At 43.6% G+C, this 144,179-nt stretch overlaps 1 protein-coding gene across 1 annotated transcript; it reads right to left on the bottom strand.

Moving 5' to 3' along the window:
- Positions 1 to 35,746: 35,746 nt before the first annotated feature.
- Positions 35,747 to 141,943, bottom strand: LOC138789258 (mucin-5AC-like). The gene is made up of 37 exons (XM_069967859.1): positions 141,871 to 141,943; positions 140,404 to 140,448; positions 136,283 to 136,544; positions 136,084 to 136,201; positions 135,429 to 135,513; positions 134,648 to 134,754; positions 134,167 to 134,383; positions 130,696 to 130,821; positions 129,075 to 129,192; positions 126,921 to 127,059; positions 125,177 to 125,287; positions 123,704 to 123,773; positions 122,065 to 122,202; positions 121,099 to 121,263; positions 119,828 to 119,922; positions 118,707 to 118,833; positions 118,349 to 118,604; positions 115,563 to 115,615; positions 110,948 to 111,051; positions 108,421 to 108,572; positions 107,974 to 108,112; positions 107,773 to 107,883; positions 100,341 to 100,520; positions 97,013 to 97,252; positions 94,227 to 94,383; positions 85,558 to 85,686; positions 83,897 to 84,032; positions 83,677 to 83,720; positions 61,784 to 71,467; positions 47,997 to 48,037; positions 47,024 to 47,140; positions 46,354 to 46,440; positions 45,231 to 45,317; positions 44,215 to 44,337; positions 43,921 to 43,981; positions 42,084 to 42,186; positions 35,747 to 36,296 (listed from the first exon to the last, which is right to left on the bottom strand). Exons 1-37 carry the CDS (start codon positions 141,941 to 141,943, stop codon positions 36,125 to 36,127), a joined length of 14,172 nt encoding a protein of 4,723 aa, XP_069823960.1. The 3' UTR covers positions 35,747 to 36,124.
- Between the last annotated feature and the right edge of the window lie 2,236 nt (positions 141,944 to 144,179).

Genomic DNA, 144,179 nt, shown 5'->3' with positions numbered 1-144,179 from the left:
GTTATTTACTGTTATATGGCGGCCATCCACTCAATTTCAACATTGTGTGAACAGATCCTTTTTGTGTTTTTAATCCACTCCTGGTTTGGGTTCCAATATGAGGACCACAATACTGACTGAAATATACGTAGTGTGAACCCAGCCTTAGGCTGCGTTCCCACTACATATATTTCAGTCAGTATATTTCAGTCAGTATTGCAACCAAAACCAAAAGTGTGAACGCAGCCTTAGCTTTGCTACTACTACTACTACTACTACTACTACTACTACTACTTTACTACTAATGGTTTTCTGAATGTAAAAACTGATTACTGTCAGGAAATCCTGATGCTTTCCAGAAGCCTTTTAAGGCCTCCTGATCAGGAGGAGACACAAGGTACATTGCATATACATGTCCGTGCTTCTAGAATATATAAAAATGCTTTGACGAGGAGTCATAGAGGCTATCCCATGCTCCTGATTTGCTTTAAACTATAATGCCTTACAATGTCTGACCCTGTTTTATTGACAGTGAAGCCTCAGATTCCAACTGACTGACAATCAAGCAGGGATAGAGATGGTAGAGAGAGTGAGGACATGTTACAGCCCGCAGCACTTCAACCTAGGACTAGAATTAACCCCAAACAAGTCACATCCTGTTTACACCTACAACCTAAGAAATGCTTGACATTATACTATTGAATATTGTGCCCTCCTGCTGACTAGTTTCCTGTACTTCTTCTCTGAATATGCCCAGTTTGAACCCTGAATTGCAGCTGACAGTTTTTCTTTAAAGAGAACCAATCATGGACGAAAGTTAAAAAAAATTGTATTCCCTAATTAGATGTAAATCATCATTTTATTGACATTTGTAAATATAATTCATTATTTTTATTGCCACGTTTTTTAATTATTCACTTTTTACTTTCCTGTCTCGAGCCGGCTCTTTTCAAAAGAGCCGGCGCGAGACAGGAAACTCCCATCATGCAGAGCGGCAGGAAAGGTTCCCATGATCCTTTGCCCGCCGCTCCGTTTATACACAGTGATCTCGCGCTATACAGCGCAAGATCGGTGTGTATTTTCTAGTCCCTCTTCTCTAATCTATTTATGAAGATACAGACTGCCTCTGCAGTCTGTATCTTTATACTTTACCTATCCTCTTCTTCGGTGCAGCAAGGCCGGCGCCGCCATCTTGATTACGTCACTTGCGTTCCAGCGGTGGAAAGCAAGGCCCGTAATCAAGATGGCGGCGCCCGGCCGTGCGGCACTGAAGCAGAGGATAGGTAAAGTATAAAGATACAGACTGCAAATACAGTCTGTATCTTCATGAAGTCTATCTATGAAGATACAGACTGCCTTTGCAGTCTGTATCTTTATACTTTACCCGATTCTCTGTTCCCTGGCTGTTCCGGCGGCGGCGCCATCTTGATGACGTCACGCTGGAACGCACCCCTGGAACGCAAGTGACGTCATCAAGATGGCGGCGCCCACCGGAACAGCCAGGGAACAGAGGATCAGGTAAAGTATAAAGATACAGACTGCAAATGCAGTCTGTATCTTCATGAATAGACTTAGGGAGAGATATACTTTCATAATAGGGACAGTTACATTTAGGTGATTGGTTCTCTTTAACTGCCTAACACACTGCCTAAGGGTGGTATTACACGGGCGGATGGGGGCCCGATAATACCTGTAAACGAGCAGCGATCTGCTAGATCGTTGCTCATTTACTTGGCCTATTATACGTCCCGATAATCGTTAAACAAAGGCTGCAGGGACATCGTTACCGATGTCCTTGCAGCCTTTGTTTAAAGGGAACCTGTCAACCCCCGTGCCGGGGTGACAGGCTCCCGACCCCCCGTTAGAGCCCCCTATACTTACCTTATCCCGCCGGGTCCCGCTTCTGGATCCGGTCGGGTGATGAAGATCTCAGCCGCTGCAGCCCGGTGCGCGCGCTGAGAGATGAGTCCAACGCTCATAGAGAATGACGGAGCGCTGGACTCTCCTGTCATTCTCTATGGGTGTTGGACTCATCTCTCAGCGCGCGCGCCGGGCTGCAGCGGCTGAGATCTCCGCCACCCGACCACCTCCAGAAGCGGGACCCGGCGGGATTAGGTAAGTATAGGGGGCTCTAACGGGGGGTCGGGAGCCTGTCACCCCGGCACGGGGGGTGACAGGTTCCCTTTAAACTGTATACATACTTAATCCATGGTCCAGGGTTCCTCTTCTTCTTAACTTTTCCCCGGGTCCGCGCACTTCAGCTTCACAGCGGCTTGTCTCTGCTGACAGGCCGCTCGGCCAATCACTTGCTGCAGCGGTTCCGGCCTGTGATTGGCCGAGAGGGCCTGTCAGCTGACACATGCCGCTGAGAAGCCGGAGCACACGGGACCCGGTAAGAAGCTCTGAGGAAGAGGAACCCTGGACCATGGATTAGGTATGTATTCTTCTTTGCTAATCGTCAGCGTCGGCCGCGCACCGCTATTACACGTAGCGGTGCACGGTCGGCGCCCGACGATTATAGGTCTGAATTTATATCAACGATCAGCCGATGACAACGATCATCGGCTGATCGTCGTCTTTAGTACACGGAACGACAATCGGCCGAATCGGGCCGATTCGGCCGATTATCGTTCCGTGTAAAAGTACCCTAACCCTTAGGGTGTGTTCACACCTACAGGATCCGCAGCAGATCTGAAGCAGATTTGATCGTGCAGATTTGATGCTGCGTTCAGTTATTTAAATTAAATCTGCTGCGGATCCGCAGCAGAAAATCAGCAGCGGATTCGGAAAGTGTGAACGTACCCTTAAACTGCTACTGCACTGTACTGTACTAGTACTGCAATGATACTTGTGGCAGCAGATAAAATGAAGCAGAGAATGAAATTAACAGAGTGAACATAAGAACTAACAGAACTTTGCATATAAATACCAGGGCAGATTCTAGCTTTTTTGCTGCCTGAGGCGAAAATTAAAATGGTGCTCCACCCCCCATGCTAGAATCAATTGTGAAGCAACTATTCCCACGTCGATACCTCAGCTATTAGTAAACTTATTATTTTCTCATTGTGTATTATGATGTTCTGAAGAACCTCATAATACACCCCAGATGCCGCAGAACCTCATACTACACCTCAGCTGCTGCAGAACCTCATAATACACCTCAGCTGCTGCAGAACCTCATAATACACCTCAGCTGCTGCAGAACCTCATACTACACCTCATTTGCTGCAGAACCTCATAATACACCTCAGCTGCTGCAGAACCTCATAATACACCTCAGCTGCTGCAGAACCTTATACTACACCTCAGTTGCTGCAGAACCTCATAATACATCTCAGCTGCTGCAGAACCTCATCATACACCTCAACTGCTGCAGAACTTCATCACACACCTCAGCTGCTGCAGAACCTCATCATACTCCTCAGCTGCTGCAGAACCTCATAATACATCTCAACTGTTTTAGAACCTCATTATACACCTCAGCTACTGCAGAATCTCATAAACCTCCTACTTTATAAAGAACCAGGCATAATATTTTAGCTGTAATTGTTGTACTACAAGTTCCAGCGCAGAGGGGCTGAGGATCCAGACAAGCTGTGCGCTACATTTCTAAATAGTGTGCACAGCATGGCAGCCTGCAGCTATTTAGCAGTATAGTGTGGTATATGGCAGCACAGTGGGGTATATATGGCAGCACATGTGGCTATGTATGTACACTGTAGTATGTTAGTGGAGGAGGTGATGTATAGCAGCACATGTGGATATATGTACACTGGGTGCCCCAGTGTACATATATCCACATGTGCTGCTATATACCACCTCCACCACTATGTCCCAGACGGAGCTATACACTGGGGTATAGTCAGTGTTGTACTGGGGTATCTGGGGTTCACCAGAGGAAATGATCCTGGGGCCCCACCAATGAATGATCAGTAAAAATATGTCAGTCAGTTTTGTGCAGGTTCTAAAGCTGGTGGCCCACCGGAGGATCCTTTGGTCCTCTAGTGGGCCAGTCCCACACTGGGGTATAGTAGTGGAGGAGGGGGCTGGAGGCCAGCACAGGCAGGAGGAGGAGGATCACAGACTGACAGGATACAACACGGCTCTGGTGCTGGAGGAGCCGGCTCTTATGTCTGCTGCTGTTATAAGTCTGCATCCTGTCACAAAGAAGGATGATGTGCTCTGCGGTGTGCACACTCTCCTATAAGCACACTGCACTGCCTGTATGGGCTCTGACTGAGCTCACACATCCACACGGAGCACAACACAGTGACTTTAATCCCTGGGCTACAGACCTTGCTCCAGCTTCCACCTTGCTCCCTCCAGTGCTCTGAGACCTGACCCCCGCCCCTGACCTACAGTTATCACCACCAGCCTTCCCCTTGCCCAGGTTATATTACTTACTAGGAGTGGGGCGTAGGGGGGATCAATTGTAGAGCCGCTGTGGCCGGCCGATCAGGTATGTACCCAATCCTCAGGAAGACTGCCGGGTGACGTCACACATCAAAGAGACGTAGCCCGGCAGTTCCTGGGGAGGGCAGTATGGGGCCGACCAGGGACTGAGCACTGTTAGGGGCCGAGGCTGCTGTCATTTTAGTGAAGTTAAACTTCACATAAAAGACAGTGGCAGGGAAGATTTTGCCGCCCCATGCAGGACCACAGAATCTGCCGCCTGAGGCGGAATCCTCATTCCGCCTCATGGCAGAAGCAGCCCTGATAAATACACATGAACACTTAACATAGTTCCACCTGCTGTCTGTATGTTATAGGTCCTCCAGCAGAATTTAAAACATTCATGTACACTGAGTACAGGTAGGGAAGACATGCTCATGTACTCTCAGTATATGCAGGTAGGGACACACTCAGTACAGGTAGGGACAGACACACACATGTATGCTCTAGCAAGTATGGACACACTCATGTGCGCTCACGACAGGAAAGGACAGATCATAATGTGGCCCATGGCCGTCCAAGTCGCCCACATCTGATTTTGTCACTAACCCACTGAAGGATCAGAGGATCCTCTGGTGGCTCCCAAGTGATGTGGGCCCCATGATGACAATAAATGATGGGGGGGGGAGGGGGAGAAAAACTCACCTCTTACATGCTCCTCCTTTTCTGTCTTATGGTTCAGGCAGCATGTGTTACAGACACTGCCTGCCCTGGTAGTCCCATTTACCTGTCAGCACCAATTGTGGAGCACTGGCAGGGAGTGGGACATCAGATGCAGGCAGCCATGCTGAAAGACAAAAGAGGAGGAGCATGTGTGAGGTTTTCTTTTTTCCTCCAAACATTTATTGTCAGATCGGATGTGGGCGCAGTGGCGTAGCTACAATGAAGGCAGGGAAGGCGACTGCTATGGGGCCCCTGCAGGAAAGGGGCCCGAGGAAGCCTGCCCTGCCTTCATGGTAGGTACCCCGTTCCCCCAGGGGTCCAGAGAGGAAGAGGGACCCCCACTGCACTGTTCAGCCCCCTCACTGTAGTGCCGGGTGAGCGGGCTGAACAGACGAGCAGGACCTGCCAGACGGCACAGGGGAGGGATGAAGGACCTTTGGGTCACATGACCCAAAGGTCCTCAATACTTTTATGTGAAGATCAGCCCGGACTACAGGAGGAGGAGGGGGAAGCCTGGGAGCTGTAAGTGCTGTGTATGTGTGTCAGTGAGTGTGTATATGTATCTGTGGGTATATGTATATGTCAGTGTGTGTATATATGTATCTGTGTTTATATTCATATGCCAGTGTGTGTATATATGTATCTGTGTATATATTTATATGTCAGTATGTGTATGTATCTGTGGCTATATGTGTGTGTGTGTGTCAGCAATGTCTGTAGCACTGGTGTATATGTGTGTTTGTGTACTGTATGTCAGTAGTGTCTCAAGTGATTGACAGGTTTACTCCCAAAGATGTTCTGCCGCAGCTTCTATTAATGCTGGGGTCTAATAAAAGAACCCACCACTAATATCTGCTGCATTTTCTTTTATTTCTGGTTGAGTATTTCTTATTACACTAAGATGATTTTCCTGTGTACAGTCTATTCATGGTGTATACATCAGCACTAGTGTCATCACATTACAGCGTATATATGTGTGTTTGTCAGTGGTGTATCTGTATACATGTTAATGGTGCCTCTGTGTGTGTATATATGTGCGTCATTGTCTGTGTTTGATGGGGGGGGGTGTACAGGATTCATGGGGCCCCATAGAGTTTTTTGCTATGGGGCCCCATGAATCCTAGCTACGCCCCTGTGTGGGCGATTTGGGCAAAACCTTCCCTCCCCCTAGGAGCCCCAGGCAGCCACTGAACCACCCACATTATGATCATTTATTGTCATCATGAGGGCTATCTTCTTTAGGGGTGCTGCACAGGTGGCCATCTACTGTAGGGGGACTACAGAGGAGTCTATCTACTGAAGAGGGACCTGCAAAGGGGGCCATCTACTACAGGGGACCTACAGAGGGAACCATCTATTATAGCTGGACCTGCACAGGGGATTTTCTACTATAGGGGCACCTACACATCCAACTTCTCCAGCCAATGGGCATCCAGGTTTGAAAGGATCCGACCATTTGACAAGTTCGCTCATCACTATTTAGGAGCTCACTCATTCCTTCGCTAACAAGACAAGCCATGCTCCTGCTACCTTTGTAGGCTCCAGATGCCAAAGTAAGTCTAGGAGCTGGGTCACAAACGGTGGAGTGAGGGAGACAAGACCTGATGCTGAAAGCATGAATAAAGAAGGCTTTACTAGACTCCAGAGTAATGGTGTCTGGCGCCCTCTTCATTTGATTTATGTGCTGAACTGCATACAGTATGTCCCAGGTCACACAGCATCATCACAGCGGATGGGATGGCAGTCATTTATTATGTGCTATGTGGCTGCTGTAAAGCATCTATGTGTTTGTCATGCAGTAACACACAAATGCTATTACAAATGGCAACCCCAGGTCAAAACATAATTATTGAAAACCCTATCAGATATCAGAACAGGTCAATGTTATGTACAAACAGGGGGAGAGGTGGTCTGTGAGGACCGCTTTGAGCGCAGTCCGGAGGGATTGTCACATACACTCCCCCGTAGACACAAGGATTCATGGGGCCCATACAGTTTTTTGCTATGGGGCCCCATAAATACTAGTTACGCCCCTGTTTGCCATGCTGTTGCAAGTCCAGTATTCATCATATGGCAGATCAGATTACTAGAGAGCCTACCACTTCACACGAATTTATCCGGTACACAGGTGCACTTGTAATATACCCTCAATCCCATCTGCATTATCAGGTTGAGTTCTTACCACACCAAAACCATATGGCAGATCATGATGAGTATATAATAGGCAGGGCCGGACTGGGACTGAAAATCGGCCCTGGCATTTTACAGTATACAGGCCCACTCAAATCCAGAAAAAATTGTAATAAAAAGCGATCAAAAAGTCACATATGCAAATCAAGTACAGATCATGGCAAAAAAAATGACACCTCGAACAGCCCCATAGACCAAAGAATAAAAGCGCTATAAGCCTGGGAATAGAGCGTTTTTAAGGAACTTATATTTTTTTTTAAATAAAAGTTCTACATGTTACATATTAAGTTGTAAACAACTTGAGGAACATATATAACAAGTCAGTTTTACCCCAGGGCGAGCGGCGTAAACACGAAACATCCCCAAATTAAAAAAAAAAAAAATGCTTTTTTTTTTCCAATTTCATCACACATTTAATTTTTTTCTGGTTTCACAGCATATTGTATGCAAAAATTCAGCCTGTTATTGCAAAGTACAATTAGCACAAAAAATAAGGTCTCATCTGGGTCTCTAGGTGAAAACATACAACTGCTATGGCCTTTTAAGCACAAGGAGGAAAAAACGAAAGCGCAAAAATGAAAAATTGGTCCGGTCCGTAAGGGGTTATAGACCTTCATGAACTGCTGGGAGTTGTAGTTCTCACAATAAAATACATATTTCTGTATTTTGTAGGGAGAACTACAACTCCCAGCAGTTCCTGAAGGTCTATAGCTGTCAGGGCAAACTGGAAGTTGTGGTTCCACATAGTTCTGCAGAATTCATTTTACATGAATAAAAAATGTAACACCCAATCCCATAGATTGTGAACTACAACTCCTAGCATACCCTGACAGCTATATACCTTCAGTAACTGCTGGGAGTTATAGTTCTCCCTAAAAATACATTTTTTTTTTTTTTGGGAGAACTTTTAGCTGTTCCTTAAGGTCTATAGCTGTCACTGTCGGGGCATGCTGGGAGGTGTAGTTCATAACATTACAATCTTATTTTTTTAATCCTAAGGGCCCAACTTCCACACTTATATTATATTAGAAGCTTCCACACTTATATTAGAAGCTTTCACGCTTACATTACAGTACTTTTCATTTTATACTTTTACTACCTGCTGCCAGGGCCGATTCTAGGTTTTATGCTGCCTGAGGTGAAAATTGAAACAGCGCTACCTCCTCCTAAAAAAATAACTATATACCAGCAGTGGACATATTGCATACATGACTATATACCAACAGTACATGTAATGAATACAGAACTACCTTTATATAACAGAAGAGCATACACTACACATATGTTAGTGCCTGTCTTAGTGTTGGTAACATATGGGGACCCCAGTTGTAGAGACCCCCTAATAGTAAAGGCCTCAGACCGCCTAATACTGCCAGCTTCAGACACCCAATAATACTGTTAGCCTCTGAGGGTGTACCGAATCTGCAGCGGAGCAAAATCCGTTGCGGATGCGATTCCTGTCATTTTCAGAGATTACCTGCTCCATGCTGCAGCTGCACCTGAGGCTCCTGGAGTCCCTCTCTGACTGCGGGAGGGCTGTGCACTGATTGGCTGAGCGGGATCTACGGAGACCGGGAGCCTCAGGTGCAGCTGCAGTGTGGAGCAGGTACTGTATGCTCTGGCTGGTGGGGGGTTAAGGGGTCCAGATGACAATCCTGCTGCGAGTAAGTAAGGCCGGACAAACTAGGGTGCAAAGCACCCAATAAGGGGAGGCCTCCATGACTGGGGTTGGTTGCTAGGGCTCTGGGGAGATAAGTCAGGGAGTTAAGGGGTTAATAGTAGACGGGGTGGGGAGTAAAGTGGGGAGATGAGACAGGAGTTAATTGATTGGTGGGGGTGGGGGGTGTGATAAGCTGGGGGGGCTGGGGTATATAAACTAAAGGAAAGGGGGGCTGGTACCTTTTGCTTGTCAGACAGCAGAAGAATCTATGAGCCATGGATCCGTTGGCTGCGCTGTTTGAGCAACTGCGGCAAGCTGCAGACGAGAGAGGGCCACAATGGCTGCAGTCCCAACTTCAGGGTCTGCTCCCGGGGTCCGGTGTCGCCCCCGCTTCGGCTTCACCTCCAGTTCGCCGGTCGCGGAGGACAAGGCCTCCGGCGCGCCTCAGCCCTGATGAGACCCCCCGGGCCCGGCGCCGCCTAAGGAGCCCCTCCAGGGACCCTCCGGCTACAGGTTCGGTGCGGCCTTCCTCATCTCGCCGCCCGGCCAGGGCCGAGAGGAATCCGCTCATGCGGCGGGGCCTGCAACGAGGGGAGGAGTCGCCTCCCCTGCCGGCTGATGACGTCGCCTTGCCATCGGGACCTGGCGCGGCGGATCCGCAGGTAGGTCGGTCCAGCGGATCTGCCCGGCGGAGAAGTGGAGGTCGGGGGAGGAGTTTTACACGGAGGGAGCAATCCGCTTCCTCCCGGCGACAGGAAGTGACCGGGCACCTTCCGGCTGGCCCCGCCTCCCATGGGCACGGCGCCCCTGCTATGACGTCATCAGCGGTGCTTCCGTCCGGGAGTGTTTCCGGGTCGTCCTTGATGTCCGTGGCGGCTGTGCCAGGAGCTGATGTGCCAAGCGCTGCTGCCGCTCCCCGGGGGGATCCAGGACCTTCCGCTGCTGGGCCCACAGCACCCAGGCAGCTCGGTGAGTCTGCGCTGCGCTTTAATACTATGTCGGGGTTTGGGGGTGATGCCGGGGTAGGGGATGTTCAGAGGGGAGTGCTAGATGTGCTGTTAGGTTTGCGCCAGCTGTTATGGGGTACGGGGGCGGGTCCTGGGGCGGGTTCGCCGGTGGCAGCATGGTCTTCTCCAGGTAGGGGGGCCGGCGGGGGAGAGGGTGCTATGCTGGGGCGGGCTGCGGGGTCCGTGGGGCTGACGCCGGGCGCTGGGGGGGGTGCTGAGCGGAGTGGGGGCGCTGCGGTTGTGGCAGAGGTCCACTGACCCGGACTCGGGGAGAAGGGAAGATGTCACCAGGCTGGATGACGCGGCGAAGGGTGAAATATATGTGTGCTTTGAGGGGCCCTTGGGGTCCCATCTGAAGCAGGAGGTGAGGGATAAGATTCATAAAGGGGAATATGTGGAAATTTTCTCCTTACTGCCATTGGAAAAGTTTAACCTGGATCGGGTTAAGCCTGGCGATGACAAGAAGGAGAAGGAGGAAAGCCGGCGGTATCGCTTGATACCTAGGACTTTCACCAATTGGCTCCAGGCGTTCACGATACTGGCTGGGGTCATTGGAGAAAAGTCGCCGGGGGACTGTGTGGGGCTTTTCTGCTACTTGGACGCCATACATGACGCGTACCGGACCTACGGGGGGCAGGCCTGGCTGCGCTATGATGAGCAGTTCAGGCAGCGTAAGGCGGTCCGACCTAATGTCCGGTGGGACCACAAGGACATAGGTTTATGGTTGAGGGTGACGGCCCCGGTCAGGGAGGGCCCCAGCGGGCAGTCCTTTCCAGGGACCGCCGGGGGCCATGGACAGTCAGGGTACTCGGCGGCAGTACAAAAAGGACTGTGCTTTTTGTTTAACGAAGGAACGTGTAAGTTCGGGGCCAAGTGTAAATTTAAACACGAGTGCTCCGCTTGTGGCGGCTCGCACGGGGCTTCCCGGTGCTTTAAGACCCTTAGGGGCAGGGGTGGGAGCGATGCAATTGGAAAGGGGGGTGACACCGGTGCGGCTGGGAGAGATGCAGCCGTTCCTAAATAGATATCCGGTTCGGGAGGCGGCTACCCTCCTGGAATCGGGTTTCCGGGAGGGTTTTCGGATTCCTTCATCCACATCGGACTTGCCGGGTGGAGCGGGGAACCTGAAATCAGCGTTACAACACCCGAGGGTGGTATCCGAAAAACTGGACAAGGAGGTGGCCTTGGGGAGGATGGCGGGGCCGTTCCCCTTTCCCCCCGTGGACAACCTGTTGGTGTCACCTCTGGGGGTGGTTCCTAAGAAGGAGCCAGGAAAGTTCCGGCTCATCCATCACTTATCATTCCCAAAAGGGGGGTCGGTGAATGATGGGATTGACCCGGAGCTGTGCTCGGTTGTGTATACATCGTTTGACGCAGCGGTTCGTTTGGTTCGGGACGCGGGACGGGGGGCGTTGTTGGCTAAGACCGATGTGGAATCGGCCTTTCGGTTGCTCCCAGTACACGCTGATAGTTTGCATTTACTGGGATGCGAGTGGGAGGGGGAGTTTTATGTTGACCGGTGTCTACCTATGGGCTGTTCGGTGTCCTGTGCATATTTTGAAACGTTCGCGGCCTTTCTAGAATGGGTGGTTCGTGAGGTCTCCGGATTGTCGTCAGTCATCCACTATCTAGATGACTTCTTGTGTGTGGGCCCGGCCGGGTCCACGGTTTGTTCGGTTTTGTTACACACGGTGGAAGTGGTAGCGCGGCGTTTTGGGGTCCCGCTTGCGGCGGAAAAAACCGAGGGTCCGACGACATGTCTCAGTTTTTTGGGGATTGAAATAGACACGATAGCCATGGAGTGTCGGTTACCGGCGGATAAAGTGCTAGCGTTGAGAGACGAAGTGGGGCGAGTGCGGCGGTTAAAAAAGATCAGACTGAGGGACCTGCAATCCTTGTTGGGCAAATTAAACTTTGCCTGCAGGATAATGCCAATGGGTCGTATCTTTAGCCGCAGGTTGGCGCAGGCCACGGCGGGGGTGGCGCGCCCCCATCACTTTATTCGGCTGAGGGGGGAATTGCGTGATGACCTGGAGATTTGGGCGTCCTTTTTGGCAGAGTTCAATGGGCGGGCGTTGTGGCAGGCGGCAGTGGTTGCGGCGCATGACTACGAGTTGCATACTGATGCGGCTGGGGCGGACGGTTTTGGCATATACTGCCAGGGGGACTGGTGCGTGGGGCGTTGGCCGGATGACTGGAGGGACAAGGGATTGGTGCGGAACCTGGCATTGCTCGAACTGTTTCCTATAGTGGTAGCATTGTCCATTTGGGGAAACAGGTTCAAAAACTGCAGGTTGCGGTTCCACTGCGACAACCTAGGGGTAGTACAGGCGATCTCTCACTTGACGGCATCCTCGCCGCCAGTGGTGTTACTGTTGCAGCATCTGGTCTTGCGCTGCTTGTCCTTGAACATCACTGTGTCTGCTGAGCATGTGCCGGGTGTGTGCAATGAGATCGCTGACTCCCTTTCTCGTTCGCAGTGGGACCGTTTCCGGCAGTTGGCTCCTGGGGCGCAGGTGGAAGCGGAGAAGTTTCCGGAGGAACTCTGGCGGCTGCCGTTCGGGCGGTGAACTCCCTCCTGGGGGCGTCACTGGCCCAGGGGACAAGAATGGCGTATGAAAGGGCTTGGTCAATGTGGGAGGAATGGTGCACCCGGATGGGTAATGTGCCGGGAGATGAGATGGGTTTTTTACTTTTGCTGGGTCACTGCCGGGAAGAGGGGTGGTCGGTTCCTATGGTAAATAGACTGGTAGCGGGGGTGGCCTTCGGGTGTAAGGCGAGGGGCTTGGTAGATGTGACAAAGGCGTTTTTGGTCAGGAAGGCTTTGGTGGGGTTCAGGAGGGGTTGGCGTACCAGTGACACCAGACGGCCCGTTTCCTTTCACTTGCTGACAACCTTAGGTCGTCAGTTACCGGTGGTGTGTTCGTCCGCATACGAGGTATGTCTCTTCCGCGTGGCGTTTTCTTTGGCATTCTTTGGTGCACTAAGGGTGGGTGAGTTGATCAGTCCGGCGGTCTCTACGGCAGGGGGGTTGCAGTGGGGTGATGTTTTGCTGGGGGAAGATAGGGTGGAGTTCCTTCTTCGATTCTCTAAAACGGATCAAGTCGGGGCAGGAAGGAAGGTGGTGTTGTTTGCGGTCCCGGGGTCTGCTGTCTGCCCTGTTAGTTGTCTAGCTAAGTACATGGGGTGGGTTCGCTGGGGGTCTGGCCCATTGTTGAGGCATCGGGATGGATCGTTCCTTTCCCGGTACCAGTTTTTGGCGGTGTTTAGGGCTTCTTTGAAGGCATGTGGGGCGGATGTGCGGAGTTACGGCGGGCACTCCTTCCGCATAGGGGCTGCCACTGAGGCTGCCCGGGCTGGATTGGGTGATGAAGCAGTCAGGAGAATTGGGCGTTGGGAATCTGTCCGGTTCCGGTCCTATGTACGCCCACAGCTGCTGTGAGAGTATGGTCTTGGTTGGGGTGGGGGCGGGGGTTTGAGTTTACGTTTCCTGTTTGTTTATGACCCCCCCCCCCCCCCCTTTTTTGTGTTTCAGGAGGCCGTCCTTGTCTAGTATGGATCCTTGGTCACTCGTACGTGTTCTGGGGGGCCTTGAGGGCTGCAGTTCGTCCTGAGGGCAGACAGCTAGGATTCCCGCGTGAGGAGGCGGTGGTGAGATGGTTGGGACTGCGGGGCATGACGTGGGGTAGGGTTCTTCCCGAAGTGCACAAATTCGCCAGGTGGGATCGGGAGCCTGACGTGTTGGTCCTACACGTAGGCGGAAATGATTTAGGAGCCCGCCCGTTCCGTGAGCTCATACGGGACATTAAATTTGATTTCCTGAGACTGTGGTCCTTGTTTCCCCGTATGATCACAGTTTGGTCCGACATTGTCCCGCGACAGCATTGGAAGGACGCCCGGTCAGTTGCGCGGATAAATAAAGCAAGAATTAAAGTGAACCGGGCGGTGGGTCGCTTCATGGCTAGAAACGGGGCAGTGGCAGTGCGCCATCCTTGCTTGGAGGCCGGGGAGGGTGCTTACTGGAGAAAGGATGGTGTTCACCTGAACGCTGTGGGAACTGATCTCTGGTGTTTGGCGTTGGAGGAAGGGATTACTGTAGCTCTCGGGGTGTGGAGGGACGCCAACACCTAAGGTGTCAGGGGTTGGCGTTTGTGGCAGTGGAGGGTCCTCGGAGTCGGGTGGCAGTTACAGTTTAACAGAGAAAGGGGGGGAACCAAATAGAAGGTTCTGGACCCCCTTGGTAGTTAATGGTGGATTAAGGGTGGATTAATGTTTAGTGGACTGGCGTTACAGCAACATATACCCTCGTGGAAGGTAAAGGGACGGAGTATTGGTGAAATAGCGAGGGGAGGTTGCACGCACCTATTTAAGGTTTGGTGCCCGCGAGCCAGGCGATAGTCGGCTGGGGGTAAAAACAGGTGTGTGCGGGTTAACAGGGATCGCCAGTAGTAAAACATTTCAGGCTTCGAGGACCTTTCCACACAGGGATGTTAAAGTTGGGTTCTATTTACACTAGTATGTTAAAAGGTTAATAAAAGGCTGCTGTGGCCATTTCATCCGAGCTATGGTGTTGTGTCTTTATTGGGTAGTGTAAGGGGGTTGGGGTGGAGGTCTTGGCTAGCCCGGGGTCAACAATACACCCAGTCAAGTAAGGCCGGACAAACTAGGGTGCAAAGCACCCAATAAGGGGAGGCCTCCATGACTGGGGTTGGTTGCTAGGGCTCTGGGGAGATAAGTCAGGGAGTTAAGGGGTTAATAGTAGACGGGGTGGGGAGTAAAGTGGGGAGATGAGACAGGAGTTAATTGATTGGTGGGGGTGGGGGGTGTGATAAGCTGGGGGGGCTGGGGTATATAAACTAAAGGAAAGGGGGGCTGGTACCTTTTGCTTGTCAGACAGCAGAAGAATCTCCCGCCCTCCCACCCTAGTGCTGTTCTCAGTTGGGGATCTGGTGGGCTGGGGGGTTTGCGGTCTCGTCATGGCAGCTTGGCAGTGGAGGGTCCTCGGAGTCGGGTGGCAGTTACAGTTTAACAGAGAAAGGGGGGGAACCAAATAGAAGGTTCTGGACCCCCTTGGTAGTTAATGGTGGATTAAGGGTGGATTAATGTTTAGTGGACTGGCGTTACAGCAACATATACCCTCGTGGAAGGTAAAGGGACGGAGTATTGGTGAAATAGCGAGGGGAGGTTGCACGCACCTATTTAAGGTTTGGTGCCCGCGAGCCAGGCGATAGTCGGCTGGGGGTAAAAACAGGTGTGTGCGGGTTAACAGGGATCGCCAGTAGTAAAACATTTCAGGCTTCGAGGACCTTTCCACACAGGGATGTTAAAGTTGGGTTCTATTTACACTAGTATGTTAAAAGGTTAATAAAAGGCTGCTGTGGCCATTTCATCCGAGCTATGGTGTTGTGTCTTTATTGGGTAGTGTAAGGGGGTTGGGGTGGAGGTCTTGGCTAGCCCGGGGTCAACAATACACCCAGTCATGTACTCTCTGAAAATAACAGGGATCGCATCTGCAGCGGACTTTGCTGCGAACTCGCAGTGTGAGATCTGCTGCGGATACGGTACATGTGAACCGACCCTGAGACCCCTTAAAAGGAACATGTCACTGGGGACGCAGGCACAGAGCCCGCCCGACCCCCTGGTGCAGCCCCTGGATACTTACTCTTTCCGGCGAGTCCTGCTCCTGGAGCCGGTTCCGGGACAAGGATATCAGCGCCTGAAGCCGTGTGCGCGCACAGCAGAGATGAGTCTGATGCCCATAGAGAATGTCTATGGGCATCGGACTCATCTCTGCAGCGCACGCACATGGCTTAAGGCGCTGATATCTTCGTCCCGGGACCAGCTCCAGGAGCGAGACTCGCCGGAAAGGGTAAGTATCCAGGGGGTCGGGCAGGCTCTGTGCCTGCGTCCCCAGGGACAGGTTCCCTTTAATAGTACCAGCTTCAGAGACCCCTTAATAGTGCCAGCCTTAGAGACCCTTAATAGTGCACGCCTCAGAGACCCCCTAATAGTGCCAGCCTCAGAGACCCCTTAATAGTGCACGCCTCAGAGACCCCTTAATAGTGCACGCCTCAGAGACCCCTTAATAGTGCCAGCCTCAGAGACCCCTTAATAGTGCCAGCCTCAGAGACCCCTTAATAGTGCACGCCTCAGAGACCCCTTAATAGTGCACGCCTCAGAGACCCCTTAATAGTGCACGCCTCAGAGACCCCTTAATAGTGCACGCCTCAGAGACCCCTTAATAGTGCCAGCCTCAGAGACCCCTTAATAGTGCCAGCCTCAGAGACCCCTTAATAGTGCACGCCTCAGAGACCCCTTAATAGTGCCAGCCTCAGAGACCCCTTAATAGTGCACGCCTCAGAGAACCCTTAAGGGCCGGCTCACACTGAGCAAACACGGCCCAATTCCGCTGCGGAATCCCGCCATGCTCAGTGTGCTGCTGTTAAGTGAATGGAGAGGGCGCACGCCTGTCCGCTGCCGCCGCTAAATCTGCTCAAAGAATGAACATGTTCATTCTTTGAGCGGAGAGGGGAGGGAGCGGACAGGCGCGCGGTCTCCCATTCGCTCAAAGTAGGACACTGAGCACGGCGGAATTCTGACGATCTTGCTCAGTGTGAACCGGCCCTAATAGTGCCAGTCTCAGAGACCCATTAATAGTGCCAGTCTCAGAGAGCAGCTCTGTAGTTGTAGTTCACACTAATATGGCTCCCAGTCTCACATATACTGCTCCCTATATACAGGTACTACCCTCCCCCATATACATGTATCCCACCCTTTCCTTATCTTCACACTGTCTGCTGCCTGTCAGATATGCTGCTATATGAGGGGCCATAGCTGATTCCCCTGCTCAGAGGCCATAGAGGGATGGTAGTGTCTAAATCCCATACCGCAAAGGGACCTCACTGGGTGCGCGCACACAGCTCCCAGGCAAGCCCCGGATTTCATTGGCTGCTCCACTCCGGGCTTCCTATCAGTTAAAATCAGACCCTGTCGGACCCTCAACCCTAATCCGAGCGTTTAGTATTAGGGTTAGGGTTGGGGGTCGGATTAGGGTAACGTCCCACTGATTTCTCATGTCTAACCCTCCCCACAGCCCCAACCCTAACCCTCCTGATTAGCTCCAACCCCGAGGGTTAGGGTTAGGGTTGTTGTGTGGGAAGGGGATAGTAAGATGATTTTAGTAACCCTAATCCGACCCCCAACCCTAACCCTAATACTAAACGCTCGGATTAGGGTCAGGCTACTGGCAGGGTCTGATTTTAACTGATAGGAAGCCCGGAGTGGAGCAGCCAATGAAATCCGGCCAGGGCGGGGCTTGCCTGGGAGCTGTGTGCGCGCACCCAGTAAGGTCCCTTTGTGGTATGGGATTTAGTCACTACCATAGAGGGATACAGGGTCTTTATCTACCTGCAAGGACTTGAGGTGACCCGCCCCCTCCTCATGATGTCATCAGGTCCTTGCAGGTAGATAAAGACCCTGTATGATCCCTCTATGGCCTCTGAGCAAGGGAATCAGCTATTGCCCCTTATATACATTATTGCAGGCTGCTGAATTTGCGCAAAATCGAGGTAAGTTTACCGCAATTTTGCACAAATGCTTCGACAGAGGATGTAGCCGGGCACGGATGGGGCCGGACCCTCTGGCATTTGCCAGACTTGCCCTATGGCCAGTCCGGCCGTGATAATAGGTGACAATCACTGCAGGAGCTTTAACAGCTGCCAATTAATTGTACCTTCACTTTTTATACCTGCAGCTGAAATCCATCATATACCATAAAAAGTTTATTTATCTCTCTATACACTGAGCATAAATAAATAAATAAATTAATATTGTTTGCACCAACATTTTATCCCTATGTCATTGTGTAATGTCCGGGAACCCTTGTTCCACTAATAGGTTCCTTTCCCAGTCCAGTCGGCCCCTAAAAGGTATTTTTGTATGGGTTGCCTATGTCCTTCTGCATTATATTTCCAGAGATGTCTTTCTACTGTTTGGCCACAAGATGCCGCCACTGGGTATCATATTATCTTTCTCCAGTGCATTGAATAGCAGCCAAAGTAACCAAGCAGTCAAAGCAACCAAGCAACTTCTATTACATGAATGCAGGTGTAGTATACTCGTGTGGAAGCATGTGAAAATGCTGCATGTAGACAAAGGCAGACACACATGTCACGGAAAAAAGTGTAAAAAATAAAAAAACTTTATTGTGGCAACGCGTTTCAGCTCCTCTGCTTGGTCTCGGGGGCTGCAGTGGCTTCTCTGCTGTGGCAGCCTTTACCAGCAGAACACCAAAACCATAAACACCAAAAATACCAAACTGATGATCTTTGATCCCTTTTCAAAAAGAAAAAAATATATATAAAGTTATCAAAAAGTAAGACAAAACAAAAAATAATATTTGCATAATTGCCTTGTTCCCTACAAATCTAGGTGATAAGCTGCATCCCTGTTTCCCAGGTGAAAATCGGACTACTGCTTCCACCTTCCCCACGGACCGGGATAACAGCGGGATTCGATAGCCTATTGTTTATATATATACAGTATACTCCTCTTCTACTGCTGGTCTAATCACATCACACAATACTTGATGTGTGTCATCCACCTTAAGCTGGTTTCTTCATTATTGCAGGGTCCATACCATCTGCTATTATGATATGTATACCCCTGCTGATCTCTTAGAGCCCTGCCCTGGTTGCTACTTTTGGGGGCACTATTCTTGTTGTCAAAATGACAGGAACCTCACAGAACCCAGATAGGTCCCTTTAAGGCTACATTCACACAGAGTACAATAAAAGCAAAATACGTCTGTAATTTTGAGTGAATAGCATGGCCATATTTTTGGTGTAACAATATGCTCTATTAGGATACAAACACACACGGCATATACGCTGCGTATTTACTGCTGCGATACGCAGCAGATACGCAGCAGATTAGATCTAAATAACTGAACACAGTATCAAATCTGCTGCGTATCTGCTGCGTATCTGCTGTGTGTGTTTGTACCCTGAGAGTCTGAGAGGAATTGACCAGCACTGCACACATAGAGAAAAACAGTTTCCCTTTCGTCCCATTGGCATCACAACGATGGGGGTATTTTCGCCCCTGCGAGCCCCTGGGACGTCGGAATTTTTAATGAAAACAATAGCAAAGCTTTATTAACCCCTCCTACAGGAAGTATAAATAAGCCCTTCCCCATAATCACATCAGTCTTTTTTTCTTCGCCTAAGTATAGCCCCTAGGGACCTTGCTCCCTCCTATTATTATGCTTGTGGGTTAATGATACCTTTGGTATTTTAGAAGGACCGGGACCTTCTGTGCCCGTTCTTTTCTTCTATACAGGTTCGGCGGAACATCTGTGGCTTGCAGGTGGAGGATACCCGGTCGCATGCGCCTGCGGTTCACTTGCGTTCCACCGCCGCGTCGGAGCGACGCGACGTCGTGACGTCATCATTGGGGGCCGGAACTACACGCGGAGCCGGTAAGCTGATTCCTGGGTCAGTTAAAAGGTGAGCATTCACCAGGTAGGACTGGGTCTGACTTATTGTCCTACCTACGATCCGTGAGAGGTGGTTTTGGTCCTCAGACATTGCCTTCTCAAGCCTGCGTTGTCATCGGTCTTTCTGCCTATACATTTGATTGTAAGTAGTACTCTGCTGCCATCTAGTGGCCTTATTGAATATGACACTCTTACAGGTTTTTTCAGGCTAGGCCTGTTATTTTTATTAAAATATTTTCCTATTTATGGCATAATTTATATTTAGATGTCGGCTATGGAGACTAGCCCATCAGGAAAAAGGACATCCAAGCGTAAACATCTAGCTTGTGTGGACTGTGAAAATCCCTTGCCGGATGGATATGAATATCGTACGCACCATCTTCTATCAAAATAAGGTTCCAATTTGACATTCATATGTTATGTTGATATATATGTATATATATTACAGTACGTTGTACGTCATGTTGCCCAAAAAATTCCGGTGAACCCGATACTCAGGATGTGGTTATATGGGTTAAGGATTATGTGGAAAAATCACTTGCTAATAGAGATTGCCGCCATAAGAAGAAATCTAAGCGTAGCATTTCTCCGTCAGTCTCTCATCCTGTGAGTATGTGTTACTTAGGAGGATTGCAGGGATAGTTTTTTTTATCCCAGCTGAGAATATCTCTTTTTTCTACCCTAGGGGTCAAAATTTAAGGTGATAGATGAGGTTGGTTCTTCCTCCTCATCTGATTCATCTTCACCTTCTGAGGATGAGAAAGAGATTTTCAAGGGTTATTTCCCTATGGACAGCATCTACAAGTTACGCAGAGCTGTTCAGGCTGAAATTCACCCTGAGGAAATTGAGGATGGAGCCTCAGCTTCGAAAAAGCCGAGGGCTTTTTCGATCGGAGAAACGTCCATGTCTATGTTATATACTGAATGGAAGAAACTGGAAAAAGCTCCGGTTTTAAGTAAGAAGTTTAACCCTTTAAGGACATGGCCCATTTTCGTTTTTACGTTTTCGGTTTTTCCTCCTTGTGTTTAAAAGGTCATAGCACTTGCATTTTTCCACCTAGAAACCCACATGACCCCTTATTTCTTGCGTCACTAATTGTACTTTGCAATTACAGGCTGAATTTTTGCATAAAGTACACTGCGAAACCAGAAAAAAATTCAAAGTGTGGTGAAATTGAAAAAAAAAACGCATTTCTTTTATTTGGGGGAAATGTGTTTTTACGCCATTCGCCCTGGGGTAAAACTGACTTGTTATGCATGTTCCTCAAGTCGTTACGATTAAAACGATATGTAACATGTATAACTTATATTGTATCTGATGGCCTGTAAAAAATTCAAACCGTTGTTAACCAATATACATTCCTTAAAATCGCTCCATTCCCAGGCTTATAGCGCTTTTATCCTTTGGTCTATGGGGCTGTGCGAGGTGTCATTTTTTGCGCCATGATGTGATCTTTCTATCGGTACCTTGATTGCGCATATACGACTTTTTGATCGCTTTTTATTAAATTTTTTCTGGATTTGATGCGACCAAAAATGCGCAATTTTGCACTTTGGGATTTTTTTGCGCTGACGCCGTTTACCGTACGAGATCAGGAATGTGATTAATTAATAGTTCGGGCGATTACGCACGCGGCGATACCAAACATGTTTATTTATTTATTTATTTGTTTACTTTTATTTAAAACCTGGGGAAAGGGGGGTGATTCAGACTTTTATTAGGGGAGGGGGATTTTTACTATTAACAACACGTTTTTTTTTTTTTTTACACATATACTAGAAGCTCCCCTGGGGGACTTCTAGTATATACACTTTGATCTCTCATAGAGATCTCTGCAGCATAGATATGCTGCAGAGATCCATGAGATCGGCACTCGTTTGCTTTCGGCTGCTGCAGCCGGAAACAAACGAGTGCCGAGCCGAGGACGGCGCCATCTTGGACGCGTCCCCGGCCGGCATCAGTAACGGAGATCGCTCCTCCGGGACAAGGTCCCGGAGGAGCGATCTCCCCCACTAGACACCAGGGAAACGTTGCCTCCGGTAATCGGAGGCAGCTGTCAACTTTGACAGCTGCCTCCGATTAGCTAATTAGCGGGCACGGCGATCGGACCGTGCCCGCTAATAGCGGCGGTCCCGGGCTACACGCGGCACCCGGGATCGCGGCACTTCAAAGCGGGGCCGCCGCGCGGCCCCGCTTTGAAGTGCTAATGAGGACATAGGACGTACCGGTACGTCCTATGTCCTTAAGAGGTTAAGACCTTGTATGTCCTCAAGGAGGATCAATGCAAGGAATGGGCTGATCCTCCCAAGGTAGATACTGCTATAGCCAAGCTATCTAAGAATACGGTTTTGCCTGCTGATGACGGTTCTAATCTAAAAGATCCAATGGATAGGAGAATCGAAGTAGCTTTTAAAAGATCCTACACGGCGGCAGCTGCCCAAGGGGCAGTTGCTATTTCTGCTTTTGAGGTATCCAGAAGTCTTAGAAGATGGCTAGCTAAGGTACGGGAGGATCTCGAGTCCGGAGTGAACCGGGACAAGGTCCTCCGTTCATTTAAAAAGGTCAATATGGGAGTTGACTTTTTATGTGATGCAGCTTCACAGGAGACTCGCCTAGCAGCTAAGTCAATGGCCCTGTCAACTGCTGGTCGCCGTGCCCTATGGTTAAGACCGTGGGCTGGCGATTCTAACTCCAAATTCCAGCTATGTAATTTGGAGTATCAGCCGGGCCGGTTATTTGGCTCCGAATTAGATAAGATCATGGAAGAGATGTCGGACAAGAAAGGGAAATCCTTACCCCTTTCTTATGTTAGCGGATCATACAAAAGGCCGCGGGGATCCTTTCGTAGAGGCAGATCACCTCAACGTGGAAAGAGCCGTTACCAGTCCCGAGGAAGAGGAAAGTATTATAATAGAAGAGGTACCGGCAAGCAGCAAAATAAGGATTCTACCAAAAAAACTGACTTCTGACGCCAGAAGCGTACCTGTGGGAGGTCGTTTTGCTCTGTTTCTTCCTGTCTGGAAAAAACTAATAAAGAACGCGTGGGTTGTAAGCATTATTCAAAGTGGTTATGCGCTTCCTTTATTTCTCCTTCCTCCCCCAAGGTTTCTGGTGTCTCATTATTTAGGTCCAGTAAAGCATCCCATCATGGGAAAGGAAATTTGTCACCTTCTGGATATAGAAGCTCTAGAAGATGTTCCTCTGTTGGACGTCGGTCTGGGAGTCTACTCTCCAATTTTTCTCGTGCCCAAGCAGTCCGGAAAGTGGAGGCTTATTATCGATCTGCGTTACATAAACAGATTCATGATAAAGAAAAAGTTCCGTATGGAAAATATCAGATCCGTAAAGACCATCCTTCAGGAGGGCGACTTTATGGTATCTATCGACCTCCAGGACGCGTACCTGCACGTACCTGACTACCTGGAACCGGAGCCTGGAAGATTTGCAAACACTACATGTTCTATCTACAGAAACCAGACAGTCCCTAACCTGGTGGAGAGAGGTGAAGCACGGATCTTCCATAATCAAACCCCAGTGGATCACAATAACTACGGATGCATCAGGTTCGGGATGGGGTGCACATCTAGAGGAGTATGTGGTGTCGGGAACATGGAACAGTCAGGAGTCGTCCCTTCCATCAAATGTACGGGAACTGAGGGCTATTTTCCTAGCCCTTTTACACTTTACTCCAAAACTGTTGCAGAAGGCTGTGAGAATCCGGACGGACAATATGGCTTGTGTCGCTTATATCAACAAGCAAGGAGGGACCAAGTCGCCTCTACTTCTCAGGGAGGTAGAATCCATATTCAGATGGGCGGAACCCCGAATTGCCAGATTATCTGCTCTTCACATAAGAGGTATTCACAACACCCTAGCGGATCGTTTGAGCAGGGGATTGACGGTTCCAGGGGAATGGTCGCTTTCAAGGAAAGTGTTCCTGCAGTTAACCCAAAGATGGGGAATTCCTCAGATAGACCTCATGGCATCAGTAAACAATGCCAAACTGAGGAGGTTTTGTTCCCTATATACGGCCGACAATCCGACGAGGGTGGATGCAATGTCAATCCCATGGAACTTCCAGATGGCATACATATTTCCACCCATCTCTATGATACCCAGAGTTCTGGTGAAGATCAGACTGGATCAGGCCTCGGTGATCATAATCACGCCGTTTTGGCCGAAGAGATCGTGGTTCACCCTGCTCATGAACATGAGCAGGGGCGAGTTCTGGAAACTACCGTTACAACCCGATTTGATATCCCAGGGACAGCACCTGTGCCAGGACCTAGTCAGCCTCAGCCTCACAGCCTGGAGGCTGAGAGGACCTTATTAGGTCCTGAAACCTTCTCTGAAAACGTCCTCCGAACATTGTCCCACGCACGTAGTGATTCCACGAACGCTTCTTATGCTCGTATTTGGAGGATATTTCAAACCTGGTGTACATCTAAGCAGTTGAGCTCTGTTAAACCCTCTACTCCTCAACTTCTTGAGTTTCTTCAGGAGGGATTTGACAGGGGTCTAACACCAGGATCCATTAAGGTCCAAATAGCGGCCCTTTCAGCGCATCTGAATTATAGACTTTTTCAGATTATTGAAGTAAAGAACTTTGTCAAGGCTATTACAAGACTAAGGCCTAGAGTAAACAGACATGTCGACTCCTGGGATCTCTCCTTGGTACTTAGAGGGTTATGTCTACACCCATTTGAACCTTTGGAGGAGGTTGATTTGAAATTTCTAACCCTAAAGTGTACACTTCTTTTGGCAGTTACCTCTGCAAAACGTGTCGGGGAGCTTCAGGCTCTTGGATCGACAGCCCCGTACATCATTTTCTCTGAGGACAAAGTGATGCTAAGATTCTTACCAGGGTTTTTACCCAAGGTCGCTTCATTTGTGAACATTAATGAACCTATTGTTCTTCCAAAGTTTTCTCCTTCAAATTCATCCCAGCAGGATGTGGATGTTTCCCTTCTAGATGTACCTAGAACTTTAAGAATTTATTTGGATAGAACAAATTCTTTAAGGAAGGACGAGAATTTGTTGATCCTATTTTTAGGGAAGAACAAAGGGAAGAAAGCTTCTAAGCCTTCCATATCAAGATGGATATGTGAAGCCATCGAATTGTGTTATTCTTCCGCTGGGAAATCGCCTCCCTCCTTTACTAGGGCACATTCCACTAGAGCTGTTGCTTCTAGTTGGGCAGAACGATCCTTGGTGTCCCTAGAGAACATTTGTCAGGCTGCGTCTTGGTCATCCCTATCTACGTTTGTGAAACACTACAGACTAGACTCTAACTTTGCTGCTAGAACGGCCTTTGCTAGGTCAGTTCTTAATGCAGCTATGACGGTAAACCCACCCTCTGGGGATAGTACTTGCTAGTTCCCCTATCGTTGTGATGCCAATGGGACGAAAGGGAAGCTAAAATTATTATGTTAATTTGTTTTCCCTTAGTACCATTGGCATCACAAGTCTCCCTCCCTGTTATGTTTTCTTGTAAATGACTGATGTGATTATGGGGAAGGGCTTATTTATACTATCTGTAGGAGGGGTTAATAAAGCTTTGCTATTGTTTTCATTAAAAATTCCTTCGTCCCAGGGGCTCGCAGGGGCGAAAATACCCCTATCGTTGTGATGCCAATGGTACTAAGGGAAAACAAATTAACATAATAATTTAAGCGAGTATAGGCATAAAAATTAACAAACAGGCTCCTTATGGCTTCTGCCAGTGTAACTAGAACCTTAAATCCTAATGACATTTTCCTATAAATAAAGGTTGCCAAAATGTGTAGTGACAATGCTTTGTTACTATACTCTTTAGGCTGTCACTAGTAAAAGAAAAAAAAAAAAACCCACATATTAAATCATTAGCTAGTTATACAGTTACATCCCAAATAACAATGCATGTAAGTGTTGTATTACTGGCTGCTGTTTGCTGGGTCTCCCTGCACTCTGTACTGCAGTATAGTACTTTTGTGATTTATTTAAAGGGTGTTTACTTAGCTTTATTAGCCAAACTACTTGATCAACAATGCAGGTGTTTCATGTGACACTCTTTATGAAGGCTAAATTTATAAGCTCAAGCTGCCCTAGGCAATAGGCCAGAATGTTTTTTTAAAGGCCCATATACATTCAAAAATAATTATTTCTGAGCAATTCTACTTATGATCGGATAAGAAAGTTGAAATTCAGTAATTAAACTATCAGTTATCATTAGTTGTGAGTAAAGATGATAGTGAGAGTAGAGAGTGAGTAAGCTTGTTCGAGTACACTAGTCATTCAAGTATGGCGATAGTATGTAGTATGATAGTATGTCAAAAAGCAAGTCTCCTCCTTTGGTGGATTAAATTAGCCAGTAGACATGAGGGGAAGGGGCTAGCACATCCTGCTATGCCACAGCCATGTTGTCTGCTGGTCTTGCAGTGATTGGCCAGCCACATCAGGTGACCTGGGAGTAGATAGACCCAGGTCACCTGACATGTGATCCACTTGCTTTCTGTTAGCTGACAGGGAGAGCTGCTGGAGCAGGGACAGAGCTAGTATAGGGCCTAGTTTTTATAGTTAGGTAGGTGGCCGCCTAACAAACACCCAAACGTCTTTTTCAGGACTAATAATCTCACAGTGTGACATACCCTGCCCCTTCACCCCAGATATTACATACAAAATACCATATATAGCATATTATACAGTATACTAATACTGATAGTGGTACAGTTTTCTGGCACTGATATATAGCTAGTATACAGAGTTGTATACTGTGCTACTCTTTGCGTTATTGGGGTATGCAGTAGGAGTTCTAGTATTGATCCACAACTACCCAAAAGTCCTTTTCATGACTAGTGATATTTCTGTGAGACACAGAGAAAAAAAGCATCTGGCATACAGTATAGTTAACCAATATTAGTCTACTCAGTCTAATACTGGTCCAGTCTAGTGGTGCATGGATGAAAAAAACTGATGCATTTGTGTGCATCCGTTTTGATTCATTTTTTTTTATAATGGAAGTCAATGGAAAAACGAATCAAAACGGATGCACACAAATGCATGTTTTTTTTCATCTTTTTTTGCAATAAATGGATTGCAAAAACATAGTGTGAACCCACCCTGACACACACAAAAAAAAGCATCTGACATTATACCAGTATTATCTCATATACTGGGCCGAGCACCCATTGGGAGCATGCGAAATGGCTGTTGCCCGTTCAGTTGTTTGCATCCTTCTTACCTGCTAATGTTTGAATAAATTTTCTGCTGATTGAAGATCATGAGTGGTGAGTGCCTCATCAGCTGGCCAGGGCTCTTATGTGGGACTATATTTCTTTATAACGCCTATATCCTAGTCATGTCCAGTTAGAGCACCGCGAAAAAGGTACTGTGGAACACTGGGACTTAATTCTATTAACACTGGGCTAATGTTGTCTTATATCCTGAGGACCATTCCAGGTGCAAGTTAGTGGTCAAGCAAAGTGTATAAGACAAGTCTCTAATGCAAACATGTCCTAAGGGTAATTCTGATGGCTAGCTCTACCCACACAGTGGGGCCTACATCGGTGGATCTGTGTCACTGGATCTGTGAAAGCTCATGCAAGTGAGTGTAGGTACCTCTTATAACCTAGTTCATACTACTAGTTATGCTGCATGAATTATAAAGTCACTTCAGTTATACTCACACCAAAGTCTACCCTGCAAAACTTATTGTCTACAGAGACTGTACCAGTACTCCTACACAAGTGTATCCAGCTGCAAAGCTGTGTATTGAAGTATTGTAAAGTATTGAAAGACTTATCTATTATCAACTGTGTCTGTTATATCAATGGAGAATACAAAGGTCTATTGTTTGCTAAGATTCCTTGAAACTGTGAAGATCATATGTTATCTTGTTTGCCGAAGTTTATTCAGTATAAAAACTTTAACTGGTTAGATGCCTGGAGTCTCTTCTATAGTGTAGAGCTCTACACAACTAACTACAACTCCTAGTATGCCGGCAGCACTGAGTTAGTGGGATCAAGGGTGGCTAAAGCCCAGACCACTTTAGGCAACTGTGACAAGTGCCTTAGTGGTATTTCAGCAGCTATAAGGTTCCACACATCACCACCTTGCCCCCTTGGGTCGCTGAACTCTCAGTTGCTGCAATGTGGGAGGTGACAAGCTGTGCTTACACTGCTACCTTTCCCAGATAAAAAAAAACGTTGCAGACTCTGTGCCGCTATTTGTACAGGAGTGAGAAAGGTATAATCTTACTGGTGGAAACAATCTGTGATGCACACATTGCCCATAGGCATGTATAGGAATGCCAACCCCATGACTACCCAAGCGATTTTTGATTATAGATACAGTATGATTGGGATGACTGTACAGTACATGTAATGTGTACAGTTACAGTTAAAGTATACACAAGGTGTTATATCATATACAATGTGTACAAGCTTGGCAGCCTCCAAGATAAGAAAAAGTTAAAAACTTAAGATCAATAAATGTTCAACAGATTGGTAGTTGGGTATTCGGCTATAATATTTATTAAGACTGCCACCCAAGCTGATCCTGGTCACTGTATCCTCATCCCACAGCTCCCTCTTTGTGCTGGCCTAATGGCTATCTCTAACGTCATGGCACTCTGCAGTTAGATAGAGTCTGTCTTGGGTTACATGTCTTACAAGAAACAGTGGTCTCCTCAAGCTCTCTGTATCATAGCATCCTTCAACAATCACAACTTTACTTCTTTCTTCTGGTGCCAACCTCCAGAAGGCCAACTAGTCACACATGAGCGTTCCTGCCCTGGCTTACAGCCCAAGGGTCACATTAGAAGGTTTCTCTAGCCCTACATGTGCTTCTTACCTTACAGTCACTCTTCTTGCTGCCAACAGTCTTTTAGAAATCCTTGGTGCAGCAGAACCATCTAGTGGTCACAGCAAAACATATCACAGTAATGTAATAACAATATAACCTAACCAAAAATGACATTACATTATAAAGATTACATTATACAGCAAGAGCCATTGCAACTGACAATAAAAGCAGCAAACCAGCCATTCACATAGAGCTTCATCCATTCAGATCAGAGCAATGACTGCACCATCTCATCCAGTTCGGAAGCGAAAGTATAGCACAAATACGTTATTTTAAGCTACTTACATACTTACATTGGCACTACAGGAAGCTGAGAGGGCAAAATGCTCAATTTGGGGTATCCTGAGGTGCTCACTAACTCCATAGTCCATATTCCCATATTGGTAACAACAAAGCTTTAAAGAAGAAGTAGTGGCACTCACCAATGTGGATATTTGTGCAGATTCCTTTATTTTATCAACGCATAGACATGACCAGGGTGGACGCCAGGCAGGTGCAGGTTACAAGCTTGTTTTGTGTAACTGCACTTCAACAGACAGAGGGGTGGCTGGTAGTTATGGCTGGAATGATTGTAATAGTAATAGTCTCAGGCCACGGTATGGAAATAAATTCTGTTTTCTGGTGGTTGTATATGGTGGTACTTCCCACTGTGGAGGTTGCTGTGGGAATATTTTTAAAGCAAATGTACCACCTTACTGCCCATAAAAAAAATTCTACATACCAAAAGATCGGCACCGCTGCGGGGAATCAGTTGATGCAATCTTTTTCTGTATAGGTAGTCCCGTTCACATTATTTTCGCTGGTACTCCAATATGCAAATCAGGTCCCTTGTGCACAGGAGGTAAACCTGGGAGGACCAGTTCAAATATATCTCCCCCCCGCTCAGATGATGCTTGTGCCTCCTCTTCTCCTCAGTCCCGCCTCCAGTATACTGCTTGGCGGCCTGCCTGGCCGGATCTCAGAGCCAGCATAAGAGCAGAGTACCCACAAGATACACAGAACTGTCCTGAAAAATGTGTGTTGCTGGAGGATTCTGCTCCTATCACTATAGAACTGTGACCCACCCCCACTTGTTTCCATTGTCCCTCTGACATCATGATATGAAGAACAGCCGAATGTGACCAGGACAATAATATAAGTGATTGCACCCCATCATCAACCTATCCCTATCACTATACCTATCCCTCATACATTGGGGTATCTATGATAATAGACAGGGAGAGATACCAGTGAGTAAGGCTGTGGGCAGCGCTGTAAAATTACTGAATTGCATAATGAGCTGTGTGGGGTGGTAGCAGACAAGTCCTCCAGCCCACAGGCCTCCCACCAGCCCACTTGCCACTATTTACATCTCCAAATTAAAAAATCTGAGTAGAGGGGAGAGGAGGCAGCATCTAACGCAGAAGAGCTGAGAGGGCCGCTGTCTCCATCCAGCCAGGCACCCCGTTCTGATGATGGCTCTGAGTTCCGGCCACACTGACAGCTGGGTGCCCATGATACTACTGTGGGGCAGAAAAGAGGAGGAAGCACACGTGTCATCTTATGGGGGAGGAGATATCTTTGCACTGGTCTCCCTGGGCTTACCTCCAGTGCACAAGAAACCTTATTTGCATGTCGGAATACCAGCGAAAATAACGCGAATGGGATGACCAATACAGAAAATGATCGCTGACAGCTGTTTCTGCGGAGCTGTGTGGGTCTGTTAGTATGTAAAACCTATTATGGGCAGTAATGTGGTACAGTACATATGCTTTAATTGAGATAATATAATTGAAAATTTGTCCAGAATTTGTATATATTTAAGGAAGGGAACCTATCATGAGGTTTAGGCATACTTACTTTCCGTATGCTTGGTCATTCCAAAGATATGCATGCATATCATCTGCACAGTGGGTTCATTGTTGTTCTATGCATGTTTGAGACCTTGAGCCATGTGCTTCTATGTCACTGCGGGAGGAGGGGGGGGCATGAATATTTAAAAAGGACAATTGTTACCTGAGAAGTTAGATGGGCAAAACATTGAAAGTCGAGGTTTCTACTGCCCTGGTGCACCTAACACGCTCATAATTTTCATAATTTTATTTTTGATTATACCTTCAGAATGACCCAGTTGATTTCAGTAAGGAAAACAGTGTTGTGATCAGGGGGAGGTGGGCTACTACGTGATACAATCAGATCAATACGTTCTAACCTGACATGGACTATTCTCATACATGGACTCGGAGAAGACTTTAAAGGGGTCATCCAGGATTAGAAACAAAACGCTACTTTCTTGCAAGACAACAACACCTTTTATTGAGAGTACAAGGAGCGTGCTCTCAACCAAGTGCACAAAAAGGTGCAGACGTGCCACACAAAAAGATGCAACAAGGATTCAGTCTATCGCAAGCCCACTCTAAAAAGAGATGGGCCCTTGACCACCCACATTTCCACCCCCCGCCCCCCGGGCCAGAAGGCTTATGCAAGGGATCGGGACAAATATCCTCTCACTGCCAAAGCGGAGAGAGGACCAATGTTGCTCACAGCAAACACCCAAGTGTCAGCCCAGGCATTTGCCAGTGAACAACCACCAATGGTTTGGCTATCTCCCAAAGGAGACCCAGGGTTGCAGGGAGGCAAGGAAACTGATGGCCACACATGCCTCCCCTAGACCACCAGGGGGACACCCAAAAGGGCGACCGCAACCTGAAAATCCTTGTGACAAAAACACTTGAAAAGTTTACACACAGTGAAAAAATAATAAATAACTAGCTCTCAACACCCGGGAGCCAGAAAGCTAGAGGTGTATGCTCAAAGGGGTGATAGTGAAGTACCGTGCTCAGTACTTTCACTCACCACGCACAGGGCACTACTGGCACCTTGGCTCTCAACCCCCGAAACCCCATCCATATGGGCATGGAATCTTGGGGAGACAGCTTGGCCTACAGCCCACCCCTCAACCCCACCTCCTCTTCTGTGTTGTTCTCTGCGCACATCAGAACTGATATTACACTTGATCTTCGCCAAAAGGCCGAACAACAGTACCACAACAGTCCTCAGGTTGTATGTAGTAGACAGAAGAAAAAAGGACCTGGGTAGGTATTCTGTCACTGCTAAAAATTCCTTCACAACTCGCTGGTCCCTTTAAGAGCGAAATTGGTCCCTTTAAGAGCGATCTGGGTCCCTTTAAGAGCGACCTGGGTCCTTTTAAGAGCGAAATTGGTCCCTTTAAGAGCGACCTGGGTCCCTTTAAGAGCGAAATTGGTCCCTTTAAGAGCGACCTGGGTCCCTGTAAGAGCGATCTGGGTCCCTTTAAGAGCGAACTGGGTCCCTTTAAGAGCGAAATGGGTCCCTTTAAGAGCGCCCTAAGTCCCTTTAAGAGCTACCTGGGTCCCCTTAAGAGCTACCTGGGTCCCTTTAAGAGCGACCTGGGTCCCTTTAAGAGCAAAATATGTCCCTTTAAGAGCGAAAAATGTCCCTTTAAGAGCAAAATATGTCCCTTTAAGAGCGAAAAATGTCCCTTTAAGAGCAAAATATGTCCCTTTAAGAGCGACCTGGGTCCCTTTAAGAGCGAAATTGGTCCCTTTAAGAGCGATCTGGGTCCCTTTAAGAGCAAAATGGGTCCTTTTAAGAGCGAAATGGATCCCTTTAAGAGCGAAATGTGTCCCTTTAAGAGCAAAATCGGTCTCTTTAAGAGCGACCTGGGTCTCTTTAAGAGCGACCTGGGTCCCTTTAAGAGCGACCTGGGTCCCTTTAAGAGCGACCTGGGTCCCTTTAAGAGCGACCTGGGTCCCCTTAAGAGCGAACGGACCCAGGTCGCTCTTAAAGCAACCCGGGTCGCTCCTAAAAGGGACCCATGTCGCTCTTAAAGGGACGGGAGCCAAGTTGCTCTTAAAGGGATGCGACCCAAGTCGCTCTTAAAGAGACGGCACCCAGGATTAAAGTTTCTCTTAAAAGGAAGTCACTGGTAAAGGGGCGCTCTGGAAGTCACTGGTAAAGGGGCGCTCTGGAAGTCACTGGTAAAGGGGCGCTCTGGAAGTCACTGGTAAATGGGCGCTCTGGAAGTAACTGGTAAAGGGGCGCTCTGGAAGTCACTGGTAAAGGGGCGCTCTGAAAGTCACTGGTAAAGGGGCGCTCTGGAAGTCACTGGTAAAGGGGCGCTCTGGAAGTCACTGGTAAAGGGGCGCTCTGGAAGTCACTGGTAAAGAAGCGCTCTTTTCAAGCACTATGTATTTCCCTGGAAATGCAAATCTAGTTTCCTTCATGCTCCCCTCCCTGGCAATTGTCCTTTAAGGGGTGTTAGCGTAGCAAAGCATTGAGGTCCAGGAGTTTTACTTTACACCTCAGAAATAGCTATTCTTTATCCTAAAAAAGAAGAAACCTACAGGATGGCAAAATGTACCAGGTACCATTAATAAAAGTAAACACTGGCCAAAAAGTGTAATGAGATTAGCACTTTGTACTGTGTATAAATCACTCATACACAATGCTACACAGAGCACAAGAAGACCCAGTGCACATTAACCATGTATTGATAAATATTAATAAGTACAAGAATAATAGAAGTTGGATGGGTTGAAAGCGCATGATGACATTAAAGACTGGTTCATTATATTTAGTAAAGAGCAGCATAGACCTTGGGTGACCAATAAATAATTGCCGCTTTCATTGTACAATTGATTAATTATGATGCATTGGTTACGTTTAACAGTTACAGACTTTTATGCTGTGTTTCATTTATGCTTTATTTCAATAATGAATAAGGTTTGTACACGTGGCCTAAAACTAAAATCTCAATTTATTTTTCAGACTGAAGTACAATATTTGGTGTAAATTTTGACCCTTCTTCTTCTTCTTTTTTTTGGTAAGTAAGCTTTTATCAATAGTTCCAATTCATATATTCATGCAGATTATCAGAATTGCAGTTAATTCAGTATATGTTAAATGGGTATTCTGCCCAAGAGCTAAAAAAAGTAAATGCTCCCAAACCTATCTGGTCTTACTCACCAACTCCCCCTGAAGATTTTAAGCCATTGCTCCTCTTTCTAGCTGCCACCACAAGTGGTCTATATCCAAAATGGCGCCTGCCAGGAAGCTACATTTCTCATCATGTAGTGCTTCTCCATGATTGGTCCAATTGCGTACCTGTCGTCTTAGCTTTCTTAGCTTAGGTTCTGCAACAGCTGGAGATGTACCAGATGGGGAACACTGCTATACACTATACTGCACCACCACCATGTTCCAAAGCCAATCATAGCTGGGAAGCCTGTCCCTTTGAAAGTGCCCTCTTAATGCACTTAGCTGCTCCCAACGTGTCTGTGTTACAAGAGGTATGGCTGCTGCCTGAGATCCGGCCAGGAAGCTGCTTAAACAATGGGAGCCACGTGCGACAGGTAGGCTGGAGCTGGGTGATTGGGTCATGTGGTGGTGCTGGGCTTCAAGGTGGGGGGGGATCTGTGGCTGCATGTGTAACTGCCTGGTAATACCCTACTACTATGCATGATCTAGCAGGGTCACCATTCAGGGCTCTAAGAAAGCTGGCTGTCCAATGACAGCGTCAATAGGTGGCACCAGTTGGTGTCCAACCCAGCCCATTGAAGGACACATGATCCAGGTGGGCGTCCGGAGCAATGAGGGAGACAGAGAGGACTCCCTTTAGCTGTTTTTCTGCATCCAGAGTGGATGAGTCCATGTAAAATGCATAAAAATGGCAGAGAACTCATAAATACTTCATTTTACAAAAAATAGAAAGCTAAGGGTGGGCTATTTATTTATGTAAAAATTATTTAGGGTGGAATACCTTCAGGCAATAATTTCAGGCATTTATTTCACTGATATAAAAGAATAGGATAGGGTTCTCACAGTCCAACTAATGAAATATCTCATGTACTATAACTCAGAAGGCTTTCTGAAATAAATTATATTTATAGTGTACCCTGAAGATACAGTGGGCTCACAGTGTAAACTAAATTTTCAACATTTGGACCATCAAGACTAGGGGTGTCAAACTCTGAAAATCAATTGATATTTTAGAGCTGACTTGTTCATAGGATGGGGCCGCATTGTGGGAGTCAGGAAAGTCTAGCCCACTCTTTAAAGGGGTTATCCAGCGCTACAAAAACACGGCCACTTTTCCCCCTACTGTTGTCTCCAGTTCAGGTAAGCTCCATTTACTTCAATGGAACTGAGTTTCAAAACCCCACCCAAAGTGGAGACAACAGTAGGGGGAAAGTGGCCATGTTTTTGTAGCGCTGAATAACCCCTTTAATCAAGAAGCTGCATACTGCTGGTTTAGGGTTAGTATAAAACTTCCATGTGGGGAACTACTGTGGGAATTAACAACAATATGAGGCACTATGGGGAGGCTTACTACCATATGGGACATTATTATGGAACTACTGTTTGAGGGCAACTACTTTATGGAGCAGTATTGAGGGTACTACTAGGGGAACTTATACTGTATTCGCTACTTATTGCCATTTTGGGCATTACAGATCGGGAACTTGTATATAGGTGAACAGGAGGTGTTATAAACATGCAATGCCTAAGGAGTGGGCTATAGATATGGCATGGCAGTGGTGGGGCATGTTTTGTAAACAGCCTAGGGGCCATGGTACAGTAAATCTGCCACTGACGTCCATGCCACTGCCATACCATCCATGACGCTAGATGCTTTCTACCATAGAGGACCTAGCATACAAGGTCACAGCCTAGCCATCCCAATAATGGGCGGTACATGCGGCAGTGACATTGACACTTACCTCCAGAGAGGGGCCCAGCGCTGCCACCTCACAAGTAGTGAAGTGGTTATTAGTAATACATGTAGGTGGCTGCTGGGGGGGGGGTTCTTGCAGGTGTGAGGGGTGGGGGGGGGGGGACTTAATTGTGTCTCTTACACTTTTCTTCACCCTGCCCTTTTCCTTTCTTTTCTTCACCGGGAGGCACACATTGCTCTGACAATGCCAGGAACACCAAACGCCCCTCTTACGGTGCCGAGAACGCCACATGCAGCTCTAACTTTGCCAGGAGTGCAGCACATACACTTAAATAAATATCAAAGTTATCAGAGTTGTGATCTAAAGTTTCCTGCAATTATCATCCCATAATGGGATACTACAGAGAAAATGTATTACAGAAAGGCTTGTTTTTTTTTTTTTTTAACTGACTAGTATGGACTAGTATATTGGAAACACTTTATCGCTACTAAGTCAGATATGGTCAGGTACGATGGCACTGCATATCACCTCCCCGTATTTTAATTTAAATATGGAAACAAGAGTGATTGATTAAATTGTTTAGGATTTGTGCATATATTGTTAGAAGGATTCTTATAGTATGGTTCCATACTACAATACCCACAGTTTATCCTGAACCTTTATACTGTGGTTTCCCCCAAGGAAATTAATTGTAGCCTGTTCATCAGATATTAACAAGGTATTTCACCCTATTTTTGCAAATAAAGACAAACAGAGACCTGATGCATATATAAGGTTATACTTTTAATAGTATGTATATTATTATATCAGCATAGTGTAGTATGGTTATGTGATAATTTGCATTAGTAATGTGCAGGAACTGTTAGATTTTGACATGCAAAAATATTCTGATCTCTTTCCTTTTGTAGTATATATTGCATGTGTGGTTCAAAATTAGCCAATATGTAATAAGTATGTTAATATCTACTTCCTTACATTCACTTAATTATACTTTATAGTATAGTTAATATATTTTCCTAAGCTTTTATAGGATTTAGGGTTCAAAGAATAATTTAATTTGACTTAGAAGAAGAATTCCAAGCAGGGACTGGTCTAATAATGTTCTCTCTTTGTAGAAAGAAACCATTGATAGCAGTCATTTTATTCGGTGAAGACACAGGCTGCGCCCCTACATCCACACTGCAGGACGTCGGTGTAGCTATATGATATTTTCCTTCCACTCTTACACAGCAAGTGCACTTTCTTGGTTGTAGTTTTTGTAGGCTGGCAGCAGGTACAGTCATGTTCCATCATCTTAGGAAAACTGGGATGTCTGGGGAAATAACAAGAAAACTCAGTTGAAGTTTATATTATACATAGACATTAGCCCAGATTGTAATAGCTATTTAAACACTATACAGTATAAGGCCATGTTCATATGCTGTAAGAGACCGGCCGTTCCGTGACCCGGCCAGGTCGCGGAATGGCCGGTCTCTGAAAATATCATACCGGCCGATGATGATCTTTTCGGCCACAGTGTTCTGATGCGGGCGTATCCCTGCGCGCCCGCATCAGAACTCTTCACTGCATGCTATGGAGCGAGCGGGTGGATCCGCTCGCTCCATAGTGTGCACTGACATGGTTTTCTGCGGCCGCTATTCAATGAATAGCGGCCGCAGAAAACTGACATGTCAGTTGTTTGCGGCGCCGCGAGAGATCCCGGCTTGAGCGTATACTATGTATACGCTCCGGACGGGATTCCTAGGCAGCAATGGACATATATTTCAGTATAAATTATACAACTGCCGTGGTTTTACGAAAATATACGGTGTGTGAACATAGCCTAAGAACATTAAGGGTGCCTTCACACCTACCGTATCGCAGTAGAAAATCCGCTGCGGATCCGCAGCAGATTTAACTAAATGAATGAACACAGCATTAAATACGCACTGTCAAATCCGCTGCGGATCCGCAGCAGATTTGTAAGTGCGGATTTAGTGCTGTGTTCATTCATTTAGTTAAATCCGCTGCGGATCTGCTGCGGATCCGCAGCGGATTTTCTACTGCGATACGGTAGGTGTGAAGGCACCCTAACATTAACTGTAAAAGACGCAACATCGTGCTGCCCTATAATTCTTTGTTAGTTGGCTGCACATCTCCTGTGTAGCTAACAAGGATGCAAATGAAGGACCATATGTACAATTCAGCCCAATCAGTGGGCGGCTTAAAGGCTCAATAAACAAGTGTCAAATCAGCACTCATATTGGGTATAGGTCTCTCTAAAAGGATCCAAAGAGTGATCACAATTTAGTGCCTAACAGCATTTCATGTAATATACTTAAAAAAAAATCTATTCCTGATTTATTAACAGCACCTTTTTTAACCTTTGATCAATGACCTTTGATCAATTAATTGTAGGCACTGTTGGAAACATGATGTCCCTAATGATACTTCAATCGAGCTCGCCAGCTTATTGTCACTTTGTGTCTTCAGGTACTTTCTCAAGACCACTGAGTGAAGCTGAAGTGTCTCCCTTAACACCTTGGATAACCTTACATAACACTACCATTATATATGGTTACATTGGGATTATCGCCTGGGTGCAGGAGATGGGCCACTGGAATCAACATCATAAGCCTGACAATGACTGAAATCTTTGCTTCTACTATACCACCCAGGGTCAGAAACTTTGATCTAGCCACTTAGATGCAGGGTTGCTAATGACTATGGCATCTAAGTGGCTAGAAAGCCTGAGTGAAGTCACACCTCTAACCAGCCCTTACAGCCTATGTCTCTCTGTCATATTCATATACATATCTTTATTAGGACATTTAGGAACGAAAGAAGTGTGTTTTCAGCATACTACTATGCAGTGTCCCAGAACAGAGTATTTCTCCATAGCTTTGTGTCTGCACCTTTATTATAGTCAGTTCTGTTCTGGAAACATAGTCCCACTGCAAACTGTTATATTATGTCACCCCTCTCAGTATTCAGGTCTGCTATTCCATTTATTTCTCATGCATATTAATTTCTCAGTGCCTAATGGTGTGATGATGCAATGGCTTGGTGAGTCACGTGACTGCCCCTGCTGCCATGGGAACTCCAATGGCCATCGAGCTTTGGCTGGGGGATACCATGTGACTTCCTGTTCTACCTGAGTCCTGTCTCCTACCTTCAAGGGGACAGGTTGTGTGTGTGAGTCCTGTCTTCTACCTTCAAGAGGACAAGTTGTGTGTGTGTGATCTCTCCACTGCCAGGAGAGAGGCACATGTGCTCTGCTGCTCCAGCGTTACCAGAGGTGTTCCGGTCCAGTCGGGACCTAGTTCCCTATCCTCAAGTCCTTCATGATCCTCATCTCCACTAAAGATCTGGGTGCCGTCTTCATTCACTACTCTCATCATCTCTCTCATCATCAATAGCAAGTATTCGTCTCAACTCCATTCCGCCCAGTATCATAACTCCAGTACTACTACTCTCATCGTTCAGTTTCCTTATTCCAAGTAACGCTAACATCACAGCCTATTGCAGCATCACTTATTACTCTGCCTTATCCAAGTCTGCCTTATTCCCGGTTGCATCCGGAGAGACTGTTGCTACTAGTTATCACCGTTTCAATAAATATACAACTACCGTTGTTTCTGAACCCTGGCATTGGTTTAATTATTGGTGCCTTGACTAGGGGCAACGAAGAATTACTCGGCCTCCGCATGGTCAGGTCCCCGCTGGTTAGCTGCTATCCCTCGTGCTAAAACCGTGACAAAACATCAGGCAAGTGGCTACCCGGGTTCCTTCCCAGTACTACCATCTACTACTACCTTCAGCGGAGTGGCCCGGCGCATAATTTTGGCGTCACTAACAGGATTGAGCTGCGTTGTGCCGACTGTCAGCATTCTCAAGGTACACTACAGATCCCCAGAAAGACTTTGTCATATCACCATGGGAGTAATCGAGGTGCTAAAGGCCCTAAACAGTGTGCAAGATGGCCGCTGTCTCTTATTATTTGTAACTGCGCCATACCCGGAGAGGAGGGGGTTAATTGTCATGTTGCCCAACTGCGGGAATCGCCCGGCGCCATAGACTTTACAGTGGATCCTCCTTATTGGCCGCCTGTGCCAGAAGATGTCACTGTTGCCGGGCAGACTGCTGGGCCGGAACTTCAGCCTCTGCGCTCCGCCTCTTCCCAGGTCCTCAAGACCACGCCAGTGCAGAGCAAAATGGCGTCCTGCAAGGAGTGTGTACCTGCCGCTGCTTTACCAGTGCCACCGGAGCGGCCCCTCGAGCCCTGACTCCTCCAGTTCTTCTAAGTACCCATTCTCCACCAGGCCATCCCTCTCCTCCGAGGACAACTAGATTCTGGACGAGTCTCCTCAGGTACCTTTCGACCCTGATCCCGGGGAAAACACTTTCCGAAAAGGCCCTATCTCTCCGGGCCTATGGCGGCCTCCTGGGCGTGACTCCCCGCCGTTGCCACAATGGGTGTTCGGGCAGGAGCCCAAAGTGTTGCAGATTGTGGAAGATATCCAGCGAGCCCTCTCTGCCCTGCCACCTGCCACTAAAGCTGTGACCGCCATGCCCACCGCTGCACCTGCAGCTCCCACTACAGCAGGGCAGTCCACAGCTGCTAACACTGCCTCTTCCACAGCCGAAGCTAAAGCCACCAACGCTTTTACTACCGTCACCTATAATGTGGCCCCTGTCATTTCACCTATAACTACTGTGACCCCCACAATTGTGGTCACTACTGCATCAGGTGATGCTCCTGCTCTATCATCTCCCCATTACTACTACCCGTGGGAGAAGAAGAAGAAGAAGCCTACTCAGGGTCCTCCTGCATCCTTTCATTAAGCTTCACTACAGAAAGCAAAGTTCTTGACTGTTCGTATGTTGTATTTCACTGTGTTCACTCTGTTGCCTTAGCGTAAGAAAAGTTATCTGCAACGTTTAAGGTTCGTGCCTGGTCCTCCTGACCAAGAACTTTGTTTACTACCCAGCTATGTGCTGAAGGACACTCAGTTGTTCAAAGTTCTTCAGTGCCTGTCCCAGAGCCTTTCATATGGACGATGGTCTACATTGCTAGAAAGAGACACTACCATAACAGAGACACTTACCCAGTTCTTCCTAAAGCACTTTCATGATTATGTGATTGTCAGAAGTTTATTATTGCACTTCAGTAGTCAAAGGTTATTTTCATATCAGAGTCATATATATATTTTCTTCCTCTGAGTAAGCAGAAGTCATTTAGATAGTCTCAGAGTAAAGTGTGTCTTTTGAAAAAGCATATCTTCTCCTTCTCATAGAGTGTGTTCTCATGTCAAAGTCAGATATTTTCCTCTTTCTCTGAGTAAGAAGTCAGTATATATCTATAGCCTCAGAGAAAGTATTTTCTAAAGAGTATATTTTCCAAAGAGTGTATTTTCCAGAAGGGTATTATATTTTCTTTGTATATTGTATTATTGTGTTCTCCACTGGAAAGTTTCCTTGAGCCAGTGTTCTTCAGGGCCTCACAGTGTTCTGTCTTCTATGTTTCCTTCCTTGTGTCTCCATTGTTTGTTTACCCCTGTTCTGTCCCAACACACAGTAGTTGCTACACATAGTCACATGCAACACTTAAATTTGTTCATACATACTGCACCTTGGATACCTTTTCGTGTGTTTGGCCTATGGAGTACTTGTGTTGTATGATTGATTGGTATGTACGGAGATCTCCAATGTATGCTTGCTTTTATTGTTTTTCTCCTTTTTCTCTTCAGGTGTCCAAATCACTACATGCACAACACACCTAAGGTATAACACAGGTCTTCACGTGTTCTCTTCCAGTAGGGTAACCTATTTAATTGAAAACCTACTGTCCAAACTGTCTGGAATTTGAGGGTCACCCACCAGCAGTTAAGTAGTCCTGACTTCCATGTCAGATGGTACACGCACTAGCTACCTGGGTGCCAGAGTATGCTAGGCACCCCTAGGTGAAGTCCTGCCACTAGGGTTTTCCTCTCTCTTCATATTTCTCTTCTCACCTGTGCCTTGAGCGTGGGAAACACACACCTAAATACTCACACTCACATTTCTTCCTCTTGTCTTGGTCCTTTATGTTCCTTCATCCACATTTACCTCAACTTGTGATTCGCCGAGGTCGGCTCATTCTTAGTGGGGAGGTATGCAGTGTCCCAGAACAGAGTATTTCTCCATAGCTTTGTGTCTACACCTTTATTATAGTCAGTTCTGTTCTGGAAACATAGTCCCACTGCAAACTGTTATATTATGTCACCCCTCTCAGTATTCAGGTCTGCTATTCCATTTATTTCTCATGCATATTCATTTCTCAGTGCCTAATGGTGTGATGATGCAATGGCTTGGTGAGTCACGTGACTGCCCCTGCTTCCATGGGAACTCCAATGGCCCACAAGCTTTGGCTGGGGGATACCATGTGACTTCCTGTCCTACCTGAGTCCTGTCTCTTACCTTCAAGGGGACAGGTTGTGTGTGTGAGTCCTGTCTTCTACCTTCAAGAGGACAGGGTGTGTGCGTCCTCTCTCCACTGCCAGGAGAGAGGCACGTGTGCTCTGCTGCTCCAGCGTTACCAGAGGTGTTCTACCATATGATGAATTATGCCTAGGAGCTGCTAGGTAATGAATGCAGCAAGTGCTATAGATTTACTGACTGCAGAGCACTAGTTCGCTATGTTTTCAAAAGCTCTGGGTGGGGAACTGTCAGGAGTGCTGTGGGAGGAAAGTAAGCAGGTTGGGCGGACTGTGATGGAAAGCTGAGGGAATGCAATGTATCCAGAGAATTGTAAAACCCAGCAACTGCTTAGCCAGGCAGCAGTAAGAGGATATAGTAGGGGAGAGGATTTTATGCTATCAAAACAAATGGATTTTTAATGATTCCAGAATCTGGGTAGGTGAGCAGTGCTTTATGCTTTTATAACTGACCTCAGAGTACCCCTTTAATGCCACAGTTGGACAGGTCCTGAAGGGGTTAAACCCAAGTCTCTCTCCTCTCCTTCATATTAGGTTTAGAGTGCTTACTTAAACTAATACATTGTAACATCTAACCAATCATTTTAAAGTAGCAATTTTACAATGAACATGCTATATTTACATACTGTAAGTAACTACTGTACCTGGACATAGACATACAGTAACCTCCGCAGTTGGTTATGGTCACATTGGCTTCACACCCTTCATTTTCTATAACCTTCCATGATTTCATTACATCACATTTGCCTGTATAAAAAAAGAGAATAGTCTTTGCTTGCCCAAAGTTCCAGAATGATTTTGTGCACAGAGTGGTACTATCTGAAGACCCTCTAAACGGCTTTAGAGATGTTTTACATTAGACCTCAGGGACAGGGTTATATTAAAGGTGTGCCATACTGACAACGTATCCCCCATCTATAGCATAGGTAATAATGGTGTCATTGGTGGGGATCCAACACAATGGTATCTTACTGATCTCATGATTAAGTGGTCCCCTGGTCCTCTGTTTAATAAAGTAGTGAGTCAAGTATGCTCACTGCCATTCCATTCAAACTCTATGAGACTGTTGAAAATAGCCAAATACAGCACTTGGGTAGGTGATAAGGTGTCATCATAGCGCAATCCTGTTCGGCTATGTTCACACAACATCCAAAAAAAGGAGAAAAGCGTCAGTTTTTGTGGTTTTAAAGATGTCCGTTATTGCATCATTTATAAGTGGGTTGACTTAAATGCATTGAAGTCTATGGAATAGACACATTGTATTAAATGCGTCCGCCTCAAAAGATGTCTGTCATTCAATACAATGTCCTCAAAAGACGTCCGTTTTCCATAGACTTCAATGCATTTTATTTAAGTCACTTGAAATGATGCAATAACGGACATCTTTTTAACCACAAAAAGAAACAAATAGATTAAAAAAATGGTGCTACTTCATATTATAGGTGTTATTCTGTAATACTTACATAAAATGCATTGAAGTCTATGGAATAACGGACGTCTTTTTTACACATTGTATTGAATGACAGACGTCTTTGGAGGCGGACGCATTCAATACAATGTGTGAATAAGACGTCCGTTATTTCATAGACTTCAATGCATTTTATGTAAGTCACCTAAAATGATGCAATAACGGACGTCTTCTTAAACACAATAAGTGGACGCATGTTTCCTTTTTTTGGTGTTGTGTGAACATAGCCTTACAGTGTAAAATAAGGCTCCTGATTTTACTTTACTTAGTGGTCTATTGCAAATTGGAGCATGGGCACACCTGAATGTGCCCACATTCCAATTAAAATAAAATGATGTTCATCGGGCCGATACTGCAGTATCAGCCTGGTGATTATCTTAGATATCAGGCATTGTTTGACCCAGACATTGTGTGAACAAGGCCTAAAGGTGTATGAAGCAATTTATGTAGAACATTCTCAATGCCCATTTACAGGGAGTATTTTTTAGGCTTAAGTTGTGAGTACTAGAGTTGAGCGAGTAGTAAAATACTCGAGAACGTGTTTCTCGAGTTGAGCCTTTTCAATACCTTTTCTCAAGATCAATGGGAGATTTGAACATTTTACCAGGTGCCTGCTGCTCAAGAGCAGAGAGTGCCTGGTTAGCATGGTGAACATAGGGAATTTTAACTCTGTATGAATGATCGAAGTTAATTTCTCTTTTTTATCCTAATTTTTGAATATATTTTGTTTCTTTAAGGGATGTTTAAATGAAATAAGGCCCAAAAAATATATCATATGTTTATGCAAAATACATGACAACTGAGGTAGGGAATATTTGCAATTGTCGGCCAGGGTAACTGACGTCCGAATTCGAGCAGCATCCGAGCATGATTACTAATGGGTACCAATGCACTTGGAAGCTCCACTTAAAAAAATCCTACATTTGCCCCTAAAAAAGTAGTAGTTCTTTATGTTCACATTTTATGTATTCTAAAGCTAAAAAGTACATAAATAGGCAATAGTTCAGACTTACCGGGTTCACAAGACTGTATGGTACAGCATCCATCCGCACTTGTAAAGTTAACCAGTAGGCCCTGTGGATATACCATAAACGTGATATGCTACACAAATGCCACACAAAACTAAACTGTATCTTATTGGTTGGATTGCCTGAAGAAATACTGAATGATAAAAGCATGGCATTATATTCAACTTGTTTCATTTGCTTTTCTATATTAGGGAAAAGAAAGGCCATTTTCTTAACGCTGTTAAAAAATAAATGGAAAAGACAGAAGAACAGGATTTTCTATCTTCCTTTGTACTATACCTGTTCACATTTCAAGGGTTTTTGCACTGGGCAAGACATCACCCTCTTTATCACTGTAAATTTTTTTGGTTCACAGTCATAGCAGGTGCAGTTATCACCAGGAGGGCGCCAAAGTTTTCCAGGCTGAAAGATAACATCATGGCAGTAAATTACAGGGGATATCTGAGACTTTTTGCAGGTTTGGATCAGTTGGGGTCCAGCTCTCAGCACACAGCTTTACCCAGTTTGCATAGAGCATGGCACAGCATCCAACCCAGGGAAAACCCTGCCACAGAGACAATAAGCTAGAGATGTCCCTAGTCCATGCATGCAAAATGTGGTATGGTAATTGGATAGCATGCTTTATGGGTATATTCACACACTGCATTAACTGTGTGTGCGCAGTGTCAAACAACGGGCATCGTTTGACATCTTTCTGCTGCCGATAGTGCCATATTGGCTGCAGGTACATCATTTTATTTTGATTGTGGGCACATTTGGGTGTGCCTGCAGTCCAGTTAACCATTGCAATCCATGCAATGTATGGGCATCAGAACGGCCATACATTGTGTGGACAGAGCAGGAACAACAGCCATTGTTCCTGCATTAGCGGCCGCAAATAATTGACATGTCAATTATTTTTGCGGCCGTAGGGGGAACAACAGCCATTGTTGGAAAGGACACAGAAAGTATATAATATTAGAAAAATACATTATTAAAAAAAACAGAATACCAATTTAATTTAGATTTGCATAACCTTGTTGTGTCTGACTTTTAGACTGTTCACACTGTTGTTTTCAAACAACAGTGTGTGAACACAGCCTTATGCATTTTGATGGTCCTATACATTTTATCTTGCCCTTCATGATACAGGGAATGTTAATAACTTTCATCAGTAGGTACTGTATATTATGGCTAAACCATTGGTTCTGTTTAAGTTATTTATATTACAGATCATTTAAGTCTTTTTATTTACTATAATCGAATAGATGTAAAAAATTACTCCTTAGGGTATGATGTCAACTTTTCATTCATACCTTAAAATACACAGTGTTATTTATGGCACAGACATCCTGTGAGCAATTCTCACAACACTGTTCAGGTAAATTTTCATCTGAATGACCCTAAAAATAAAAGAAAGAAGAGTTGGATGCTTGAGAGAACAGCAAATACTTATATGGTAGCTCCTATTACAAGTCACAAAACCTATTCATTGTAAGGCTATGTTCCAACTGCAGGAAAATATTAGGAGAAGGCGGCCATCTTGTTGGCCATATAGATGGCTGCTAATAAAGACCATGATCATTATTAGCGTCTGTCTATATACCGAGGTGGCTGCCTTCCCCCAATACGCTTCGCAAGTTCGCTAAACATGGCGGCCGCAATAGCGAATGCAAATGTAGCTCCCACTTGTGTTCATGACGCAGTTGGGAACATTATGCAGTTGAGAATATTTTGCAGACTACACACAATCAGTGTAACTACTGTCGTGTACTGTGGATTTAAAATCCATAGAACATCATGTTGTGAAATGTAAAATAAGTATAAAAAATGGCCACTTTTTAAAAATCTAATAATGTGTTGGAATTATGTCCATTTCTTTATATAGTGTATGCACTGATGGCCGCTTTCCCATAGACTTTAAATTAACTTAGTATTAAATTGAAAGATAGTTGACACACATAGTATAAAGGTAAAATGTTCTGTAATCTAATATAAAATTTTCCTCAGGCTTTGCTTTGTCATTAGAATCTACATGAACCTTTATCTATATCATAATAAATGAAAGTTATGTATTTTCCTGCATACAAGACTACTTTTTAACCCTGGAAAATCTTGTCAAAAGTCAGGGCTCGTCTTATACACCGGGTGTTGTCTTATAGGGCGGGTGCTGAGAAACTTCGGAACCGGACTGAAGAATCTGCCGTTTCCACAGAGAAGGCGCAGGAGAAGGCCATGATGCCTCTGCCTATTAGTTACAGGTAAGAGGGTTCAGAACCATCATATAATCATGCAGTGCCATTTTCTCTTCAACATGCAGTATGCACCAGATTCATGAATCTTCTATAGGTGACACCAACATCAGTAAAATATGAAGCAGAGTACAGTATGGTAAACATCCTGCTTTATCAATGGTCGAACCCTTATGGTCAGATGTACCTTTATCATCTCAGTCGCATCAAATTGACAAAAATTCTGCACACATTTTCCACAGCATTGTCCAGGTTCTGGTTCATATATATGACCCTGGGATAAGATTTAAAGAGTAAGTAAAGTATTTTAAAAACTACAACTTTTTTTTCTACATTGAGTTGCTTTTTCTCTTCATGCATCATATACAGATTTTTATATATACAGCCTGGCTATATATGCTTTTTTTTTTTTTTTTTTTTTTTTTTTTTTATTTATACGGCCTGTCTATCACACTTGACTAATATTGTTTCTTCTTTTACAAATAGACTATTCTGCTTTCATGTAACTGAGCATAGGATAAAATGAGTCGGTCTGGTTTAAAGACAAGCAAGCAGAATATAAAAAAGGTGGTGGTGGTGGTGTGTGTGTGTGTGTGGGGGGGGGGGGTGGAATACAGTAGCCAGACAGATTATTACAATTAGGGTTTGTAGGTACAGGGGCAGACTATCTGATAGACCATTGAAGCCAAAGACAGCTGTGGATTGACGTAATAACTGTATAAATACATCAGGTGTCAATACTGAGGCTTCTCATGATGTATTTATGAGTTCTGGTTGTCCAGGCATGATGGGAATGCTAGTTTTGCAACAGCTGAAGGTTCAAAGGTTCCCCATACATGTTTACAGAATGGACGTACCGGTCGGCAGTGAGTCTGGCACACTTCTATTTTGCATGTTACTTTTGGAGAATAATTTTCCATTGTGCACTTGCATTCTTCACAGCTTCCTGATTTTTTTGGTAAAGGGGATCCGACCTAAAAAAAAAAAGGGAAATTTAAATTTGCTATTAAAACAATAAGGATAATAGTTCTAGATCAGATAATAATAGATAATAGATCTAGAACAATTAATGGAGAAATCATATCTTTTTCACTTAAAATTGGCCATAGTTTATAAAAACTAGGTGAAAGTTCTACATGTTAGCAGTGCCACTGATTATTAGTAGAGATGAGCGAACCGGGTTCGGGTTCAAGTCGATCCGAACCCGAACTTTCGGTATTTGATTAGCGGGGGCTGCTGAACTTGGATAAAGCTCTAAGGTTGTCTGGAAAACATGGATACAGCCAATGACTATATCCATGTTTTCCACATAGCCTTAGGGCTTTATCCACGTTCAGCAGCCACCGCTAATCAAATGCCGAAAGTTCGGGTTCGGATCGACTCAAGCATGCTCGAGGTTCGTCATCTCTAATTATTAGCAACAAAAAAAATAAATAAAAATTAAGCCTTTTTTTACATTAATTCTTTATAGGGAATGTATCACCCAGATGTACTAATTATCTAATTATAATTTTATTTTATTCAATTATTGTACATTGCTATGGGGTATATATGTTTTAACTTCTATGGCCCATGGACCACAGACAACATCAGACAGGACATGTCCCCTTCAGATGAATAAGAAAAGCTTCTGGGCATGCTCGGTGTTGCAGTTCACACTTTCTTCTTTATTCAGTTGATAACAAAAGTATATTGATATACACAAGCTCAATAGAGCTCAAAAACTCACTCTTTTGGCAGTCCTTTGCTGATATCTATGGATACATTTGACATATACATTATGTCAAATACTGACACTTGAGTATTACAGGCCAATAATAAGGACCTTACCTTATATTTTGAGCCTTGATAAACGCAAAAAGAAGACCTTCCTGCAGAAGGGTGGGAAAAAATACACCATATTATTATATAAGCGTTCACATCAAGAAAAATGGATATTTTAATGTATTAATAGTTTAAGGAAAAGATAGATAGAACCAGCGGGTCGGCTCGATAATCCCTGCAGCGTTGATACATGTTGTGCTGTGTCAGTACACATACGATTCCTCTGTGCTAATTGGGGTAGCCCTACTTGGAGTGGTCAGTATTCACACTGACAAGCATGATTGGGTTTATGATGGTCCTGCATTGTCATCAGACCTGTTTTTAAGACGCCCCTATATTCTCATTACCTGCTGTGTATACTACTAAGCTTGCTGCTCCGATATCTAGTTTGTCACAAGTTTTTAATTTGTTTCAGTTTTGTTTATTGTCAATCTCAGTGATATCGCAAGACTTCTACTTTAAGGGCCAGTTCACACTGAGCTAGATCGTAGGAAATCTCCGCCGCGGAATCCCGCTGTGCTCAGTGTGCTTCTGTAAGTGCATGAAGCGGGCGTACACTCGTCCGCTGCCGCCGCTATCCGCTCACAGAAGTAACATGTTAGTTCTATGAGCGGAGAGGACAGGGAGCAGACAATCGCGTGCTCTTACACTTACAGCAGCACACTGAGCAAGGCCGGATTCCGAGGCTGAAATCTCCGCCGCGGAATTCCGCCGATCTTGCCCAGTGTGAACTGGCCTAACTCGCAAATGCTCAAGTCCACTGACACTCAGCTGTGTCGGCTTACGTTCCATCTCCATGATACCGGACTTCAACATGATGGCCTTTCTTTATTATCTACTGATTGCATTTGTCTATTGGCTGATGGATCTCTTTCAACACGTGTCCTATATTTCTATTATTTCGGATATTGTATGTTTTTATCCTATACACTTGATACTATGTAAGGAACACTTATCCACTATATGTATTCAATTGAAACTGTTCCTCATCTTATGTTCACTTTTGTACACAGTTTTTTTGCTGTGACTCTTATACTTTGTCAATGGTCACATAACTGATTGTTACCACACATGTGTGTATAATAGCCTGACTGAAAGGGGATGGGTTCACCCAGCTTGTAAACAGTGCTGATTATATGCACTGAAACGTGATTGTTTTTTCTGATAAGTTGCTAATAAATCACTGAATCATTTCTCGGAGTGCTACCAACTTTTTGTGGGTTAAGATAGATTGGGGGAGATTTATGAAACATGGTGTAAAGTGAAACTGGTTCAGTTGCCCCTAGCAACCAATCAAATTCCACCTTTCATTCCTCACAGACTGTTTAGAAAATGAAAGGTGGAATCTGATTGGTTGCTAGGGGCAGCTGATCCAGTTTCACTTTGTCCCATGTTTGATAAATCTCCCCCATAGTGTGTAATGTTCAGTACAATTAAGAAAAAATACTTTTGTCAAACTGTTTCAGATATTTAAGTGACATGAATAATAAAATCTGTGTTCTATAGCAAAAAAAAAATACAATACATACCAGGGATGGATAAAGCACATGTGTGATCTATGCAGTTGCACAGTGTCCCAGTAGGTAGACAAAGGGTCCTTTTTATACCATAAAAGCAGCTTCCTGCAAGTCACTGAACTCAGTGGCTCACAATTACAGGAATTCTATGCTGGGTTGTTCAAGGACAATAAACCCATATACTGTTCCAACACTGGGGCTTCATCTGTCTATTAAAAGTGCTGACACATAGTATTCTGAGTGGCTGAATTACAGTTCATAAAACTAGCCCGAAAAAATCAGAAAGGGATTTAAGAGTGGACCAAAAATGTAATGAAAAAAACAAACAAACAAAAAAAGACAGAAAACAGACTATATAGCATTATAGTCCCCATTTTAACCTTTTATATAGGATTTATTTTATTTTTATTTTTATTGAGGCTAGAAAAAAAAACAGCTGAAAAAAAAAACTGTGTGGAACATTGTGGGCCCTATTACACACATATTATCTGAGAGATATCTGATAGATTTTTAAGACCGAAGCCAGGAATGGATTTGAAAAGAGGAGAAATCTTCGTGTTTCTTCTATTAGCTGTTCTCTGTTCATAGTCTGTTCCTGGCTTTGGCTTCAATGATCTGTTCGATAGACTGCCCCTGTACCTACAAACACTAGCTAATACAGGAGATAAATAGTGGGTTTACTGCAAATCACAGCAGGTTTTATGTGGGTTTTTGTTGAAGGGGAACTCCGGATAAGAAAAACTTGTTTTATATTAAAAGTACATTAAAAGTTAAATATATGTGTCTATACAATGTATTACCGTATCTGTGCGGGTCTGCCACACTGGTAGCTGATAGAAATCCAGGAAGTGAAAAAAAAATGGTCCCTGTGCCAATTCACATTGTCTCCTTGCTCCTTCTGCTATCCCCCCTTAGGAGACAAATCTTCCATGCCTCTGTGTCACATTGTGTGTGTTTGCTGAGATCAGGCTGATGATGCAGACAAAGGGCAGGGCATGATGTCACAGGAGGCTTGGCTGGATCCCCCTATCCCCTGAGTGATTCACCATTTCTGACCGGCCAGAAGCAGGTGTTGCACTGATTTCTCTAATTGTGCAGAAGTGTGCAGGGAAATTAGGGCTGTGTTCACACATGTTGGAGTGTCATTGCAGTACTGCAGCATATTCACAAAATGATGCAGTAACACAAGTAAATGATGCTAAATGGCAGAGAGGATCAAAGCCTTATTGTGGGGCTCAACTTCAAAGATTAAATATGCTTGATCATAATATGTGCGTGGAAATGAAAAGAAAAAAAAAATCATAAAGTTCTTTACTTTATTCCAATATCAGTGTTACAGGTAGAGAATACAGTGTGCTGTGTGGTGTTACAGGTAGAGAATACAGCGTGCTGTGTGGTGTTACAGGTAGAGAATACAGTGTGCTGTGTGGCATTACAGGTAGAGAATACAGTGTGCTGTGTGGTGTTACAGGTAGAGAATACAGCGCGCTGTGTGGTGTTACAGGTAGAGAATACAGTGCTGTGTGGTGTTACAGGTAGGGAATACAGCGTGCTGTGTGGTGTTACAGGTAGAGAATACAGTGCTGTGTGGTGTTACAGGTAGAGAATACAGCGTGCTGTGTGGTGTTACAGGTAGAGAATACAGTGTGCTGTGTGGTGCTACAGGTAGAGAATAAAGCATTCTGTGTGGTGTTACAGGTAGAGAATACAGCGTGCTGTGTGGTGTTACAGGTAGAGAATACAGCGTGCTGTGTGGTGTTACAGGTAGAGAATACAGCGCTGTGTGGTGTTACAGGTTGAGAATACAGCGTGCTGTGTGGTGTTACAGGTAGAGAATACAGCGTGCTGTGTGGTGTTACAGGTAGAGAATACAGCGTGCTTTGTGGTGTTACAGGTAGAGAATACAGCGTGCTGTGTGGGTGGGACCACAATGAAATCATAAATTACTGCAAATAATTCAGTAACACAATAATACTGCAATGTGTGAACACAGCCTAGATGTTCTGCAACATCTTAGGGCAGGGAATAGGCAGAGTGGGGAACTCTGATGAACAGCTGAGGGAAAGCATTGCATTCTGCAATCTACAACTGATAAACCAGGAAGTGCAGAAACACAAAACAGAACAAAACCCCCCAAAACAAATGGATTTTTGGTAGTTTCAAAAATGGAATAGATAGGTAAGTAATACTTTATGCTTCTGCAGATGTTTCATTTTTTTAACCTCTACCCTTTAATACTTTTGAAAAAATCCACATTGGAGGGGTTTCACATGTGCTAGATAGTTTCTTACTTACCTTTCCTCGCATAACAATCCAATCCAATGGCAAGGGGTCCACAAACTACATCAAAAACGCATGTTTCGAACCACCCCTGTTTTTTTTTTTTTTAAGACTTCAGACTTTCAGACTTCTTTCCCGACTTTTCTTTGTATTGTTGGCATTGTATTTGTTGTCTAATGTCTGCTCTTGGCTACATTACTGGTCACACTCTTGTTTTGCCCTGGCCTGCTCCATTATCATTGCTAACCTGATGATTATTCTGGTCTTCAATCCTGACTGTGCTCAGGATTGCAACCTCGGGATCTATCTACAACATGAGGGTGATCTTGTCTTTATCATGAAGGAAGGGCACAAGCAAAACAAACAGAGTCTATAAACCTAGAAGGTGAAACTCAGATTGTGGTACATAGATGATTCCACCAGGTAGCATGGTCAGTCAATCTTTATATATGGTATATGCCAGAATTGGTAGAGAAGATCAAAAGCAACAGTAGCAGTCAATAGGCAAAACAATTACAAGCCATGGCAAGGTAAGGTTATTACATTGATCCTGCCCTTCAAGCATGGCTTATTATAAACTTCACAACTGAATCTTTCAGCATTAACTGATTGGAAAGGTACTCAAGACTTTTCTTCATGATCGTAAACAATATGGCACAGAATCTTTGACCATTCTGGAATCAAAAATCATTTAAACCTTGAATTCTTGATGACTGTGATCTTGAGGTATGTGCACCCTAGGGATTCCGAGCAAAGAACTTCAAGAGGATTCCACTGCATGCCCCGGCTTTATGTTTAGCCTATCCCATAGGCTCCATTCTATGCTCGGCCAGATTCCACCTTCTGATCAAAGAATTGACGTTTTCCCCTCTGAATCCATAGTGGGCACATACCTTTATCCAGGAAGAGGCAATTTAACTAGAGTACAAGTCTTAAGTAGAAACTACTGTAAACAGATCCCTGATAGGAAGGAAACTGAAGACAAAAGGCAAGAAACTCCTGAAACCATATCCATTAAGAACACAATTTGGAAAAAGTAACCCTTAGCCAAAAAATGCCAATAGTTGGTCAAATTTTATGTCCCACAGCGTATACATACATAGCGTGTTGCTTGTTATTAGCTGATTTCTGAGTACTCATGGAACAGGTTAAAGTTTTCAAGAAGTTTACAGTCAACAGTATGAGTAGTAAGGGTAGAAGCAGAATTTTAGATGTTGTACAAAGCTGAAGGTCATGGTTCTGGATTCTTGGATCAGACAAGAGCTAAACCTGAATATCTGTTACTAAACAGAAGCCTTTTTTAATATGATCAACGTGTCAGTCTCAAAGGTCATGCAAGCTCCCACAGACTAAATTAAAAAATGTTAAGAGACAAGGGAACAGGCTATAAAAATGACAATGTACATGTATACCAATAAGTATACCCTAACACCTGACATTTAGGTAATGGAATAGAAAATTTTCATAATTTAGGTGGATAAGAGCGTCAACTGTTTTGTGGTAAATTCCTTTTCGTCAAATCTATCAAGAGAATCTAATAAAATGCTATACACATTTCCCTTGACAATATCACAGACATCTCTCTACAACAGGATATGTTCCCAAAATGGCAGCAGCAGACATGGCACAAACAATAAAACAAATTAAAGAAATTAAATTTTCAAACTCCAAACCATTACAAGTAGGATTGAATTTGGGTAACAGATGTTACCATTTCTTGGGATAAGAGTGTATTATGAACCATTGTAATATTAATATAACTTTCTGGCCTAAATATTAGTAGCTTAAAGTGATACTGTTACCCCCTCTCTGTATGAGGACTTCTCTACACAGCTGTAAAGCCTAAATTCTGCAGTTTTCATACCTTGCTTTATTATAGATTTCTTGGTGCTTGGTCCAGTGAAAAATGCTTTCTATCATTTGTGCCACCTGGGCAGGACTTCACGTCCAGAGGGCCACTTAGCCCTGCCCACATCTGCTCCATAGGCCTTAACCTTCCATGATGTCATTGGTGTCTAGGCTCCATCCTCTTGGCAGCCATTGGAAAGGGCTGGCCTAGAGGTCTAGGCCCCACCCCCTCTAGGTCAATCCATTACAACATCACTTAGACAGTGATGACGCCATGACGGGTGGGGCCTATGGTACCAATGTGGGCGAGGCTAAGTGGCGCTGCGGATGTGCAGCCCTGCCCAGGTGGCACAAAACGCATTTTTAACTGGACCAAGCACCAAGAAATCTATAATAAAGTAGGAATTTGTGAAACTGTGTAGAGAAGTCCTCATACAGAAAGGGGGTGACAGTATCACTTTAAGGTTTTCAGTAACAGTAACACAACGATCTAGAAAACTGTCAGCAACAACACAATCAGGCCTGCACCAACATCAGAGCTATATGACAATTTGTCATGTAACATAATTCTATGATAATAAGAGGAGAATACCTGTGCACTTAGGTGAGCTCCCCTGAACCCATCCAGGTAATGAAGTTTTCAGGCTTGTGTCTTTTGGGACAGTTGCTGATCTGAAGATTTTGAAGAACCAAACTTTCTGCATACTTCAATGGGAAGCAGGACAGGAACAGTGGAACCAAAAGTCAAGACAGTCGCTCCTAGTGACATATTCTTAGGCTTTGGTAAAGCTTGATAGACAGGGACATGGCTAATGTCAGGTAGACATGGATGGATAGTACATTTTTTAATGGCATCAGACAGACCCATTTGGAATTGACTTCTGAACCATTCCACTGTTAGTTCATAACACATCTACTAATCTCAAGGCAGTGTTCGTCCATAACTTGGATTCTGTTCTCTTCTCTTTCTAGGTAATCGAAAAGAAGGCCAATGGCAGAGAAGAAAGCATCCACAGAAGAAACTTTGGAACGTTCAGAAGGTATTTTTTGCTACAGGCAGGGGACTACCCCACTGTTTTTTTTTGCTTGGTCCCAGAAGAATGGGATTGAAGCCTAGAATGTAAGTCACACATTTCTAGGAAGGAGACTTTCTCACTCCCTGAAAAATGGTCAGGAAAAAAGCCTTGGGCTCAGAATAAGTAGCAGGAGGTGCATCAAAATGAGCTTGTGAGACCTCTTATATTGTTAGGCACCTGGTACTAAGTTATTCAGAGAAAGAACTATAGTAGACCGCACGTTTCACCTATAGCACCCCCTTTTCCCGCGACTTCATTTTGGGTCTTGGTACTCTGTTGGCCCCAGGGCTTTGGTGCGTGTTGGTTGCCCACTAGTTAATTCTCTGGATAGCATGTACAGAAACCAGGGAGGCTGTTGACAGAACGAGGCTTAGTCTCATGGTCAGTAAGCAGGTTAAAAATCTTACATACACAGCACCAAAAGGGAAGAGCAGTACTATGGCCACAAGTGAAGTTAGAGCAAGCAGAATATAGTCAAAGTACAGGGGAGGACATATTAAAAATGGTCAGAAATGTGCAATGTCTGATAAGCATTGCTCCTGCCATCACTTGGTGCAGCAACAAAGGTAGTCATTACACTTTTGTCATTATGGTGGAGCTACATTTCCAATTAGAAAAAAGCCTGAGATAGAAAGTATGCACATCCAAATATCATAAAATGGAATATACTTTATTAGAAATGTAGACTAAAAACATTCTGTATACAACCCCTCCTCAAACAAATCTATGCATTAAGGGGAAGCAGGAGCGGTCCTGGTACTACCCTGCCCAGGGTTCTGACAGGACCACTCTTCCCTCTCCTTAACCCTTTAAGGACACAGTGGATTTTGGCCATAAGGACCACGCCATTTTTCATTTTTGCTTTTTTGTGTAACTTGCCTTCTAGAGCCATAGCCTTTCTTTTTTTCAACCTACAGGGGTGTTTTATTTCTTGCGCTATGATCTCTAGTTTTCATTGTTATCATTTTCGTGTAGATGGGACATTTTGATCGCCCTTTATTATGGTTTTTTATGATATATAATGTAACAAAAAATCTGCAATCCTGATGCTTTTTTTTTTTTCATTTATGACGTTTACCATATGGAAACAGAATTCTTATATTTCATCAGATGAGACAATCGCTACAAAATATATGTTTATTTACTTTTCTTTTATCCATATATAAGTTATACATATAAAATGGGAAAGGGGATGATTCAAACTCATATTTTTAAAAACTTTTTTTTATTTTTTATTTCACACTTTTTAACTCCTCCTAGGGAACTATTACATTCATTTATTCATTGCACTGATGAGTATTATCTGCTCTATTAGAGGACCGCAGACCTGACTCCACGGAGATAAGAGACCTACGTCAGTCAGGGGAAACTATTGGAACCCCTATAGTCATACAGCGGGTGTCCCCATAGGATTGTTACTATCAGTTAAATACCGTTATTATCGTAATCAATGGTGGGCCCATCATTAACAGCTAGTCCTCACCCTCTATGAAGTCTCACTCTCAGGAGCTAAGCTTGTTTCATAGAACCTTCGGACCTACTGGGGTACTGGTGCGTTATGGGTACCTAAATGTCAGACTCCCATGAAGTACTTGTACTTGAAAGGTACCATGTTTCTCCTTGACCTAATAGCTAGGTCAGTAGTTTAGAACATGAATTGCAGCTGACAGATCCCTTTTAAGTCATGTAATACTAACGTCCTCACCACTCCTCTCTGTTGCTATGCCCCCAGACCTTTATTCACCGTAGGAGTGGGGAGTTAGGACCTCATGCACTGACAATTTACATTATTGCAGTAATTTCCAATTCTACAAACAATGTTAGTTGATAATATAACACTAGTGTTACGTTTTGATTATCAAATGTTTTCAATGTCATGATATGTTAATTTTCCCACATTTAATAAGCTCACTTTATTAAGTTTAATCTTGGTTTACAATCATTACTCATAATTGAATGTGGCTCTCATAGATGTTCCCCTCTAAGTGAGCTTTGAATCTGCATTTACTCTGCACACAGAGGCAGAAAAAGTTTCTACATCAAGTTGCAAGGGGATTCTTTACTGTAAGAGCTGTACAATTATGAAACTCTACAAGACTTCCAAATGGGCATTTTTCAAAATAATAATATTGTAGTTAGTGTAGTTAGTTATTAGATTCTAAGAAGGGACATTCATCCATCCAGGGATTCATTCTATTTGCCAAATCTGCAGTCATTAAAGAATGTTTTTCTCTAAGATGTTTGCCTTTAGCTTTGCATCTGTAATGTTATTCGAACAGGAAAACCAACGCCCTAATATCCGACTAGAACTTTTAGCACATGCCACAACTGCCTTTGTTGCCCATATCCACAACATCTCACATCTCAGTTTTCATAGCAGAGCAATTTAAGAAGCGGAAGCTGAGCTGTGAATTCTGGCTATGGGCAACAAATGCAGGTTTCATTTTCAACATCTTTATTCCCTCCAATGTGTAGGACAGTGGTATGTGTCATGGCAACATCCATATTAATGTTAAGGCCCATAGTTTGCCAGAAAAATACTGTATTCATCGGATACAAAGTGCACCCTGATTGTATTGCTACATGTATACTTAATTAATCATGTTTAAAGTGAATCTGTCATGTGGTTTACACTTATGAGATTAGTCAAACAGTGTTTGGCTATGTTCCCACAACGTCGAAATTAATGAAAAGGAGGCCGATTTTCATATTGAAAAAACGGCCGTTTTTGAAGCGATTTAACTGACTGCAATGGCAATGCATTGAAGTCAATGGGAAGACGGACGTCCAATGCACAAAATGCAGTGAATAACGGACGTTTTTACCGCTGACGGCAAAATAATGAACACATTTTTATTAGTTGTTCACACACAGTTTTTCTTTTTCTACCGTTTTTTCTCTGTTTTTACTATTAATTCAATGGACTTTTCAATGAAGTAACACCCAAAGAGCAATTAGTAAACCCAAACTAGAATAATGTACAAACACCAGTTATTGCACTAAGGGGAGGCTAGACAGCCTAAACGGAGCTGAAAAAAACAGTGTGTGAGCATAGCCATTTAGTGTCTGGATACATTCCATACCATAGCTAAGCTTTCACTGTCTTTATTTCACACACAAACAAAAAAAAAACAAAAAACACTTTTATAGGAGGCCTAGAGCGTCAAAGAGGTGTATTGTGCCCCTGGATACTTTCAACTTTGACTCATGCCCTCTACCTCTTTGAATGACTCACATGGCTCATCTGTCAGCAGTGAGCTGTACTTAAATCATACCTATGTGCTGGGGAATAAGGACTGGGGCACATGTGGTAAGTCTGGCGGGTTAGGAATTGGGCTCACAGACTCCCATCCATATGCAGGATATCATTACAGATCGTATCTGGCAGGTATGCCGTATGTATAAAATCAATTTTCATCAAAATAAGGACACAACGGCTTAGATACATAAAATGGCAAGGACAATATCCTTATACCAATATCTAATTGACTGTCTCAATGGTTTAATTTAGAAGACTAGTTGGTGAAAAGTTTTTCCATTTCCACAACCGCATTACTAATGGACAGGGGTCAAAATGTTCATTGTGATCAGTTTGCAGCTGTACAATGTGTTGTGTGAGCTATCACCTTTTCAACATATCTATTGGTTTATTAATTTTTTTATTTTTTTTTTGCTTTTTTTAAGCCATTTGTGTTACAGCAGCAGCTTTGTATGGTCAAACTAGAAAGAGGCAATCTTAAATCTCAATGCGTTTACTATCCATTATCAAAGTTATTCCTGTCAGGGGTTTTAAGTTATGGTCACAGGACAATTCTGATCATGACCAAAGATCGCTGGGATGCACTGCATGGATTCATGTTGCATCGCAGCTAAAGTAAATGTATCTTATAACCGACAAGTGGCTGCGACAGTCGCAACAGATCCTCCTTGAACTAATTTCTTGCAAATGTTGGATTGTGGCCCCATTTATCTGCCACTGCTGCTGTGCACCATGATTTAAAGGGGTTGGCCAGTTTATAGTAAAATAGTTCAGTATTATTATTAGTAGGTTTATTAGTATTAGTATTAGAAGGTGTACTCACTGTATAGTTCAGTATTAGTGGGTGTACTCACTGCAATTACTGACAGCAGCTCCCTGTGTACCTCATAGAGCTAAAATCAGACTTCCCTCCTCCAGGCTGTGCTGCCCTGCTCTGTGGTGAGTCTGTCCATAAGATGTAACCCTCAACACGGATTGAATCTCAGTCAGCTTGACAAAGCAGTGGTATGTACAGAAAAATACATGAGAAAAGTCACATCCACATTTAAAGGGGTTGGCCACTTTATAGTAAAAATCTTTTGTGTGTAGTATAAGTAAGTGTACTCAAATTACTTACTGACAGCAGCTCCCTGTGTACCTCATAGAGCTAAAATCAGACTCCCCTCCTCCAGGCTGTACTGTCCTGCTCTGAAGTCAGTTTGTCAGTTTATGAACATTTTGTCCACTGTCCACTGTGTCCTCCATAGATATATACAGGCTCAGTGGTGGATACTGGGGGGGCGGGGCATGGTCACATGATCCTCCATGTCGGTCATCTTATGGACAGAAACACCACAGAGCAGGGCAGCACATCCCGGAGGAGGGGAGCCTGATTTTAGCTCTATGATATACACAGGGAGCAGTTGTCAGTATATACAGTGAGTACAGTTACTAATAGTGTACACTGAACTACTTTAGTATAAAGTGGCCAGCCCCTTTAAGTAGCGTAACCCAGTGATTATCCGAGCAAATATAACTGTGCAGTGTAGTCCTAAATGGCTCATGAATGTGATATACATATATTAAGTAACATAAATCAATAGTGATTAATTAAGGGAATACAGTATTTTAGAAGATGGAATTTAGAAGTTACTGTATAACATTCAGGAGACATATGATGATAACCCAACCAAACAACACCCAAATTGCAGGTTTATATTGTAAATGATAATGGTGCGTTTACACGAAGCGATAATTGGCCCGATCGTACGATTAACGATGTCGGAGTAACGTTTTTTTTCCTAACGATCAGCGTTTAGACGGTACGATATATCGTACGGAAAAATTGTTTTGCGATTGCGCGCCCGCAGCCCAGACTGCCCGCTGCCCCCCGGTCGCAGCCCGGTCCCCCGCTCATCCGCAGCCCCCTGCGCCAGCTCGATCGCCACCCCCGCCGCTCTCATCGCCACCCGCCACCGCTCCGGTCGCCCCCCCCGCCGCTCCGATCACCACCCCCGCCGCCGTTCCGGTCGCCCCCCCGCTCCGATCGCCAACAACCCCCCCCCCCCCCGCCGCCGCCGCTCCCATCGCCCCCGCCGTCCCACGGTCATACGTTACCTGCTCCGCGCAGCAGGTCTTCAGCCATCCCCGGCTCTTCAGTGCACTGATTGGCTGAAGAGGGGAGTCGGGAATTTCAAACGGCTCCTCTTCAGCCAATCAGTGCTCCTCTTCAGCACTGATTGGCTGAAGAGGAGCCGTTTATAATTCCCGGCATCCCTCTTCAGCCAATCAGTGCAAGGCAGCACTGATTGGCTGAAGAGGAGCCGTTTGAAATTCCCGCCTCCCCTCTTCAGCCAATCAGTGCAAGGCAGCACTGATTGGCTGAAGAGGAGCCGTTTGAAATTCCCGACTCCCCTCTTCAGCCAATCAGTGCAAGGCAGCACTGATTGGCTGAAGAGGAGCCGTTTGAAATTCCCGGCTCCCCTCTTCAGCCAATCAGTGCTGCCTTGCATTGACTGGCTGAAGAGGGGAGCCGGGAATTTCAAACGGCTCCTCTTCAGCCAATCAGTGCTGAAGAGGAGCACTGATTGGCTCTTCAGCCAATCAATGCACTAAAGAGCGGGGCCGGGGATGGCTGAAGACCTGCTGCGCGGAACAGGTAACGTATGACCATGGGCCGGCAGGGGCGATCGGGGTGGCGACGGCGGGGGGGGGTGTCGACCGTAGCGGCGGTGGGTGGCGATCAGAGCGGCGGGGGTAGCGATCGGAGCGGCGGGGGGGCGACCGGAGCGGCGGGTGGTGATCAGAGCGGCGGCAACAATGAGAGCGGCGGGGGTGGCGATCGAGCCGACGCAGGGGGCTGCGGATGAGCGCGGGGCCGGGCTGCGAACGGGGGGCCGGGCAGCGGGCGGGGCTGCGGGTGGCCGGACTATCGCGCGATGACTGTTTACACGGAACGATCGGCGAATTTTTTGCGAAAGACGATTTGATGGCATGTTGAAAGATCAAAACGGACGATTTCTCGTCGTTTGATCGTTCGCTCCGTTTACACTTACGATTATTGTTCAAATTCGATCGTTATCGCGCAAATTCGCCCGATAATCGTTACGTGTAAACGCACCATAAGTAATGAAAATATCATACATATCAACATACATGTGGCTGTTTTATTTGAAGGGAATCTGTCACCATTAAAATGCTACCTAAGCTATTGGCATCATGGAATTGGAATATCTGATCTTTCAAAGATTAAGAGTACAGACCATTGAGTGACTCCTGGACTCCTTATCACAGAATGAGCAGGGTGTTCAATCAACATGTTGCAAGTTATACTGAATCTTTAACCACAAAGATATATATATACTGTTTATATGAATTTGCTCAGTCCTTCCTGCTCTATAACATGGTGGTCATAGATTAGATAGTATTGTCTTGGTGACAGGTTCCCTTTCAGGGGATGTTGTAATACATAGCGGCATTGTCCCTAATAAATTTGAATATAGGATGGGCATTTCTTGTAGCATTAAAAAAAAAGTCTAAGATGGTTGCTTAACAACTGTGTGGCAAACAGTTACTGCAAAGTTAACAAAAACTGTACTACTTGTACATTCCCCTAAAAAATATCTACTTTTAAAACTGAATGTTTCCCCAAAACAACCAATCAAAGCTAGGGTTTTATTCCTTCAACTGCTGTGGTAATATGACAGCTGTGTTTTGTTTGGTTGTTATTGGAAACAAAGAGTTTCACAGATTTTCATCAGCTTTCTAACTAAAATTAGAATTTCTGTAATAAAACAAACAAATTCAGTTAATTCAGATATAGAGAAAACCTACCTGTAGAAGAAGCATTTGATGTAGATGTCGCTAACAGAGATGTTTCTCTTGTGGCAGATGTTGTATTCTCAATTGTTGAACGGTTGGGAGAATGATTTGATGATGAAGTATGTTGATCTCTTGGTGAAGTTCTTGTAGTTGTCATAGAGAGACAGCAAAAGAATGCCATTGCATAATCATAGCAGCCATTATTATGCCCAGGATTATTTTTGTTTTCACAAAGTAATCCATTTTCCACATCGCAGCTGGCATTTTGCAAAATTCTCTTAAAGGGAATATGAGGATATGCACTAACTCTACAGTCAACGGCTTTGATGTCTTCTTTGTACTTGCACACGTCTTCTCCATGATCTTTTGCAATTTCATAAGTCTCTTTATCTCCTCCATATTTATCAGATGTTGGATGATTTATATTGACATACTTTGTCCAATAGCATACAGGAATAGTTGTAGCAGATACTGTTGTTGTTGGATTTCTTGGCGAAGTAGTTGCAGTAGAAGATGTTGTAGAGTGGCCTCTGGTAGTTGTTGCAACTGCTAGGGTCGGTAATGATGTGACTTCTGTTGTTATAGGGTTGGGAGAATAACTTGACAATGAAGTATGTTGACCTCTTGGTGAAGTTCTTGTAGTTGTCATAGAGGGACAGCAAAAGAATGCCATTGTATAATCATAGCAGCCATTATTATGCCCAGGATTATTTTTGTTTTCACAAAGTAATCCATTTTCCACATCGCAGCTGGCATTTTGCAAAATTCTCTTAAAGGGAATATGAGGATATGCACTAACTCTACAGTCAACGGCTTTGATGTCTTCTTTGTACTTGCACAAGTCTTCTCCATGATCTTTTGCAATTTCATAAGTCTCTTTATCTCCTCCATATTTATCAGATGTTGGATGATTTATATTGACATACTTTGTCCAATAGCATACAGGAATAGTTGTAGCCGATACTGTTGTTGTTGGATTTCTTGGCGAACTAGTTGCAGTAGAAGATGTTGTAAAATGGCTTCTGGTAGTTGTTGCAACTGCTGGGGTCGGTAATGATGTGACTTCTGTTGTTATAGGGTTGGGAGAATGACTTGACAATGAAGTATGTTGACCTCTTGGTGAAGTTCTTGTAGTTGTCATAGAGGGACAGCAAAAGAATGCCATTGTATAATCATAGCAGCCATTATTATGCCCAGGATTATTTTTGTTTTCACAAAGTAATCCATTTTCCACATCGCAGCTGGCATTTTGCAAAATTCTCTTAAAGGGAATATGAGGATATGCACTAACTCTACAGTCAACGGCTGTGATGTCTTCTTTGTACTTGCACACGTCTTCTCCATGATCTTTTGCAATTTCATAAGTCTCTTTATCTCCTCCATATTTATCAGATGTTGGATGATTTATATTGACATACTTTGTCCAATAGCATACAGGAATAGTTGTAGCAGATACTGTTGTTGGATTTCTTGGCGAAGTAGTTGCAGTAGAAGATGTTGTAGAGTGGCCTCTAGTAGTTGTTGCAACTGCTGGGGTCGGTAATGATGTGACTTCTGTTGTTATAGGGTTGGGAGAATAACTTGACAATGAAGTATGTTGACCTCTTGGTGAAGTTCTTGTAGTTGTCATAGTGGGACAGCAAAAGAATGCCATTGTATAATCATAGCAGCCATTATTATGCCCAGGATTATTTTTGTTTTCACAAAGTAATCCATTTTCCACATCGCAGCTGGCATTTTGCAAAATTCTCTTAAAGGGAATATGAGGATATGCACTAACTCTACAGTCAACGGCTGTGATGTCTTCTTTGTACTTGCACACGTCTTCTCCATGATCTTTTGCAATTTCATAAGTCTCTTTATCTCCTCCATATTTATCAGATGTTGGATGATTTATATTGACATACTTTGTCCAATAGCATACAGGAATAGTTGTAGCCGATACTGTTATTGTTGGATTTCTTGGCGAAGTAGTTGCAGTAGAAGATGTTGTAGAGTGGCCTCTAGTAGTTGTTGCAACTGCTGGGGTCGGTAATGATGTGACGTCTGTTGTTATAGGGTTGGGAGAATGACTTGACAATGAAGTATGTTGACCTCTTGGTGAAGTTCTTGTAGTTGTCATAGAGGGACAGCAAAAGAATGCCATTGTATAATCATAGCAGCCATTATTATGCCCAGGATTATTTTTGTTTTCACAAAGTAATCCATTTTCCACATCGCAGCTGGCATTTTGCAAAATTCTCTTAAAGGGAATATGAGGATATGCACTAACTCTACAGTCAACGGCTGTGATGTCTTCTTTGTACTTGCACACGTCTTCTCCATGATCTTTTGCAATTTCATAAGTCTCTTTATCTCCTCCATATTTATCAGATGTTGGATGATTTATATTGACATACTTTGTCCAATAGCATACAGGAATAGTTGTAGCCGATACTGTTGTTGTTGGATTTCTTGGCGAAGTAGTCGCAGTTAAAGATGTTGTAGAGTGGCCTCTGGTAGTTGTTGCAACTGCTGGGGTCGGTAATGATGTGACTTCTGTTGTTATAGGGTTGGGAGAATAACTTGACAATGAAGTATGTTGACCTCTTGGTGAAGTTCTTGTAGTTGTCATAGAGGGACAGCAAAAGAATGCCATTGTATAATCATAGCAGCCATTATTATGCCCAGGATTATTTTTGTTTTCACAAAGTAATCCATTTTCCACATCGCAGCTGGCATTTTGCAAAATTCTCTTAAAGGGAATATGAGGATATGCACTAACTCTACAGTCAACGGCTTTGATGTCTTCTTTGTACTTGCACACGTCTTCTCTATGATCTTTTGCAATTTCATAAGTCTCTTTATCTCCTCCATATTTATCAGATGTTGGATGATTTATATTGACATACTTTGTCCAATAGCATACAGGAATAGTTGTAGCCGATACTGTTGTTGTTGGATTTCTTGGCGAACTAGTTGCAGTAGAAGATGTTGTAGAGTGGCCTCTAGTAGTTGTTGCAACTGCTGGGGTCGGTAATGATGTGACGTCTGTTGTTATAGGGTTGGGAGAATAACTTGACAATGAAGTATGTTGACCTCTTGGTGAAGTTCTTGTAGTTGTCATAGTGGGACAGCAAAAGAATGCCATTGTATAATCATAGCAGCCATTATTATGCCCAGGATTATTTTTGTTTTCACAAAGTAATCCATTTTCCACATCGCAGCTGGCATTTTGCAAAATTCTCTTAAAGGGAATATGAGGATATGCACTAACTCTACAGTCAACGGCTGTGATGTCTTCTTTGTACTTGCACACGTCTTCTCCATGATCTTTTGCAATTTCATAAGTCTCTTTATCTCCTCCATATTTATCAGATGTTGGATGATTTATATTGACATACTTTGTCCAATAGCATACAGGAATAGTTGTAGCAGATACTGTTGTTGGATTTCTTGGCGAAGTAGTTGCAGTAGAAGATGTTGTAGAGTGGCCTCTAGTAGTTGTTGCAACTGCTGGGGTCGGTAATGATGTGACTTCTGTTGTTATAGGGTTGGGAGAATAACTTGACAATGAAGTATGTTGACCTCTTGGTGAAGTTCTTGTAGTTGTCATAGTGGGACAGCAAAAGAATGCCATTGTATAATCATAGCAGCCATTATTATGCCCAGGATTATTTTTGTTTTCACAAAGTAATCCATTTTCCACATCGCAGCTGGCATTTTGCAAAATTCTCTTAAAGGGAATATGAGGATATGCACTAACTCTACAGTCAACGGCTGTGATGTCTTCTTTGTACTTGCACACGTCTTCTCCATGATCTTTTGCAATTTCATAAGTCTCTTTATCTCCTCCATATTTATCAGATGTTGGATGATTTATATTGACATACTTTGTCCAATAGCATACAGGAATAGTTGTAGCCGATACTGTTGTTGTTGGATTTCTTGGCGAAGTAGTTGCAGTAGAAGATGTTGTAGAGTGGCCTCTAGTAGTTGTTGCAACTGCTGGGGTCGGTAATGATGTGACTTCTGTTGTTATAGGGTTGGGAGAATAACTTGACAATGAAGTATGTTGACCTCTTGGTGAAGTTCTTGTAGTTGTCATAGAGGGACAGCAAAAGAATGCCATTGTATAATCATAGCAGCCATTATTATGCCCAGGATTATTTTTGTTTTCACAAAGTAATCCATTTTCCACATCGCAGCTGGCATTTTGCAAAATTCTCTTAAAGGGAATATGAGGATATGCACTAACTCTACAGTCAACGGCTTTGATGTCTTCTTTGTACTTGCACACGTCTTCTCCATGATCTTTTGCAATTTCATAAGTCTCTTTATCTCCTCCATATTTATCAGATGTTGGATGATTTATATTGACATACTTTGTCCAATAGCATACAGGAATAGTTGTAGCCGATACTGTTGTTGTTGGATTTCTTGGCGAACTAGTTGCAGTAGAAGATGTTGTAGAATGGCCTCTGGTAGTTGTTGCAACTGCTGGGGTCGGTAATGATGTGACTTCTGTTGTTATAGGGTTGGGAGAATGACTTGACAATGAAGTATGTTGACCTCTTGGTGAAGTTCTTGTAGTTGTCATAGAGGGACAGCAAAAGAATGCCATTGTATAATCATAGCAGCCATTATTATGCCCAGGATTATTTTTGTTTTCACAAAGTAATCCATTTTCCACATCGCAGCTGGCATTTTGCAAAATTCTCTTAAAGGGAATATGAGGATATGCACTAACTCTACAGTCAACGGCTGTGATGTCTTCTTTGTACTTGCACACGTCTTCTCCATGATCTTTTGCAATTTCATAAGTCTCTTTATCTCCTCCATATTTATCAGATGTTGGATGATTTATATTGACATACTTTGTCCAATAGCATACAGGAATAGTTGTAGCCGATACTGTTGTTGTTGGATTTCTTGGCGAAGTAGTTGCAGTAGAAGATGTTGTAGAGTGGCCTCTAGTAGTTGTTGCAACTGCTGGGGTCGGTAATGATGTGACTTCTGTTGTTATAGGGTTGGGAGAATAACTTGACAATGAAGTATGTTGACCTCTTGGTGAAGTTCTTGTAGTTGTCATAGTGGGACAGCAAAAGAATGCCATTGTATAATCATAGCAGCCATTATTATGCCCAGGATTATTTTTGTTTTCACAAAGTAATCCATTTTCCACATCGCAGCTGGCATTTTGCAAAATTCTCTTAAAGGGAATATGAGGATATGCACTAACTCTACAGTCAACGGCTGTGATGTCTTCTTTGTACTTGCACACGTCTTCTCCATGATCTTTTGCAATTTCATAAGTCTCTTTATCTCCTCCATATTTATCAGATGTTGGATGATTTATATTGACATACTTTGTCCAATAGCATACAGGAATAGTTGTAGCCGATACTGTTGTTGTTGGGTTTCTTGGCGAAGTAGTTGCAGTAGAAGATGTTGTAGAGTGGCCTCTGGTAGTTGTTGCAACTGCTGGGGTCGGTAATGATGTGACTTCTGTTGTTATAGGGTTGGGAGAATAACTTGACAATGAAGTATGTTGACCTCTTGGTGAAGTTCTTGTAGTTGTCATAGTGGGACAGCAAAAGAATGCCATTGTATAATCATAGCAGCCATTATTATGCCCAGGATTATTTTTGTTTTCACAAAGTAATCCATTTTCCACATCGCAGCTGGCATTTTGCAAAATTCTCTTAAAGGGAATATGAGGATATGCACTAACTCTACAGTCAACGGCTGTGATGTCTTCTTTGTACTTGCACACGTCTTCTCCATGATCTTTTGCAATTTCATAAGTCTCTTTATCTCCTCCATATTTATCAGATGTTGGATGATTTATATTAACATACTTTGTCCAATAGCATACAGGAATAGTTGTAGCCGATACTGTTGTTGTTGGATTTCTTGGCGAAGTAGTTGCAGTAGAAGCTGTTGTAGAGTGGCCTCTGGGGGTTGTTAACACTGCTAGGGTCGGTAATGATGTGACTTCTGTTGTTGTAGGGTTGGGAGAATGACTTGATGATGAAGAAAGTTTATCTGTTGTTGAAGTTCTTGTAGTTGTCGAATGGGGACAACAAAAAAATGCTATTTTAGAATCAGGGCACCTATTATTAAGCCCAGGATTATCTTGGTTTTTACAAAGTAATCCATTTTCCACATCACAGCTGGCATTTTGCAAAACACTTTTAAAGGGAAGGTGAGCATATGCACTAACTCTACAGTCAACGGCTGTGATGTCTTCTTTGTACTTGCACACGTCTTCACCATGAGCTTTTGCTATTTCATAAGATTCTTTTTCTCCTCCATCTATATCAGATGTTGGATGATTTACATTGACAAACTTTGTCCAATAGCATACAGGAATAGTTGTAGCTGATACTGTTGTTGTTGGATTTCTTGGTGAAGTAGTTGCAGTAGAAGTTGGTGTTGGGTGGCCTCTGGTAGTTGTTGTCACTGCTAGGGTCGGTAATGATGTGACTTCTGTTGTTGTAGGGTTGGGAAAATGACTTGATGATAAAGTAAGTTTATCGGTTGTTGAAATTCTTGTAGTTGTTGAAGGGGGACAACAAAAAAATGCTATTTTAGAATCAGGGCACCTATTATTAAGCCCAGGATTATCTTGGTTTTTACAAAGTAATCCATTCTCCACATCACAGCTGGCATTTTGCAAAATACTTTTAAAGGGAAGGTGAGCATATGCACTAACTCTACAGTCAACGGCTGTGATGTCTTCTTTGTACTTGCACACGTCTTCACCATGAGCTTTTGCTATTTCATAAGATTCTTTTTCTCCTCCATCTATATCAGATGTTGGATGATTTATATTGACATACTTTGTCCAATAGCATACAGGAATAGTTGTAGTAGACACTGTTGTTGTTGGATTGCTTGATGAACTAGGTTTAGCAGAGGTTGTTGTAGAGTGGCCTCTGGTAGTTGTTAACACTGTTGGGGCAGATAATGAAGTGACTTCTGTTGTTGACATGTTTGGAACATGGCTAGATGATGTACTTGGTATGGTTGACTTCATGGTTGTTTTAGTTGTCACAGAGACACCTTCATTACAACAGAGGAGTTTAATTTCATAATTAAGGCACATATTATTTGGGCCAAGATTATCTTGGTTGTTGCAAAGTAACCCACTTTTAGGATTGCAGGTCACCTTTTGTGGAAGATCCCTAATATTAACACTACGGTAGGAGGTAGCTCTACATTCAATGTCTTTGACAGCTTCTTTGTTTGAGCAAACTTCTATCCCATTATTTTTAGCTATTTCGTAGGTCTCTTTATCGCCTCCACTTCTATTAGATGTTGGATGGTTTTCATCAATCCACTTTGTCCAGTGGCATACGGGAATAGTTTTAGTAGACACTGTTGTTGTTGGATTTCTTGGTGAAGTAGTTGCAGTAGAAGTTGGTGTTGGGTGGCCTCTGGTAGTTGTTGCCACTGCTAGGGTCGGTAATGATGTGACTTCTGTTGTTGTAGGGTTGGGAAAATGACTTGATGATGAAGTAAGTTTATCGGTTGTTGAAGTTCTTGTAGTTGTTGAAGGGGGACAACAAAAAAATGCTATTTTAGAATCAGGGCACCTATTATTAAGCCCAGGATTATCTTGGTTTTTACAAAGTAATCCATTTTCCACATCACAGCTGGCATTTTGCAAAATACTTTTAAAGGGAAGGTGAGCATATGCACTAACTCTACAGTCAACGGCTGTGATGTCTTCTTTGTACTTGCACACGTCTTCACCATGAGCTTTTGCTATTTCATAAGATTCTTTTTCTCCTCCATCTATATCAGATGTTGGATGATTTATATTGACATACTTTGTCCAATAGCATACAGGAATAGTTGTAGTAGACACTGTTGTTGTTGGCTTGCTTGATGAACTAGGTTTAGCAGAGGTTGTTGTAGAGTGGCCTCTGGTAGTTGTTAACACTGTTGGGGCAGATAATGAAGTGACTTCTGTTGTTGACATGTTTGGAACATGGCTAGATGATGTACTTGGTATGGTTGACTTCATGGTTGTTTTAGTTGTCACAGAGACACCTTCATTACAACAGAGGAGTTTAATTTCATAATTAAGGCACATATTATTTGGGCCAAGATTATCTTGGTTGTTGCAAAGTAACCCACTTTTAGGATTGCAGGTCACCTTTTGTGGAAGATCCCTAATATTAACACTACGGTAGGAGGTAGCTCTACATTCAATGTCTTTGACAGCTTCTTTGTTTGAGCAAACTTCTATCCCATTATTTTTAGCTATTTCGTAGGTCTCTTTATCGCCTCCACTTCTATTAGATGTTGGATGGTTTTCATCAATCCACTTTGTCCAGTGGCATACGGGAATAGTTTTAGTAGACACTGTTGTTGTTGGATTTCTTGGTGAAGTAGTTGCAGTAGAAGTTGGTGTTGGGTGGCCTCTGGTAGTTGTTGCCACTGCTAGGGTCGGTAATGATGTGACTTCTGTTGTTGTAGGGTTGGGAAAATGACTTGATGATGAAGTAAGTTTATCGGTTGTTGAAGTTCTTGTAGTTGTTGAAGGGGGACAACAAAAAAATGCTATTTTAGAATCAGGGCACCTATTATTAAGCCCAGGATTATCTTGGTTTTTACAAAGTAATCCATTTTCCACATCACAGCTGGCATTTTGCAAAATACTTTTAAAGGGAAGGTGAGCATATGCACTAACTCTACAGTCAACGGCTGTGATGTCTTCTTTGTACTTGCACACGTCTTCACCATGAGCTTTTGCTATTTCATAAGATTCTTTTTCTCCTCCATCTATATCAGATGTTGGATGATTTATATTGACATACTTTGTCCAATAGCATACAGGAATAGTTGTAGTAGACACTGTTGTTGTTGGATTGCTTGATGAACTAGGTTTAGCAGAGGTTGTTGTAGAGTGGCCTCTGGTAGTTGTTAACACTGTTGGGGCAGATAATGAAGTGACTTCTGTTGTTGACATGTTTGGAACATGGCTAGTTGATGTACTTGGTATGGTTGACTTCATGGTTGTTTTAGTTGTCACAGAGACACCTTCATTACAACAGAGGAGTTTAATTTCATAATTAAGGCACATATTATTTGGGCCAAGATTATCTTGGTTGTTGCAAAGTAACCCACTTTTAGGATTGCAGGTCACCTTTTGTGGAAGATCCCTAATATTAACACTACGGTAGGAGGTAGCTCTACATTCAATGTCTTTGACAGCTTCTTTGTTTGAGCAAACTTCTATCCCATTATTTTTAGCTATTTCGTAGGTCTCTTTATCGCCTCCACTTCTATTAGATGTTGGATGGTTTTCATCAATCCACTTTGTCCAGTGGCATACGGGAATAGTTTTAGTAGACACTGTTGTTGTTGGATTTCTTGGCAAAGTAGTTGCAGTAGAAGTTTTTGTGGAATTTTTAAATTCACCTTTGGTAGTTCTATCAGTTGTGGTTTTGAAAGAAGTAACATTTTTGATTGAAGAAGGTGTTGATTCAGATGAAGGTTTGTTAGCGGTAGTAAACGTTTCCTCAATGACAAATATATTGGCAGTTGGTGGTGTAGTTGGTTGAAGATCTGTGCAGTTCTTAATTTTAAGAATGTTTCCATCTGCTTCACATGTCATTTGGCTGCATTTACTATCTTCATTTTTGGAGGACGGAATAGTATCCTTATAGTTGTACACTTTGCCTTCATATATGCACTGGCAAGCTGAAAAGATTATAAAAATAAAAACAAAAGTTAACTTTTTAACTTTTTTTAAAAATGGTCTTTAGCCTTTAGAGCTTTTGCTAATGAACAAATAGCAAGTAAATCACTATTATTGTCCCTTTACTTTTTTTTTTTTTTCTCCATCAGTGCTAGGCTATGTTTCCATGACGTTCTTTCCTCTTGGTATTTGAAAATAAAACATTTAGGCTGGGTTCACACTATGTATATTTCAGGCTGTATTTGGTCCTCATGTCAGGTCCTCATAGCAACCAAAACCAGGAGTGGATTGAAAACCCAGAAAGGATCTCTTCACACAATGTTGAAATTGAGTGGATGGCCGCCATATAACAGTAAATAACGGCCATTATTTTAATATAACAGCCGTTGTTTTAAAATAACAGCAAATATTTGCCATTAAATGGCGGCCATCCACTCAATTACAACATTATGTGAACAGAGCCTTTCTGTGTTTTCAATCCACTCCTGGTTTTGGTTGCTATACAGCCTCAAATATACGTAGTGTGAACCCAGCCTAAATCTGTCAATTTGAGTTCAAAATGACAACTGTCATTTTGCTGTTTGGCTGCCCGTCAGTGCGTCGGGTCTGCACCTAGTGTAAATTGGTAAAAAGTTATACATTTTTGCTCAAGGATCTGGCATGTAAAAAACATTGTGGAATATTTTAAGTCTGTACCCTGCTCGCACAAATTTTTTAAACCAGGAACATTTTTGTCTGATATAGAACGAAAGCGATTACCGCTCAGCCTTTGCTTCTCTGAATGAGCAGAGATTAGTTGCCATCTATCTGAGACAAAAATGTTTCTAGTTGATTAATCTTGGCCACAGTGTAAAACATTCACTGTGGAACTAGCCTAAATCCATATCAAAGTATTGTATTTCTGTAGTGTTAAAAACCTTGGTCAGATGTTAGATGACAGTCAATGGTTATCAAAGCTTAAAGGGGTTTTCCAGTGCTACAAATTATGGCCACTTTCTTTCAGAGACTACATAACTCTTGTCTCCATTTCAGGTACGATTTGCAATTAAGCTCTATTCACTTTAATAGAACTGAGCAGTAAAACCCCACCCAAGCTGGAGACAAGAGTGGGGCTGTCTCTGGAAGAAAGTGGCCATGTTTTTGTAGTGCTGGATAACCCCTTTAATAACCACAAGTCTTTTTTGCAATGGTGTTTTTTCAGGGCAGTTTGATATTTCTATTTGCCTTTGCATTTTTCTAAAATCACAGCAGGCCCTATATTCTGCCCTACATTTTCTTTGGAAACATTGACTTGTTTTTCGTCTGTATGGGGCTTAATTTCTTAAGGACGCAATGGTTCTCTTCCTGGCCTTCTAAGAGCAAAAGGGGGTTGTCCAGCCAAAAAATGTTTCTTTCAAATCTACTGGTGTCAGAACGTTATATAGATTTGTAATTTACTTCTATTTAAAAATCTCAAGTCTTCCCATACTTATAAACTGTTGTATGTCCTGCAGGAAGTCATGTTTTATTTACATTCAGAAACAGTGCTCTCTGCTGACATCTCTGGCAGCAACTGTCCAGAGCAGTAGCAAATCCCCATAGAAAACCTCTTCTGCTCAGAACAGTTCCTGACTCGCCCAGAGATTTCAGCAGAGAGCATTGTTTCTGAATGTAAATAAACAACATTTCCTGCAGTACATTTAGTAGCTAATAAATATGGGAAAACTTGAGATTTTTAAATAGAAGTAAATTACAAATATATATAAGTTTATGACACCAGTTGATTTGAAAGAATGTTTTTTTTCGCTGGACAACCCCTTTAAGTTTCAACTTATACAGCTATTTGGGGTGTTATATATTTTTTTAAGTTTTTATTGGCACCATATTTATGTAGATGGGATATTTTGTTTGCTCTTTATTTATTTTTCTGATTTTTTTCTCTCTTCCCCACAAAAAATAAATAAATAAAAATGCTGTGAAAAAGTTCCTGTTTAAATTGACTCTGTACCCACAATTTGCCCCCCCCCCCCCCCCAACCACTTGTACCTTCAGATAGCTGCTTTTAATCCAAGATCTATCCTGGGTTCCGTTCGGCAGGTGATGCAGTTATTAACCTACAAACAACTTTTAAACTGGCAGCCCTGTGTTAAACGGCCGTGTCCTAAAATATCTGTGCCCTAACTTTGCACCACCCCTCCGTCCCTCCTCCCCACCCTCTTCATCATTAGGAATGCCCCTAGAACATTTTCTCCTGTCTAAACATTGCACAGGTGCCTTAACGATCCCATGTGCCGTGCAGATAGCTGCTTTTAATCCAAGATCTATGCTGGGGTCCGTTCGGCAGGTGATGCAGTTATTAACCTACAAACAACTTTTAAACTGGCAGCCCTGTGTCAAACGGCCGTGGCCTAAAATATCTGTGCCCTAACTTTGCACCACCCCTCTGTCCCTCCTCCCCACCCTCTTCATCATTAGGAATGCCCCTAGAACATTTTCTCCTGTCTGAACATTGCACAGGTGCCTTAACAATCTCATGTGCCCTGCTGACACAGGTGATAAATAGTAGAAAATCTGCCTGGAGCATTCCTTATGATGAAGAGGGTGGGGAGGAGGGACGGAGGGGTGGTGCAAAGTTAAGGCCAAGGTCGTTTGACACAGGGCTGCCAGTTTAAAAGTTGTTTTTTAGGACAATAACTGCATCACCTGGCAATCTAAAGGTACAAGCGGTTTGGGGGGGGGGGGGGCAGATTGTGGGTACAGAGTAGCTTGAAGACAAGACTAAGATCCCTACACAGAGCTATTATTTGCCAAATCGGGCCAATAGGAGCAGATTTTGCTCCCTGCTCCCTAAAGACAATGATCAGCCAAGGAACCGATCGTTGACTGATCGCTGTCTTTCAACATAAAAATCATTAGCCGCTGATATGAGGGTAAAGAAAATAGTAAAGATGAGTACTTACCTGCCCACATTCCCCAGTTGTCCTACTGTGTGGTTTTTGTAATCCCCTGCTTACCATAGTTGCCTCCTTCTCTTCCGAACTCATCTCTGAAGTGACAGGCCGCTCTGCCAATTGCTGGCCTCAGCATTGTCTCATCTTGGCCAGTGATTCGCTGAGAGGCCTGTCACTTCAGATAGAGGACAAGAAGTATGAGTTGCAGCTGCAGTGACAAGCAATCCCACAGACAAGACTTGAGGACACTAGGGGAGCATAGGTAGGCAAATACATCTTTTAGGTTTTTCTTCTATATTGTTTTGGGGGTTTTTTTTGCCAAATTTACCAAAAAGAAGTGAAAAAAATGCTAATAAGTAGAATGCTATGTGGGGATGGGGTTTCAGTCACAGTATTTGTTATTTTGTGACATTTGAGTCATATTTGTGTTGGAATGAAGCAGTTCGTTTTACTAATTTTTATACTGTGATTTTTTTTTTTTTTTAAATGTTGATATTTGGCCTCATTCCATTCCATTTTGTTTTGTTTTTTTAAGAGACCACCTCAGTTATGAAGTAGATTTAACCCTTTAAGGACCAGGCCCAAAATGACCCAGTGGACCTAGCAAATTTTCATTTTTGCATTTTTGTTTTTTCCTCCTCCCCTTCTAAGAACTCTAGCACTTTCATTTTTCTATCTACAGGGCCATGTAAGGGCTTGTTTTTTTATAGGAGTAGTTGTACTTTTTAATGGCTTCTTTCATTCAACCATAACATGTATGATGGAACTCCAAAATTATTATTTATGAAGATTTAACTTGGTGAAATCGTAAAAAAGAATGCAATATGGTAATGTTTGGGGGGTTCCTGTGTCTACGTAATGCAGTATACGGTAAAAGCAACATAATATCGTTATTCTATAGGTCAGTCCGAACACAACCATATGCATGTTTACACATATTCTCTAATGTTATACTTTTTTTTTTTATGAAATCCTTTTTTTTCTCAATTAATTATTAATAAAATGGGCCTATTTTGATGCTTATAACAGTTTTATTTTTTCACCTATGGGGCTGTATGAGATGTAATTTTTTCCGTCATGATCTTATATGATATATATGATGATATTAATACCATATTTGTGAAGATTGGACGTTTTGATCACTTTTTATTTTATTTTTTTAATATAATTTAACAACAATTGGTAATCCGTGCACTTTTATCGCTCTTTTCGTTTACGCCGTTCGCCGTTGGTGATGACGCTTGTTATATTTTAATAGATCGGACAATTAGGCACGCTATGGTGTATTATATGTTTATTTATTTATTTTTATATGTTTTATTTATATAATGGGAGAATGCAATTTTGTAATTTTTGGAAGGTTCCCGTGTTTGAATAATGTACTTAACAGCAAAAGTGACATGACAAATTTTCTAATGTTTTTTTTTTTCTTTTTATTGAATTTTTTTTTGCAAATAATAATTATTAACCCCTTAAAGACCGGCCCAATTTCCATTTTTGCGCTTTCGTTTTTTCCTCCTTGCGCTTAAAAATAGAGATGAGCGAATAGTGAAATATTTGATTAGATTGGATTGGATTCGAATAGCTCCCGATATTCGACTATTCGATCAAATATTGAATCCCATTATAGTCTATGGGAGAAAAATCCTTGGGACTTGGAAATCAAGATTCGACGAATCGGAGGTCACCAAGTCCAAGATAACTTTAGAAAGTGATGCAAACACCTCTGGAATCTGGGAAAGCAGGGAAGCAGTATTACAGGGCACGGTATTGCAGGCAATAATGTCGATCCCAGTAATAGTTAATATTTAATTAATAAAACAAAGTTTCGTTCTAAAAAAAATATTTTTGTTGTTCAATAGCTTAATTAAAACGAATCCATGCTTTTGCAATTAAATATAATGTTAATAAAAATATATATATAAATAAATGTGTTTATATTTATTTATTTATTTATTTAAAATTGGAGGGTGTAGACGGCACTGTGCGGCAATAGCTCCGGTGGGTGCTTGAAAAAATTTTTATTGGGAAACTGAAACGTTGTATTACACATAATGGGTGAATAAATTAACTTGCTTTATTCACTATATCTGGAGTGCCGCCTCATCGCTACCTTGTTTGTATTTATTTATTTATTTATTTACAGTATATTTAACCCCTTCCCCCAATATGACGTCCAGGGACGTCATGAAAAGCAGTGCCAGAACGCATCATGACGTCCCTGGACGTCATGCTTTCCCTGCCTCTCCCCTCTGTCCCTAGGTGAGATCGGGCAGCAGGAGGAGGCTGTGTCACACAGCCTCCTCCCGCTGCCACTGCCCGGAGGGGAGCCGTGCTCCCCCCGGGCAGTTAACCCCATAGATGCCGCGGTCAGTGTGACCGCAGCGTCTATAGGGAGATATGCTTACCCCTGCTGATCGGGTGCCTGGGAGGAAGCTGCGACACATGCTGCTGCGCTCCCCCCAGGCTCTCCTTCTTTGCTGCTGATCCCCCCGTGCAGCCGCCCCCTCCCCGTGCCCCCCCACATGGCTGCCCTCTTCCTGTGGTCCTACCATCCTGAGCCGCCCCCCCTGCCGATCGGGTGCCTGGGAGGAAGCTGCGGCACATGCTGCTGCGCTCCCCCCAGGCTGCCCTTCTTTACTGCAGAGCCCGCCGAGCCCCCCGTGCGGCAACCCCTTCCACATGCTCCCCCGGCTCCCTCTGCACTCCACTAACCCCCCAAACACCCGCCCCCCCGGAGCCGCGCGAGCAATCGCACGACTCCGGGAGGGTATCCATAGCAACCCAGACGCTTCTCAGTGCGTCTGTGCTGCTATGATTTCTAATGACCAGGCCCCTGCACTGAGGCAGGGACCTGATCATTTGAATGATCTGTCAGTATAACACTGACAGATCATTCAATATATAATGCATTACAGCACTGATCATGTGCTGTAATGCATTATATATGTAAAAAAGTGAAAGTAAAAAAAACCCCACACTAAACACATACATAATAAAAGAAATAATTAATTACAATAAATAAATGAAATAAATACATCATAAATAAATAAATAAATAATTAATTAAAATAAATAAATATATATAAATTAAATAAATAAATAAATATTCACATTCTCCATCCCCCTTTATAAATGATCCCCTATAAATGAGATACACATATTTGGTATCGCCACGTCCATAATCTATTAACCCGTTACATTAATTATTCCACCCGATTAATGCCATAAAAAAAAAAAAAAAAACTAACAAAAATAAAATTTTTTGTTAATCCGGCCCCCTAAAAAATAAAGGGAAAACCTATCAAAAAGTCACATGTACCCAAAAGGTGTACCACTAAATATGTCAGCTTATGCTGCAAAAAAAAAAGCCCTCACATAACGCCATTGGTGAAAAAATTAAAATATTACCACACTTACAATATGCAAGATGCAAACAGTATTTATAGTATAAATGCCATAAACTATAACAAAAGTTATATAAAATGGATATCGCTGTAATCAAACTGACATGATGAATAACAACAACATGTCATATGTGACGTATAGTAAACGGCGTACAAAAAAATGATGAAAAACAGCTGCTAAGTTGTGTTTTTTTATTTGTACCACCTCATAATAAATTAATTAAAAAATGATGAGGCTGTCACATGTCCCGCCGAATGGTACCGATGGAAACGTCAACTTGTCTTACACAAATATTTGGGCACCACAAGGCCTCTGTAATATGGTATAATGGCTAAAAAAAACCTTGAAATTAAAAAAGACCCCAAAATTCCCCAGGTCTCAGTCTGCAGCCTGTGGTTGAGTCAGGTGACGCACTGCGGCCACATATGGGGGATTTCTAGAAACATTGGAATAAGGGGCATAAATAGTGAGTGGTATTTCTCAGTTAGTATTTGCTGTGTTAGAGGAAAAAATGGATTAAAATGAAATATCTGCCAAAAAAATTAAAATGTAAAATTTCCCCTCCAACTTGCTTAAATTTCTGCAAAACACCTAAAGGGTTAATTTGAATACTTTGAGGGGTGCAGTTTTTACAGTGGAGAGATTTATCGGGGTAACTAACATGCAGGCCCCACAAATCCATTTCAGAACTGAACTGGTCCCTAATGAAATCAGAATTAGAAATTTTCCTGAAAATTTGAAAAATCGCTGCAAAATTTCTAAGCCCTCTAACATCCTAACAAGTAAAAGGACGTTCACCAAATGACGTCACCATAAAGCAGACATGTTGTAGTTGTTGCAGTAATAATTAGTTCATGTGATATGACTATCTTTCTTAGGAAAAGAGAGTTTTGAAAATAAAGAAACATACATTTTTCAAATTTTTGCGCAAATGTTGTGTTCTTTACAAAAAACTACTGAGTATATCAACCAAAGTATACCACTAACATAAATAGGAATATGTCACGAAAAAACAATCTCAGAATAACCACGATAGTTAAAAGCACCGCAGAGTTATAACTACATAAAGAGAGACAGGTCAGATTTCAAAAATAGTCCCTGGTCATTAAGGCCAAAACAGGCTGCGGAGGCAAGGGGTTAACTGCAAAAGTATGTATTCGTTTTAATTAAGCTATTGAACAACACAAATATTTTTTTTAGAATGAAACTTTGTTTTATTAATTAAATATTAACTATTACTGGGATCGGCATTATTGCCTGCAATACCGCGCCCTGTAGTACTGCTTCCCTGCTTTCCCAGATGCATTCCAGAGGTGTTTGCATCACTTTCTAAAGATGTCTTGGACTTGGTGACCTTCGATTCGTCGAATCTTGATTTCCAGGTCCCAAGGATTTTTCTCCCATAGACTATAATAGGATTCAATATTTGATCGAATAGTCGACAACAAACAACGAAAATAACTTTATTAGAACGAAAATATGCTTTATTAATTAAATATTAGCTACTACAGGAAGCTGTATTAATGCCGGCAATTCCTATTGCCGGTAATACAGCTCAATGTACTAATTATTACTTTACTTTAATTCAAACAGCAAATGTTTCTTCTAATGATGCTATTTTTTTTTATCACAATAGCAACATTAGAAGAAACATTTTGATTTATATGTACACTCAGCTGATTAGATAGAAGACATCGGAGGGTGAGTAGAAAGCTCTCCCCCCGCCCTGCACTGCGCCCATCCCAGCAAGAAAGGGGGGTCACTTAACCCCTTCCTTGCTGGTATGGGTGCAGTCTGACATCAGTCAGCCAGATTGTTCAGTATGGAACCCAAAAGGTTAAGGGGGATGCAATGCATCCTCCCTTAACCCCTTGGGTGCCACACTGTAAGCAGCGATCTGTAAAGATGCTGCATACTGTAAGGTGCACAGCACCGCTCACAGTGATGGGTGTTGTGCTCCTGTTTGTGTGTTTTTGTGTGTGTTTCTTCCTTTTTGTTTTTCAGATATCGGTATCCTGTGGATTACGGCAGATTCGATGGACTACGTCGATGACCAGCGGTTGTTGGGGTTTTTTTTTTATAAAATGGTCAATAAGGGGTGTGGGGGTGTTTTTATTTAAATAAAAAATATTTTTCATTTGTGTCTTGTCTTTAGTTCTTTACCATATAGACTTAGTAGTGGAAGCCGTCTAATAGACGGAATTCATTACTTAGTCGGGGCTTAGTGTTAGCCGGTATAAAATGGCTAACACTAACCCCCCCATTATTACCCCAGTACCCAATGCCACCAGGGGTACTGGGAAGAGCCGGGTGCCAGTGGTCCCGGAGCGTCAAAATTGGGACTCCTGGACTGGGCGGCAGCAGGCTGGTAATATTAAGGCTTGGGAGGGCCAAAAACAATGGCCCTTCCCATCCTGATGTTATTAGGCTGCTGTTGCTTGGTTTTTAACCCTGCTGGTTATGAAAATAGGGGGAATCCTATGTGTTTTTTTTTAATTATTTATTTATTAAAAAAAAAAAAACGTGTAGGGTTCCCCCTATCTTCATAACCAGCCGGGTTAAAATCCAAGCAACAACAGCCTAATAACATCAGGGTGGGAAGGGCCATTGTTTTTGCCCTTCCCCAGCCTTAATATTACCAGCCTGCTGCCGCGCAGTCCAGGAGCGCCAACTTTGACGCTCCGGGACCACTGGCACCTGGCTCTTCCCAGAACCCCTGGTGGCATTGGGTACTGGGGTAACAATGGGGGGGGGGGGGGGGGGTTAGTGTTAGACATTTTATACCGGCTAACACATTTTCGTTCTAATACAGAAATTTTCGTTGTTCAATAGCTTAATTAAAACCAATACATACTTTTGCAATTAAATAGACTGTAAAAAAAAAAAAAAAAAAAAAAAAATATATATATATATATATATATATATATATATACACACACATTTATTTCTGTATTTATTTTTTTTATTAACAGTATATTTAATTGCAAAAGCATGGATTCATTTTAATTAAGCTATTGAACAATGAAAATAACTTTTTTAGAACGAAACTTTGTTTTATTAATTTAATATGAACTATTACAGGGATCAGAATTATTGCCGGCAATTGCTAATTGCCGGTAATACCGATCTCTGTAATACTGCTTTCCTGCTTTCCCGGGGAGCATAAACTGTATTAAAACAGCTAAAAAATTGTTTAGCTGTTTTAGTAAAGTTAATTTAGATTCGAATATTCAATCATATATTCGATCGAACTCGAATCTTTCGAATAGTGCAGTATTCGATCGAATAGCTATTTGATTGAATACTATTCGCTTATCTCTACTTAAAAGGCCATAGCACTTGCATTTTCTCCACCTAGAAACCCACATGAGCCCTTATTTTTTGAACTTTGCAATGACATGCTTAATTTTTGCATAAAGTACGCTGCAAAACCAGCAAAAAATTAAATGTGTGGTGAAACTGAAAAAAAAAACAAGCATTTTTTTTAAATTTGGGGAGGTTTTGTGTTAACGTTGTTTGCCCTAGGGTAAAACTGACTTGTTATTTATGTTCCTCAAGTTGTTATGATTACAATAATATGTAATTTGTGTAACTTTTATTTTATTTGATGACTTTAAAAAAAAAAAAAAACCTTTTAAAAAAATATGTTTTTTAAAATCGCTCTATTACCATGCTTATACCGCTTTTATCCTTTAGTCTATGGGGCCGTGTGAGGTGTCATTATTTCCGCCATGATCTGTACTCTCTATTGGTACCTTAATTGTGCATATGCAACTTTTTGATAGCTTTTTATTACAATTTTGCTGCATTTGATGCGACCAAAAATGCACAGCTTTGCACTTTGGAATTTTTTTGCGCTTACGCCATTTACTATGAGGGATCAGGATTAAATAACTTAATAGTTTGGGTGATTACTCACACAGTGATACCAAACATGTTTATTTATTTTTATTTATAAAATGAGTAAAGGGGGGTGATTCAAACTTTTATAAGGGGAGGGTTTTTTTTATTAATCATCTTCTTTTTTTTTTTACACACATACTGGGGGACTTTTAGTATAACTACACTGACCTCTTATTAAGATCTATGCAGTATAGATATAGCAGAAAGCAATAGAATGCTGAGCCGGGATCAGCGCCATCACGGCGCAGACCCCGGCCGAGTAAAGATACGTGGACCACTCCTCCGTGATCACGTCGTGGGGGGGGGGGGGGGGGAAGCAATCCCCCCACTAGACCACCAGGGACCGTAAAAGAAGCTTTTTAAATGCAGCTGTATTTAAAAAGCTAATTAGTGTGCATGGCGATCGGACTGTGCCCACTAATAGCTGCAGTCCCTGGCTGCAAATAGCACCCAGGATCACGGCGGTTCAGAGCTGGGTTGCCGTGCGGCCCCCCTCTGAACACCCTTAACGACGCAAGGGCATACATTTACGGGATTAGCTAACCCTGGTCCACATACAAGGTCTGCGCGCCAACAGACAGAATGCTACACAGTACTCATTCAATACGATCTCAATCAATGCGGCAACAGCCAAGTAACTTTTTGAATGTTGTATATAAATCATTTGCAATATATGCCAACTTATTAATAGCAGCTAACTGCCTGTATAACATCATATAGGAACTATATACAAGCCAATATACAAAACAAGCAGCAAACTATTATACAATAAGAGGCAAAGCAAGGGCCCTGCACCGCAGTAAAATATTACAATAGTGGCTTAGTACACATAAATCCTCTGAGCGGAGCTGCAGGGACATTGTAAGAAACGCCGGACTTCATAAATGTCTCCCATAGTATACACTCTGGCCTGGATCATTAACGGCTGAACAAAAAACCTCTCTTGTCAGTTTTGTGTGGCTGCTATTCCTTGAATAGTGGCTGCACATCCCTGACAGCCATAACAATAGAGTGTGCTGCTCCGGCCGCACTCTCCATTGTGTTCAGTGGTGAATTGGGATGCGCTAACACAGATGCGCCAGCATCCCAATTCAGCACAAATGAAGATCATTCGAACGGATGATCTTCAGTATTAACGGCCGTTCTGTAACTTGGCCAGGTCAAGATGTGTGAAAATGGCCTTAAAGTGCAACTGTTATGAAGACTGCTGCTGGGTCTGAGGTAAATTTCATACTGCTGGAAGAAGTTTGGGTCTCCATGACTATGAAAACAAATGAGACGGTAATGAGTGTGACTCAAATTATATATCATTGGGGGTCGTATGCATTACGATCTTATGCATGGAGACCCAAACTTTCGTCCACAATGTCCAATTCACCACTGATCCGGTAGCAGCTCTCATGACAGGTACACTTTAATCACAGTACTCATAATACTTTTTTTAAGGATTCTGTACTGTTTTCTGCATTTTTTATTCTTATTACTAATAAAATATACCCTCATGATGTATCATGATGTATCACAATTAAAACAATCTAAGGCCATGTTCACACAACACCGATTTGCAACAATGGCCATGATTAAAAGGAAACTTACGTTGTGCTATAGTCTATGGAATCCTGGCTGAAGTGTATACACATAGTATACGCTCCGGCCAGGATTGCTATCGGTCGCACAAGAAACTGACACGTCAGTTTTGTGCGCCCACTATTCATTGAATAGCGGCTGCACATCCCTGACAGGTCACAAAATGAAGTGTGCGGATCCGGCCGCACTCTCCATTGTGTTTAATAGTGAACTGGGATGCGGGCCCACGCGGGTACATCGGCATCCCAATTCAATAGGAATGAAGATCATCTGGCTGGTACTGCAGTACCGGCCGCGATGAACTTCACTGCCGGTGTCATACGATCTGTGAACATCGCCTAACCAGAAATAGAGCATCATGAACTTACAGACAGATGTACATACCGTTGATATCGTAATGACATTTGATTCCATTTATAGCACAAACACTATAAAAAAAACAAAAAACAAAAACATTTAGACTCCTAAAAGACATGTAAAGTAAGTATATTTAACTAGTAAGGACTCTAGAAGTATTCGGTGTATACAGTTCCTAGCCACCCTTATACTATTTGAACCCAATTCAGATAATTTGCATGATAGCTAAAATTATCTTTTTTCTTACCAAGAATGACAGCTACGCTGTACTTTATCCCCATAGTTATAATAGATGCCATGCTCAACACAGCCACAGTTAGCCACACACTTCATAGTATCTTCATTGAAAAAGGGCCTGGATGGTGGGCATTTTGGATAGCAGCCTGTAGTATGAATGGAAGAGATTAGTTGGAAGGGTTTCCCAATAAATACATACATATAATACACTACAGCATATAGATGATCACTGCAACTATGCAGTATAGGAATTGGACCTCCACCAATCGGCAAAATGGTTGCTTCTTCACATGTGCTACATCATTAAACAGATGGATGTTGAAATGCCAGATGAGAAACATCAGAGAACGAACATCCAGCCAATGCTGGTAGAACACATGCTGGAGGTGGCAGTGTTATGGTCTGGGTAGTGTTCTCATGGCATTCTCTGTGTCCACTAAGTATGACTCTATCTTTGCCATTAACGTACACCACACAGGCTGTGTGTCTTCCCTGTGGCAGATAAAGTCTTCCAGCAAGACAAGGTGGCATCTCACCAGGCTTCCAGCATTGGCTGGAAGAACATGACCAAGACATTAAAGTAATGTACTGGCCCAGTAATTTAGCAATCTTAAACCCAATTGAGCAACTGTGGGTCCACCTCAATAGTTGTGTTCGCTTTATGTATCATGCCTGACACACTCTCCAGCAGCTGTTAGATGCACTACAGTCAACGTGGCTCCTCATACCTGTGGCAACTAGAGATGAGCGAACCGGGTTCGGGTTCGAGTCCATCCGAACCCGAACGTTTGGCATTTGATTAGCGGTGGCTGCTGAACTTGGATAAAGCTCTAAGGTTGTCTGGAAAACATGGATACAGCCAATGACTATATCCATGTTTTCCACATAGCCTTAGGGCTTTATCCAACTTCAGCAGCCACCGCTAATCAAACGCCGAACGTTCGGGTTCGGATGGATTTGAACCCGAACCCGGTTCGCTCATCTCTAGTGGCAACCTATCAAGCATACCTTCTTAAATCAATCAAAGCCTATCTAACTGCTGTCCTTGCTGTACAAGATGGCAACTCTACATATTAGCTGGTGGTCATAATAATGTGACTTGACTGTGTGTGTGTGTGTGTGTGTGTGTGTGTGTGTGTGTGTGTGTGTGTGCGTGTATATATCTCGAAAAGAAAAACAAACACAATAACAAAAGCTAAAAGAAAACTATTTTGGCAACCCGGGTAATCAGCAGAGGTCTCTATGCTATTTACGTAAATACTGTAAGGAGATCTGCTGCACAAGGTCTAGGCACAAGGCACAGTATACAGGGGGTTACTGGGCAGTTCTGTCCCCCTGCAGGAGGAAGCTCCGCCTGCACACTGCCCGACAACATACAGAAGAGGAGAGGAGGACTATGTAAAAGTCTCTTTTCCTGTCAATCACCTCCGCAGAGCGATCTGACAGACAGAGAGCCGTCATTAGTCACAGCACGGTTTGAATGTATGGTTTTAAATAATTAGAGTTATAGAGTCATTAGATAGAACATTTTACTTTTGTATATTTCACTAATTTCAACAATCTATAGAGGAAATTAGAGATTTACAACCATCTGATTCTCTTGATTGGAATAAAGTGTTAAAAACTATAGCATAGAGTTCAAAACAGTAAATCTTCCATTTATCTTTTTACCTTCACAGCCTGAAAGTTCATGTAGGCACTCTCCCTTGGGGTTTCTGCAAGTCTTCATACATTTATCACCACAGGGTTTATAATGCCATTCGCACTCTCCAACATCATTATAGTAATCACAGAATATAGCTGTAAAATAATAAAAGGTAGTTAGTATTCACAGAATCAATATTAAAAGGAGAATTCCGTGCAAAACATATTTTTAAATATTTAAAATATATTATTGCCCAACAAAATTTTAAAAATTTTCAATATACATTTATTATGACAAATGCACAATTGCATGAAGTCTTCTACTACTAGCAAGAGTTCACATCAGGTCACACTGTCTAACATTCTGTAGTGCGGGCAGGGCTGTGCAGCGGTAGGGACAGGTGCACGAAGCAGGGTAAACTCTGGTAACAGTTCTGGTGCTGGATGGGAGAGAGACCACCGGGATGATGAGAATAATCATCATCATCATCATCATCCTGGTGGTTTCTCCCCCGTCCAGGGTCGGACTGGGCCACTGGGGAGCCTCCTTGCTGGGCCCTGCCCCTGAGCCAGATAGGGGCCTCCCGTTTAGATGCTGCCTTGTATCGGGAGCTCAAGGGGCCCCCTGCTGGCTCCCACTCTGCTGGGGTGAGTAAAGAACAGCATCAGGGCCAATTCTTTCTGTAAACTAATCATGGGCCCTCCCCTCCTCCTGCTCACCTGGCTCCCTTATATCAGCTCCCAGTTTCGTTCCTGCTCTCTTCCTGCCTGTCACCAGGAAGATGCCAAGAGCAGCAGCAGCAGCAGGGCTCCTCCATCCCCCTCATGTGACTGTCTCCTGTTGCTATGTGTGCAGTTGGTGCACAGGAGGAGGGGGAGAGGCTGCAGGCTGCCGGGCCTGGCTGGGGGAAGAGGAGGTAAAAATGGAGACAAGAAGACTGATGCTTCCTGCCCTCCTTAACATGTGTGTGTGTGTGTGTGTGTGTTAATACTTGTCTATCTTTGTCATCTGTGTGTGTCTGTACATGTGTCATGTGTTTATGCATGTGAGTGATATATATATATGTGTGTGTGTGTGTGTGTGTATGTCTATGTAATGTGCCTATCTGTGTGTGTGTGTGTGTGTGTGTGTGTGTGTGTGCGCATCTATCATGTATATAGTGCATATTATGTAATGTGCTTATCTGTGTGTGTGTGCATCTATCATATTTATAGTGTATATTATGTAATGTGCCTATCTGTGTGTGTGTGTGTGTGTGTATCTATCATGTATATAGTGTATAGGGCACTCCGTCTCTCTCCCCAACGCACGTATGAGTGCCCCAAAATCCACACCAGGCAAGGGGGGCCACCTAGAACAAAAGAAACAGTAAAGGCCTGCAATCAACAGTTAACCAGCCCCCCCCCCCCCCCGGGATTTTTTGGGGCAACACACCACACACCCAGTGCCCACCACAATCACAACAGGCGCACATAAGATCGGAACCTGATGGATTCCCACCTGCTTATACGCCTAATCACCTCCTCTCCTAACCCTTGCCGCACCGATCCGAAACGAATGGCCACAGTAAGACCGCACCTCCAATCCCAAGCAACCGAGGCACTTCCGCAACACCGCTATGAACTGGTAGCGAGACAAAAACGTACCATCCTCGTGGACCAGCAACGGTCCCCGCTCCCCAACAGCCCCACCTCTAAACTGTCGTAAACACAGCACCGGGCAAACCCCCGATCCAGGAACTTCAAACAGCACCACTCGCCTACCCCTCCCTTCCTGATCCGTTTTGGAGCGTCGCAGCCAAAACTCCACCCGATCCCCATATAAATCCACATCCTCGGCCTGTAGCCCTCCAGGCAATCGAACAGCAGGGGACACCAACTCCCCCAATCGGAGAGCCCCGAAAAAGGCCAGAGAAAAGGCCAAGCGGAACAGAGAAGCCTCAATGTTTGAAACACAAACCTCCCCAAAACACACCCCAGCTGGGTCAACAGCCCAAACGACACGGGGCGCCGGCCATCCTCCACCTTCCTGCCCTTTCCGAAAGCCCTTAAGCACCTGACGCACCAGGAAAGTCTTAGTGACCACCTGCGACCCTCGTGCCTTGCACCCAAACGAAACCCCCGCCACCAGGCGATTAATCCGGGCAACTGACCACCCCTCCTCGCTACAGTGCCCCAGCAACGACAGGAACGCTAATTCCTCACCTACTTCCGGACCCATACTCAACCTCCACGATTCCCAGTGTTCCCATGCCGCTTGGTACGCCACCCAGGTGCCAGGAGCCAGCGATTTCCGAATCAACTGCTGCGCTTCCCGAAAGGAAGATCCCAAAGGTCCGCCGGACACCGCTCTCCCTCCGCTTCCGCCTCTGGAGCCAAATCCCGAAAACGCTGCCAAGCGCTGCCACTGCGAACGAGAAATGGCGTCAGCTATGCAATTCTGAACCCCCGGGACATGTACCGCCACCACCCAAGCATTCAGAGCTAAGCACCTAAGGACCAAATACTGAACCAACCGCACCACCGGGGGTGAGGATGCTGATAAAGTATTGATCGCCGTCACCACTCCCAAATTATCGCAGTGGAAGCGCACCTTACGATTCCTGAACCTGTCCCCCCACATGGCCACAGCCACAACTATGGGGAACAGCTCGAGTAAAGCAAGATTTTTTACATGCCCCGCCTCTCTCCAAGCCGCCGGCCAGGACTCCGCACACCATCGCCCTTGCCAGAATATCCCGAATCCGACCCCCCCAGCAGCGTTGAACAGTTCAAAATCAGCTGCGTCCATCACTTGGCCCAGCATCAATGATCGCCCATTAAACGATTCCAAGAATGAAGACCAGACCTCCAAGTCATCCCTCAACTCGGCCTTCAACCGCACAAAGTGATGGGGGGCCTTCACCCCCGCCGTGGCCTGAGCCAAGCGTCTGCAAAAAATCCGCCCCATGGGCATGATACTGCAGGCGAAGTTGAGCTTCCCCAACAACTACTGCAGATCCCGTAACGTAACCTTTCGAGCCCCTTTGACCCGAGCCACAACCGACTTAAGGTCGGCCAGCTTCTCCTCCGGCAGGCGGCATTCCATCCTAACCGTGTCCAGAACAATTCCCAAGAAACTCAGGGACGAAGTTGGTCCCTCCGTCTTATCATGAGCCAATGGAACGCCAAAGCGCTCCATCACCCGATGCAGAGAATGCAACAACATGGTGCATTGCCTCAACCCAGCCGGCCCCACACACAAAAAATCATCCAGGTAATGGATGACAGAGGTGCACCCTGTCGTGTCGCGCACCACCCACTCCAAGAATGTGCTAAACGCCTCAAAGTACGAGCACGACAGGGAGCACCCCATAGGCAGGCAATGGTCAACGTAATACTCCCCGTCCAAAAAACACCCCAACAAATACAAACTGTCCGCATGCACAGGAAGCAGCCGGAAGGCTGATTCAATATCTGTCTTGGCCAACAGCGCGCCCGGCCCAAAAACCTTGACCCACCGCCTCATCGAAGGACGTGTAGTGCACCGAACACAGGTCCAGGTCAATACCGTCATTCACCGAACCACCCCGCGGAAAAGACAGATGGTGATAGGCACGACCCCCAGCGGCGAAACGTGCAACCCCCCAACCGGCGGTGATAAAAAGGGGCCCGCCATCCTGCCCAAAGCGACTTCCTTAGCCAGCTTCTCTGCAACCACCGTGGGATGCTCCAAAGCCGATCGCAGGTTCCTCCGCCCCACGGCCCTCGCCGAAGGCACCGACAGAATAACAAACCCCTCCCGAAAACCCAACTCTAACAACCGCGCCGCCTCCCTGTCAGGGTACCTACTTAGAAAGGGAACCATTGCGTCCACCCGCACCGGCGTCACTCCCTTTTCCAGCAGCATCGCCCCCAGCCCGGGATCTACCCCCCCGAAAACACCGCGCGGCCCCGGGGCCCCCCCCCCCCCCCGCACACTGAACATTCATGACGGAACTTACATTTGGCTCCAAACTTACAGTTTCCGTCATTGTACTGGAAGCACAGCCCTCGTTGTATGGCCGCCGAGTGCCCCGGCTGACTGGGGCCCCCGGCGTCCGACTGAAAGGACTGCCCCCCAAACCCAGACCGAGCCTGAGCCGTGACCCGCAGCCACAGCCCAATATCCTTGTGATCCCATCGGATACTGGGCCGCACCGCCTTCCTCTGCCTGAACTGCTCGTCGTACCGCAGCCAGGCCTGCCCCCCATACACGCGGTACGCCTCCCCGATTGCATCCATATAGCAAAACAGCGCCGAGCAGTTTTCCGGCGCCCGCTCCCCAATCACCCCTGCCAAAATCGCAAACGCCTGCAACCAATTGGCAAAAGTTCGCGGAATCAGCTTGTACCTCCTCTTCTCCTCCTTCTCAGTTTTCTCATCAATCTTTTTTGACTTATCTAGATTGAACTTCTCAAGTGGAAGGAGCGAGAATATTTCCACATACTCGCCCTTCCAGATCTGCTCCTTCACCTCCGGCTTCAGGTGGGCACCCAAGGGACCCTCATAGCATACATATACTTCCGCCCTTGCAGCGTCATCAAGCCGCACCACCTCCCCATCACCCCCCGCAGAAGGCCCCTGCGTTTGCACCGACACGGACACCCCTGACCCCGACACCCCTGCAGCCTCTGACCCTGCAGCACCCCCAACCGGACCCTCCACAGTTTGTCCTGTGCTTACCCAAGCCGATACCGGTGACGACACCACCGCTCCGGTCCCCCCTCTACCCTCTGCTGACACCCGATTCTCCAGCCCCTCTAACAGGTGCCGCAATCCCTGTACCAGGTCCCCAAAGCTCCCTCTGGCTCCCCCCGCACTCATAGGCACGCTCCCCCCAGACATGCCCCCCACAGTATGTAAAGAGGGTGACTCACCTGGCTGCCTGGGCGCTGTGAACCAACAGCCGAAGGTCCTGCGTCCTGATGAGACCCGTCTGCGCTGATCCCAGGAAACGGTGCCGCCAGCGGATCTCGCGACTCTCGGCGGGCTTCTACTTCCGGGTTAGCGCCGAAACTGACGTCACCGCGGCGCCGGACGTCACCCTCTGCCGGCCCGCGTCCTCCATCATGCGACTCCACCGGGGAAACGAGTGCGGGGCCAGCACCCAGCTGCCCGCTCACACGCCGGAGAGACGACCCGGTCCCGGGTCTCCGCACTTCTGCCCTGGGGGAACGCCTGACAAGATGCCGGGCTGACTCACCGGCACGCCTCCTCGGCGAGTCAGCCGCTTCTGGTCCCGCCTCCAACGCCGGCTCAACTGTAGGAAGGGGAGGGGACTCCTCCCCCCGTTGCAGGCCACGCCTACCAGCGGGATTCCTCCCGGTCCGGGACCTACGACTGCCAGCTGAATTCCCCGTGGTCCGGACCGGAGGGGCCCTAGAGGGGCTCCCTACCCGGCGTCTGGCCCGAGGGGTCTCATCGGGGATAAGGCGCGCCGGAGGCCGAGACCTCCGCGGCTGGCGTAACTGTGAGGAAGGCCCTGCGGTGACCTCCTCAGACCCCTGCAGCACGGTGCGAAAGTGATCGTGCAGCCACTGCGGCCCCCGCACATCAGCCGCCCTCCTCAACTCCTCCAAAATAGCCTCCACAGACTCCATGACAGGTAAGCCAGTAACACAAGATTGTTAGCTCCTTTCACTCCGGCAGTAAAACTGGCTATGCCCTCCCCTAACCCCTTTTCCCCTTAAATACTGCCTTCCCCCGCCCCTAGCAACCTACCTAGCACCCAATCCCCTACCTGCCATACCCCCTAGCCCCCCAATCCCTTAGCCCCTATACCCTATCTTGCCCCCACCCCTCTCCGCCCCCACCCTTCTTCCCTACACCTCCCACCTCCCCCTCCAACGTTAGTAACCCCCCCCCTCCCCCCTTAACTGAACTCTACCTCCTTCTCTCTGTCCCCCCAAAGTCCAGTCATGCAGGCCTCCCCTAAGCTGCGCCCCCAGTCCGGCCTGTACTGTATCAGTGAAAGGTAGGATTATGCCCCCCTCATCTGACTGCACCTCCTCCGGAGCTGCAGCAGAAGTATCAGTGATAGGTAGGATTATGCACCCCTCACCAGACTGCACCTCCTCCAGAGCAGCAGCAGCAGTATCAGTGATAGGTGGGATTATGCCCCCCTCATCTGACTGCACCCCCTCCGGAGAAGCAACAGCAGTATCAGTGATAGGTAGGATTATGCACCCCTCACCAGACTGCACCCCCTCCGGAGCAGCAGCAGCAGTATCAGTGATAGGTAGGATTATGCCCCCCTCATCTGACTGCACCCCCTCCGGAGCAGCAGCAGCAGTATCAGTGATAGGTAGGATTATGCACCCCTCACCAGACTGCACCCCCTCCGGAGCAGCAGCAGTATCAGTGATAGGTAGGATTATGCACCCCTCACCAGACTGCACCCCCTCCAGAGCAGCAGCAGCAGTATCAGTGATAGGTAATATTATGCCCCCCTCATCTGACTGCACCCCCTCCGGACTTGCAGTAGCAGTATCAGTGATAGGTAGGATTATGCACCCCTTATCTGACTGCACCCCCTCCGGAGCAGCAGCAGTATCAGTGAAAGGTAGGATTATGCACCCCTCATCTGTCTGTACCCCCTCCGGAGCAGCAGCAGAGGCAGCACTAAAGTAGAAAAAAATATTGTGATTTTATTCACACCCTCTAGCGGGATGTTTCGTTTTAGCCCTGAGAAAGCCTAAAGTTAAGCCTAAACATCGCACAAGAGGGAGTTAATAAAGTCACAAGATTTTTTTCTACTTTGGTGCTGTCTCCGCTGCTGAATTATTGTACCAAGTTTCCTGGTTCCGTTGAAAGGGCTGCAAGCGGCATCAAGGTGTATAAACCACCGCTAAAGTGACTGGCGGTGTTGGGCTTGTAGCATGACCAGCAAAGGTGAGCAGCAAGTTCAGCCACTTGCACATATTTGTTCTGCAGTAATACACCATGTGCGCCGTATAGTGTGTTCCCTCTCTTCTCCTGGTACATGTATAAAATGGCAGATTACATCTTAAGACCATGTTCACACAACGTATGTTTTGCATAAACATGCAAAACAAGCTCTCTGCTGCCACCTCTGTCCATGTCAGCAAATGTCCAGAGCAGGAAAGGTTTTGTATGGGGATTTGCTGCTGTTCTGGACAGTTACTGACATGGACAGAGGTGGCAGCAGAGAGCACTTTGTCAGACTAAAAAGAATACACTACTTCCTGCAGAACATACAGCAGCTGATACGTACTGAAAAAGACTGAAGATTTTTAATTAGAAATAATTTACTGATCTGTAACTTCTGACATCAGATTTTAAAATAATTTTTTTATTTTTTACCGGAGTATCCCTTTAACGCTTTAATGACCCCTGATGCCTTTCCTGACGGTCCTTTAAAGACTTATTCTAGCCTAGATGGTCATTTTTTCCCTTCATCTTCTGAGTCTGTGTTCACACATGATATTTTGTATGTGTTTTTACAGTAATATTGTTCAATTTCATTGAAGTTTCTACATAAATGATGCTGTTTTACCACAACTGCGTTGCTGGTCACATACACAGCTCTATGCAAAGTCACTGTACTAACGTAAAAGGTTTGGCACTGATTATGTCTTTGTATGTTGGGTGGGCCCCAAGAATCCGTGGGCCTAGGTAGCCCAGTCCGACACTGAACTCGTTGCTGCACCGGACCTGTCATTATCTGTATTGTGCGACAGTGTCGGCGGTGGTGTGGAATTACAAACTAAATGGTGCTGCAGAAAATAAGAGCTTATATAGGGCTGTAGGTGATCAAATGAAAGTGCTGTGGCCATTTAAACACAAGGTTAAAAAAGAAGTTTAAAAGCAAAAATAGTACATAGCCATTAAAAAATATATGAAGGACTTAAAGGGGTACTCCAGCGTGGGGGCTATTTTTGGATCTGGCTGTACCGCAGCGCTCCGGTCCCTGATTCCCGGCCGCTTCCTGGTGTCTGACGCGGGCTCAAGACTTGACGTCTCAAGTCTGCTCAGCCAGTCAGTGACAGAGGCGGGATCTGAGCGGACTTAAAACGGATCCCGCCACTGTCACTGACTGGCTGAGTGGACTTGAGAGGTTACGTCTAGAGGCCGCGTCAAACACCAGGAAGTGCCCGGGAATTGGGGACCGGAGCGCCGCGATGCGGGACCCGCCGCTGGGACCGGGGAGGTGAGTGGACGTCTTTTCTCTCAGCCACCTCCTCCCTGGCCAGATCCAAAAATAGCCCCCACGCTGGAGTACCCCTTTAAAAAGAAACTGTATGCCCCTATAGTGCACAGGGCACTGAGAATGAAGGTAACTTTATTACTTTGATCCTCAGCACAGTTTTCGGGATATTACTGGGTTATTTGGAGTTAATTAGGTGTTTTGGTGCATGTGGGCGGGGCTACCAGCCTCAGTGCATCAATCCCCCCAGCCTCTCTTCCCTCCTAAAGAATATTAGCAGAGCAGTGCACCTCTCCAATATTCATTAGGAGTGATCAGTCAGCTGGGCAGATTGGTGCATTCAGTGCACCAAAAAGCCTCATTAGAATACCCCTACAAATATACCGAAAATAGCACTGAGGACCAAGGTAAGAAAATTACCTTCATCCTTAGCTCCCCATGCACTATGTTGATAGTTTCCCTTTAACACAATTACGTAGATTATAATGTGAATAGTTTTCAGACTCACGGCATATAGTTGGTGTTCTCCAATGTACACATATTCCATTTTCACTGCAAGCTTGAGCGTATAATGCGACAGTGGTACAAAAGCATTCACAATCCCCACCCGTATCACAGGCACACGAGTCCCTGATGCAAGACTCATAATATTTGCTGGGATCAACCTGTTGATGGAGATACAGTTTAATATGGCTGACAAGCAATTGCAAGACTTAAGACCCTATAATTACAAACGGTTTTCGGCCCTACTCGGCTGGTTAACAGCCATTACGGCCTATAATTGCTTGGTGTAGTAGTTATGGTTAAAAGGCTAGGATCAACCGACATACATAATGTTGGCTGATCCTTGTTTTTGAATATGTTTTCAACAATAACAATGGTCTGCTGGCCATCGCTCCGCGTAATAGGAGCGACGGCAGCAGAATGCTTTAGATCGTCTGGGGAGCCCCTCCTCGCCCCCCCCCCCCCTCACCTGCTCGCTTTCGGCGCGTGTAACAGTGCGGAGAGCAAGGTGCAAGCGAGTGCTGATCTGACAGGTTGGCACTTGCTTGCTCCTGTTTACTCGCTTTACTCACACCTTGCTTTTTTATGCACTTTTTTTTAAACTATAACATCCATACAATTTATTAATGTATATTTACACTCATTAGATTTGTTGCAGAAATTTCTGAGGCTTTCCCATGCATATGAACGGGCTTACTAAAAACTGTTCTTATGTCACAAACAGGGCCGCCATCAGAAATTTTGGGGCCCCATACACCTTAAAGGACACCTGTCACCCCCCCGTGCCAGGGTGACAGGCTCCCGACCCCCTGTTAGATCCCCCTAATCTCACGTGATCCCGCCGGGTCCTGCTTCCTGAGTCGGTCGGGTCACAAAGACTTCAGCGCCCGAAGCCCGGCGCGCGCACTGACAGCAGAGTCAGACGCCCATATGAATGGGGAGTCCGATGCTCCGTCATTCTCTATGGGCATCGGACTCGCCGGGCTTCGGGCGCTGAAGTCTCGCTGAAGGGCGCTGAGGTTCTGCAGCAGCTGAGGTGTAGTATGATGAGGTTCTGCAGCAGCTGTGATATGTGCTGGAACATACAATTACAGCTAAAATATAATGTCAGGTTCTTTATAAAGTAAGAGGCTGTACTGATGAACGGTGCTACACCGACATCATAATACACATGAAACCTCATAATACACATCTCAGCTGCTGCAGAACCTCTTCATATGCCTTAGCTGCTGCAGAACCTCATCATACACCTCAGCTGCTGCAGAACCTCGTCATACACCTCAGCTGCTGCAAAACCTCATTGTATACCTCAGCCTCTGCAGAACCTCATCCTACATCTCAGCTGCTGCAGAAGCTCATCATACACCTTAGCCGCTGCAGAACCTCATCCTACACCTCAGCTGCTGCAGAACCTCATCATACACGTCAGCCGCTGCAGAACCTCATCATACACCTTAGCTGCTGCACAACCTCATACTACACCTCAGCTGCTGTAGAACCTCATCATACACCTCAGCTTCTGCAGAACCTCATACTACACCCCAGCTGCTGCAGAACCTCATCCTACACCTCAGCTGCTGCAGAACCTCATAATACAAAAGGTAGGTGACCAGATGATTGGTAAAGCAGAAGTAAAGGTACTCCAGTGACACTATAATACAAAGCTTACATAACAGATCATGTTCCCTACACATTGTACAAACAATGTTCCCAGGGGTCGGGTCATGCCCAAAAGCAAATTCTAAAGGATTTCTAATGATATGATGTGAGCCCTCGGCTTGGGCTGGTGATAGCTGCTCATGATAATGCTGAAGCATTGCATTGCTATTACATGGAAATCCCAGAGGTGTCTGACCTGTCTTAGACAAAAATTGTCAGATTTGTCCATAGCAACCAATCCCATCTATAAGTTGTAGCTATGGGCGAATCAGACTATTGTTGTCAGAGTAGATAAACCTGGGCCTTCTGATTACTAGGATCCATCTATGCAGAGGTATAACCTGATGCTCCCAGGCATGAATGCAAAATCTGTAACAGCCCATAGTGAAGAAGGGAGACCCTGGAGAAAACCAGTAGAAGTCCTGGGCACTGTGTGGCTTCAAGAGGCTTTTAGGGTATGTTCACACCTACCGGATCCACAGCGGATTTGATGCTGCGAGTTAGCATCAAAATCCTCTGCGGATCCAGTACTGTGAATTTGAATGGGTCTGCTGCGTGTATGGGACCCGGCCCCTTTAACCCCTGTGCCGCAGGCCAAAAGCCAGATTTTCTACACAAAGCCCGTCTCTGAGCCCCTCCCCCTCCTCTGTCCCGACAGGGAGAAAGCAGCCAGAGAAGCTAGTGAGGAGGGTGGGGGAGGGGCCCGGGGAGGAGTGAGAAGGGAGAAGGAAACAGCAGTGACCTATCAGGAGCTTCAGCGGGCCCCCTGAGTTCTAGTTTGGGCTGCAGTGGCTGCTGAACTTGGATAAAGCTCTAAGGTTGTCTGGAAAACATGGATACAGCTAATGACTATATCCATGTTTTCCACATAGCTTTAGGGCTTTATCCAACTTCAGCAGCCACCGCTAATCAAATGCCGAAAGTTCGGGTTCGGATCGACTCGAGCATGCTCAAGGTTCGCTCATCTCTAATAATTAACCTAATTTTCAATTGCTATTAATTAAAAGATGTAGTGGAAGATGGCAATGTTCCCAAGAGTGTCTGGTCACTGAAACACTAATGTAGTACTGAGTTCTTTTAAGGCTAGGTTCACATTTCCGCATTTCCAGCCTAAAATGAAGGAGAATTTACCTGAGAATGGCAAGATTTAAAGACATCACTGGTAATGATTGAACACTGTTTCAGTGCCCATGCTTTTCTGTATGGGTTCTTGGCACAAGGATCTAAGATGACGTTCACATCTGGACATTTGGGGTCAGTTTCCCAGCTGTTACCAAATTCCATCAAGTTTTCCACTACTGAGCCACTTCTAGTGGTAAAATCATTGTTTGCATTACCATCATAGTTACCACAAAGGCCGCAGACGTTTCTCTTCAGGGAATGCAAAAATGGAAAAAGAAAGGAAAGAAAATTTAATGTGAGGTAGAATATTCCTATTTTAACAATAAACATAAATAAATTATTTGAAAACTCTGTAATTTAAAGGGGTTTTGTGGTTTGAAATGATGGACGGCCTATTGTGAAAATTGGCCATCAATCGTTGATTGATGAGGTGCTGACAACTGGTACTACTGCTAATCAGCAGTTCGATGTCCACACTACATAGTTAACAAGGCCAGAAACAGGATCTTGGCCGGATCTTGTTACTGCAGCTCAAGTCTTATGGTGTAGTGGTGTTGCAGTTACCTAGCACCAATTCTACACAACGAACGTAGTTAACCGCCTCCAGCTTGTTCATTGTGTAGTGCTGGCAACACAGCTGTGCTCAACAGCTGATTGGCTGGGGTGTGTGTAAGCACACAGCTGACCAACAACTGTTTGCCTATTCTGAGGATAGGACCCTTAAAGTTACTCTGTACCCACAATCTGTCCCCCCCCAAACCACTTGTACCTTCGGATAGCTGCTTTTAATCCAAGGTTTGTCCTGGGGTCTGTTTGGCAGGTGATGCAGTAATTGTCCTAAAAAACAACTTTTAAACTTGAAGCCCTGTGTCAAATTGGCGTGTCCTAGAGTACTCATGCCCTGGCCTGCACCGCCTCGCCGTCCCTCCTCCCCACCCTCTTCACCATAAGGAACGCCCCAGGCAGGATTTCCTATTCTCCAGGATTCTCCTATTCATCACCTGAGTAACCATTGCACAGGTGCCTTAATGATCCAAAACATGTGCAGTAGTCACTCAGGTGATGAATAGGAGAATCCTGGAGAAGCAGTGGGCATTCCTAATGATGATGAGGCCAGGGAGGAGGGACAGAGCGGAGGTGCAAGCCTAGAGCATAGACACTCTAAGCCACACCTATTTGACTGCAAGTTTAAAAGTTGTTTTAGGACAATAACTGCATCACCTGCCGAACGGACCCCAGGACAGATCTTGGATTAAAAGAAGCTATCCAATGGTACAAGCGGCTTGGCGGGGAGAGATTGTGGGTACAGAGTCACTTTAATCATTTCAGTTCAGAAAACCCCTTTTTACATTTAGGGTACAAACACACAGGCCGGATACACAGCGGATTTCTCACTGCAAATTTTCAGCTAAATCTGCTGCAGATCCCTTGCCTGTAGTTTCTATGAGAAGACATACTTGCAGCAGGATTGACATCCCGCCGTGCATATGTAAGGAGACCTTCCCGTTAACCCCCGCCGGCCGGCATATTGTACCTGGTCCATGCTTCAGCTTGCTTCGAGGGTTCCCAGCTGGACGTCCTGGTCAGCCAAAGCCGAAGCATGGACCAGGTACAGTATGCTCAGGCCGGCGGGGGTTAACGGGAAGGTTTCCTTACATATTCACAGCGGGATGTCAATCCTGCTGCAAGTATCGTATTTTTCGCTTTATAAGACGCACTTTTTTTCCTCCCAAAGTGGGAGGAAAAACTAAGTGCGTCCTATAAAGTGAAGACAGCTCCCAAGCAGTGCCGAGCACCGCATGGAAGCCGACCTGCCCCTGTATTGATCCTCTCCGCCGGCCCAGCCTGCCCCTTCTATCCCCGCTCAGCTGAGCCGATCAGAAGCCCGGAAAAGTGCAATGAGCAGCACTTTCCTGGGCTCCTGATCAGCTAAGCGGCGATGGAGGGGGCCGGCTGGGCGGGCGGAGGAGATCGCTGTCCTACTCACCTGTCCGCCAGCCCCAGCAGCTCCTCTCCCGACACTCTGGCCTCCCGTCATCCTCCAGGCACAGGCAGCGGGGTACAGAGAAGCTGCCTGTGTCCCGGAAGTGTTCTGCAGCTGCAGTCTCTCTGTCCCTCGCTGCCTGTGCTGGAGGATGACGGGAGACCGGAGTGTCGGGAGAGGAGCTGCTGGGGCCGGTGGACAGGTGAGTAGCCTGTTTGTTGTTTTTCTGGTCGCAGGGGGGATTGGCTACTATGGGGGGCATTGTATGGGGGCATTGGCTACTATATAGGGGCACTGGCTACTATATGGGGGCACTGTATGGGGGTATTGGCTACCATGGGGGGCATTGTATGGGGGCATTGGCTACTATAGGGGGGCACTGGCTACTATATGGGGGCACTGTATGGGGGCATTGGCTACTATATGGGGGCACTGGCTACTATATGGGGGCACTGTATGGGGGCATTGGCTACCATGGGGGGCATTGTATGGGGGCATTGGCTACTATATGGGGGCACTGGCTACTATATGGGGGCACTGTATGGGGGCATTGGCTACTATATGGGGGCACTGTATGGAGGCATTGGCTACTATATGGGGGCACTGTATGGGGGCATTGGCTACTATATGGGGGCACTGTATGGGGGCATTGGCTACTATATGGGGGCACTGTATGGGAGCATTGGCTACTATATGGGGGCACTGTATGGGGGCATTGGCTACTATATGGTGGCACTGTATGGGGGCATTGGCTACTATATGGGGGCACTGTATGGGGGCATTGGCTACTATGTGGGGCACTATATGGGGGAATTGGCTACTATGTGGGGCACTATATGGGGTGATTGGCACCGATCACTCTGCTGCTATCTCCAAACTGTGACAATGAGCTAAATATTTTTTTTTCTATTTCCCCCCCCTAAAATCAGGGGTGCGTCTTATCAAAAGGTGTGTCCTATAAAGCGAAAAATACGGTATGTCTTCTCATAGAAACTACAGGCAAGGGATTTTGCTGGAAATTTGCAGCGAGAAATCCACTGCGGATCCGGCCTGTGTGTTTGTACCCTTAAGCAGGATCCCATGTTGTGAAAAGTGTAGCTGACCATGTTGTTCAATAAAGATATTCTGAAATACTGTATGTTAGCCAAACATATGTCAAGGGGACTCTTTTTTTTATGTCTATAGGCACAGAGCCTGAGCAGTCAGAAAATAAATATGAACTGTAAAGCAGGATATCATCAATTAAAATACAGAATAGAGAAAATAATATAACCTGATTTAGGAATTCCACTTTAAATGTTTTTTTTTCAGGAGTCGTCAATAAATTGAACAAAAATAATGAAACTATCTTACCTGAAAATGTGGAGCAAGCTTCAAATGGACAGTTGTCCTCGTGTCCCACATGAGGTAGACCCCATTTTCACTTTTAATAATAATATACATGCCTCTTCGGATAACTTCATATGGAATTTTATTGTATTCATCCCTCTTCAACACTTCAATCTTTTCTTCCTCAAGTCGAAGCTCTTCATCCTTTGGATCACATATATTTAGATGTGAGACTATCTATGGCATTCAGTATTACCTACTCCAAAGTGGTTTAACAAGGGGGAGAACCTTAAAAAACAGCAGGTGGATGGGCATTGGGGGCCCATGTTTTTGCTATTGATTGTACCCCAAAAAACTTTCAGTTTCAACTCAACATGTAATAAAATGTATTGTAAAATGGATTTATTCTTATGCTTTAAACACAGTGAACAAATCTGAAAAATATTATTTTACTCTTGCATTGTACCTGTAATGGTGCAAAAAAAAGACACAGCCCTTTAAAGGGAATCTGTCAGCTCCCGGGCCCTATCTAAGGTGCTGACAGTGTGCTGTAGCTGGCAGTTCCCTAATAAACATGGTGCTTTTTTTGTAATTTTCAAGTCTCCTACTGTACTGAAGAGGCAAAGAGAAGTTGGTTGTGGCACACCTCTCCACTCCTCTTCATGAATAATCAATGCTGCCCTCCTCTTGCTTGCTCAGCTGTCAGTCAGTGTCTCTGATTGCAGATCAGTCCTCTGTAGGCAGTTTATGTCTAAGGGTACAAACACACACGGCTTATACGCTGCGTATTTACTGCTGCGATACGCAGCAGATACGCAGCAGATTAGATCTAAATAACTGTACACAGTATCAAATCTGCTGCGTATCTGCTGCGTATCTGCTGTGTGTGTTTGTACCCTAAAAGAAATTATCAGATATAGCTGAAGCTGTGGTCTAGGGCTAACTCTCCTGTCTAGAGCCCTGCCAGCAGTTCAAATCCCCTGATGCAAATGAAATATTGGTCTTTATGTATGTTTTCCTCAATATTGTATCATTTGTAAGGCTATGTTCGCCCACAGCATTTTTGCTCAGTATTTTGGTCAGTATTTTGCAACCAAAACCAGAAGTGGATTGAAAACACAGAAAGTCTATGTTCACACTGTTGAAATTGAGTGGATGGCTGCTATTTAATGGCAAATAATAACTGTTATTTTAAAACAACGTCCGATATTTGCCATTAAATGATGGCCATTTGCTCAATTTTAACAGTGTTAGAACATAGCCTTTCTGTGTTCTCAACCCACTCCTGGTTTTGGTTGCAAAAATGCTGTGTGTGAACATAGCCTTAAAAATGATACAATAATGAGAAAAAGAAAGACCTCAATTTAATTTCCAACCAGGGAATAAACTACTGGCAGGTCTCTAGACAGGGGAGATACCATTAGACCACAGCTCCAACATATTAGGGAGAAGAGATTCAATTATACCTGAGTTTCGTTCAGACATAAATCAGGCCTACAGAGGACTGATCTGCAATCTGACAGCTGAGCAAGCAGTAGGCCAGACAGCATTGATTATTCATGAAGAAAGGGGAGCAGGAAGGAGTAGTGAGGTGTGCCAGAGTATGGCACGAACAACTCCTCTTTGACTCTTCATTACAGTAGGTACATAAGATTGTGCATAATCGGCTGCACTGAAAATTACCAAAAAGGCACGATGCTCACTAGGGGACTGCCAGCCACAGCACACTGTCAGCACCTCAGCTAGGTCTCAGGAGCTGGCAGATTCTCTTTAACCCCTTAGCGACCCATGACATATCTAATACATCATGGTGCCGCAGGGGAAGTTCAGAGAGGGGACCCGCCGGGACCCTGCTGTGAACGGCGCTGCTCCCGGCTGTAATCTGTAGCCGGGGAGTGCCTCTATTAGCCGACACGGGTCCCGTTGCCGCGCCGGCTAATTAAACCTCTAAATGCAGCTGTCAAACCTGACAGCTGCATTTAGAGGCATTGCGCCGCATGTCCCTGGTGTTTGTGGGTCGGATCGCATCGCAGGGGGGAGATCCGTCCTTCTGCCTGTGACGGGCCTCAGCGTCGCAATGATGCTGATCCTGGCTCGGCAATAGATTGCTGTGGCCTAGCAATCTATCACCGATCTAATGGATATTTGCTGTGTATATACACAGCATTGATCTCTATGAGAGATTAGTGCTGTGTATATACAAGTCCCCCAGGGGGACTTATAGTTAATGTAAAAAAAAAAGTAAAAATGTTTTTTTTTTATTAATAAAAAATCCCCTCCCCTAATAAAAGTCCAAATCACCCCCCTTTTCCCATTTTATAAATATAAATAAATAAACATATTTCATATCGCCGCACGCGTAATCGTCCGAACTATTAAATTATTACATTCCTGATCTCGCACGGTAAACAACGTCAGCGCAAAAAAAAAATCCAAAGTGCAAAATTGTGCATTTTTGGTCGCATCAAATCCAGAAAAAATTTAATAAAAAGCGATCAAAAAGTCACATATGCGCAATCAAGGTGCCAATAGAAAGTACATGTCATGGTGCAAAGAATGACACCTCAATCAGCCCCATAGACCAAAGGATAAAAGCGCTATAAGCCTGGGAATAGAGCAATTTTAAGGAACATATATTTGTTAACAATGGTTTGATTTTTTTACAAGCCATCACATAAAGAATACATGTTATACATGTTACATATCGTTGTAATCGTAATGACTTGAGGAACATAAATAACAAGTCAGTTTTACCCCAGGGTGAACGCAGTAAACAGGAAACTCCCTGAAATGAGAACAAATTCCTTTTTTATTTCAATTTGACAGCGCAAATTATTTTTTCCCGGTCTCGCAGCATATTTTATGGGAAAATAAACTCTGTCATTGCAAAGTACAATTGGTGTCGCAAAAAATAAGGGCTCATGTGGGTCTCTAGGTGACAAAAAGGCAAGTGCTATGGCCTTTTAAACATAAAGTAGAAAAAGCAAAAGCGCAAAAACAAAAATTGGCTTTGACCTTAAGGGGTTAAGATTATAGCTTTCTTTTGCTTCTACAGCCTCTACAATATGCTGTGTGAGCTTCATTTCCTCTTTATGCCTTTATGATTTTTCCCTGCAGGCTCCATTTTTTTGGTGCTCTCCTCTTTCCAGCCTGAATAAGCTGTCCTCATAGGCTTCTCTCCCTCTGTCTACTATCTAGGCTGGTTTGAAACCTTCCTCTGCTCTATTGTCTGAGGGTATGTGCACACTGAGGAAAAGGCGAGGAATTAGGTGAGGAATTGAAGAGGAATTTCAGCTTGAAATTCCTCCCGTAAAATATGTACAGAGCAAAATCCCATTGTGTTCAAAGGGTTTTCTGCTCTGTAGTTCACACTGCAGAATTTCTGAGCAGAATTTTCTGCTGTAGATCTGCTAGAGGAATCCTATAGAAGTCAATGGAGGGCTTAAATTCTTCTTGAATTCTGCCAGAAAACCTCCTGCTTCAATTCCTCGAGAATTGCTCAGTGTGCGCATACCCTTATATAGGATTCCTATAGCAGAATCCCCAAAAATTCCTCTTCAATTCCTCACCTAATTCCTCACCTTACAGAATTCTTGCGGATAAACTCCGTGGAATTCCTACGGCTGTACGCGTTCACGGATGTGTGCCTTTCCGCCGGCTCCATAGACACCATTCAATAGGGCAGCTGATTCCGCTTTCCGACGAAAAAACTAACATGTCAATTCTTTCGACGGAATGTGGAATCAAGCTGAAATTCCTCTTCAATTCCTCACCTAATTCCTTACCTTTTCCTCAGTGTGCACATACCCAAGATTGTTATGCCTGAGAAACAACTATCATGTTTTTCTGTTAAATGTTTAGATACACTCTGCTTTAAGAAACCCTTAGTGGTGTTATATCTGTGACCGTTTATTTTTTTATGCAGGGGTTGCTTCGTGCGGCCAACATATTGTATACCGCAACTACGGGTTAAAAGATAAATTACAAAAGTTGACGAACAATCTAATCTCTGTTTAATTTTAAAAGATGTGCCCATTGTCTGAGATTTAAAAGAGGTAGCCCTGTGTGCTATATTAGAGCAACAAAGACAGAGGGGTTTGCCGCATCTAAAAATACCTTTTTTGGGGGGATTCAACGTTATTGTTACCTTCTTTGACAACCTTCTTTTTCTCTTCCAGGTTGCGAATTCTACTCGGTGCGATTATGTTTCCAATTGTTAGACCTCTAAGGTATGTCAACTTCGGGACTTCTGGCTTTCATGAAGGTAGGTATCTGAGGTTAAAATGTGCCAATGTTTAAATAAGATATTTTTAATGGTTTTAAAATTGTCATTGAACGTGGTGATAAAATTGGGGGATCTATTCAAAATTCCAATGACAATTTTAAAACCATTAAAAATATCTTATTTACACATTGGCACATTTTAACCTCATATACCCACCTTCATGAAAGCCTAATGGAAGTCCCGAAGTTGACATACCTTAGAGGTCTAACAATTGGAAACATAATCGCACTAGAATTAGAGTAGAATTCGCAACCTGGAAGAGAAAAAGAAGGTTGTCAAAGAAGGTAACGATAACGTTGCTCTAATATAGCACACGGGGCTACCTCTTTTAAATCTCACACAACGGCACATCTTTTAAAATTAAACAGAGATTAGTTTGTTCGTCAACTTTTGTTATTTATCTTTTAACCTGTAGTTGCGGTATACAATATGTTGGCTGCAAGAAGCAACCCCTGCATAAAAGAATAAAGGTCACAGATATAACACCACTAAGGGGTTCTTAAAACAGAGTGTATCTAAACATTTAACAGAAAAACATGATAGTTGTTTCTCAGGCATAAAAATCTTTCCCATTGAACAGATTACGGATACCTGTCCAGATCGCTGGTCTCGCCTTTGTAAGAGAGAATCATATTGGATTTACAAAATCTAAATCCTGATTCCGGAGGGTCTAAATGAATGTATAGAATTAGCATGATCACTGAAAACATTTATTCATTTTTGTCTACCTCTGTATTTATCAGCAATAGGCTGCACTTAATAACAAAATGATGAATTTCTAATGCTGATATACTTTACGTCCACTAGATGGTAGTATCATATTACTTTTATTAATCAGAATATAATATGTATGAAATAATTGCACCAACATCTATCTATTTATTCATCTTTTCGACTATATTTATCTATTTATTTACTTTTTTCATCTATGACCACTTATTTATTTACCTATTTGTTTGTAAATATTCCACATTACCCATATTATCTATTTATTTATATATTTATCTGGCTGTTTACATATCTAATTAATTTCATAAGTTTTAATACCTTTTAATACCTTCTAATACCTTCTAATAATATCTTTGCAATTACTTGTATATCATGTGAATGATCTCTCTTAATTTAATATATGCCCTCTACAGACGTCCTAACGCACTCAGCATTTTCAAGAAGCAAAGTGCGAACTAACATGCTATGATATCGCTAAGCACGGAGCGTACACGTACGCAAAGTGCGTACCGCAGACGTCGTTACTATGGTGTTGGATCATGTGTCCCCGCCACATCATCATGCAGGTCACGTGAACACTCTCTGCTACGTACAGAGATACCTGACCGTGGAATATAGAACTACAGCAAGTAAGCTCCTGTGTCATAACTGAATTTCTTCTAATCTTGGACGAAAAAAAGTATTTTATTTTATGAACTTTGTTTGGAGTTTCCATTAGATGTACCCCTTATAAACTGAGCCGCTGTACCATGTCTGCATTACTTTAAAAAGGCCCCCTAGTATACGGAGGGCCGAAACGCGTTGTGTACAATAAAATTCATCCACTTCACCTGCGGAGTCTATTTGGTCTATTGCGACCACCCTCCGATGACCATCTACCTGGAGATATAGATACCTGCGCCCGCTTGTTGTACCAGAGCCTGTCATGTCCAGTGTTCCCTCCCTGGTTCACACTGTGCATCCTATGCTGGAAAATAGGTCAGGAAATTATAGATCCTGTCCTATTTTTGTCTGGAATTCCACCACAAATGTCCTATAGAACCCCATAGGAACACCTGGAATTCTGTACAGCGCAGGATGCACATCCGAAAATTGGCCGGAATTGCGTCAGAACCTAAGCAAGTGTAACCAGGTTCTGTGTCTGGCCCTTTAACTGTATATGCTCCTAATCAGAAGGTGTTTGACAGGACGGAGAACCATTGGCTTCCTGCCTTGGCAGTCAACTTTATGGCTGGAGGCAGCATTATGCCTCTGGCCACAAGAGGTCCCTCTCTCCCCAGCACTCCGGCACATGAGAAGAGTGAGAAGGGAGCAGAAAAGATATAGAGCTGTGCTGCTGCAGTTAAGTATGTGTTTTTATTATTAGTTTTATTGTTTTTTATTCTCCTATTTTTACTGTCAGAAAATACTGACTATTTCCTGAAACCTCGTGAAAGCCTCCCTGATGAGTATTTCCAGTCCATAAAAATGGCCATGGGTATGGGACTTCGAGGAAGGAGGATGTTTACTGCAAGCCTATATCTGACAAGTCAACAATATTTGGCAATGGCATGGCATTGAGCTTTAAAAGATATTGTAGTAAAGTTTTTTTTTATTTAAATATAAAATGCTAAAAAATGTATCTTGAGCTGCCCAGGTATACAGTGTCAGTGTGTTAATTAGATTTGTTCCAAGGTTGCCCAGGAGGCCAATCTATGCCCTTGTTTGTTTGTTTTTGTATGGGGGAACCCTATATACCCCGATAGGTCTGCACTGTTCATGTAAATTATAACTTATGCACATTACAAATAAACTAAAAACTTTTAACATCCTAAATACCCAATAGCCAAACTGAGATGTCATCATGTGATCAGACTGTATATACAACATTGTCAATTTTATTGCCAGGTGCATAGACACCATAGTGCATAGTGCAGGTTGCTAAGGCATCAGTATACCTTCTCAACTACCATTATTGTGTACAAGTGTATGTGTGTGTGTGTATGTATGTGTGTGTGTGTGCACGCAAGGAGGAGGGTGTGGTCAGACACTTACATCATCATTTTGAGGTAAAATCTGATCTCCAGAACATTCTACCATTTGTTTCTATGGGTCTGTTCTCCTTGTGATCTTCCACAAGGCCTGGCTGTCATTTCTGTGACTATGATTCCTTGGATCTGCACATGTCTGTATAGATCTGGCTGAGGCTAATCCCCTCACCTGTGCATTGCTGGGGAGACACACAGCTCTAATGATGTCACCTGTGTGTGCAGTGTGGAGGTTCTATCATTCATTTCTATGGGGCGTTCCTCCCCATCCCTCTCCTATCCTGTAGATCTAACCTCTAACTTTCCCGGCACCCAATGTATCTGCATGCCAAATTTGGGGTCAAATGGTTCAGGCATTCCGAAGTATATAGAGAATGGACAGACATTCATTTTTATTATACAGATTATATCTTACTGCAATAAAGAACTTGATGTTCTTTGTACACGTGGTGCCGGTCGTCCCACATGGCACATTTTCTGTGATGACTCTGAAAGAGTTTTGACCTCCATTCTCACCACAGTTATCCTGTAAAAAGAAAGATGCGTGTATTACATGGTCAGTCAACACTTTCCATTCAGGTCAGCTCTTATGTGCTGTTATAATGTAATAATGTACCTGGGCTAATATATATTCACATTTCCCACTAAAGGTAAATGCCTTGTTGTCAAATGTTATGTGATGTCCATCCCCAAACACAGAACACGTGCCGAGACAAGGTTTATGAGTGCACTGCCATCTTCTGTTCTTACAAGTGCTACGGGAAAAAAAAAGAAAACCAGTATATACAAAATCATATAAAGTATGGAGTCAATGGGGAGAAGGCCTCCCAGGAATTCTTGATGTCAAAATGTGACTGCTACAAGTCCATAGCATCTGGATTCATTGTTACATTGAACATCAAATCCAATTTTCCCGAATTATGTTATAGAGCAAGAGAAGCTTGTCAATCATTAAGTAGGACCACCCACTGGACTCCAAAGCAGCCCAGAGGGCATGTTTACAGGCCCAGGTCAGGTTTTCTCTAATGGTTTCTATGCTGATTGTCAGAATCAAAAGACTTACCATGTGTTACACCCAACTGAGATGATGTCTCCTGGTTTGTATGTAGCCTCATTGTGTATACATGGGCACCTCTGCTCACTAATACAACCTCCTTTCTCATCAGAAACCAGGCCAGGAGGGCACACACAGCCGGACATACACTGAGAGCTGAACTGTGAAAGAAAAACACCATTTTAATTTGCTTGAGACTTTTGTCACATACAGTACTATCAATAGGGATATGCAGCGTGAAACCCGCTACGGATGTGGTACGTGTGAACGCACCCTAAACATGCATGATATTTTTTTTAATATGTATCAGTATGGATGCAGCGCTACCATTTATGTATGGTTCCTCAGACTCTGTGTATGTTTTAAAGTGGATCTCGTTTTTTTTTATGAACACTATATTGAATGTCATTTTTTTAAATCCTGAAGGACACTGGTATGTGATTCTTCGACTTCTACAATACACTGTGATATTTCTGTATTGCAGTAAATTATGCCTCACAGTGTTATAAAGACGGGTACTTGGCAGAACTGGGAACCACTGTTATACCCCTGTATGTTAAGAAACCAATAGGCTCCCACCTATTGTGTTATGGGGTGCTACTGGGGTGACAGTACTTTTATTTTTAACTGCTTAAACTCAGTGGTGACTACTGACTGCAGATGTACAGTATGTTACAAAAAGCTCTATCCATTCACTAGAGGGCAGTGGTTACATGCAGCCTATTCATTTACTCTGACTGGATGAACATCCCAAAATCCCAGCTAGAAGTGCAGCACATCTGAATGCACAAAGTCAACACAGTATTAAACAGCATGGACAGTCAATTTGAAAAACAAGCCAAAGGTTTTCCTACATTTTTTTTTTTTTTTTAGACTTTTTGCCTTTCACCTATGCTACTTCTGAAGTTATGCCCTATCCATAGTATGCCCCAGCAGTTTGACCCCCCTCCAGATGCCTTATGGTGTAGATACTGTGACAGGTTAAAAGCATCTAACCTGCTGTTATGCTCCCAAACATTCATTACCTTCATCCTCAGTGTCGTTTTCACTAAGGCCGCATTCACATGTTCCGTGTTCTACACGGAACACGGACGTGGAATGCATGTAATGGACTTCTCCCCCGGCCGGGCAGCATCTGTGATAAGATACTGGGAGCAGGGGAACTGTATGCATATGTGCCGCGCTGTAATGAATAAAACACGCAGCGCTGTTATTACAGCGTGGCGCATATGAACACAGTTCCCCTGCTCCCAGCATCTTATCACAGATGCTTCCAGGGCGGGGAGAAGTCCGTTACATGCATTAATATTTGTGTTCTGTGCAAAACACGGAACGTGTGAATGCAGCCTAAATCTTAGCTTGCAAATATGCAAACTAACCAGTTTGGTGCACTGGTGCAGGGCTCCCTCCTTCAGTGCACCGATCCACGTTGTGGCCCACTCCTCCTGAACCTTGCGGCCCTCCTCATGAATATTGAAGTGCTGCTCTGCGGCGACTTAATATAAGTAATCATCACTGTAGAGCACTGAATGAAAACTCTTGAGGCTGGGCAGGCCATTGGGGTAGAATGGTGCAGTGGCAGCTTAAATCTGTAAAAACGTTATATACAACAGCCACACATATGAAACATAACTATTGTTACAAATGGATACAGTAAATTCAAACATGATAGACTTAGGGTCCTTATAGAGCTACAGATTTGTTGGCCACCCACCTTGGCAGCAAATAAGCGCCGATCAACAAGATCAGCGCTCGTTTGCAATACCTTTACATGGCACGGCAATTTAAGAGGTCTGGGCTGCACAAACGATCCTTGTATCATTCGTGCAGCTTGGGAAACTGACAGCAAAGACATGTACAGTATATATCTGTGTTGTCAGTTTACAGATCACAAGCAGTCTATACTTACCACGCTGCTTGTGATCCGACATCTGGCTTCTCCAGTCCTCCAGCCTGAAGGATACAGGACTGGAGAAGCAAGATGTCTGATAAGAATAGCATGTTTGTCATGTTATCCATCATTGCAGCAACATATAAAAGGTTTTAAAGGGCCAGTGTACCCTTGACAAGTCTTTTAAGGCCTGGTTTTGGAGGAATTGCTGGAAGATTCTTGAGTGGCTGCCACAGTCACCTGACTTGAACCTCATAAAAACGCTTTGCTGGGATTCAAACATGCTGGTTGAAACACTTATACTAAAGACTATTAGTGAACTGGAAACCATTGCTAATCAGTCTAAACAGATATAAGGTACTCTGCTAAATATTATTATTGTTATTTAGTCTTATTCTCAGACCACAATAGTCATTTTGTAGAATTTTGTGTAGAGGGTTAAATAATTTATACTCTTCAAATCTTTTTATGCATCTCATAATTTTGCTTTTTGCAGGATCTTCTTCAGGGATGCTGCTACGAATTATACTTTTTACTAAATCTACCCTGATTTCTAAGGAGGAGAAAAGTCATAATATTGGCCTCCCTCACAATACTTGCTCTATCAGTAATTGCATTGCCATTATCATTCCCATGGTTACTTACACAGTCCATGTCCAGTGTATGGCAGCTCTTCTGACACTCCACTCCCTTTGTCCCTTTCGGAGCACTAGAGCAATTAAAATAAACCAGCGGGTGCGAGCAAACTGCTGAGAAGTTTGGAAGAAATAAATGTGAATAACAAAAGTGATCACTTAGTGATTACAGATGATCGAACAGCGGAAAATCTTAGATTCTATAAAACTCTTACCTTAATGAACCTTCCGCATTTGATTCCCGATGCCTTCCCCGTCTGTGGAGAAGGAGGAGACAGCCCCAGGTATCGCCCAGAATTCCCAGATTCAGCCTAGGTAATAGGCTGTATCCCGGAATTCCAGGCAGTACCCGCGCTGTCTTCTCCTTTCCCACAGACCGGAAGGCATCGGGAATCAAATGCGGAAGGTTCAACAAGGTTCGAGTTTTATAGAACCTAAGATTTTCCGCTGTTCTATCATCTCTATTAGTGATATGTAAGACCAGTCAATGGAGAAATACATACAAAAACAAGACATTTTCTTCTACCGCTTGGAACATTTTTCAAGGCAATTTACGAACAGTTATTTGCAAACCAAATGATTTATGGGACATATTCAGCCTGAAAAAACTGCTAAAAAAGTGTTCTAATAGATGGGCCAAAAGATATTTTTTGTACTGAACTTTATGCCCGAAATTTGAACGGAAGAGCTAAAAATATGTCCAAGCTGATCCCCCCCCCCTATAAATCACAATTAAATATTCACGGACTTCTCCCCTCATTTCACTGAAATAGCCAGTAACTATCCAAAGTAGTGCATAGTGAATATTAGGAAATCAGATATAGGCTATGTGCAAGCAATGTTTTTTCAGCTCTGTTTAAAATGACGTCCGTCATTTTGAGTCTAAAATAACGGTGGTCATTTAGCTGTCTGGCCTCCCCTTACATTGTGTGAACATAGCCATACCAAGGGGATAAGAAACGTTTTCATCCTCCATACATTGTTTGCAGTACTACATTACTTTACAACCGTAAAATAAAACTACATGTGAACTGTCAAATATTTTCTGACCTGACAGCCTTGGTCCTTTTTGTAAAGGATTACTTTGGACTTGACTATTGTTAGGATTTATCGCCTACCCAAACCTCACCACATCACTCATCAACATCAATATACAAACACTATTCCTACATTCACTTCTCTCTTCCTCTGGGCATTGAAAAATCTTCTAGATATTACTGACAGATGTAGTCACCGACCCAGACCCCTCAGCTTCCACAATGCTTGGTATTAGCAAAAGGAAGCATTTCTGTCATATTTGATAAGATATCTATCTATCTATCTATCTATCTATCTATCTATCTATCTATTTATTATACGGTGCATCTATATACTGTATAAATCTGATCTGTAATATGATTATGTGCATGAACCTTCAATGTTGAAGGTTCTGTAGTTTTTTTTTTATAATAAGGGGGTTATATGTATTAGGCCATGTGTTACTGATTGGCTGGTGTTACTGAAGATCCGGCCAGATGATCTTCATTTCTGGTGAATTCGGATGCAGGTTCTCCCAATTCATTGCTGCACACATTGGAGCGTGCGGTCGGAGCGGCCGCAGAAAACTGACATGTCAGCTTTTCGTGCGGTCGGATGGAATCCCGGCCGGAGCGTACAACGTATGTTTAGCATAAATCACGGCCGTTGTTGCAAATTGCAACAATGCCCGTGATTTATGCTAAACATACGTTGTGTGAACATGACCTTAGAATGGAAAATCTTTTATCTCTATTGGAAAAATAGATGAATTGCAGAAAAACAAAAACCCAATAAACTGCAGATGTGGCACCCAGTCTAAATGTTTCTGAATGCTTTACAGATTCTTCAAATTTTTAGCCTAATAAGCACTTAGTAAATGACATTTACTACAAAGTCATCAAATTAATTTCCTGGTGAAGTCAGCAGGTGGCAGCATCACCTGTATTTAAAATCTACTTTAATCTTTCCTTTAAAAAAAATAAAAACAAAAAATTGTTTCCTATCAGGAAAATTTACTGGACTATTGCAAATAAGCAATAGATAAACTTGTAAAAGCAATAATAAACTTGTAAAAGCAAAATCCTTATAGTGCTAAAAATTGGAAATTATACCTGTCCTAGGCTATGTTTACACAATGTTTTTTTTATCACAGTTTAAAATGTAAAATGTTAAAATGATTCTAGTTCAGGTGGACTGATTGTCCTTTGGGTATGTCTTTAATTGAAAAATCCATTGAATTTAATATTAAAAACAGTGAAAGGACTGTGTGTGACCAACTAAAAAATAACGTCTGCTGTTTGTAATAGATGTGCGAAAATAATTGCCGTGATCTTCATTTTGATGTCTGCACAGACGTACATCATTTTATACACTGTGTGTGTGTGTGGGGGGATTTATCAAACATGGTGTAAAGTGAAACTGGCTCAGTTGCCCCTAGCAACCAATCAGATTCCACCTTTCATTCCTCACAGACTCTTTGGAAAATGAAAGGAGGAATCTGGTTGGTTACTAGGGGCAACTGAGCCAGTTTCACTTTGCAACATGTTTGATAACTCTCGCCCTGTGTGCATTGGACATCCGTCATTCTATTGACTTCAATGCATTAACAGAAGTCATTTTGAATAGAAAAGCCTTTTCTCTTTTGTTGACGTTGTGTGAACATAGCTCTATACTGACACTACTGAGAAAAAAAAAAAAAGTGGCAAGAAGTTGTAACTGAGTAAAATTCTGTGTGAATGATGCTGATATATGTGATAAAACTAGAGCAAAAGGATAAGTTTATTGGGGAAAACTCTGCAACTGAAATGAAGTTGTAAGTAGCCTGTGGGACAGCCTCGAGCCGGGATACAAGATGACATATAGTTGGGTACGCAGGTATACAGGTTCCATATGGCATCCTGCAGCACATTTGTTCACAAATGTTAAAGCTATATATTCTGCACACTCCTGGTGTCCCAGCTGTTCGAATGACATGACATGGAATGGGTGCAATGACCCCAAATTTCCTTCTGCTAAGCCCAGGGTTCATGCAGAGACCAGGTTATGTAATAAAGGATTCATCTATGTATGTATGGTGGAAAAGGAAAGGAGTCCCTAGCCTGCGCCACATGGATAAATCTAGTATATTTAAAGTGACTCTGTACCCACAATCTGACCCCCCCCCCCCCAAACCACTTGTACCTTCGGATAGCTGCTTTTAATCCGAGATCTGTCCTTGGGTCCGTCCAGCAGGTGATGCAGTTATTGTCCTATAAAACTACTTTTAAACTTGCAGCCCGTGCAAAACAGGAGTATCTGTGCTTTAACTTTGCACCACCCCTCCATCTCTCCTCTCCACCCTCTTCATCATTAGGAATGCAACTAAAACATTTTCTCCATGCTAAACATTGCACAGGTCCTATGCGAAGGTATCCGAAGGTACAAGTGGTTTGGGGGGGTCAGATTGCTGGTACAGAGTCCCTTTAAGGCAAATGTACCATCTTATATATTATCCATACAGTTTTCTGTCCTACCAAATGTTCAGCACTGTTCTGATTTTGATGGTCTTTGTTATTCTTAATTCTGCCGTTTGGTCCCTGGATTATTACCCGTTTTCTAAACATGCATATATGCCTGCCCTGTGCACTGGAGGCGGGCCCAGTACCCCCTTGCACTGATATTTCCTCCCCTTGCTGATGTTCCTCCTTATGGTCGAAGCGATTATAGTTCGGATTTTCACGATAATGATCGTATTGAGCGATAATCGACTCGTGTAAACACGGCGAACGATCAATCGACGATCGATTGGGCAAATTATCGCTCCATGTAAAAGGACCATTAGCCTGTTCTCGGCCTGACATCTGTGCAGCTGCAAAAGTTTCTTTGTCAGAGCAGGGAGTTAATATCAGTGCACACGGTTTGCATATTTAGAAAACAGGTAATAATTAACAGGTAATAATTCCGGAATGGAGGATAAAATTAATAATGATGAACACTGTGAGAATCAGGGTGACAGCAGCCATCTGGTATGACTGAAAACTGTCTAGATGATATCTGGTGGTACATTGATGATATTTGATGGTACATTTGCTTTGAGGGCTGTTCTACTTTAGTTTACTTTAAATTTTTAGTAAATCTGGGCCAGTGTGGCAGATGTCTTTTCTGATCATTTATAAAGGCATGTGGGAGGAAAATTAGTTGTTTTAATTTTATAGGTTTTATTGGTCTATCTTATGTTTTTTGTGTGTTAAAGGTGGGAAACTTGCCCTGGCAGAGAGCGGATTAACAAAGCTTATTAAATGGCATCTATTACAAAGCTCCTGTTTGGATGGTAATTGCCCCATGTACTAGGGCTCTAGGGCTGGATTCACACATATTGTATTGTTTTGGTTTTTATTTTTAGCAAAAAACAGAAGTGAAAACAACAAAATTAAAAATTATAATGGGAAGATTGCACTCATTTTTTTGTTTTGGACCTACTCTTGGTTATGGTTGAAACACTGACCAAAATACTATATGTAACCCTAACGTACGTCTGTAACAGCGTTTCATGAGATTTTAATAGTTTATACAATATTCCAAGGTGATAAACTTTGCCATAAGAAATGAGAAGTTGTCTTTTCATTTACCTTGCGGTTTCTTGACTGCCCCCATACAAGTCAGCTCGCCTCTTTCACAGGTGCTGTGAATATAACACAAAATGTATTCATCACTTACAGGGGTTGGCCACTTTATAGTAACATAATTCACTGTACAGTATTAGTAAGTATACTCATTGTACATACTGACAGCAGCTCCCTGTGTACCTCATAGAGCTAAAATCAGACTCCTCTCCTCCAGGCTGTGCTGCCCTGCTCTGTGGTTTCTGTCCATAAAATGGCTGACATGTAGGACCAGGCAGGGCTGGCTCCAGGTTTTTGTGGGCCCTTGGGCGAGAGAGCCTCAGCGGGCCCCTTTGTATAGCACACCTCGGGGCACACCTACCAAATAAAGTTTGCCAAAATTCTGAAAAAAACCTTAATCCAATAACTCACAGGTGATGTCTTCTTTGATCTGAGGCGATCGCTCTCCGTTTCCTCTCCATCTTGCCCAGACCTCCATGATGATATCTTCAAGCTACAATTCATCTCTTCAGGACCTGTCAGACAAACATGTTAGGCTCCGCACATTTCCAGCCACTTCCTTCCCTTTTTCCCACCCATAGACTCCCATACAGTAGTAACTCCACTGTTTTGTGTCATGTGCAGTAAAGTAAGGAGGTTTGTAGGTCCCATGCTGTGCCCCCCATATAGTAATAATGTCCCAATGCTGTGCCCTCCATATAGTAAAGATGCCCTTTGTCACATAGTAATGTACCCTGCCATGCCCCCATAGTAATATCCCCTGCTCCCCATAGTAATGTCCCCTGCTCCCCATAGTAATGTCCCCTGCCTCAATAGTAATATCCCCTGCTCCCCATAGTAATGTCCCCTGCCCCCATAGTAATGTCCCCTGCTCTGTCCCCATAGTAATGTCCCCTGCCCCATAGTAATGTCCCCTGCTCTGTCCCCATAGTAATATTCCCTGCTCCTCATAGTAATGTCCCCTGCCCCATAGTAATGTCCTCTGCCCCCATAGTAATGCCCCCTGCTCTGCCCCCATAGTAATGTCCCCTGCCCCCATAGTAATGTCCCCTGCCCCCATAGAAATGCCCCCTGCTCTCCCTCAACACAAGAAAATAAAAAAATAAAACCATACTCACTAATCCGGGCGGAGGAAGGGTCCTCATTACATGAGGTATACTGGGGGGAACTACAACTCCCAGCATGTCCAGCCTGTTATTATATGAGATCAGAGGACATCACAAGAGGAGGTATAAGAGGAGGACTACAACTCCCAGCATGGACAGCCTGTTATTATGGGAGATCAGAGGACATTACAGGAGGAGGTATAAGAGGAGGACTACAACTGCCAGCATGGACAGCCTGTTATTATGGGAGATCAGAGGCCATTACAGGAGGAGGTATAAGAGGAGGACTACAACTCACAGCATACAGAAAGAAGGTATAAGTGAGCCCCGACCCCTCATGTCACATGACAATAATCACAGGTCCTTCATCCATATGCAGCCTCTCCCGTTCTCAGCCCCGCCCCCTTATGACGTCACCATAGGTCCTTCCCCATTGCTTTGCAGCAAACACAGCAGGTCCTTCTAGCAACCCACACACACACACACACACACACACAAACGGACTCAGGGTAGGCAGCACCCTCCCGGCCTCCCCCCAGGTGTCCGGAGGTTGGTGATAAGGGGGTCTGGCTCACTGCTCGGGCAAGTGTCGGGGGCCCCCTGAGCAGCCGTGGGCCCCGACACTTGCCCGAGTATGCCGGGTGCTGACGCCGGCCCTGGGACCAAGCTCCGCCCTCCAGTGTCCACCACTGAGCCTGTATATGTCTATGGAGAAAACAGGTGGCAGGGCATGGTCACATGCTCCTCCATGTCACCCATCTTATGGACAGAAACAAAACAAAGAGGGACAGCACAGCCTGGAGGAGGGGAGTCTTATTTTAGCTCTATGAGGTACACAGGGAGCTGCTGTCAGTATGTACTAAAGTACAAGGGCAAGTGAGATCAGTTTGCATGGCAATTCTTTTCTTTCCCTAAGAAATAAGAGAATGGTGGCTAGCAGTAGTATGAAAGCATATAGCTGCTTTCTCCATTAAGAGTGCCTAGCCGCATATCAGATAGTGACACAGACAGGCAGTCAAACAGCTCATAATAATCTTGCATGGACTATTTTCTCCTAGTTCGTAATTGTCGCAGTAGTTGATTGCCCTCTGCGCTTTATTGAATGCAGTTAAACACCAGGCAGCTGTCGCCTGTTGGCACACGTAAATGTTGACATATAGTGTATACACCTGTGCAGGCATAGTAGAACTAAAAAAATAATAAAGTGTCACAGGTTTTTTTTGCACTCTGCCTCATTGAAATCAGTAAAACACCTGCCACCTGTCACCATATATATGTTTGGAGTGTATAGTTGATAGGCTGTGATAGTGGCGTAATGCTGTGACTTGGGCGTGTTAGATGCACCCAGGCATGCTTCCTCTGTTTTCCCAAATGCATTTCAGAGGTGTAATTGTGGACTTGGAAACCTAAATTCGACCACTTGGAATTCACCAAGAAACGAGCATTTTCCTCCCATAGACTTTAATAGGGTTCGATATTCAATCGAATAGTCGAACATTGTGGTGTGTTCAAATCGAATTTGAATATTTCACTACTCGCTCATCTCTGCTCCTCATGCTTTTTTCATGAGCATTGAGTCAGGTCTCTAATCCTGTGTATGGGTTTTCCTCCACCAAATAGGAAATTAGAAATTAAATTAAATTTGATTACAAAAATGATGCCTTTACATAGTGTTTACATCCTTACCATTTCATTCCATTTTCCTCGATCATTTCCCCAGATTCTAAGACATTGCCTTGAGAGTAACATGGGCATGAACTTGATTCTACACAATCCCCTTGGTCATTCAGATATGTCCCTTCTTTGCACACACAACCATCCACAGGAGAGAATTCAAAGTTGAATACTGTGGCATCATTACTCCTAGATCGGCACATGGGCTGACCCCGAGTCACATTATATTGGTATACTTGAGAATCTTTGCAAGTCTTTGTGTATTTTTCTATAAAAAAAAAGCAATAGAAACAATAGAAATTTTAAACAAATTGTTACCAAAGACAGGACACATTTACATGGACTAAATAAGTACCCAGTAACTGCTTACCACAGACAGTGTCTCTCCACCCAATGAGAGTGACACTTTTCTTGGCACATGCAAAGGCATATGAAGCCAGAGCTGCACACATACATTCCTCACTGTCCTTACAGCTGCATGTATCTGAGAGACAATTCTAAAAAAATAAAAATACAACGCATGTTTACAAGGCTTGTAGTTTCGTATAATTTATAGTTGAATTAAGGCAAATACTGAAATGACGATTGACAAAAGATAAAGTGAGACTTGGGGCATCTTAAAGATTACCTGTTATGAAAAATAAGCTTTGACACATTATCTGGCATGTCAAAAGTTATTTATTACAGTGGTTCTCACTGCTAAGACCTGCTGTAATCGTGAGATCTAGCCTGGGAGACAGTGTTGTGGCCATGCTATCCGTTCCTCGTCCACTATCTCCGCAACGATAATCTATGAGACTTCATTGTCGGAATAAGCTGTCGTCTGGGGAGTGGATTGTGCTATTGCCGCACTATCCACCCATCTATATCTCCCGAGCGCGTCTCAGCAGTGAGACCTGCTGTGATCCATACCTTTAAGTGGCTATGGGTGGCTACATGCCAATGGAACCCTAAAAAGATGTAACACCAGAACATATTCTTAGGGTAGCTTCACACACCGTATGCTGCAGATCAGCTGCAGATTTGATCTAAATAACTGAACACAGCATCAAATCTGCACCATCAAATCTGCTGCGGATCCTGTACATGTGAATGCGCCCTTAGGGGGAGATTTGTTAAAATGGTGTAAAGAAGAATTGTCTTAGTTGCCCCTAGCAACCAATCAGATTCCACCTTTCATTCCTCACAGATTCTTTGAAAAATGAAAGGAGGAATCTGATTGGTTGCTAGAGACAGTTCTACTTTACACCAGTTTGATAAATCTCCACCTTAGTTCTTTCTTTACTGCTGTAAAATATGCTGTGTCAGATCATTTAGATTTTTGCTGTTTCAATATTTGCAGCTGTCACTCCTAAAGAAGTTTCTTTTTTATTTTATTTTTTTGGGGGGAGGGGGGGCGGTCAATAGAGTAACTAATACATCTAGAACTATTGTATGCTAAAACTTGGGATTCGCCTTATGTTGATAGAAGACTTGGGTATAGTGCATTACCGTATAGTAAGTAAAAGGATTTTCTATACTGTGGCAAGGGGAAAATGGTCCATTTGCCGATGTAAGGAGGCCACACCAATATTGTGCATATTTTTCTGCAAAAAAAGGTACCGTGATTTGAGTTTACCAAATCATTAAAAAATAATCGTAACATGTATATCAATAAACTCATTAAACTTAACAAACATAAAAGAAAATATGAAAAGTTGTACTAAAAAAAGGTATATCATGAGCTTTATCAACAAACTCTGTTTATTACTTGTCCCTTGGTTTTCCTTTACAATGGTGTACTGTGCAATGGGTAACATACCTTTAATAACTCATTTTTTTTATTATATCTCAGAAAGTACATTATGTAAGTACTGTACATTCAGTATTTAAATGGAACTGTGAAAAGGTGAGTATGAGAGTTTACTGTGGTGAAGGGTTCTCCCTTAAAGACCCAGTCAGCACCAGACAAAGATTGTCTTTGGTTTTGCAATTTTTTTCTTCAAAACAATAGCACAGCATGTTTAATGGAGCAGTCCACATTTGTGGGCACAGTAGCTTGACAGTTACAGTACTCTGGTGGTAAAGGACACAAACATTCTGTAACCTAACAAGAACAGTTCTGTAAACGATGAGAGACGAGATGTAACTCTAATAAAACATTTTGTGTCTGTTAAAGGGGTATTCTACCCCTAGGCTTAATATTAGTATTGTACCAGACACCCTTTCAAAATAATGGAAAAAAAAAACATACTTACCTGCTCCCCTTCCAAGATGAGCACTTGGGCGTAGGACCTGAAAGGTCAGCCGAGATGAGACACCACGGTAGCCTCTTATTGCCCCTGAACATTCGCTTCATAAGTAAGAAGACAGAAAATTGAGGACCAGATGGAGTCAAATGAAAGCTGCAGGGGACTTGGGCTAGGTAAAAATGTTTTTCGTTTCTATATTTAGACGATGTATGGCATAGTATTTGTAGTCTTTGGTCAGACAGCACTTTGAACAGGATCAAGGACTTTCCTTCACCAATCCCTATTCCAGAGTGCTCTACCATAACCTTCTTAAACAACTCATGTGCAATCCACTACACTGCAGGCCACACTTCAGACTTCAGGGTCGCTGATCTGCTATTATATGCTGGACTTCCCAAGAATGAGCTTCCGTTTATTGCTTCCTTATATTTTATGGAATGGAGCTTAAGCTTGGGGGAAAGGATAGACTAGAAAGTAATCTCCTCCAGTCCATGTTCATTGTACTATTGTTTCATTATTTACATACTTTACCTCTCTCCATATTCAGAAAACACTGGTCCTCATAAGTGTTCTTGATATTGGCACAGTTGCTATTAGTCTTCCATCTATTAGCAAAGCCGGCAGCAGTCCCTTCAGGGACGCCATTGTTAGCCTTAAAATCATCGCTCTGCATGTTGTTAAAGTTTCCGCATAATCCTTTGAGGAAGAAATAAACTTATATAAATAACACTCATGTTTTACATGTTCTACAGAGAGTCCCTTATCAAAATTTTACCCGTCCTCTCAAATCTAACTTTACACCCAAAATTGGACTACTACATGTTCTGTATATGACTATAAACAATTGCAGTAGTTAGTTTAGTGGAATCTTGTTTTACTATTATTATCTATGTACAGCTACAGTATTTATTGTGTATGGTAAAGCATAGCCTCCTTATCATTCAACAGATTGTTACCTTTCTGGCTTCTGAAACATTGTACCATGCAGTTTTAGGCCAGGTTCACACAAGGTATATTTTCATTAAACAACAGCTGTTGTTGCAAGTTTTCAGCAATGGCCATTATTTAATGATAGTGGACGATTGCATTGAACTCTATGGAATCCCAGGGCTGGGATTCCATGCGGCCGCACAAAAAACTGACATGTCAATTTTGGCCAGCAGCTATTCATTGAATTTCGGCCGTTGAATTTCGACCTGAATGTGCCCGTATTTCAATTCCAAAGAAGTGATATTCATCACTGCAGTACCAGCCAGGGTGAACTACACAGACAGCAGCCGTTCTATGACATGGCCGTGTCACAGAACACTCGCTGTCTTTCAGCATGTGAACGTGGCCTTAAAGAAAGTAATATGCGTAGTATAAAAGCAAAGAAGTCATAACATTAAAAAATAAAATTGTGCAAGCTGTATGCCAGTTTTTCGGTGTCCAGGGATAATAAATCCCACCCACCAAGCCTCTACTTTACGTTTTAAAGAAATACACATGTGATCTTACCGCTAGTCTGATTGTGATAAGATGGACCAAGAGTGATATACACCTGCATAACTGGTACAAGCTGGACTTGTATTACAAAACCAAAACCTATGTGGATATTTATGTAGAAAGATGTAGACCAGAAGATAGTCATATTTGCTGCAAGAAAAAAAATATGGATGAGAATAACTATAAAATACACGTAATACATATTAACATATAACATACATAAAATACACGTAATACATGTGCTCGACTAGCTTTAGGAGCTTTTTTTTAGACGCAGATGTTGGAAGAAAATATTGGGCATGTTGAAACTAGAGATGAGCACAACTTGTCCAAGCTCAAGGCAGACCACTCGGCATTTGATTACTAGTGGCTGACAAAGTTTGATGTAGCCCTAGGGAGTGCTGGGAAACATGGATACAGCCAAAGGCCTTGCTCTTACAACAATTTTCTACGGCCGTTATTTTAGACTTAAAACACCAACTGTTGTTTAGCATACTTGGCGTCCGACCGTTGTTTAGCATACTTGGCGTCCGTGATTGCAATGACAGCCGTTATTACATTATTCCAGTTTAGGTTTAATGATGGCTGTGTTTCACACCCTTTTGGGTGTGGCTATTTTTAAAGGTTCATTGAATGTTGTTAAAAAGATGGTGAAAGGACGTAAAAAAAAAAAATCTGTGTGTGAACAATTTAAAATAAAAGCCGGTGTTTGCTAAATATCGACTGCAAATAAATGTCCTGAACATTAATTTGACAGTCGCTGTTAACAACGGCCATTATTTAATATATTGTGTGAAGGGATATTCGTTGTTTTCATTGGCTTCAATGGGAAGCATTAAAGAATGAAGACAACGGCCATTATTTTAAATAAAATTCTCGCCTGTTATTTTAACAAAAAAGACAGTCACATTCATCTCTAGCTGAAACTTAATATGATCTTTTGTTCTGTAAGAAGTTAAACAACTATATTGATATATGGTAGCGAATTGTCACCCTTCTACCTACAAAGATGTGTATATGAAGCTTTTTACACAGAAAGAGTTTGAGGTATTTTAAAGTCAGCTGTGAAAAAGGTTCCAAACTGCTGACATGGTTAGATAGCTGTAAGGGCAAGGAGATGTATGGTTGTACCTTTGTATGGATGTACCTTTCATATATCTGTCTGTTCTTTCAGGATGTAGAAAAAATATTTTATTCTCTGTTGCAAAGTGTCAAAAAATTGTTCCCAAGCTCCTGAAGTGTTGATGATTGTAACACTCCCTCGCTCCCCCTTCCATCTCTGACCCTGCTTGATTGACATTCAGCTGAAAGCTGAGCCCCAAGAAGATATAGGTATAAGGAAGGGAGCGAGGAGGCACTACAGCCCTCAGCAGTTCAGAACCTTGGGAAACTCTATTTGACACTTTGCACAGGAGAATAAAATCATTATTTTTTATGGCACACTAGCACAGACAGAACTATGAAAGGTCTCCTTGACCTAACAGTGTCAGCGATAGAGAAGATGGCTTTTGCAGAGACCTAGGAATAAAATACTGATAAATAAACAGTAACAACCTAGCAATTGTAAGTGAAGTACAGAGGAGTTTGGGGTGATGGAGTAAGGGAAATATGGTGAATATTATAACTTAAATTGAAAATGTTTAAAACTCACCAACTGAGATAGGAAGCTGAATTGGTATCCAGTTAAGGAACAAAGCACCATTCTCTTTCATGACAAGCACCTGAGGATCAAGGAAAAGGTTTTAACAATTAGGATTAAGGAAGTAAAAAGATGTCCTATGACAACACTTAAAGGTGCACTCCGATGCCCCCCCCCTCCCAAAAAAACAACAACACAAAAAAAAAAAACACAGACACACGCAGCTGATATACTTAGTTTATTAACACACATTACTGGGCACAGTAGAATTTTAATATTTGCAGATGACACTAAACTGGGTAAAGGAATCACCACAGAGGGTAATATAATATTTAAGAGCAAGGATGCGGAACCTTCGGCCCTCTAGCTGTTGTAAAACTACAATCTAATGCCTGGATAGCCAAAGCCAGTAGAGGGCAGCTAGTATATATCCAAATCTCATCCTTCACCTGCCCAAACATGGCCACCAAACATTACCACAACACAACAACCTGAAAACTACCCTACACTTCACTTTCTTCGGCGATGCTCTAGCACTGCTGAACGTCTGTAGAGGAAATCTAGAACCTCAGCAGATCTCATTCATTACTAATTCATTCTCAAAACCTACTACTGTGCCCTTGCCAAACAAGCCTACTTTACCTCTCTTATCTGCACTCTATCAAACAACCTGAAGTGCCTCTTCGACACCTTTAACTCTCTTCTTAAGCCCAAAGTTCAGACACCCATCACTGACCTCTAGGCTGAAGACCTGGCCTCCTACTTCAAATCCAAAATTGATACTCTCCACTCAGACATCACCTCCCACCCCCAAAGTCCCATACATCCTATTACTTCTCCCATACCTAATGTGTCATACCCTATTTATTTAATAAATAAAAAATGAGGCCAATGGAGTTACCGTATGAGCCCCAAGACCTCTTGTTATGACTGTGGCAGCAGCCCGTGTCCCGGGCCGCCGCCACACCCGTTCTCCCCTCCAGCACTGCTTGCCTCTCCTGTTTCAGCCTGGCGCTCTCCGGGTGTCTCAGATTTAAAGGGACAGTGTGTCCCTAATTGGTCATGTCCACCTAACACCTCCCTATAAATTCCTGCACTGCCCCTATTGTTGGAGCCTCTGTATGCTTTCCATAGTTATGAGGTCCCATCACTCCCATGATTTCTGCCTGTGGTTCCAGCTGTTCCTATTTCCAGCAATCTGTGGTTCCTGTCTGTGACTGCTATCCCAATTTCAGCCCTGAGTCCTGCTGTGTTCCAGCCTGCCTGACTACCTTTCACCAGCTGCACCTCACCCACCGCCACTAGCAAGCCAAGCCAGGGGTAGCAACCTGGGGGTCACTTGCCACAGCAAGTTCGTCCTGCCTTGCAGTGGGCACTGGTGAAGATAAGCGGCACCTTAGATGGTGCGGCTTACATCATCACTAGTGGTGGTACAACAGCGCTAGTGGTGGTACAGAATTTGCTCCTTTTGATCTATATACTTACAGTTTCTCCCTTGTTTAAGCCGAGAGCTATACTTTTCAAACAGGATTTTTTGTTAGTGATTTCACATCTCCGTATCTCCGCAAGCACAGAGAAATCATTGCCGGTGTTGTGCTATCATGAAAAAATAAGGATTAAAGGTTTTAGCAATTTATCACTCATGCAACAACAGATAAAACCATACAGCAAAGTAAAATCTATATAATTTACTAAACAACATGTACAGTACAGTTGGGCTTTGGTAAAACGCATTTTAAAGGGGAAGTCCGGTGAGACCCTTTCTTTTAGCAAGTCCTGTTAAGGGTGCTCAGCATGTCAATGGCCATAGTGGGGTCCCGCCCCCGCAGCTGAAAGGCTGAGTGGACCTCACACGTCAAAACCCAGGAAGAGGCCTGGTTGTGGCCACCAGTGCTGGAACGGGGGAGGTAAGAACATGCTATTTCTTATGACGTCCAATCGAGTCAAACTCCTCACTATATTAATTCAGTAAAAATTGTTGTTCAACTGGCTTCACACTACCTTAAAATCTTGAAAAAACACCATGGCGTTTTTTTTTGTTTGTTTTATTTGCAAAAACGCCAGCGGCCAAGTGTTAGCTGGAAATCAGTGGAATTTTATGTTATGCCTTACACAGAAAAAAAAGGAAATTTTGGCAGAATTTTTGGTGTGGGGGGTGTGGCTACCTCTTGTTGGCCTGCACTCCACCCATGTCCCAAGGCTGCTATAAAAGAGATCATTTGGTTCCTATCTGCTTAGTTGTAGGCTCATTCAGCCCAGGAGAGGCCATTACTAGTGTGAATATGCTAGAGTAAAGACCATGTCTCGAGGACGCCTTAACGTGGTGACAAGGTACACTCTGTTTGATCAAATAGTTTGCTAAGATCCTCATTTAAAAAAAAAATTATATTTTAATTTTTGGTATCTACAGAGCAGGTGTTTGCCGTGTGTACGCTGGGAGGAGTATATACGGAAGGCCCTTGCACCTGTGGGTTGCTGTTGCACCTTTTGTTTTTTGTCATGCCTTACACACATGGCATTTGTTTTGGTTTGGCATTGTTCTCTCCTCTCTGGCATTTTTGAGTCTTTTTGACAGCTTTTCCAAAACGCAACATGCTGAGAGTGGGGTGTTTTATTGGCTCCCATACACTTCAATAAGAGTTTTCTGGTTGTCTCAAAAAAGGCCATTGCTGCATGCATGGCTTTTTTTTTTTTTTTTTCCCTGGCGTTTTTGTACCCTTTTGGTCCAGCAACTATGCCATGTGCTGGCAGAGGAATAGGAGGTTCAGCCATTTTGGTGCACAGAAAAATGCCTAAACTATAAAAAAGATTTTTTTTACATATAAAGTCAAAAACACCTGAAAAAAAAGCCATAAAAATGCAAACACATCAATAAATGCCATGTGCCATATTGTTTTTTTTCTGACTTTTTTTTTGGAGGCCAGAAAATCACCACAAAAAAACTGTGTGTGAGGGCACCCTTCTAGTAATTTGCAGGGGTGCTTTGGTGGTACAACTCCTTTAAAGGACAATAACCTTCAAACAGCAGGGTAGGAAATACATACAGAGGACAGTTTAGGGTCACATATTAGTCCCCAAGGTTAATGATCATACATTGTGCTGCATAATAAAATAAGAGCTTTCAGAAAGCATGGAGATGACACTTATTGAGGAGAATACCCCTTAGAGAGGGGACCTAGAAACAACACTCAATGTGTTCAATGTGCCACTGGTGTTCTTTGTATTTTACCTTGGCAAGTACATAACTGCAATCTCCATTGATACTGTAACGGGATCCATCAAAGCTTGTTATATGTGACCCACCTTCCACTGAACAACTTCCCGTGCATGGGAACTCTTTACATTTCCATTTTCCTTTGGAACATGTGCTAGAGAAGATAAAAAAAACAACATACAGCTCACAAAACATTGCAAAATAAAATCACATACTATCAGTGTATATCTAGCAGATGAAGAATCAAATGGAACAAATTTATAACCTCTATAACTTTACCACTGGGGCTATGACTAGACAATGACTCACTTTATAGGTGCTTACGGGAGACTGGTTAGTAGCGCTGACACTGTCATATGTTCTAGAGCACGGATGGTTAACCTTCGGTTCTCCAGCTGTTGTAAAACTGCAATTCCTATCATGCCTGGATAGCTAAAGCTTTGGCTGTCCAGGCATGATGGGAATTGTAGTTTTGCAACAGCTGGAGGGCCAAAGGTTCCCCATCCCTGTTCTAGAGCATTGTATGTTCTAAAGCCTCTATAGTAATGCATTGAGTACTGTATGTGTAATCACTGCCCCTATGACAGCGTGACAGAGTTGCATTTTGATAAACATCAGGATAGAATTACATATCAAACATAATCCCACAATCTCACAATGAGTGACAGTTATGTTGCGTGCTTTCCCTGTTCACACATTATTAGGGCATCTGTCATGTTACTTTTAACTAATAGGCCCTATTACACGCCACAATTCTGTCCACAATTGCGGACAGAAAATAGGATTAGTGCATTTTAATGGTCCTATTCACACATCCGTAGTGGTGTACAGGGCTGTGATCTGTACCGCAAAAAAAAGGACAGGCCACAGTGTGGACTGAAATTCCTCCATGGATACACCAAAAGAACCCTATGGGATCAGTATTTTTCCTGATGCGATCTGCAAATCAGCGATCCCTGGGGGACTTCTAGTATTACTGCTCTGATCTCCCATTGAGATCTAGGCAGTATAGATATACGGCATAGATCCATGAGCTCTGTGATCTATTGCTCTCGGCTGCTGCAGATGAGAACAATAGATTACTGAGCAGGGATCAGCCCAATTGCGGCGCAGACCCCCGGCTGGCTCACATGCGAGGACCGCTCCTCCACAATCGTGTACGGCTAATTGCCGCGGTCCTGGGCTGCAGATAGCACCTGGGATTGCGGGGGGTTCAGAGCGGGGTCGATGCACGGCCCCTCTCTGCACTCCCCTAGCGACGCAAGGGTGTACATTTACGCCCTTGGTCATTAAGGGGTTAAATTTGCGCAGTGAAAAATATACTGACGTGTGAATAGACCCTTATCCTCTGTCGTTAAACCATCTACTTGTCTAGAAATCTTTTTGACTAGAAAATACTTGTTTGTGTTTTGAGTTTGTGTTTACACCACGATCGATTTTGCAAAAACCCTAAGTAGGATACAAATATGAGAAACTGAGAACACTGAGGCATTTTAAGTCCATTGTTTAAAGAGGAATGGTCATCTCTCCCAACCTGTCTACGATATATTAGTAAAACATGAATGTGATATAAAATGACAACCCTGAAATCTCTATTCTTGGAAGATATCTCCAATCTCTGCTGTTGTTGCGGAACAGGTGACACTTTGTCTTCACAGTACACTTCAAGCAATGCAAGTGTTCAATGGGCTGACCACCCTTTGAAAAAAGTCCTGTGGCAATCCAGAGCCAAAGCCCCGATTGGTCCCCCCAATTACTATTTTTTAGCGGTCAACAATGTGACCTCTGCAGCCAATCAGTGACCTTGTTCATCTTTTGTACTACAAGCATTATGACTCACATCTTTGGCTACTTCTCTAACTTTCTATTTACTAAGACACGCTAATTTTCCTTTATACAACTAGGTGTTACAAAATGGCATACAATTGTAACAACTATCACAAATAAATTATGGGAAAGAAAATGGTAACAAAATATCATTGTTACTTATTGCATTAACACGGGAATTATTGTTATATATCAAGTTTCTAGCTTTTGTAACTCAGTCGTTTATTATTTCCATTTCTGGCAAGATGAAAATAAAATCTCTTAACCAACTCACTGTCTATGAATGCAGGCATTGTTTTATTGTTCTATTGTTACAGTCTAACACATGGCGATTGTCATTACCATTGTCGGCATGGAGTATTGAAAGACGATCCTGGAGTGTAAGTCTCACTGTTATAGACACATGAACATTGCTCTTGGGGTATACAGCCTGTGTTATTTATATCATCCAACACAGTTCCTAAGTAAAGAGAAAAGGCTCTTTGTTAATGTTCAGAAATCTTCCCGGTTCCACAAAGTCTGCAATAACTTTAAGACCATGTTCACATTACGTATAACACCGGCCATTCTGTGACCCCGCCGACTCACAGAAAGGTCGGTGTTACCGAAGATCATCCCGCGCGGGCACTGCAGTACCAACCGGATGATCATTTCTGCTGGATTGGGATGCGCTGCAGACCGCTGACAAGTCAGTTTTTTCTCTGGCCTGATGGAATCCCGGCCAGAGCGTATGCTATGTGTATATGCTCTGGCCGGGATTCCATTCATTCACATACTACGTATGTGTTGTATAAATCAACAATGGCCGTGATTTATACAACATATATACGTTGTGTGAACATGGTCTAAGACTATAAAGAGAGGGTGCAGCTGCAGTCTCTCTCTCTCTCTCTCTATATATATATATATATATATATATATTTATATATACATATATACAGTGGTACCTTGGATTATGAGCATAATTCGTTCCGGGACCGTGCTTGTAATCCAAATCCACTCTTAAACCAAAGCAAATTGTCCCATAAGAAATCATTGAAATGCAGACAATTGGTTCCACACCCCAAAAATAATGATTTTATATTCTGAATAGCAGGTAAGACAAATGAAACAAACATTTATAAACAGCTGAATATGACATATTATAAGTTACTGTGCAGTTTAACAAACAGCAGTTTGTAGATAGAGGATGGAACTGCAGATCCCCATAATGCAGTAGGCTAGAATAGAGAAGCAGGGCTGCTGTCAGAGGTCTGTGTGGTCACATGACAGCAATGGAGAAGGGGGGGTATTCAGCATGGACCAATCAGGACTGACAGAGACTGCAGGGAGTATGAAGGAATGAGCAGGGTATATGTGGGCACATACATGCAGAACTCTATGTCTGGGGAGAAAGGGGTTACAGCTATGAAGAGATTACCTCCACAGTCCTGTCCCTCCAGCCTGAAGTGGATCTGCTATGATTTGGAAGGTGAGGGAGACTTCCTGGGTCAGAGTACAGTGCAGTAGACCATGTCCCTCCCCCACTCCCCCTCCCACCCAGTACAGGGAGCTCTTAAACCAAAACAATGCTCTTAAACCAAGTCAAAATTTTGAAAAACTGTGAGCTCTTAAACCAAAATGCTCTTAAACCAAGTTACTCTTAAAGCAAGGTACCAGTGTATATATAAATTTGTCTGTAAGGTGGCAGAAGTGATTAGACATCTGAAGTGCTTAGCCCACCTATAGTATTATATTAGGAGTGGTTCACCTACTCAGCAGATAGGGAAAGTGAAAATATGCATTTTCCAGTGCCATGCAGAAGGATAATAGCAAAACATGAATTTGCAAAATTCCTGGATGAAGTCACTCAAAACCATATTAACAATTGCCTAACCATGGGGAATAAGAGTATTTATTAAATCAATTGAAGGTTAGATTCAGAACAGAATCTGAATCTCTAAAAAAAGAAATATTAGTTTACCTGGAGGACAAAAGCATCCATCTGTGCAATGGCGTTCACAAAGCATAGTCCTCTCAGGATTGGAGCATGTATTAGCACAAGGAGAACCGCATTCTTGGTATACCATATTATTAGGGCATGATTCGGCTGTGAAAAAAACAAGAAATGTAACTATGGTTAGATAATATCTTACAAATATATCTCACAAGTTACTATGAAGAAATGGATATGTGTGTCCACTCTGGGTTCTTCCCCCAAGATAGCTGTACTTGAGGTTACAGTCACTGTTTCCATGGAATGGACTACAGGAACGTACATGGTACAACAGAGAAATCCACTATCAATGGAAATATTGGAAAGAGATGAACAGCACAACAGCCCAGAGCTAGAAGAAAAGATGCTCCAGAATTGTTATTTCATGGGGAATAGATATATTTATTAAGACAGATCAGGAAAGGCCACGGGTTGTCTTTACTCACTGTTCTCACTTGGATTTCTGTTTTGCTAGAATATAACATATAGCCAGAGGTTATGGTTTATCATATGTCAGTCAAGTTTCAATAACTTTTAGGCTATGTTCACACTGCGTATGATTCCTTCCGTAGTTCGTACGCCGCCGTACATGTGCGGCTGAAACTACTATGCTTCCCTAGCTTGATTCGAAGCAATCTGAGGCAGGTCATTTACTTGGAAATCTTCGTCCAGCCCAATAAAACTCACAGAACCTTTTGGATCGAAAAATCAAGTTAAATTTGGCTGAAATAAGTACTCCGTACGGGACCGCATGGAAATCCACGGCCGTGAGTTTCAACATTTCCATCCTCAAACAATGGTCATGTTCATTTTTCATGGCGCCGTATACGATCCGGCCGTACGCTCATACGTAGTGTGCATTGTGCGGGCGTATATCGTATACTTTCAAGCGAACGCATCAACCTCAAAACTACGTGCCTATATTCGCGGTTCGCACTACGGACGGAAACATACGCAGTGTGAACATAGCCTCAGGGTGCGTTCACACGTACAGGATCTGCAGCAGATCTGATGGCACAGATTTAAAGCAAATCAAATCTGGGCCATCAAATCTGCTGTGGATCCTGTACGTGTGAACACACCCTTATGCTATGTTATACTACTTAAGTTACGCAATAATTAGGGCCGTTGTTGCCGATTTGCAACAATGGCCATGATTACTACGGAACTTACATAGTACTGCCGTCTATGGAATCCTGGCCGGAGTATATACACATTTGGGGAGATTTATCAAAGGGTGTAAAATGGTGCAAACTGCCCACAGCAACCAATCACAGTTCCTCTTTCCTTTCAGCACTGCCTAAAGCTGAGCTGTGATTGGTTGCTGTGGGTAGTTTGCACCAGTCTAAAATTTACACCCTTTGATAAATCTTCCCCATAATATACACTCCAGCCGGGATCCCTAGCGCCACAAAAAACTATTCATTGAATAGCGTCCACAGCGAGCCTGACTGTGCATACAATGGATCGACACTCCATTGTGTGCAGCGACAAATTGGGATGCGGGCGCTGCATCCCAATTCAATAGAAGTGAAGATCATCCGGCCGGCACTGCAGTACAGGCTGGGATGATCTTCACTGACACTGGCGGGTCACAGAATGGTGGCCGGTGTCTCATGCAATGGGAACATGGCCTTATAGGTAAAAAAAGCAGTAGGCTAAGGGCAATGGAAAACTGTTGAAACAGAACTTCTGTTGAAGAGTTGAAGAGTAAAAAAGAGCCTAAAAAATTCATCAGCCAATTAACGTTACATTCTGTATATCAGGTATGTTCATATTGTTGACAGAAAATTAGTTCCAACCATTAAAATGAGGTTACTCCTTCAGTCTGTGTGTGCATTTCTGCCAGCCGTTTTTAAATTAATACAATCACATAAAATCATGTCCCATGTAAATGCACCTTAAACAGACTCTGTCAGTAGGTTTATGCTGTCCTTTCTAGGGGTAGCATAAAATAGTGACAAAGAAGCTGAACAAAATGATGTACCACTTACATTGTTCTGTGTAGCTGATTCAGAGATATCCTCTGAATAACATGGGCTATGTTTACAAAACATCATAAAAAGAGAAAAGGCGTCTGCTTTTTCTATTTAAAAAGACATCCGTTATTGCCACAACTGACTGCAATGCAATACATTGAAGTCAATGGGTTGATGGACGTCCAATGCAAACAGTGTATAAAATAACGGACGTTATCTGCGCGGACGTCAAAATAATGATCATGTCAATTATTTTCTGACTTCTTTAGCAAACAGCGGATGTTATTTTTTAGTTGTTCACACACAGTTTTTCTTTTTTCAGCGTCCTTTCACCATTTTTACTGTTAAAGGACAACTCCGGCGAAATTTTTTTTAAGCTTATTTAACACACATTACAAAGTTATATAACTTTGTAATGTGGTTAAATACCCGGTCTGGCCCCCTTCCCCCACTTTCGGACCCCCGACCCCCCGCCCGCAAGTTAAAGAATGTATACATTACTTATTACGGTCGTCACGGTCCTCTTCTCCCGGGCGGCATCTGGTGACGAAGACGTCAGAGCCAGGGGCGGTCCGGGTCTTCTTCCTCCTCGGCGTCTTCATGGAGAGTGAATGGGACGGAAAAGGCTGCTGGTGCACATGCACACCAGCAGCCTTTTCATTGGCTGGAGCGCATCACATGGCTTCCAGCTTGCTCAGCCCTGATTGGCTGAGGTTGCTGGAAGCCATGTGATGCGCTCTAGCCAATGAAAAGGCTGCCGGTGCGCAAGCGCACTGGCAGCCTTTTCCATCCCCAGGACCCGGAAGTCAGAGACATCGCTGGACGGCGGACGGCGGTGACGGTGAGGCGGACGGCGGGCAAATGGAGTGGCGATCGTCACCGGAGGGATGGTGAGTATGGTGTCTGTGTGTGTCTGTGTTTTTTTTTGGAGTGGGGGGTCCCGCCGGAGTTGTCCTTTAAATTCAATAGACTTTTCAAATGAAGACACACCCAAAGAGCAATCAGTCCACCTAAACTAGAATAATGTACCAGCAGCTATTATTGCACTGACGGGCGGCCAATCCTCAAAATAATGGACGTCATTTTAAAAATTAACAAAGGACAAGAAAAAACATTGTGTGAACATAGCCATGAACAATAAGTAGTCTTCTCCATTTTGTGCATGAGCCCACTAGTCCTCATTATTCATGAAAAACAGAAATCTCCGCCTACCAGCTGCTGATTGGCAGTTATCTATTCATGCTGTGTATAGGCAGTCCCCTGTCAATCAGCAGCTGGAAAACGAGGGGAGGGATGTGGCAAGAATTCTATTCTCCTGCATATTAGGAGAATGGTTGAACAAAATGTTCAGCATTTCTTTCACTAGTTTATGCAGCATAAGCCTAGTGAACGTTTCCCTTTAAAAGTCTTTAAAAGCTTAATGCTGCTTGGATTTGTTTTTGCATTGCTATTTAATCTCTGTATTGTTCTGTACACTTACGGCACATTTCTGGGGTTCTCCAGTTTTCAGGCATTCCACTGGCATGAGTACACTGCCTTGAATACTCAGCAAACATACTACATTTGCACTGCATTTTGTTCTTACTATCGCAGCGACACAAATCTTGCACACAAGCATCTATGTAGTGCATAGGTTCTAAGACGCTGTTACAACTGTAAAAGGCTTCGGATGTAAGAATGTTCTTACAGATCTCCTCCTGTAACAAAGACACACATGCTTATAGTGTGAAGCTCATTTACCATTAATATTTTGCACAATTACATTATTACAATGAAGTAATAAAAACGTTGGGGCCTGTGTGCTACCCAACTATGTTGCAGGCAGATCAATAGAGAAAGGCCAGCATGTACTGGTGAGGAGAAAAAAAAATTGTTTTTGCTGGCCGAAAGGGCCAAAAAGTCTGTTAATGGAGCAGTATATCAATTAGTATTAGTAAATACCATGGGAAAATAGACATCACCTCATCTGTGCAGTGCATTGGAGTAGAAGGGGGCACATCTAGACACTCTTCATTTGGGCCATTTATTTTTTGCAAATTTCCATATTGTACTGGAGTCAGCTCTTCACCTAAGCAGAAAATGTATAGACAATACTGTTATTTAGGATAAAATATCATTTTAGCTATCAGCGTACACTGCATTATTATATTCATGGAATACAGCATCTACTACCAGCTTGAGAAACCTTCAATTGGGGCCAATGATTGTACAGAGGAAGGCAAAGGCACACAAATAGAAGCAAACCCACCAAGATTTGTTTCAAGTCCAATTTGGTGAATCTATCAGATTTACTATCAAATCCCAATTTAGATTGGCAAGTGACCTAATTGCCAGGTTATTGTCAACCAAAACTATGTATAGGGCACTGAGCAGCTAGTCTACTGTAGGTACAGAGGGTCTGGCCCAGCATATGAAATGAGTGGAAGCTATGATGCATATAACATTATTGTCTTCCTCTGGTTTACTCAATTAAACAAATCCCAAAAATTATTTAGAATGTTTTTGTGCAATTCAGACCGCATCTAATTCCTATTAAATCAATTCATGGCATGTTCCATCCCAGGGTATAGTATGGAGGAACCCTTTCCTATATACTCTCCTTCTCCTGATACTAACAGTAAAGACACATTCGGCTGCAGATTCTGAGCTCCCTTATTGCTCCTCCCTACTCATCTCTGGATGTTACTTTATTTTTTATTAGATGTGCTAAAACAATACTGAGCCACTAGAATAGTTTCCTACCATCTAATTTGAATCCAGGAACACCACTGAAATCACCACACAGTCCACAGGTTTGCTTAGCGTATTTATTGCGGTTAAGTTTCAACTGAAAGATAAAAGTTTAAAGTTACTGTTACAGAAAAAAAAACAATATCCACTGATCAATAGGAGCCTCAGAGGAGAGGATGGCTGATTCTCTCTGCATTTGTCAGGGGAGGAGGATGGTGGCCCCCCTCAGGCTTGCTGCCTCCGTAAGCCCCTGCTAGCAATGTCTGTGCAGCCCTTTCCTTTAACTTTCCTTAAAGTGAATGTACCACTAGGTACATCGCTTTGTGTTTTTTTTATTTGAATAGAGCGGTTCTATTGGAACTGCATCACAGAGGGGAAGGGGTTTCACCACACAGTGCTTCATGCCTGACTGGTGCTCCATAATAGACCAATGCTGTGCGCTGGAACTGGGTGGCAGTTCAGAAAAAAGACAGTGGCACCTGCCACCCCCCGCCGGCACTGTTCAATTCATGTAAAAAAACACAAATAGATTTACCTAGTGGTACATTCCCTGTACTGTTAGTAAGAGGGATGGTCTTCTTTTAGGGCCCTATACAGTAGCTCTCCTGTCCAACATGTCTGTACAATGTGATAACCCATATAAGTATACTAGGATAATTTCATTTACCAGTAAACTATCTGCTTGATTCCATATTAGAGAGACATCACTGGATGCTGTGATCTCGATATTGTTGCCGAGTTTTCTAATATGAATACTTGACTTTTCAGCTGGAATATCTTTCACCCTAGAAGAACAATGTTATCATTATTTCATATGAAGGCCTCTTAGAAGCATGGACAGTCAAAGAGGTAAAAGAACAACTTACAAGTCTCCATCCAACATGATAGACTGATTTTTTAATTCCACCATCACTCCAAATAGCATTGCTGTAATGGAGCTTATAGTGGGGATGCCGTTTACATCAGAGCGCCGTATCTGTATGTTGAAGTCATCATTGTTGCTCTTGCAATGGGAAGCGAATAAGTAATTGCATGTGCCAGGAAAGTGGTAGATATCTCCGCTAAATGTCTTGTAGTGGTAATATCCCCATGAGCTGCACACTTGTCCACTGTGACTTGTAAATGGTGCTGCATTGATGAGAATCAATGAGATAAACAATGAGCTTCCACAATCACTCTACAGTACACTGATACAATAGACTAGATCAGCACTTCTCAAACTGTAAAGGGCCTATTACACTAAATTTGGCCGATATCGGCCGTTACGGACAATAATAGTTGCTGTCGTTTTTGTTTCAACATGTTGAAAGAAAAACAACCAGGGTAGCAGCAATCTGCTGTCATCGCTCCATGGAATAGGAGCGGTGGCAGCAGACCGCTATTATCCCCTTTGGGCTGCCCCCCTCCCCGCAGCTCCCCTCACCTCTCCGCCACCACCCCCCAGCTCTCACCCACTCACTGCCGTTGAGTTTAATAGTGTCATCAGCAAGCGGGGAACAAGGAGCAAACGAGCGCTGATAGCCCCATGTAATAGGGGCTTAAGGCGAGCCTCACTGGTGAGGCACATCTCAGAGTCTGGTGAGGTGCAGGGGCACACAGCAGGGGCTTTACAGTAAAAATTACACTTCAACTTCAACTTTTATTAGGGGAGGGAATATATAATTTTTTTTATTTATTTTTTTTTTTACAATTTTTAAAGGAGTCTAGCCACAGCAATTTTTTTTTTTTTTTTTTTTGCAAACAGCAGGGCACAGGCTGAACATAACAAGAGATACTAACTCACCTCTTCCTGTGCCTCTCCAGTATTGGATTGCTAATCCAGGACCCCCCGGGGCTCCAGGATATCTAGCAGAGCCAACGTCCTAACTAGAGATGAGCGGACCGCCGGACTTTTGGTCTTACGGCATCGGCGCTCTCTCGTCCTGCCTGTGATCCCGGCCCGGCCGCATAGTTGCGCTCCCGCAAATATACAGCCAGGATATTCCAGGGATTTTAACATCGATTCCCTGGAATATCCTGCCTGCATATTCCCCGGAGAGCAACTATGTGGCTGGGATCACAGGCATGACGAGAGAGCGAACTGCTTTCGGACCAAAAATCCGAACAATTCGCTCATCTCTAGTCATGACCCAGCTGATGGACTGGCCACCTATCCAGTCAGTGACTGGGGCGGGATGCCCCTGCAGTCACTGATTGGCTAAGCATGCAATCCATCGGCCAGGAGGAAAATGCCTTTCGGTGGGGGGTCCCAGAGTGGGTCAGCAGAGCATCAGGGGCACAGGGAGCAGTAAGCAATACTTGATTGTTATTTTGTCCCCTACCACTGCTGACCCTCCTTTAAAGGGGAACTCCGGATAGGAAAAACTTGTTTTCTATTAAAAGTACATTAAAAATTATATAGATATGTCTATACAATGTATTACTGTATCTGTACAGTTCTGCCACTCTGGTAGCTGATAGAAATCAAGGAAGTGGAAAAAAAATGGCCGCTGTGCCAATTCACATTGTCTCCTGCTCCTTCTGCTATCTCCCCCTAGGAGACAAATTTTCCATGTCTCTGTCTTGTGTGTGTTTGCTGATGATGCATACAGGGGGAAGGGCGTGATGTCATAGGAGGCTTGGCTAGATAACCCAATCCCCTGACTGATTCACCATCTCTAACCGTCCAGAAGCAGCTGCTGCACTAATTTTTCTGATTGCAATGAAGCATTGCATTCTGGGAAATGCTAAACCAGGAAGAGCAGATTTTTGGTAGTTTTAAAACTGGGATAGACAGGCAAGTAATGCATTATGCTTCTGCAGAAGTTTCATTTTTTTAACCTCTACCTGGAGTTCCCCTTTAAGTCTGTCTAAGGGACTTTAATAGCAATCATCAAATTGCTTATGCATAGCATTGATCAATAAGATCTTCACTCTGCTACTATAGTCTGCCAACTTGTTCTCCTGATTGGGGGGGGGGGGGGACTCAGCAGTGATACCTTGACTGATCAAAAACCTTTGACATGTTCCTGTGACATAACCAAAAAGAAAAAAAAGGGGCGGACAGTTCAAGCAGCAATAGTAAATCCAATAATCCTTCAATAAGTGTTCACAAAGACCCTATTGGGTTGAAACGTACTTGATTGACTAATAATCTCTTTATGGGGCACTCCAGAGAAATCATGTTTGAAATCAACTGGAGTCATAAAGTTATACAGATTTGTAAATTACTTCTAGTTTTTTTTTTTTTTAATGAATCATTCCAGTACTTATCAGCTGCCACATGTCTTGCAGGAAGTGCTGTATTCAGTATGACAAAGTGCTCTCTTCTGCGACCTCTGTTTGTGTCAGGAACTGTCCGGAACTTCTGGATCTGGACAGTTTCTGTCACAAACAGAGGTGGTAGCAGAGAGTACCATGTCAGAATGGAAAAATACTTCCTGACAGACATACAGCGGCTGATAATTACTTGATGGCTTGAGTTTTTCAAATAGAAGTAATTTACAAATCTGTTCAACTTTCTGACACCGGTTTATTTGAAAAAACAAAGAGACAATCAAAAAACAAAAAAAAACAAAGTACCCCTTTAACCCCTTAAGGACAGCGGGTGTACATTTACGCCCCTGTTGCCTGGGCCTGAAGGCAAGAGGGCGTAAATGTACGCCCTGCAGCGATTTCGGGCTATGGAGTGGGCTCACAAGCCAAGTTCATTCCATAGCCGGTGAGGACCAGCTGCTATCTGCAGCCAGGTCCTAACCCTCAATGGCAGGCGACCGCAATCTCATGGCCGCCCCCCATTAACCCCTTAAACGCCGCGATTAAGTGACGAGATTGGAGCATCTCCAGTCACTTAACAATTGCACTGCCTGACTGCCGGAGGTCTCCTAACCTCTGTACAGTTCGATCTTCTGGTAGAGTCTGCCACAGCCCACAGGCAGGCTCTATCAGAAGATCGCAGATTACACTGGTCCCTGCTATGCTATGGCATAGCAGGGATCAGTGTAAGAAATCTAATGTGTAAAAGTCCCCTTTATGGGATTATAAAAGTGTAAATTAATAAATAAATAAATGTTTTACAAAATGCCCCAAAGCCCCTGCCCCAATAAAAGTAAAAATCACACATAAAACTAATCAAGTTAAATAACAAATAATATATCGTAGCCTGTGTAATCGTCTGATCTATTAAAATAAAACAATATTGTTCATGCACAGAGATTGCTTTTTTAAATTACATGTTATGTATAAAAAAAATAACAAAAAGCGATCAATACATTTGATCTAGAAAGAAATGTTATTAATAAAAACTAGAGATCATGGCGGAAGAAAATGACGCCCCATATGACCCCGTAGGTGAGTAAATAAAAGCGCTATAAGAGTCACAATAGGGCCGTTTTAAATATACCTATTTGCAAAAAAAAAAGTTTTACTGCTAATAACAACGTTAGAAAACCTAGTAAACATGCATATCGCTGTGTTTAGATTGACCTATAAAATAAAGGAAAAATGCCAGTTTTACCGTAAAGTGCAGTACGTAAACATGGAAGCCCCCCAAAATTAGCGAAATTGCATTTTTTGACCCAAATTCACCCCATAAATGATATTTTGGGGCTTCCGTTATTCATTTTATGTCAGATTGAAAGATGCTATTACAAAGTACAACTACTCCTGAAAAAAACAAGGTCTCACATGGCCCTGTAGAGGGAAAAATGAAAGAGTTATGGGTCTTAGAAGACAAGGAGGAAAAAAATAAAACGCAAAAGTGACAATTGGCCCGGTCCTTAAGGTCATTTCACGCTCTGTCCTTAAGGGGTTAAGAGTTTATTAACAAACCAAGAACATAGCAACGTATTAACCAAGTAGGGTCTTTGTGAACACTTGACGATTATTAAATCTACTAAAGAGGCAGTTGGACTTTCTTTGGATTGATGTTTTGGGACATGTCAGAACTGTGGTAACATCTCAAAAATGTAAGTATATTTACATTTGCTGATATCATTAGGGTACTTACGTATTGGAGCTGGGGTGGGCATCATTGACTGAAGCATTGCTGTTCCTGAAATACAATACATACAGTTAATATTTTAATGCACTCATATTGCAGCAGCGCAATCCAATGTGGTAAGGAAATTTAATGCTATACGTACACCTGCACTTACACACCAGTTGATTGCATTGCCTAGTCAGATCGGCTCCTTGCTATTAGCTCACTAATTGGAAAGCCCAGAGGTGAATCACCATGAAAATGCTACCTAATCAATCATCAGGAGCATAACTAGAAATGACTGGGCCCCATAGAAAATATTTAATTTGCAAAAACCCTGAAACGGCTGTCTGCAGAAGGGAAATCTTTCCTTTTGGAGAGATAGTTTGGCTTGGCATAAAATCCCCAGTAAATGTTCTAAGGCTCCTTGACTGAGCAAGACTTGACTTGAAGGGACATCTCTTTGCTGAAGAGGTGTGAGAGCTATTTTGCATATCCTTTCTTCCTAGATTTCTCAGTGGAGCAGCAATGGTCTGTAAGTCTCCACGCATCTTTATGATGGTCTCTCCTTAAGGAGAGTCACTACCCCTTTGACATCATGTTATAGAGCAGGAAGAACTGAGCCTATGGATATATATCTTTGTGGGAAAAGATTCCGTACAACTTGTAATATGTTGATTGAAATCCCTGATCATTGTGTTAGAGAGTCCAGCAGACAGTGCCACTTAATCTTTTCCCACAAACATATACCAATCTGCTCAGCTCCTTCTTCTCTATAACATGATGTCCATAGCTCACAGGTAGGTACCATTTTTATGGTGATAGGTTCTCTTTAGTTAACAGATGACACTGCGTATAGAGTGGGCTTAGCTATTAAGTCTGCTCCATTTACTGTATGGCTATGTTAACACAACGTAAGAGACCGGCCATTCCGTGACCCCGGCCGGGTCACGGAACGGCCGGTCTCTGGCCGGTGATCTTTGCGGAGCCACTCGCTTCACTGTGTGAACTGACAGGTCTTTCAGCGGCCGGAATTCAGTGAATTCCGGCCGCAGAAAACTGACCTGTCAGTTTTTTCCGGCGCCGCATAGATCCCGGCCGGAGCGTATACAATGTGTGTACACTCCGGCCGGGATCCAATTGCACACAAGGCTATGTTCAACCCTGCAAAACTACGGCCGTAGTTCTGCGGCGAGAACTACGGCCGTAGTTTTATGTAGTGTTAACATAGCCTATTACTGTACTATGACATTCCCGTATTTCATATTTCGGTAAGGGGGTAAAGGGGTATATTAAGAGCTGTATAAAGTTTCAATGCACATGATCTTCATTGATCTAACATACAGTACAAAGGTAAGTGGCAAATCTATTTGGCTTTGATACCAACTTAACGCATCATAATAAATACTTATACTTATCCCCACAACAGCTGATCTAAAGGTCACTTAATACCAATAAATAACAATATATATTAAAATAATAATGTATACTTACCAACATGACTCCAGGAAAAGAATATCCATATCCAAAGACATTGCTCTGCTCGACCTTTAGCAAATAGGACCATATTTGCAAGAGCAAAGCACAGTTTCCAGGTTAGCCTGGCTTATATTGCCTAGGACTTGGCTGTGTCCCAGGTTGTGGATATTGATGGCACATCCCATTCTCCCAAGGTATTTAATATTATATCCTTTAACCCTTAAAGGACATAGAAGTCAGATAGAATAAAGCATTGATGCTGCCACTGGTATCTATCTATTTATCTATCTATCTATCTATCTATCTATCTATCTATCTATTTTGTAGTGTAAAAAAAATGATGATGTTACTTTTTCAAGTATTCCAACTTGCTGTAGTTCAGACTTTAAAGTGTTTTCATAACTTTCAAAATATAAACAAAAGTTTGCAAATTACAGTGTTTTTTTTATTATCATGCTGTAAAATTAAGCTATACTTTGTATAGCTCCATATCTCTTACGTGTATATTGTATGGATCTGAAGAAAAGCATCCCCCTTACCCCCCTGTAAATAAAAGTTTCATGTTTTATTTACTACGACTCCCATCTTCTGTGACGCAGTATTCTCCAATTGCAAAACAGCACCTATACATCCTGGATTTCTCTGCATATCTGGGCCTCTAGGGTGCCATACTTCTACCAACAGTGTGAGCTATAGGACAATTTAGCATTTATAACCTCTGTTTATCAACTCTGTATTGTGTACATATTATTTTTGTCCACCATGTTACATAGATCTTAGCACATTTTTATAGGGACCGGTGTGGCTATATCTGCCCTTGAACATGTGCTAATCTACACTACCGTTCAAAAGTTTGGGGTCGCCCAAACAATTTTGTGTTTTCCATGAAAAGTCACACTTCTTCACCACCATACGTTGTGAAATGAATAGAAAATAGAGTCAAGACATTGACAAGGTTAGAAATAAGGATTTGTATTTAAAATAACATTGTTTTTACATCAAACTTTGCTTTTGTCAAAGAATCCACCTTTTGCAGCAATTACAGCATTGCACACCTTTGGCATTCTAGCTATTAATCTGTTGAGGTAAGCTGGAGAAATTGCATCCCACGCTTCTAGAAGCAGCTCCCACAAGTTGGATTGGTTGGATGGGCACTTCTGGTGTACCATACGGTCAAGCTGCTCCCACAAGAGCTCAATGGGGTTCAGATCTGGTGACTGCGCTGGCCACTTCATTACCGATAGAATACCAGCTGCCTGCTTCTGCTGTAAACAGTTCTTGCACAATTTTGAGGTGTGTTTAGGGTCATTGTCCTGTTGTAGGATGAAATTGGCTCCAATCAAGCGCTGTCCACTGGGTATGGCATGGCGTTGCAAAATTGCATGATAGCCTTCCTTATTCAGAATCCCTTTTACCCTGTAAAAATCTCCCACCTTACCAGCACCAAAGCAACCCCAGACCATCACATTCCCTCCACCATGCTTAACAGATGGCATCAGGCATTCTTCCAGCATCTTTTCATTTGTTCTGCGTCTCACAAACGTTCTTCTTTGTGATCCAAACACCTCAAACTTGGATTCATCCGTCCACAACACTTTTTTCCAGTCTTCCTCTGTCCAATGTCTGTGTTCTTTTGCCCATCTTAATATTTTTCTTTTATTGGCCAGTCTCAAATATGGCTTTTTCTTTGCCACTCTGACCTGAAGCCTAAAATCCCGCAGCCGCCTCTTCACTGTAGATGTGGACACTGGTGTTTAGCGGGTACTATTTAATGAAGATGCCAGTTGGGGACCTGTGAGGCGTCTGTTTCTCAAACTCAAACAAAGACTCTAATGGGCTTATCTTCTTGCTCAGTTGTGCAACGCGGCCTCCCACTTCTTTTTCTACTCTGGTTAGAGCCTGTTTATGCTGTCCTCTGAAGGGAGTAGGACACACCGTTGTAGGAAATTTCTTAGCGATTTCTCGCATGTAATAGCCTTCATTTCTAAGAACAAGAATAGACTGCCGAGTTTCAGATGAAAGTTCTCTTTTTCTGGTCATTTTGAGCGTTTAATTGACCCCACAAATGTGATGCTCCAGAAACACAATCTGCTCAAAGGAAGGTCAGTTTTGTAGCTTCTGTAACAAGCTAGACTGTTTTCAGATGTGTGAGCATGATTGCACAAGGGTTTTCTAATCATCAATTAGCCTTCTGAGCCAATAAGCAAACACATTGTACCATTAGAACACTGGAGTGATAGTTGCTGGAAATGGGCCTCTATACACCTATGGAGATATTGCACTAAAAACCAGACATTTGCAGCTAGAATAGTCATTTACCACAG

Source organism: Dendropsophus ebraccatus, chromosome 4, assembly GCF_027789765.1.
Source record: "Dendropsophus ebraccatus isolate aDenEbr1 chromosome 4, aDenEbr1.pat, whole genome shotgun sequence".
NCBI lineage: Eukaryota > Metazoa > Chordata > Amphibia > Anura > Hylidae > Dendropsophus > Dendropsophus ebraccatus.
Note: the sequence above shows the minus strand (reverse complement) of the source record. Positions and strands in the feature narration are given on the sequence as shown.

Bases quoted from the DNA above. Each gene is read 5' to 3' on its own strand.
- LOC138789258 (XM_069967859.1), bottom strand. From the start codon at position 141,943: ATGGTCCTATTTGCTAAAGGTCGAGCAGAGCAATGTCTTTGGATATGG. The intron at 118,605-118,706 runs GTAAGCAGTTAC...TTTTTTTTATAG, and splicing joins GTGGAGAGACACTGTCTGTG to AAAAATACACAAAGACTTGC. The intron at 84,033-85,557 runs GTAAAAAGATAA...TTCATACTACAG, and splicing joins TGAACTTTCAGGCTGTGAAG to GCTGCTATCCAAAATGCCCA.